This window comes from Atractosteus spatula, chromosome 6 (assembly GCF_055471065.1).
Source record: "Atractosteus spatula isolate fAtrSpa1 chromosome 6, fAtrSpa1.hap1, whole genome shotgun sequence".
Taxonomy (NCBI): Eukaryota; Metazoa; Chordata; class Actinopteri; order Semionotiformes; family Lepisosteidae; genus Atractosteus; species Atractosteus spatula.
In genome coordinates, this window is record NC_142711.1 from 19,618,346 (window position 1) to 19,759,592 (window position 141,247).

General features: G+C 49.5%; 7 protein-coding genes and 1 long non-coding RNA gene across 28 annotated transcripts in view; 3 read left to right on the forward strand and 5 right to left on the reverse strand.

The window, feature by feature from the left end:
- rtn4rl2a (reticulon 4 receptor-like 2 a) overlaps positions 1-374 on the reverse strand; it is a 10,275-nt gene extending 9,901 nt beyond the window's left edge. The window contains exon 1 of the mRNA XM_088918665.1: positions 188-374. Within this exon, the coding sequence (XP_088774791.1) occupies positions 188-251 (64 nt within the window). The 5' untranslated portion in view covers positions 252-374. The remainder of the gene's footprint in view (positions 1-187) is intronic.
- A 14,951-nt stretch (positions 375-15,325) lies between these two features.
- LOC148832619 (endonuclease domain-containing 1 protein-like) lies at positions 15,326-18,251 on the forward strand. The gene is made up of 2 exons (XM_088918131.1): positions 15,326-15,601; positions 16,953-18,251. Exons 1-2 carry the CDS (start codon positions 15,326-15,328, stop codon positions 17,850-17,852), a joined length of 1,176 nt encoding a protein of 391 aa, XP_088774257.1. The 3' UTR covers positions 17,853-18,251.
- Positions 18,252-22,240: 3,989 nt separating this feature from the next.
- On the reverse strand, positions 22,241-33,808 carry aldh3b1 (aldehyde dehydrogenase 3 family, member B1). Of its 3 annotated transcripts, none has more exons than XM_088919776.1 (10): positions 33,538-33,808; positions 28,627-28,795; positions 28,041-28,151; positions 27,080-27,200; positions 26,661-26,746; positions 26,326-26,407; positions 25,253-25,645; positions 24,443-24,609; positions 23,145-23,244; positions 22,241-22,632 (listed from the first exon to the last, which is right to left on the reverse strand). In XM_088919776.1, the coding sequence occupies exons 2-10, from the start codon at positions 28,786-28,788 to the stop codon at positions 22,433-22,435; spliced, it is 1,422 nt and encodes a 473-aa protein (XP_088775902.1). In that variant the 5' UTR covers positions 28,789-28,795; positions 33,538-33,808; the 3' UTR covers positions 22,241-22,432. The 3 variants fall into 3 exon arrangements, with proteins under 3 accessions (XP_088775902.1, XP_088775901.1, XP_088775903.1); XM_088919777.1 differs by having other exon boundaries at positions 22,601-22,676; XM_088919775.1 differs by lacking the exon at positions 23,145-23,244.
- Positions 33,561-38,128, forward strand: LOC148832621 (uncharacterized). The gene is made up of 2 exons (XR_016091282.1): positions 33,561-33,899; positions 36,976-38,128. It is a non-coding gene; the product is annotated as an uncharacterized LOC148832621 (long non-coding RNA).
- On the reverse strand, positions 38,129-76,801 carry slc43a3a (solute carrier family 43 member 3a). Of its 4 annotated transcripts, none has more exons than XM_088919780.1 (14): positions 76,180-76,801; positions 54,354-54,813; positions 53,538-53,722; positions 52,543-52,675; positions 47,586-47,632; positions 46,800-46,876; positions 46,000-46,092; positions 45,230-45,369; positions 43,476-43,600; positions 42,340-42,486; positions 42,072-42,185; positions 41,510-41,696; positions 39,777-39,900; positions 38,129-39,242 (listed from the first exon to the last, which is right to left on the reverse strand). In XM_088919780.1, exons 3-14 carry the CDS (start codon positions 53,716-53,718, stop codon positions 39,132-39,134), a joined length of 1,479 nt encoding a protein of 492 aa, XP_088775906.1. In that variant the 5' UTR covers positions 53,719-53,722; positions 54,354-54,813; positions 76,180-76,801; the 3' UTR covers positions 38,129-39,131. The 4 variants fall into 4 exon arrangements, with proteins under 4 accessions (XP_088775906.1, XP_088775904.1, XP_088775905.1 ...); XM_088919778.1 differs by having other exon boundaries at positions 76,086-76,197; XM_088919779.1 differs by lacking the exon at positions 76,180-76,801 and adding an exon at positions 63,664-63,798.
- A 3,510-nt stretch (positions 76,802-80,311) lies between these two features.
- Positions 80,312-85,777, reverse strand: LOC148832623 (macrophage mannose receptor 1-like). Its single transcript, XM_088918132.1, has 8 exons — positions 85,708-85,777; positions 85,274-85,612; positions 83,927-84,265; positions 83,844-83,863; positions 82,784-83,051; positions 81,684-82,034; positions 80,749-81,099; positions 80,312-80,316 (listed from the first exon to the last, which is right to left on the reverse strand). Exons 1-8 carry the CDS (start codon positions 85,775-85,777, stop codon positions 80,312-80,314), a joined length of 1,743 nt encoding a protein of 580 aa, XP_088774258.1.
- Positions 85,778-102,466: 16,689 nt separating this feature from the next.
- Positions 102,467-132,064, forward strand: LOC148832624 (calcium-binding protein 2-like). Its single transcript, XM_088918987.1, has 7 exons — positions 102,467-102,611; positions 105,535-105,801; positions 126,698-126,728; positions 127,452-127,586; positions 130,306-130,415; positions 131,082-131,229; positions 131,313-132,064. Exons 1-7 carry the CDS (start codon positions 102,513-102,515, stop codon positions 131,336-131,338), a joined length of 816 nt encoding a protein of 271 aa, XP_088775113.1. The 5' UTR covers positions 102,467-102,512; the 3' UTR covers positions 131,339-132,064.
- Positions 132,065-134,836: 2,772 nt separating this feature from the next.
- The window catches only part of ctnnd1 (catenin delta 1), a 36,615-nt gene continuing 30,204 nt past the window's right edge, over positions 134,837-141,247 (reverse strand). For 11 of the 16 annotated variants that reach the window (XM_088918503.1, XM_088918498.1, XM_088918499.1 and 8 more), the window contains 5 exons: positions 141,063-141,247; positions 140,765-140,818; positions 140,586-140,668; positions 139,988-140,084; positions 134,837-138,652 (listed from right to left, as the gene is read on the reverse strand). The exon at positions 141,063-141,247 is cut by the window's right edge and continues 9 nt beyond it. In XM_088918503.1, coding sequence (XP_088774629.1) covers positions 140,022-140,084; positions 140,586-140,668; positions 140,765-140,818; positions 141,063-141,247 — 385 coding nt within the window. In that variant the 3' untranslated portion in view covers positions 134,837-138,652; positions 139,988-140,021. The remainder of the gene's footprint in view (positions 138,653-139,987; positions 140,085-140,585; positions 140,669-140,764; positions 140,819-141,062) is intronic. The other 5 variants (XM_088918507.1, XM_088918509.1, XM_088918508.1 and 2 more) reach the window with 1 other exon arrangement.

Here is a 141,247-nt window from a genome sequence, read left to right on the forward strand (position 1 = left end):
ACCGTTAACACTAGCTAACACAGGGCAGCGAGCGCCCCAAGTAACAACTAAACCTCACAGCACTTGAAAAGTGCTTTTTCAAGCACAACCTTGCGTTCTGTCACGAATGATGACAACAACAGTGGAAGCAGTCTTAGACGGATGCAGGTCCGACAGAAAAGAGCCCCGCAGAAGACCGGTCACTCACTTTTGAAGTTGCGGGCGGTGGAGCTCCTGCTCCTGGAGCTCCGTGTCCTCGAGCGGGTTTCCATGTCCAACCAAAGCCGGGAGCGAGTTAGCCTGAGGCGGGCGAGGCGCTGCGTGCTATCTCCGCTGTGAGCAGCTCTGGTGTCGGAGGCGAGTGGCGCTCGCTGGGTCTGGCGGTGAGTTGCCGGTTGACTGCTGGATCCGCGGCTCGCGGCGCCTGTTATAGCCGGCGCGTGCCTACGATGGGGGCTGTGGCTGTTCCTACACGCCGCAGCCGGGTCAGCTCGGCGCGAGGGCGGGGGGAGGAGGAGGAGGGCGCCGTGCCCGGTGATGACGGAGCCGGGAGAAGGGGAGGGGGGACCCCGAGGAGGGGAGGGGAGGAGACGATCCGGAATTTATAAATAGAGGGCAGAGCATCGGTATTTCTTCCCCGCTCTTCCGTCAGAGCGCCCAAGACACGGTCTCAGGATTCTCTGTGAGTAAAACGCGCCGAGAGAAGCTCGGTCCCCGCTCCTCCCTCATCACCGATTCTGCAGATCAGCACCGGGCGGAGAAACGAGAATGCCCGCCGCGCAGCTCGGCCACGATGTCACCTGCATCCCCCGCGGCCTCACCCCGAGCCCCACACGGGCCACCCTGACCCTGTCTCCTGGCCCGGCTCCCGAGCCGAGACCATCCCAGACACGCTCTGAGGGGCCGGGGGACAGGGGGTGACAATCGGCTAGCGCTAATGAATCCAGGGCACAGGTTTTGGGACAATGCGGACCCCGAGAGGGAGAAGCTGGGAGAAGTTGGCCTGCTCTACCACAGCTAATGCAAAGGCAAAGAGACACTAAATGCTCTATCAGCCTGCAGCTCACTGGAGCTCAGCAGGAGGGAGCCTGGTCAGTACCTGGAGGGGAGACTCCTGGGAAAGCTAAGGCTGCTGCTGGAAGAGGTGTTAGTGGGGCCAGCAGGGGGCGCTCACCCTGCGGTCTGTGTGGGTCCTAATACCCCACTATAGTGACGGGGACACTACACTGTACAAAGGCGCTGTCCTTCGGATTAGAAGTAAAACCGAGGTCCTGACTCTCTGTGGTCAGTAAAAATCCCAGGGTGTTTCTCGAGAAGAGTAGGGGTGTTACCCTGGTATCCTGGCCAAACTTCACCCATCATGGCCTCCTAATGATCCCCCTCTCTGAACTGGCCTCATCACTCTGCTCTCCTCCCCACTGAGAGCTGGTGTGTGTGAGCAGACTGAAGCAGCATCCAGGTGGGGCTGCACACTGGGGGTGGAGGGGATCCCCATTACCTGTAAAGCGCTCTGAGTGGAGTGAGCAGAACAGCGCTATATAAGTGTCAGGAATAATCCTCAGCGACACTCGGAGTGCAGCTGGCCCCCCCCTGGGGCGAGAGTGGGGGTGCCCCTGCGGTGGTCGGGTCAGAGCCAGGTGCACTACCAGTGCCTTCAGCTCCGCCAGTTACAGTTGTGAACTGGAGCGTGTTTTCCTTCCCATGAGCCTGGTGTTCGTGAGGCTCCAGCCTTTGCTGTACTTGACCAGCACGTTCTACTGGACTGGACCGGCCTGGCGCTGATGTGAGATCGATCAGTCACTCATCCAGCTGTGTGACTCCTGTGTGTGGAGATTGTAATGAGGCTCTCACTGGTGCTGACCCCTGACAGAACCACTCCAGGTTCTACTGGACTGGACCGGACCAGACCAGACCGGACTGGACTGATCCGGACCGCGGGCTTCACAGATGGAAGCGATCGCATCAGTGAAAAACCTTCTCTCTCAGTGAAACACTTTTCCAATGGCTGGAGCTCGACAAGCTTGACCAGCTGTCAGCTGTCTGGTTCTAAATGAAGCGAAGCTGGAGAAGGCAGCAAGAAGACGGGGGCCGATCTGCTGGCCAGCCCAGCATGAGTCAGCGGCCGAGGAGCGTGTCCCTGCGGACCGGGGTCTCCCCCACTCTGGCTCGCAGCACGAGGGGGGACCTCGCCCCCCAGTCCGGCCCCCGCAGACCGGGCCCTGGTCAGCTGATGACCGGCGGTGGGTCAGCCGGTGCCGGAGAGAGACCGAGGGGCTCCCGGGACCCCAAAAAAGAGCCGTGCAGGGCAAGGGCACAGGTGGGAAAAGAGGTCACGTTCACTGGGGAGACAGGAGCTGAGTCCACTGGGGAGACAGGAGCAGAGTTTGCTGGGGAGACAGGAGCAGAGTCCACTGGGGAGACAGGAGCAGAGTTTGCTGGGGAGACAGGAGCAGAGTTCACTGGGAAGACAGGAGCCCAGTCCGCTGGGGAGACAGGAGCAGAGTCCACTAGGGAGACAGGAGCCCAGTCCACTGGGGAGACAGGAGCCCAGTCCGCTGGGGAGATAGGAGCAGAGTTTGCTGGAGTCCAGTCCGCTGGAGAGACAGGAGCAGAGTCCACTGGGGAGACAAGAGCAGAGTTTGCTGGGGAGATAGGAGTCCAGTCCACTGGGGAGACAGGAGCAGAGTTTGCTGGGGAGACAGGAGCCGCACGCCGGGTGGCAGGGCACAGGCCTGCTGGGAGCCGTCCCACTCTGCCCCGTGGGGAGCCGTAGCAGGAGCGACACGACAGCGCCCCCTGCTGGGAGACCGAGCCGGGGTGAGGTGTCGGCCTCACGGGGTGTCCCCAGCCTGCTGCCAGGAGCCCCTCCAGCACAGACTCGCTCCTGATCTCCACACCTCCAGGACGCCCATCCGGCAGGGAGAAGATATCAGTGAAAACAGACACTGTAGTTTGTCTGCAACAAGTATTATAAGGTGATGTGTAAAAATATAATTTTACCCCTTCAAATGAAATAAAAAAGACCCAGTTAAATGATCTCTTTTTCTCTGTTCTACTCTGATGAACAGATCGGAGGGAGAAGATAGCAGGGGAATAGAGCAGTACAGGATAGTACAGGACTGTACTGTGTCTGTGCAGTGTTAATGTCCTGTAGTGTCCAGTCAGGGTGTCTGGACTGTATTAACCCCTCTCTCTCAGTGCAGTGTTAATGTCCTGTAGTGTCCACTCAGGGTGTCTGGACTGTATTAACCCCTCTCTCTCAGTGCAGTGTTAATGTCCTGTAGTGTCCAGTCAGTGTGTCTGGACTGTATTAACCCCTCTCTCTCAGTGCAGTGTTAATGTCCTGTAGTGTCCAGTCAGTGTGTCTGGACTGTATTAATCCCTCTCTCTCAGTGCAGTGTTAATGTCCTGTAGTGTCCAGTCAGTGTGTCTGGACTGTATTAACCCCTCTCTCTCAGTGCAGTGTTAATGTCCTGTAGTGTCCAGTCAGTGTACTGTAGTGTCTGGACTATGTTTCCTCTGTGCACTAGCAGTGAACTGTGTTGTTACAGTGTGTGTTGTACAGTAGTTGCTCAGTGCTTGCTGCTGCATGCGTCAGTCTGTGGGCTGCAGTTAAGGGGTAGAAATCATTTCTTCACACAGAGGAGGAAGATGGCTATATTAAGACACAGGAATCATCGCTGCTCCATCCTTTCTCTTCCCTCCTCTTTCTCTGTCTCCTTGAGCTTCGCTCTCCTCTCCCGATCTTCCTGTGTCCTTAGCAGGACACTCTTCAGCCGGACACTCGAACACACAGGTTCGCTCATGTGGGCTCTGATCCCAATCAGCTTCACCTGTGAGCTGAACCCCACTCAAACACCTTTGTTTTCCTTTCCTTTCAGCTGGCAAAACCTGCTAGAATAGGAAGATGGGAACACCCCCTACTCAGTGGGAGTCTTCAGATTGTGAACAAATTTAGGCAAATTCTAAATTGGCATCGTTCAGTGTCCGGGCCACAGTTCAAGCCTGTACATTTGACTTCGGCTCAAGGGAGCATTTAGATGATACTCCTCATGGAATGACAAAAAAACTATTCTGCTCTGGGATTCACCCAGTGAAGGAAGACCCTATACTGTACATGAGACTGTCCTACACTGACTGGACGAATTCAGTATCCACAGAGGCATTGACAGTATCAACTCAGGGGACTTCTTCAGAGTCAGAAAACAAGACCCCCCACCAATAAAAAAGGCTTTGGATAGACAGCATCATGGCTTGATCTTTGATCTGCTCGGCCAAACCCAGACTGTTCAAAGTAACTGTGCTGTGGTCTTCTTTTATCTTATCTTTTATCATGAGCTCTAAAGCAATATTGTAAACAGGGCTACAGTATAATTCAGACACCTGTGTGTTCACTGGTGTAGCTCAGGACGTTAGTGGTTTGGTAGAACCACAAAGGTTTCTCTGAATGAGCCTTGAGAGAGCAAGATTCATGAGGACAGGAGCAGGATACATGAGGACAGGAGCAGGACTCATGAGGACAGGAGCTGGATTCATGAGGACGGGAGCTGGATTCATGAGGACGGGAGCAGGATTCATGAGGACAGGAGCTGGATTCATGAAGACAGGAGCAGGATACATGAGGACAGGAGCAGGATACATGAGGACAGGAGCTGGATTCATGAGGACAGGAGCTGGATACATGAGGACAGGAGAAGGATACATGAACACAGGAGCTGGATTCATGAGGACAGGAGTAGGATACATGAGGACAGGGGTTGGATATAAGTATGAGCAGGGTTCATGAGGACAGGAGCAGGATACATGAGGACAGGAGCTGGATTCATGACAGGAGCAGGATTAATAAGGACAGGAGCTGGATATAAGTATGAGCAGGATTCATGAGGACAGGAGCAGGATATACAGTATGAGCAGGATACATGAGGACAGGAGCTGGATTCATGAGGACAGGACCCCCCACCAATAAAAAAGGCTTTGGATAGACAGCATCATGGCTTGATCTTTGATCTGCTCGGCCAAACCCAGACTGTTCAAAGTAACTGTGCTGTGGTCTTCTTTTATCTTATCTTTTATCATGAGCTCTAAAGCAATATTGTAAACAGGGCTACAGTATAATTCAGACACCTGTGTGTTCACTGGTGTAGCTCAGGACGTTAGTGGTTTGGTAGAACCACAAAGGTTTCTCTGAATGAGCCTTGAGAGCGCAAGATTCATGAGGACAGGAGCAGGATACATGAGGACAGGAGCAGGACTCATGAGGACAGGAGCTGGATTCATGAGGACGGGAGCTGGATTCATGAGGACGGGAGCAGGATTCATGAGGACAGGAGCTGGATTCATGAAGACAGGAGCAGGATACATGAGGACAGGAGCAGGATACATGAGGACAGGAGCTGGATTCATGAGGACAGGAGCTGGATACATGAGGACAGGAGAAGGATACATGAACACAGGAGCTGGATTCATGAGGACAGGAGCTGGATTCATGAGGACAGGAGAAGGATACATGAGGACAGGAGCTGGATTCATGAAGACAGGAGCAGGATTAATGAGGACAGGAGCAGGATATAAGTATGAGCAGGATTCATGAGGACAGGAGCAGGATTCATGAGGACAGGAGTAGGATACATGAGGACAGGAGCTGGATACATGAGGACAGGAGCTGGATTCATGAGGACAGGAACAGGATACATGAGGACAGGAGCTGGATTCATGAGGACAGGAGCTGGATTCATGAGGACAGGAACAGGATACATGAGGACAGGAGCTGGATTCATGAGGACAGGAGCAGGATACATGAGGACAGGAACAGGATTCATGAGGACAGGAGCTGGATTCATGAGGACAGGAGCAGGATTAATGAGGACAGGAGCAGGATATAAGTATGAGCAGGATTCATGAGGACAGGAGCAGGATTCATGAGGACAGGAGCAGGATACATGAGGACAGGAGCTGGATTCATGAGGACAGGAACAGGATACATGAGGACAGGAGCTGGATTCATGAGGACAGGAGCTGGATTCATGAGGACAGGAACAGGATACATGAGGACAGGAGCTGGATTCATGAGGACAGGAGCTGGATTCATGAGGACAGGAACAGGATACATGAGGACAGGAGCTGGATTCATGAGGACAGGAGCAGGATACATGAGGACAGGAGCTGGATTTATGAGGACAGGAGTAGGATACATGAGGACAGGGGTTGGATATAAGTATGAGCAGGGTTCATGAGGACAGGAGCAGGATACATGAGGACAGGAGCTGGATTCATGACAGGAGCAGGATTAATAAGGACAGGAGCTGGATATAAGTATGAGCAGGATTCATGAGGACAGGAGCAGGATATACAGTATGAGCAGGATACATGAGGACAGGAGCTGGATTCATGAGGACAGGAGCAGGATTCATGAGGACAGGAGCAGGATATACAGTATGAGCAGGATACAGGAGTAGGATTCATGGGAAGAATGTGTGAGGGCAGTCCTGCATGAGTGTAGGAAAATATTTTGGTAAATAGCCAACCACTATATCATTTAAAAAATAATTGCCAAGTTTTGTTGATAGACTCCTCCGACGTTTAACTGCTGGTTGTGTTCAGCTGTCTGATCTTGGCTCTGAGGTACGGCGCTCATGATCACAGACAGGGGGGGATGAGGAACAGCCCACAGACTCTTTCGACCTTCCCAGCCTCAAGCCCCTTGTCTTCCAACACATCGCAGGCAGCACCACCCCGTACCCCGTGTCTGTGTCTGGTTTCATCTCGGACCTGGGGTGCTGTCTGTGTGGAGTTTGTATGTTCTCCCCGTGAGCGCGGGGGCTTCCTCCAGGTGCATGTTCATGTCTGTGTGCCCTGCGACGGACGGGCGGCCCGTCCTGCTTTGTGCCTGCCGCTCTCTGGGACTCTGTATTGGATAAAGCGTTTAGAAAACGGTTGGGTGGATAAAATGGAGAGGACAACCGGTAGCTGAATCGCATGATCAGGATAAGTGCATCAGCACCTAATGGAGGAGAGGAGCGGCCCTAACCAACAGTATCGCATCCCTGTGAGTCCCTGGGGGGCCACAGGGGGGCACTGTGTTACTGTGAGCTGAGAGGCCCACCACTGGTCAACCACTGAGATGGCCAACATCCCAGCTGGCAAAGTGTACCGCGACACTTGAGGGAGGAGTCACACTAGTGACATGACTCAGGCTTGAACCTATGATCAAAGAGCTCAGCCTTTTGAGTCTGTTGGGAGACCCCACTATGATGTATGTGTCATATTGCGAATTAAGCTTGGGAATCTTCAAGGTCAGCTCTGTCCCCAGTGATGCACAGCACTCTGCAGGCAATGGAGAATTCCCCTATGTCAAAGAGCCAGGCCTCCTGCCTCAGGAGAATTCTACACCAAGAGGATGAGATTCCATTCCATGACAGACTCAGTGCCGAATGAGCCCAGTCGCAGTCTCCTCACTCTAAGCTCCTCTATTACCTCCTCAGTAAACTTGGTGACGGAAAGGCATCAGAGTCTGTAATACGAGCAAAACTGTATCCTTCCTGGGGTTCGATCATACAAGACAGGTCTCTTCCAACAGGCCCAACGTCTCTCCCAACAGGCTCAGCATCTCTCCCAACAGGCTCAGAGTCTCTTCCGACAGGCTCAGAGTCTCTTCCAACAGGCCCAACGTCTCTCCCAACAGGCTCAGCGTCTCTCCCAACAGGCTCAGAGCCTTTTCCAATAAGCTCAGAGTCTCTCCCAACAGGCTCAACGTCCCTCCCAACAGGCTCAGAGTCTCTCCCGACAGGCTTAGAGTCTCTCCCAACAAGCTCAGAGTCTCTTCCAACAGGCCCAACGTCTCTCCCAACAGGCTCAGCATCTCTCCCAACATGCTCAGAGTCCCTCCCAACAGGCTCAGAGTCAATCCCAACAGCCTCAGAGTCTCTTCCAACAGCCTCAACGTCCCTCCCAACAGGGTCAACGTCCCTCCCAACAGGCTCGACGTCTCTCCCGACAGGCTCAGAGTCTCTCCCGACAGGCTCAATGTCTCTTCCAACAGGCCCAACGTCTCTCCTGACAGGCTCAGAGTCTCTCCTGACAAGCTCAGAGTCTCTCCCAACAGGCTCAGAGTCTCTCCCGACAGGCTCGACGTCTCTCCCGACAGGCTCAGAGTCTCTCCCGACAGGCTCAACGTCTCTCCCGACAGGCTCAGAGTCTCTTCCAACAGGCCCAACGTCTCTCCCGACAGGCTCAGAGTCTCTCCCGACAAGCTCAGAGTCTCTTCCAACAGGCCCAACGTCTCTCCCGACAGGCTCAGAGTCTCTCCCGACAAGCTCAGAGTCTCTTCCAACAGGCCCAACGTCTCTCCCAACAGGCTCAGCATCTCTCCCAACATGCTCAGAGTCCCTCCCAACAGGCTCAGAGTCAATCCCAACAGCCTCAGAGTCTCTTCCAACAGCCTCAACGTCCCTCCCAACAGGCTCAACGTCCCTCCCGACAGGCTCAACGTCTCTCCCGACAGGCTCAACGTCTCTCCCGACAGGCTCAGCATCACTCTCTTTGCTGTTAAACCCTCAGTCTGGTTTTGAGGTCAGTGAGGGAGACCACATGCCAGAGGGCACTCTTCCAGTCTTTGATCCTGCCCTGGTGCCCGGCGTGTGAGTGTGTACACTGCCACACGTTGGCCAGACCATGGGGGGGAACCGGAGGGCTTCTTTTGACGGGCAGGGGAGGAAGATCAATGCCCAGTCATGCCCAGGTGGCCCGGCTGTGGTACCGCACGTGCCCTGGCACCCTCTCGCCCACCCGGCCTGGCAGCGTGGCTGTGCACGGAGGCAAAGGTCACTGAAAGGCGCTATAAATGGCTCTGATGTCAGAGGCATTGTTTCCAGCCGACGCAGGCTGTGACAGCGTCACGCACACGTTCGTGCAGCGAAGAGGCGAATTTAGCAACAACTGGAAGAGGCAGGGAAACAATGTTTCCATTTAGGATTGCCTGATGTTCCCCGGCTTTATTTAGTGCAGATGACTTGATCAGAAAGCGCTCTGATTGACGAGCCGGTATTGTCAGGGCTGCTTATTGAAACGCTCGCTCTTTGTCTTCGGAGGCGTGTTTTCCAGGGCGTCACTCACTGCTGAGGCTTTGTTCTGGGTTTTTTTTATTTTCTGTCACTTTGAACATTTCTTCATTTCTTCACGTTTCTTCATTTTCTGTTCAGACTTTGCTAATCTCCCTCCGCTCTCCCCCTCTCGCCCCCAACCTCCTACCCTCTCTCTCTCTCCATCCTGCCCTGGAGCTTTGTCTCTCTCTCAGTCCCTCCATCCCACCCCTTCGCATTAACCCCTCTCTCTCAGTGCAGTGTTAATGTCCTGTAGTGTCCAGTCAGTGTGTCTGGACTGTATTAACCCCTCTCTCATGCACTCAGTGCAGTGTTAATGTCCTGTAGTGTCCAGTCAGTGTGTCTGGACTGTATTAACCCCTCTCTCTCAGTGCAGTGTTAATGTACTGGAGTGTCCAGTCAGTGTGTCTGGACTGTATTAACCCCTCTCTCTCAGTGCAGTGTTAATGTACTGGAGTGTCCAGTCAGGGTGTCTGGACTGTATTAACCCCTCTCTCTCAGTGCAGTGTTAATGTACTGGAGTGTCCAGTCAGTGTGTCTGGACTGTATTAACCCCTCTCTCTCAGTGCAGTGTTAATGTCCTGTAGTGTCCAGTCAGGGTGTCTGGACTGTATTAACCCCTCTCTCTCAGTGCAGTGTTAATGTCCTGTAGTGTCCAGTCAGTATGTCTGGACTGTATTAAACCCTCTCTCTCAGTGCAGTGTTAATGTATTACAGTCAGTCAGTGTTAATGCTGTATATTATTATCCTGTCTCTCTCCTATCTCCACTGCGTATTGATGGATTGGTAGCTCAGGGCTGATTTCAGAGACACATACATCTGTGCTGAGAAACTGAATATTTATTCATAATGTTTATCTAACAGGCAATCAGATTGATTCACTGAAGTTAAAAATACACCTGTCCCTCTCTCACTGTCTCTCAAACCGGAGGTTGTATGCACACAAGTTGTATATATAGGTGAGAGGAATTGCATAATTCGGAAGGAGTTACACACACACTGTGAATTCTGAACTGAACGCTCAGACACGTAAACACACGTGCACACTCGTGTTAAAACACAGAGCTGGGCCAGGAAGACAGTCTTCTGGAAGTGATGAGCACAGACACCTTATCTGCACCAGGGGTCAGAATATTAATCTGGGTGACAGAGGGCTGGACCAGGACACTCCAGGTGTAAAAACTGTGTGTCTGTACTGTACTGCTATGTGCATTTAAAATGGAGAGAGAGGAAACAGGGTTGTGGGAGTGGGGTACTTCTTTCAAGATGAGACCCTCCAGTCAGGACAGGAGGCACTTCTCTACACAAAGGGTGGTAGGAGTGTGGAACAAGCTGCCCAGCCATGCTGTTGAGCGGCTGCCCTGGGCTCTTTCAAGACAAAGCTGGACGAGAGTCTCAGATCAATTTGCTACTATTGATAAAACGACTAGATGGGCTGCCGGGTTGAGATCGTTCATATGCTCATCTAGGGCTCACCGGTCACTGAGACACAGGAGGAACAGCTCAGTCTGTAACAGCACAGTCCTACAGTGCAATGTCTCCCACAGTTATCCGATACTTTAAGCAATTTAAAGTTTCTGCAATTTAAGCAATTAGCACCTTACAACATAATACAACGTAAATCTCTCACAAATATTGATTTACGCCACACTGTCCCATAATCCCACTGCTATTATTGCATACAGGACCAGTGCAGCCTGGTCAGGCAGTCGCTGTGAATGATCAAAGAATTATTTCTTCTTCCTTTATTTTGATTTTCTCTCTGTATTCTCTTGGTGAGAATTAGAACCAGATTCCGAGAGCGTCATCGCTGATCTCAAACGGTTCTCACGATTTAAAAATAAACAAGTGAATGAAGAGAGGGAGAGACAGGGGGAAATAAATAAATTACTCAACACAAGTCATACACAGGCTGTCTATTTTTACAGTTTTTCCTCTGATCTCATTCTCAAGACAACACGCACACACCACACACACTCGAGCGTTGGTGTGTGAGAGAGGGAGGGAGGACTTCATCATCCAAACAGTAACTCTACAGGGAGGCAGGGAGAAACTGAGATTTATACAGTATATTCACACAGACACACTGACTGGACACTACAGGACATTAACACTGCACTGAGAGAGAGGGGTTAATACAGTCCAGACACACTGACTGGACACTCCAGGACATTAACACTGCACTGAGAGAGAGGGGTTAATACAGTCCAGACACACTGACTGGACACTCCAGTACATTAACACTGCACTGAGAGAGAGGGGTTAATACAGTCCAGACACACTGACTGGACACTCCAGTATATTAACACTGCACTGAGAGAGAGGGGTTAATACAGTCCAGACACACTGACTGGACACTACAGTACATTAACACTGCACTGAGAGAGAGAGGATAATACAGTCCAGACTCACTGACTGGACACTACAGGACATTAGCACTGCACTGAGAGAGAGGGGTTAATACAGTCCAGACACACTGACTGGACACTACAGGACATTAACACTGCACTGAGAGAGAGGGGTTAATACAGTCCAGACACACTGACTGGACACTACAGGACATTAACACTGCACTGAGAGAGAGGGGTTAATACAGTCCAGACACATTGTTGTTCCTGCTGGTGGTCTGGTTTAGCTTTGTGTCCTTGGTCTACTGTGGGCCTGTAAGGTTAAGGAAGACAGTTAAAATAGGTGGATTCCTGATGAGCAGATCACACTTAAAGTCCTCTGTCTCCCCCTTGTGGCGAGGTCTTCTTTCTGCATCTTGGCCTGTCGATGATCTTCATGTGCTCTAGATCTTTCTGCACATTAATCCGCAATATTAGTGACCCAAAGCACCACCGCTTATCGTTAATATTTTTCTAGTTTTCAGTGTTTGTGGCGTGAGGATTTCTAGAATGAATGTCATCCAATGTCTCTTCTGCAAATGGCATGTGTGTATTAACCTTTCCCTGAGTGTCATCACCTGACAGCCAGTACAGTCCCTCAGTTCCACCCCTCTGCACCGCAGTTCTACACTACCAGCAGAATCTCCAGTGCCTCCCGTCAGGACAGGAGGCACCTCTTTACACAGAGAGGTGCGGGAGTGTGGAACCGACCAGCCGGCCATGTTGTTGAAGCCGTTACCCTGGCTTCTGTCAAGAAATGGCTGGATGAGATCCTCCAGTCAGGACAGGAGGCCCTTCTTTACACAGAGAGGTGTGGGAGTGTGGAACAAGCTGCCCAGCCATGTTGTTGAAGCTGTTACCTTGAGTTCTCTCAGGAAATGGCCGGATGAGATCCCTGGCTCAATTAACTGCTACCAAAGGCACACGTTTCTTCTTGTTTGTGACCTCATGTAACAGTGCTCTTCCTCGAAGATCCTACTGGCCGTCTCTGGCGCTTGCCTTATGCTGGTTTAATAAGACAGGCTCTCTGATTACTGGAGTGTTCTTTAGGGACCGAGCTAAACACACAGCAGAGCAGAGCACAGCGCAGTGTGGGAAATGACGTACTCAGCCCTTGGGCAGTACAGTAACTACAAGTAATCTTACTGTACCGTATTATTTAAACGCAACTTTCTTCAGCTCATCGATGTTTTTTAAGGTGCTTGTTAAATCGCCTTGACCTTAACATCGCCATGATCCGAGCTGATATCATAACTCCAGGTCTAGTAATTATACAGCAGGTAGAGCAGCAATATTAAGAAGAGACCCGAATAGCATTGCGAGATGAACGCATCTCGGATTGATGACACCATTGCCCACAGCGCTGCCTGTGCGGGCATCCGCCCCCCCGTGCTGACCGACCGAAGTCCTCTGTCGCGACCCGGAAGCTGGAAAACCGAACCCTCGCGCCGGCGTCCGGTCGGTTGGTCAGTGGTCTCGTGCTCCGACACCCTGCTCGCGGGAGACGCCCCGCCGGCGCTCCCTTTAAAGCCCAAACGCTGCTTTCAACTGCACGAACAGGCGCGCTGACGAATGCGGTGGGTTTTGTTCATTGTTCGTGCAGTTTGCAGGGGGGGAGTTTCAGGGAGCTGGCCTGTGCGTGTTCCCTCTCCCCCTCCTCGGCCGGAGGAGCGGAGGCGAAGGTGAGCATCGCTAAAGGGTAGCAGCGAGAGAGTTAAAAACGGCCTACGCCCGCTGTTCCCGGACATAGTCCAGCTTTGTTTGCGCACTACAGTGGAAAGTCCTCTGTGTCGTATCGGCAGGCAGCGCACAACATCAACAAGCCCTCCCCTGCACCCGGGCATGCGGCGGCGACATTTACTTTCCAAATAACACTTGCGACGCCGTTTTCATGTCGTTTCCGTTTTAGTCGCGGTCATGGTGTTGGAATCCCTCCACCCTCGTCCAGCGAATATTCTGTACCGGGTCTTTTCGGGAAAAAAAGTGGCAATTCTCCAGGTGTCGCAAAGACATGGAGCTTAAAGGTTTGTCTTTTCCACTATTCCTAGAAACACCACCTTAAATGCAAATGAGAACCAGGCCCTCCGAGAGCTCAGGTGAGGCCCCCGCCTTGTTTGGGAAGAGGGGTAAAAAATATCTCAATGTAAAGAACGGCATGATGGGAAGATGAAGGCGGGCATTTTGAAACTCCTAAAGAATGGTAGAGTCGGCACTGAACGGGGGACGTTTTTTCACAGCCGTGGACTTTAGTCGAGAATCACAGTTCATGGTAAAAGTTCCAAATTCACCTCAAGTCGAGAAACACACCCAGAGGGTTAAAGTGGAGGGCCATGCACCCTGGGCTTAGGTGAGCCCCAGGCTAAATGGCCTTGCTGGCCCCTCCCTTCTCAGGACTTGATGAGAACACAAGTGAGAGGCTTTGTGACAGTACCTGAAGCACATACCTGATCTTATTTTGCCAGGCTTGGGGTAGGTAGGGTGGTGTTCAGGGTGTAGGGTATCAAACCCAAGCTGGACGTCCCACTCTCTGACACATGCCCTGCAGTTTATGGGACAGTTAAAAGTTTTCAAAGATCTCACCCAATTGGCCATATTCCCTTCCAAGATGTCAACAACCAAAAACTGGAAGACGTCGTTGCACCTCAGAACAAGAGGCAGACCCCTGTGGGCATTTTAACATTAGCCCAAACAAGGAAGGTGTGGAAACGCACATCCTCTAAGTTTCTGTGCAAAGTTCACAAAGATTTAGCCTGGAGTGTTGTCCACCAGTGCTTACCAGTGCGAACCTTCTTGTACTGCAGGGGCCTCACCCCCAGCCCTCGCTGCGTTAGGGTGGGCTGCGGTGAGGAGGAGACTGTGACCCCATCTCCTGTGGTCCTGCCAGTTTGCTAAGGCTTTCTGGGCCCAGTTTGAAGACTGGTTGCAAGCCCTCTCACCCCACTTTTTCCTGACTGCTGCTTTCGTTATATACGGCATCCCTCCTGTCAGACACGTCAGGAGGAAGTCTGACAGGATCTGGGCCATGGTGAACAGTGGGAAAGACGCCCTGTGGAGACTGAGGAACATGGGGGTGTTCAAAAGGATTGAGGTACCAGTCAAGGCAGCAGGTAGCCTGGCCCTGTCCATCACCTGAGAGAACAAACACCTCAGAGATCTGTGGAGAGGAGGGAGGGAGGAAGCAGAAAACCTGTGGGAAATAGAGGGCATAGGACAGTATCTCATGAGTCTGTGAAAAACATTATCAAGTAAAAGTAAATGATGGGATTTTCACCTGAACAAGATAAATTGTTGCAATGTAGCTGTTATCGCGTCAAAACATAATGAGATGTGTTCATATATACTGTTTTATGTATGTATATTAATGTAAAGCTTTCTGTTTTGTGATTCTCTGTATTTATTTGTGAAAAAGAAAATAAAGTTCTTAAAAATCGTTAAAGAAAAAAATCGACAGGTCACAAACCAGAGAAAGCAATTAGGCCCATCCAAACCACTTGGTAGTTGGGAGCTAATTGATCCAGAGTCTCATCCAGCTGTTTCTTGAAAGAAGACAGGGTATCAGCATCAACAGTATAACTTGGTCCACACTCCTGCCACCCTTTGTGTAAAGAAGGTTTAAACGCTCTTCCTCATAGTTTCCATTTCTGTCTCCTGGAAGATATTTCACTGTTGATGCTGAGGGAGGGGTCACTCAGAATGTTGTGTGCGGGTAGGGTCAGTCGGGTCAGGGTCGTGTGCCTTCGCGGAGACAAACCCCCGCAAAACGGTTAATCATTATTGCTGTATGATTAATTGTTAATCGGAGGTCAGATGGGCGGGTGTCCGGCGAGCGCGGTCACTCAGCAGAGAGCAGATCTGCTCAGGATGAAGGCGCTGGCGGTCCTACCCCTCCTGCTCGGGCTCGGCTGGCCCGGCTTTGCCAAAGTAGACGATTTCGACAACTGCCCCGAGTTCTTCCTGGGGTCGGTGCAGATCTGGAAGAACAGATACCGGCACATCTGCCAGACTTACAGCGGGAACGTGAAGATGTTCGCCACCCTGTACAGCACGGACCACCGCATTCCTTTGTTCTCCGCTTACAAGTATCAGGATGACCTCGGCGTTCCTCGCCCCTCTCTCGTATGGAAGATCGAACCCCAGGCAAGTCAGTCTAACCTCCTCCCTCTTCCTCTTTCGGGACGCTCGGCCCCGCTGGTCGCTCACGTTGCGATCGGGTACAGACGCTGGCACGCCAGAGCACGGTCCCAGCAGCTGAAGTCAGACCAGAGCAGGTTCGCCGAATTCACAGAGCACACTGACCGCCTGGCCCAGCCTTTGCTACACAGATCCGTACCGTATGTCCCTAGTTTGAAAGCACCGATTCAATGCCTGTTAACGGTTCCTTGATACAAGCAGGAAGAGATTAAATTGAGGCCAGACAATTTGCAGAGCTAGGGAAATTAATCCATAAGAGCACAAGACAAGTCACAAACGAGAGGAGGCCATTCGGGCTGTTTAGCCTGTTTTATTGTTAGTAACTCATTGAACCGAGGATCTTATCCAGCTGTGTCTTAAAAGAAAGTTAGGGTATCGGCTTCAGCAATATGACTGGGCAGCTTGCTTCACACTTCCACCATCCTTTATGTAAGGAGTAGCCTCTTGTTCTCAAATACGAGAAATAAGTACTATAGTTTCCAGTTTTGCCCTCAGACTAAAAGTTCATGTTTCACTATTGATTTGAGTTGACTTTGTCACTGTATTTGAGGATTTTGAATTTGCGTATCAGGGCCCCTCTTAGTCCTCTTTGTTCAGCAGAAAAGAGACTTGACTGTGGGACACTCCCTTCAGACTAAAGAGGCTCAGTTCCTTCAGCCTGTCAGTGTGGAACACTCCCTTCAGACTAAAGAGACTCAGTTTCTTCGGCCTGTCAGTGTGGGACACTCCCTTCAGACTAAAGAGACTCAGTTCCTTTGGCCTGTCAGTGTTGGACACTCCCTTCAGACTAAAGAGACTCAGTTCCTTCCGTCTGTCAGTGTGGGACACTCCCTTCAGACTAAAGAGGCTCAGTTCCTTCAGCCTGTCAGTGTGGGACACTCCCTTCAGATTAAAGAGACTCAGTTCCTTTGGCCTGTCAGTGTAAGACACTCCCTTCAGACTAAAGAGACTTAGTTCCTTCAGTCTGTCAGTGTGGGACACTCCCTTCAGACTAAAGAGATTTCGTTCCTTCAGTCTGTCAGTGTGGGACACTCCCTTCAGATTAAAGAGACTTAGTTCCTTCAGTCTGTCAGTGTGGGACACTCCCTTCAGACTAAAGAGACTCAGTTCCTTCAGCCTGTTAGTGTGGGACACTCCCTTCAGACTAAAGAGACTCAGTTCCTTCGGCCTGTCAGTATGGGACACTCCCTTCAGACTAAAGAGGCACATGGGACGTTCTGGTCTGGTTTCTCCTCTATGGAGAGATTCCAGAGATGTCTGTTATCTCGATAACGTGCTCTGCTCCTGTGCCCGACAGCTTGTCAAAAACACCTATGGAGGTGACATGATGACTGTCACAGAGCTGAGGCAGCATGACCAGAATCTCGACAAGAAGGACGTGGAGAAGTCCCAGGCCGTGAACGAGGACTACGACGGCTCATTCTACGTGAAGGGCCACCTGGCCCCTGTGTGCCACCGGGCCAGCAAGCAGGACAAGGAGTGCACCTTCACGCTGACCAACGCCGTGCCCCAGCACCCGGGGTTCAACTCGTACTCCTGGAGGGACAGGGAGGTTAAGGTGAAGGAGTACATCAAAAAGCACTGCTTGCCTGTCAACCAGCAAGTTGACGCCTACCTGATGGCCGGAGCCGTGCCGGGGAGCAGCTCGATCAAACGCTTCGCCACCAATGGCATGGTCCTCTCAGACAGCACCTGCCCGAGACGGATCCCCAAGGAGGGCTATGAGGAAGGGTGGCTGATCTACGACAGTGTCACCAAAACCCAGCTGATCGTGGACAGGCAGGAGAAGCCTTTGTCTGGAGGTAAGCTGGTGGCCGTGGCGAGGAACGAGGATGGCAGGGTCATCCACAAGGACGGCCGCCTGTGGTTCTGGTCCAAGATCTGGGACCTCGGGCAGGGACAAGATTTCACGAAAATGTCCTCTGGGGTCAACATTCCCAAGTACCTGTGGGGCGCCTTCTGCTGCAGAATAACGGTGGCCGGCAAGACAGATTGGTTTTCCAAGGCCCACGTGGGCGACAACGACGAAGATGGAGACGTGACGGAGCTGAGCGTGGCCGAGCTCGAGAAGAAGCTCGCGAAAGATTATAACTTGCAGCCATTCACCATTTTTGATGGGAAATGCAAAGACCTGCAGAGCTCGATCTATCAATACCAGTCCGCAGCTTCAGCAGCCAAGAAGCAAAAGGTGGGATAGGGGGGGCCGGAGAAGGGTGCTGACACGCCGACACCCCAAAACCCCAAAATCCTGACAAGAACCCCTGCAAAAAACAGTCTGGAGTGTAACCGGAGCCCACAATTGGCGAGAGTTATACTGCACCAAATACATTTGTATCAATACAAGAGGCCTATACTCTACTGTACCTAAATATTATATTATACTACAGTATATATATAAAACACATGATAACCGGGCTACACTGTACAATACACGACACACTATAGGAGGTGTTAACAAGGCTACGCTGTACACTACACAGACGTACTATATAACACATGATGGTTGTCAGCTTGCTGGTCGATGTGTTCCGTTCTGTTTTCACAGCGAGCGAGTTGTCAGAGAAGCACTGGGAAATAAATCAATAAAGAGAAAGTCATGAAAATGTGTTTGGTTTGAGAAACACGTCCTTTTGTTTTTGTTTCCTTGTCTGAATCTGTACTTGGAATCCCAGGTGGTGAAATGAGTGACTGTGGCTCAGCCCGCTGCATCGCAATGCTGAAGGGGGGGAGCATGACCTCTGACCTTGAGAGTTTGGGCTGCTGCTGGAATTGGTTTCTGAAACTCACTTCCTGGAGGGCCTGGCTAACAGATAACCTCATTTTATTTCTAAATTAGACATTAAAAAAATCTCATTAAAGTACAGTTACCTAAAAATCACTCCAGAGCCTATTACTCCAGAGTCACACCTGGGCAAAACCTTATCTGACTCACACTTGTATCCAAAGCAATTCCTGTTTGCAGCTGTTCGTAAAGCTGGGTATGTACCCTGAGCAGAGTACATTGTTCAAGGGTGTGATTGCAGTGTTTCACATGGGATTTGAACCCACAACCTTCTAGCAATCCATCAGACACCCTGTGTCCATTTGTCTGATAAATATCTAACGTGTGATTGACACTGTACACACATGAGCTTGCAGCTGGTAAAGTCCAGATTAATCTGCTGAGCAATGGGAGTCTGAAGTCATTCCTTAAAGAATCTGATACTGGATACAAAGCTGTTTGTGAATTAACTTCGCTCATGAGAATGTATCTACCCACCCATTTTCTAAACCACTCTGACCAGTACAGATGTGGGGGCTCTGGAGCCTAAGCTGGCAAGCAATGGGTGAAGGGCAAGATACACCCAGGATGGGACGCCAGTCTATGGCAGGGCACACACAGGCACAGACGCACAATCTCACACCAGGGCCAGTTCACTTGGAAGCCAATTAGCCCACCAGTATGTCTTTGGACAGTGGGAGGAAACTTGAGCACCCGAAGGAAATCCGAGTGAACAGGGGAAGAACATACAAACCACACAGACAGCACCCCAGGAAATAGGCCCAGGGCCCCCAGCACCGTGAGGCAGCGATGCTCACCGCTGTGCCGCCCCTGAGGAGAATCTAGCAGTTTTAATTCCCAGCAGGTTGGGTGGAGAAGCAGAAACTGTCGCCCTGGTGGCTCCAGGTGTATCGTGCCTGATTCAAGGGAGAGCTGAAGATGTGTTTAGTCATTTTGTGATACCTACCTTTGCCCATAGGCCTAATCTGATTTCATCATCTCAGACCCCTCTCACCCAGCTCATAATATCTTAAGCTTCTCCCTCCTGGAAAACGTTTCAAATCCTTACTCTCAAGGACTGCCCGCTTCAGCTTCAGCCTCTTTCCTACTGCCCTGCGAGCTCTGAATTCACATTGAACTCTGAATTCCATTGAATAATTATGCTGCTCCATGAAGAGTTGTTTACATATGTATGTGACAATGTTTGTCTGTCTTCTGTCCTGTTTAAATTTGTACTGTATATGTTGTATGTATGTCTCATCTGTGTTCCTGCTCTACCAAAAGCAGATTCCACCAACTATTCTTGTGTGGCAATAAAGAATAAAGTAAAGGTGATGCCTAGTATCAGGCCAATGCGGGGTCTCAGTGAAACGGAGTCTCACACAGTGAGCACATGGCCCCTGCGTTCCCTGGACAGGAAGTCAGTCCACTACAGGGCCGAACACAACGCAGGAGCCAATTTAGAGATGCCAATGGGCAATTAACATCAGTTAAGACCGGTTGTCTTTTAAGGAAACAGAAGTACTTGAAATAAACCCACTTAGTGAAAGACCATGTAAACACTCCACACAGACAGGTGCCCGACCCAGAATCGAACCTGGGACCCATGATCTGTGAGCCAGGAGTGCCAGCTGTCCCACATCACATGTAAGTGTAGCAGCCATAGCAGTGAAGTAAAAACAAAGAGCCCTGCTTTCATAGCTGATCTCACAGCCTGTTACAGAGTCAGTCACGGGAGGACAAGAGCTTGCTGGCTTTCATTCGGAAAGTTCATGCGCTGACAGGTGACAGGTGCTGCTGTTGCTTCTTTCCCACAGGGGACGAACGTGGCGCCACTTAAACTGACGTGTTGCTCTTATGAGGAGGGTCAGCAGCTCAGCGTCACAGGACAGTGGGCGGGGTACGTTGACACATGTCGATACAACCCCTGCACCCACCAATCACCATGCGACTCTTACAGTGCACTCCCCCCCCCCACATCACTCCCCAGTTCTCATCTTAACAACATACGATGTTTGCCAATTAATCCGAGAATCTCATCCAGCTGTTTCTTGAAAGTATTCAGAGTATTGACTACGAGAACATGGCTGCAGTTTGTTAATCACTCCCACCACCCCTTGTATAAAGAAGAGCTTCCTGTCCTGCATGGAGGATTTCATCCAGCCGTTTCTTGAAAGACGTTAGAATATTGACGCAAGAACACAGCTAGGCAGCTTGTTATCCACTTCCACCACCTTTTGTTTAAAGACGTGACTCCCACCTCCATGGTTGTTTCACATTGTGATATGTAGCTCATGCATCACCGGTGCTTCTAAAGATATCCTGTGGGAATTGATCATCCTCAACCTGCAATACTCTGTAATTAAATTGATTGCGTTGCCTGAGCGCTGCTTCTATATGGCTCCAACTCGGCTTCATGATGAGAACATCAGGGCCCCGACGAAGAGCTTAATGGGCTTGGAAAGCGATAAACGAAATCAGAGAGAGCAGTTTCTTCCCTCACGACCCCGCTTCACCTAAGCAAACGCCAAACCTGCTGACTAATAACGAGCCGAGGCCGCAGGAAGGTATGAATCTGCGTTCTCCGAGCAGCACTTAACCCCGCACACGCCGCGTCAGGGCCCTTCAGAGACACCGCCCTGCAGTTCACTGCCGGACCACCAGGGAAATAAGACCTACTTTCGCTCACTCTGCATACCGTCTGTGCCAGTTCATTTCTTATTCTGTATTTCTTCTTCAAAGTTGTAACTGTTAAGATCTCCTCACAAAAGAATGAACATAATTCACACTCTGCATCCTGCACAGAGCAGTGCAACTGCTGGTACCTGCATGCACATACCTGTATAGTGGACCAACACTTGTAGATTCACACCTGTGTACACACACTGTACCTGTATATTCATAACTGTATACACATGCCTGAATATTCACACCTATATAAAACACCTGATTCACCTAATACCACACCTCTATTCACACATACCTGGAGTACAAACTCTTATTGGAGACTCTGTATATATACACACACACCTGGAGTACAGACTCTTATTGGAGACTGTGTATACACACACACACACCTGGAGTACAGACTCTTATTGGAGACACTGTATATACACACACACCTGGAGTACAGACTCTTATTGGAGACTGTGTATACACACACACACACCTGGAGTACAGACTCTTATTGGAGACACTGTATATACACACAAACCTGGAGTACAGACTCTTATTGGAGACTGTATACATATACACACACACACCTGGAGTACAGACTCTTATTGGAGACTCTGTATATACACACACACAGCTGGAGTACAGACTCTTATTGGAGACACTGTATACACACACACACCTGGAGTACAGACTCTTATTGGAGACTCTGTATATACACACACACACCCGGAGTACAGACTCTTATTGGAGACTCTGTATACACACACACCTGGAGTACAGACTCTTATTGGAGACTCTGTATATATACACACACACCTGGAGTACAGACACTTATTGGAGACTCTGTATATATACACACACCTGGAGTACAGACTCTTATTGGAGACTCTGTATATATATATACACACACACCTGGAGTACAGACTCTTATTGGAGACTCTGTATATATACACACACACCTGGAGTACAGACTCTTATTGGAGACTCTGTATATATACACACACCTGGAGTACAGACTCTTATTGGAGACTCTGTATATATATACACACACACCTGGAGTACAGACTCTTATTGGAGACTCTGTATATATACACACACCTGGAGTACAGACTCTTATTGGAGACTATTTACACACACAGACACATCTCTTGTTGGCAATGTTGTGTATTCACAGCTGGCATTAAGGAATGATTTCAGCTAAGTGTAAAAACAACAAGACAGCAATGATAAAAATGCACCTGCAGGACAGCGGGTTCAGGCAGTAATGATCACAGTGCTGGCGCAGGCGGCAGGAGGCCTGGGCCCCAGAGACGGGCCGCGCCGGCGTTTCTGCAGGAGCCTCACATGAGGGCGCACCCCCACGAGCTCTTCTTCTTGACCGTGGTGGCCCAGCGCAGCCAGCCCAGCCGCTCCGCGGTGTAGGGGGGGTACCGCAGAGTGTTGATCCTCTCCAGCCCCCAGCCCCGCAGCATGCAGCCCCGGTTGTGGGAGAAGGTCTCGAACCCCCAGCGGCCATGATACCGGCCCATCCCACTGGAGCCTAACACACAGGGAGAGGACTGCTATAGTACTGCACACTGCACACTGCACAGAGAGAGAGGGGTTAATACAGTACAGACACACTGACTGGACACTACAGGACATTAACACTGCACTGAGAGAGAGGGGTTAATACAGTCCAGACACACTGACTGGACACTCCAGTACATTAACACTGCACTGAGAGAGAGGGGTTAATACAGTCCAGACACACTGACTGGACACTACAGGACATTAACACTGCACTGAGAGAGAGGGGTTAATACAGTCCAGACACACTGACTGGACACTACAGGACATTAACACTGCACTGAGAGAGAGGGGTTAATACAGCACAGATATTTCAAGCCTATTTCTTGAATTTACATGAACAGATCTTTTAACTTTTCATGCATGTTTTCAGTACAGTTGATTTAGAAGTGGACAGCAGCCGAAACCTGCAATGGATCTGCACACTGGGGAGCGTGTCTAACCTCCCCTGAGAAAGAGAGGCGAATGCAGAAGCAGGCTTACCGATTCCACCGAAGGGCAGGCTAGGTAGGGACATATGGACCATACCATCGTTGGAGCAGAACCCCCCACTAGTGGTATGCTCCAGCACTGTATTAACCACCTTAGAGAAGAGGGGACAGAAGATTCAAAGCAATTATATAAACAGCTAGAACTGTAACAATAGCAGTAACAGAAATATTTAATGTACGAGCAAGAAAGACATTTTTGACTTGTCTACTTCACCATTTGTGCCAATTGAGAAAAATAGGCAGCCTAGAGTCCTGATCGTACAGCTGGGTGTTTGAGCTGAGCTACCTAGGACTAAGATTACTGATGCAGAAGCTGTATACTACCCAGGATTTGAACCCTGAACCCTCTGGTCCACAGACCAGGCCTGACCAGTGAGCACTGCACTGTGACCATTGACTACTTCACCATGGTGCTGCCCACAGGAAGCACTCTGAGCTATACCAGTTTACTGTGCAGGAGCCTAGGCCTGACACAGAAGATCACAGGGCAGAGTTACACCCCGGACAGGATGCCAGTCCATCACGGGGCACACATAGACACAGTCAGACACACACACACTCACACTACTGCCAGTTTTCCCAGATGCCAGTTAACCTATTGTCATGTTTTTCGACTTTGGGAGAAAACCAGAGCACCCAGTTGAAATGCATGCAAATACAAGGAAAAATATACAACATACAAACTCCGCACAGACAGTATATGTCCTGTAGTGTCCAGTCAGTGTGTCTGGACTGTATTAACCCCTCTCTCTCTGTGCAGTGTTAATGTCCTGGAGTGTCCAGTCAGTGTGTCTGGACTGTATTAACCCCTCTCTCTCAGGGCAGTGTTAATGTCCTGGAGTGTCCGGTCAGTGTGTCTGGACTGTATTAACCCCTCTCTCTCAGGGCAGTGTTAATGTCCTGGAGTGTCCAGTCAGTGTGTCTGGACTGTATTAACCCCTCTCTCTCAGGGCAATGTTAATGTCCTGTAGTGTCCAGTCAGTGTGTCTGGACTGTATTAACCCCTCTCTCTCAGTGCAGTGTTAATGTACTGTAGTGTCCAGTCAGTGTGTCTGGACTGTATTAACCCCTCTCTCTCAGTGCAGTGTTAATGTCCTGTAGTGTCCAGTCAGTGTGTCTGGACTGTATTAACCCCTCTCTCTCAGTGCAGTGTTAATGTCCTGTAGTGTCCGGTCAGTGTGTCTGGACTGTATTAACCCCTCTCTCTCAGTGCAGTGTTAATACAGTGTAACACTGTAATACAGTATTGTAATAGAGTACAGTGTTAATGTGTTCACTACTGTCTCTAACCTTATTGTCATCAGAGAAGACATAGAGAGCCAGGGGTGCCTCTCTGCGATTGATGAAGGAAATGCCTTCTTCCAGAGTGTCGACAGTGAGGATAGGCAAGATGGGGCCAAATATCTCCTCTTCCATCAGGGGATCCGTCTCCTTCACATCAACAACCACTGTGGGGGCTGGAGAGGGATGGGAGTGACTTTAACACATCATGCAAGGCTGGTAAGGCAATCCACACAGAAAATCCACTCTCCCTCTCCTGTACCCACAGGAGAGAAATAGGTTAGAGAGACATCCCGTCTCTCACCTCTCTCCCTCTCCTCCCATCTCTCACCTCTCTCCCTCTCCTCCCGTGTCTTACCTATGTACCTCACCTCTGTACCTCTCCTCCCCCCTCTTACCTCTGTACCTCTCCTCCTGCCTCTGACCTCTCTACCTCTCCTCCCGCCTCTGACCTCTCTACCTCTCCTCCCGCCTCTGACCTCTCTACCTCTCCTCCTGTCTCTTACCTCTCTCCCTCTCCTCCCGTCTCTTACCTCTCTCCCTCTCCTCCCGTCTCTTACCTCTGTACCTCTACTCCCGTCTCCTACCTCTCTCCCTCTCCTCCCGTCTCCTACCTCTCTCCCTCTCCTCCCGTCTCTTACCTCTGTACCTCTACTCCTGTCTCCCTCTCCTCCCATCTCTGACCTCTCTCCCTCTCCTCCCATCTCTTACCTCTCTCCCTCTCCTCCCGTCTCTGACCTCTCTTCCTCTCCTCCCGTCTCTGACCTCTCTCCCTCTCCTCCCGTCTCTGACCTCTCTCCCTCTCCTCCCATCTCTTACCTATGTACCTCTCCTCCTGCTGGCTGCCCCCTCCGATCTCCACCTTGCCCTGGCTCTGCCTCAGCAGCCGGGTCAGTCTGGTCCAGTGTCTGTCCGTCACGATCCGCCCGTAATCCTGGGAGTCCTGCGGCTGTGGGCTGTAGAACAGCTCCAGGGCTTTCCGGAGGGCCGGCAGGAGGGCGTCCTTCATCTGCGGGGTGCAGAGGACGTAATCGGGAGCCACGCAGCTCTGCCCAGCGTTGAAGAACTTGGCCCAGGCCAGGCGCTTGGCGGCCGCGGGGACGTCCACCTGGCCGAAGATCAGACAGGGGCTCTTCCCGCCCAGCTCCAGCGTGACAGGGGTGAGGTGCTCTGAGGCCGCCTGCAGGATCAGCCTGGCCACCGCCTGGGACCCTGAGAGACGTAGGAATAATAATCCTGACACCTGTACAGCGCTGTTCTGCTCACTCCACTCAGAGCGCTTTACAGGTAATGGGGATCCCCTCCACCACCCCTTTACAGGTAATGGGGATCCCCTCCACCACCAGTGTGCAGGACCACCTGGATGATGGTCCAGTCTGCTCACACACACCAGCTCTCAGTGGGGAGGAGAGCAGAGTGATGAAGCCAGTTCAGAGATGGGGATTATTAGGAGGCCATGATGAGTAAAGACCAGGGGAAAATTTGGTCAGGACACCGGGGTAACATCCCTACTCTTTTCTACAAACACCCTGGGATTTTTACTGACCACAGGGAGTCAGGACCACAGTTTTATGTATCATCTGAAAGATGGCACCTTTTTGCAGTATAGTGTCCTTATCACTATACTGTGGTATTAGGACCCACATAGACTGTAGGGTGAGCGCCCCCTACTGGCCCCACTAACACCTCTTCCAGCAGCAGCCTTAGCTTTCCCAGGAGTCTCCCCTCCAGGTACTGACCAGGCTCTCTCCTGCTGAGCTCCAGGGGGCTGCCAGCTGGGAGCTGCAGGGTGACAGAGCTGCTGGCATGGAAGAGGGGCAGTGATCTTCCAAAATGCCCAGTTATTCATGACAGCAGACAACAGCCTGCTGCCAGGCTCAGGGGAGGTTCACCTGTATAGAAGATGTGGTTGAATCTGTTCTCCAGCAAGGTCTTAGTCTCCTCTGCTCCTCCACACACCACGGCATAGCAGTCCTGTCAGGAAAACACACTCAGCTCAACTGCGCCATCTGGTGGAGCTGCCGAAATGTGAGAGAGGTGACAAACAGGGACCAAACACAAACTCAGACAGACAGAGACACACACTGATACGCAGACACAGCCAGGACCCCGGCCACACAGAGACAAGACAGCCAGGACCCCGGCCACACAGACAGACAGAACTCAAACCACACAAACAGGACTGAGAAAGACAGACAGACCCAGACTACACAACTACACAAGGTACCTGATCCAGATATTTAGGGATGAGATCAGCCAGAAGTTTCTCGGTAGCTTGACTGACTTCTGAGGGCTTGAGGACAGCACAGTTCCCTGAGAGAATAAAATGAACTCATCTTGGTGATGATGACAATTATATAGTGTCCAAGTGCGCCCCCTTGACTCCATCTGGGGAACTACAGTGCACAATATTATTCTTCTAATAATGATCAAGTGATTAATGATGATGATGGTGATATCAGTAATGTTGATGATGACAATGAAGATGGTGATGAAGATCACAACAACGACAATGAAACTGCTAATAAGGGTGAAGTTGAAGATAGTGATATTAGTTATGAAGAGATGGTGGCGATAATGATGAAGGCCCCAGTCTCATGCACGCGTGCAGCACAGACACTAGGGGGAGCTCCTGAGGCACCATACCTGCAGCAATGGCAGACACCAGGGGCAACAGAATGAGCTGGAGGGGGTAATTCCAGGCCCCGATGATCAGAACCACCCCGAGGGGCTCCTTGCGAATGAAACAATCGTCGAACTTGGTGGCCTGAAACGAGAAAAGAAAGGGGGGGTGGTGCAGGAGTTAAAGCAGTATGAAGACAGACAGGAACCCACAGCGTCTGGTTCCAGCTGGAAACACCAGGGGGCGCCACAGCAGATACAGGTCACACAGCTCTGATGGTCTAAAACTAGACACCACAGGAGCCCTCTCTGCAGGGCCTGATTCTGCAGCTGGTGAAGACAGCTTACACGGGGCCTGCAGGGCTTGGTTTCTGCACAGAATCATACCTGAAAAGCTGGGAAAAACACATTGGTCCAATTAAGTCAATAACAAGCTTAGCCTCCAAAACCCTTACTTCATATCCTTGATATAAAAGATTTTTAAAAACCTGTTGGACTCACGGACCTGGGGACTTGTTTGTCTACTCCAGATATACTCACTCCTGCTGGACTCTGGTCCTCAGGGACTGAAGCTGTGTGCCTGTATTTCTACTCCAGAAATACTCACTCCTGCTGGACTCTGGAGCTCAGGGACTGGAGTTGTGCACCTCTGTGTCTACTCCAGAGATACTCACTCCTGCTGGACTCTGCTCCTCAGGGACTGGAGCTGTGCACCTGTGTGTCTACTACAGAGATACTCACTCCTGCTGGACTCTGGAGCTCAGGGACTGGAGTTGTGCACCTCTGTGTCTACTCCAGAGATACTCACTCCTGCTGGACTCTGCTCCTCAGGGACTGGAGCTGTGCACCTGTGTGTCTACTACAGAGATACTCACTCCTGCTGGACTCTGGTCCTCAGGGACTGGAGCTGTACACCTGTGCGTCTACTCCAGAGATACTCACTCCTGCTGGACTGTACACAACAAAGAGAATCGTCTCAGCTCACCAGGTTCTTATCCACGTACTCTGGCTGCATCCAGGCTCTAAAGTTATTGATTGTGTAGTTCGCTTCATTCAGAACCATGTCTAACTCTGACAGCACGGCCTCAAACATGGGCTGGAGACAGAAAGATTGACGAGAATTAATATACTACAGACACACTGACTGGACACTACAGGACATTAACACTGCACTGAGAGAGAGGGGTTAATACAGTACAGACACACTGACTGGACACTACAGGACATTAACACTGCACTGAGAGAGAGGGGTTAATACAGTCCAGACAATACATACAGTACCTTTTTCTAAATGATTACATCACCTTACACTAATAGGCAAGTAAACAATCTCTCAGAAGGATTATGGGAACAGTTCAATGTCTAAGTTCTGACATTTAAAAAAACTTTCAGAACTTCCCATTTCGGTATAGAAAAATGGCTGAACCCCTTTTCATCATCACAGCTTTTCATAATCATCGAAGTGCCCTGCAGTGACTGATCCTATGTGTGCTGTAAATGACATAAAACTGCACGATCTTTGTCAATTCACTTCCGAGACTGACGTTCCGGCCGGCCACAGTGTCCACTACCTTGCTGAGGTCCTGGTGCAGGGCCTCCAGGATGGCCTTCTCATTATCAGTAATGAGCTGGACCAAGGCCATCAGCTGAGACAGCCGGAACTCTTCCGGGCGAGTCTTCCCCGACAGGAACGAGGAACGCAATCGTTCTAACACTTCCCGATGACTGTCCATGATCACCCTGGCCAGAGAGAGAGGGGTTAATACAGTCCAGACACACTGACTGGACACTCCAGTACATTAACACTGCACTGAGAGAGAGGGGTTAATACAGTCCAGACACACTGACTGGACACTACAGGACATTAACACTGCACTGAGAGAGAGGGGTTAATACAGTCCAGACACACTGACTGGGCACTACAGGACATTAACACTGCACTGAGAGAGAGGGGTTAATACAGTCCAGACACACTGACTGGACACTACAGTACATTAACACTGCACTGAGAGAGAGGGGTTAATACAGTACATGTTCATCATCATAGAACCAAGAAACATCAAATGGCAAACAATTTACACTGCAGTTCTCAAAAACGCACCTCACTGCCTCCCATCCCTCATTACAGCACAATCCCACCCAGCCCTGCCAGATAATTTGTTCTGGTCCTGTACTCTGGCATGTACAATTAAGGGTAATATAATGATAATAATAAACTTTATTTTATATAGCGCCTTTAAAGGTGGCTTCTCAAAGCGCTTTACAGGATGACAATAACAATAAATAAGAAGAATACACAATTAAGACACAATTACAATATACAATACAACAATACAACAATTCCAATAGAGGAGACCGTGGAAGGTGGTACTAAGAAGAGCAGAGGGGTGAAGAGTGGAACCAGTTCAGTAAAGGCTCTTCTGAAGAAGAGGGTTTTGAGTCTGGATTTGAAGGAGTTTAGAGAAGGTGACTCTCTGATATCCTTGGGCAAAGAGTTCCAGAGCTTGGGGGCATAACAGGAGAAGGCCCTGTCACCCATACAATGTAGACGGGCTTGGGGGACAGTAAGGAGGGCAGAATTTGAAGAGCGGAGGTTGCGAGGTGGGGAGTAGGGCGATAATAGTTCAGACAGGTACTGAGGTGCCAAGCCATGCAGAGCCTTATAGGTGAGCATGAGGATTTTAAAGTCTACACGGAATTTGACCGGAAGCCAGTGCAAGGACTCCAGGATAGGAGTAATGTGAACACTTGCACTAGACCTGGTCAGGATTCTGGCTGCTGAATTTTGGACATACTGCAGTTTGTTCAATGTAGATTTAGATACCCCAGCGAGTAGAGCATTACAGTAGTCAATTCGAGAGAATACAAATGTGTTGATCAGCTTTTCAGCCACAGTTAATGATAGCATATGATAGGGCGTAGTGTGGTGATATTTCCGAGGTGAAAAAACATGTTTTGACAATATGCTGCACATGTGGGTCGAATGTTAAGCCAGAATCAAATAGAACCCCAAGGTTTTTCAATTTTGATTGAAGTTCAAGTACAGAGCCATCTACAGACAGGGTTACAGGACTGGCTTTACGAAGTTGATGGGGGGTGCCAATAAGCATGACTTCAGTCTTGTCGCAGTTAAGATGAAGGAAGTTTTGAGTCATCCAAATTTTTATGTCAGAAATGCAATTAGATAGAATAGAGACAGCCACATCAGTGTCGGGTTTGGTATGGATGTGTATTTGAGTATCGTCAGCATAAAAATGAAAGCTGAGGCCATGTGATCTTAAAAGCTGACCAAGTGGGAACATGTAAATGCTGAAGAGCAAGGGGCCCAGCATTGAGCCCTGAGGAACACCAGACTTAACAAGACCAATTTCAGACCTGTACCCATTGAGAGAGACAAAGTGACAGCGATCAGTGAGGTAAGATTTAAACCATTTGAGGGCAGTGTCAGAGACTCCAAACACAGTCTCGAGACGAGAAAGTAAGATGTCATGGTCAACAGTGTCAAAGGCAACACTGAGATCAAGAAGGATGAGTATGGAAAGAGAACCAGAATCAGAAGCTATTAGAAGATCGTTGGTGACTTTGACTAGGGCGGTTTCTGTGCTGTGAAGTTGACGGAAGCCAGATTGGAGGGGTTCGAAAAGGTTGTTTGTCGCGAGGTGGTCATGTCACTGAAGTGTGACAGCACGTTCTAGAATTTTAGAGAGAAAGGGTAAGTTGGAGATGGGGCGAAAGTTGTTAAGATTGTCAAGAGCCATGTTAGGCTTTTTTGGCACGGGGGTAATGGCAGCAGTTTTGAGGACCGTTGGTACAACGCCAGTGCTCATGGATTCATGTATAATATTGAGGACAATGGGACAGAGAGAAGAGAAACAGGACTGGAATAAAGTGGTAGGAATGGGATCTAAAATAGATGTGGTGGGTTTCATGCGTGTAACTAGTTTGTTGAGGGATGCTGAGTCAAGAAGAGAGAAGCTGGAGAGAAGGGAACCAGAGAAGTTGGATGAGGAGGGAGGAGGTATGGAAATGATATCCGTAGTGGAGAGAATGTGATGCCGGATGTTGTCAATCTTAGAACTAAAGAAATCTAAGAATGTGTTGCACAGCTGTGATGAGGCAGGTAATGTGGTGGGGCAGTTTGGCTTGAGCAGTCTGTTGATGGTGGAGAAAAGATGTCTGGGGTTGTTTTGGTGATTTTCAATGATGTGAGAGAAGCAGGTGGATCTAGCAGACTCTATAGTAACCTGATATTCAGAGAAGTAATCTCTCCAAGCCTGATAATGTACATGTAGGCCGGAAAGACGCCACCTACGCTCAAGTTTGCGAGAGGCTGCCTTCATGGATCGCAGATGGTCGTTGTACCAGGGGGCAGGGCGAGAGAAGGAGATGGTTCGAGTTTTTAAGGGAGCAAAGGTGTCGAGGGTAGATAAAAGAGCACTGTCAAGTAACTGTATTTTGTCCTCTAGAGGGTCAGAGGAAGAGAAACAGGATAAGGAGGACAGAGCAGAATTTGCAAACCTTGGGTGATCAATTGATCGCCAGTTGTGGAATTTTACAGAGCGTGGGGAGGAGGTGTTAGAAACAGGTAATTCCAGATTGAAAAGAATAGCTAAGTGCTCAGAGAGGCCTAGATCAAGGGGAGAGCAGTGGGAGACACAGGAGGCATTTGCAATAATTAAATCTAGGGTGTGTCCTTTGTTACGTGTAGGGGTACAGACAAACTGAGTAAGATCAAAGCATCCCAATAGAGAAAGGAAGTCTTTAGCCAGACTGGAAGAGGTTGAATCGATGTGTATATTAAAGTCTCCTAGAATAACGATCCTTTTAAACTTAAGGCATAAGAATGAGAGAAAATCAGCAAACTCACCTAAGAAGACTCCACTGGGTTTGGGTGGTCTCTAAACTGTGGCAATAATAGTAGATTGGGGGATAGAAACATTTAAAACAAGACACTCAAAAGAAGAGGGAGGAGGTATAGTAATAAGACTGAAGAAAAGGTTGTAAATAACAGTGATGCCCCCGCCTCTGCCTGAAAGACGCGGAAGGTCAAACAAACCATATCCAGGAGGAACTAGTTGGTTGAACAGGAGTCCATCGTTTTGTTTGTGCCAGGTTTCGGTTAAGCACAGAAGGTCCAGTTTTTTTTCATTGATAGTCACATAAGAGAAGAGCCTTGCTGTTAATGGAGCGGCTGTTGAGTAGCGCTGATCTGGCCAGTCTCGGGGATTCAGAGGGAAGCGGAGTGCGCTCCAGGTGTGGTAGTGAGAGGAGATTTCTGAGGTCGGCGCCGGTACGTGATGGACTTACAGACGTGTGCCGAAAGGCAGGGATAGAGACTCCGCTGGCAGACGAACGAAAAAAAAAAACGGCGTCCTGTGCTGCAATGGATATAGCGACTCGGTCGTAAAATCCCAGTAAAACGGCAGTAATCGAATGTGTCTTTCACCAGGTAGTAGCTTTGTTTTAGTTGAAGAAGTTGCAGTGCAGTGCACCTCAGAGACATGATCGATGAATCGAGACGGGAAGGAAATCCAGAGAAGGCGGTAGCAAGTGGTGAAGGTCTTCAGTTGAGCAAGTTCACGATGCAAGTGGAAGTCACAGTTGTGAATTTGTAGCGTGGAACGGTTAACGTGAAGCGGATGAAAATAGATAAATTAGAAATCAGTGTCATCGAGAAGAAAAAGGAAAAAAAACCATAAATAAGTAGATAAAAATGAAAAACTGGTGAGAGGAGCGGCAGCCAAACGCGCCAGCGTTCCCTCTCGACCGGAATCAAGGGTAGAAGGCACTTCTTTACACAAAGGGTAGTGGGAGTATGGAACAAATTGTGCAGCCATGTTTTTTAAAGCTAACACCTCAGCTTCTTTTAAGAAAAGTCTGGATGAGATTCTCCAGTCAGGATAGGAGACGCACACACAGAGTGCCGGAGCGCAGGGAGGAAGGTCACCAGACAACCAGGACAGCTTAGGACCACAGAGCTTTGAGTGGAGTATCCAGAAAAGCGCCGTCTATGTGTAAGTTATTATTATTATTATTATTATTATTATTATTGTGTATCCTAACTGCACTGCGCTCCTCTGTCTCTCTTTCAACCGATCGTCACGGCTCTGGTGCTTCCGGCGCAAACTAAGGCAACAGCCAACAGCCAACCCAGAGCCGCCTGAGCTGAGCTGCTGCACTGGGAACAAAAGCACTGTCTGTGCGGGCGGTCCGGCTGCTGTTGCAACACAGTGAAATCCAGTACTTCTCCCTAAGTATTGCCACATTCACGGAGCGCATCTGCCGCATGACTTCAAGTCTGGGCACATCTCAAACACTCAGCAAGCTGTGGACGTTGTAAAAGTACGCAGGCAGAGGTGGGACTTCACTTTATTTACCGTCCGGCTTGAACTTAAAAACTGTAAAATAGGAACCAAATTGTTTAAATACATAGATACACTTACAAACAACACGTAATCACGGTACTGTTTTGGCAAACTAACCTGTTAGCGCTCCTCCGCTTCAGTAACGCTCGGGCAGAACTTCGGCAGGTGCACTGCTCGGCGTTGCTATGGAGACCTCGGACCCGAACCAGACCTGGCTGTCTGGCGGCGATGCCGCCGGCGTGCGGTAAGCGGGACTCCTCGCCGAGCTGCCCGCGGAAACACCGAGAAACCCGCACCCCGCTCTCCCGGACTCCAGCCCCACCGAGCAGCCGTGAGCCAGCGCTGACGCCCCAGCCAGTAGCCCAGCCCTGGCTCAGCAGGAAGAGCGAGACACGGCGCCGGGGTTTCCGGGTGTCTCTCTAGCGCTGCGAGTGGACAGAGAGGGGACGCCAGGGCCTGGGCTCTTACTGTTTCTGCAGGTAAGCGGCCCTTCTGGTCTTTTTGCCACAGGATCTTTACCGACAAGGCCGGCCCTGGGTATAGGGCGCCTCCCCCTCAATGTGCAACACAACAGATTTATTTCAATCTGTTCCAATGTGAGCGAAAACATTTTTTCTTTCTGTTGCTGCTGGGGATCACCCTAACGGAAGCCCGGTCAAAACAGAAAAGAAGACCAAATCATAACCGAGCACTTCGTGTTTCTGAAGCGCGGGAGAAGCGAATCTCAAAACAGAGGTGCGCCAAATCAAGCCATTGCAATAATGCACAGTATGCATAATGATTTGTATTTGATTTGGTTTTGAGTCTGCAGAATCGTTTGCATTTCATTTGGTTTCGAGTCAGATCCATGTAACTAGCGAAATGTAGAACGGTAACACATTTTCAAACTAGACATATAAATTGTTTCTACCAGAAGTTTCATGGGGGAAATTCCCCCCTGCAATTGTACAAATGCCATGTGGCTCGCCTGGCTAAAAATCGAACGAAAGCGTGAAAGCAGCCGTACAAAACAAAGACTGTTGAGCGAGTGTACGGAATCGCCATTAAACCGCTTTGTTTTCCTCGCGGTTTCTCCTGTACACGGGGTCATTGTGAGATCTCATTTAGCATTTATTTCTGTAGTTCCTTTCTACAGAGGTTTCAGTGCTGTACTTTTAAAGCTATACCTTTGAAGTAACACAGAGCCTGTTTATCATTACTTTATTTTGTTGTTTTGTATCATTACTTTTTATTGTTATTAATGCTTCTTTTTAAAATGTGTTCCTTATGTTCTTGTTTATAAGTTATTACATGTTCTTTAAAGCTGGTTAATAAAAGTGTTCTAGTTATATCATTCATTTATTTAATGGTTCTAAGTAGTAAAATACTGTTGTGTTGGGAGCTGATAATAGTGTTTGTGAAAACCATGATCTGAAGGGGCCCCCAAAAACTAGGGCTGGCTCTGTATACAGATACGGTAACAAAACACAGAGCCATTTACTTACAGCAACAGCACAGACAGCACTCGGGCTCTACTTGTTGGTAGAGCCCGAGTCAGCTCTAACAAAGAGCTTCAGCTGTCCAAGTCTGAATTCCTGACATTTTTTCAGACATGCCTGTGTTATTATGAAGAGTGTAAGTTCCAAAGAGCTGGAGCAAGCAGCCAGTACTGTCCCCAGGCAAGGAGACTATAGGGGTGTGTAGTAGATGGTGTCTTTCACATGTTGACCCCAGGGTCCTGACTGCTAGTCATTACAGACCCAGGACACTTTGAAAGAGCAGGGAGTTAACAAATCTCTGCAGTGGAGCCGCTGGTGCAGGAGGGGGCTGTGTGTCTGTAGGTGGGGCCGCTGGTGCAGGAGGGGGCTGTGTGTCTCCCAGGTGGGGTGCAGGAGGGGGCTGTGTGTCTCCCAGGTGGGGCCGCTGGTGCAGGAGAGTTATTGGTGTTATCAAGTAGAGCCATTGCTCCTTTAACATAAGGTAATGCAGGAGGCAGGGATCTCTGAGGGTTGACTTCTGCAATTTCCCTCACGGGATCAATAAAGTATCTATCTATCTAAGCAGGGAGTTCAGTCCTGTGCCTGGGAAAGAGTGAGATAGTACTGGGAGACCCAGGCTGTGAGATAGCAGGGTGCAGGTGTTTCTGGGTGGACACGGATTAGCCAGAGAAGGTCAGAGGTCAGGCCAGAGCCGCTTGACGCAAGTCTGACCTCCTAATTCAGGTGTGTGCAGAGATTCAGCTAGAGAGGTGAAGTGCAGAACTAGCAGAAATCTTGAGCTCTGCAGCAGCTCCAGCGTGCTGGAGATCTGTCAGTCTGGAGAATGTGTTCGGGGCAGTAATGCGTCTGACAGCAGCCTAGGGGGGCTGAAAGCCGGTTAAACTGCCTTTGCAAGAGTTTTGCTTCGTACATAAGAAGATCTTCTATATTCCTGCGTCCAAAGAATCATTTCCCCCACTTCAATTAGTTTTAGTTAATTTGTTGAAAACTATTTTCTTCTCTCGTGGTCCTGGGGGTCAGAAGTACTTTATGGCTGCAGTTGTTTAAGACTGTAGCAAACCAGCATCTCGGCTCGGTCTGTTTGCAGCTTGTTCAGTAGGTTGTCTGTGCGTGGTATTTTTATCTAAAATAATCCAGTCACAAGTGGGAATTTCAATACATCAAGTACTGTGTGAAGGCATTACTTACTATAACATTACTGCAATTATAGCAGTTCAGAAACATGAGGGCAGAGAAGACAGCCCCCCCCCCCAAGAGAGAAACTGGTGTCCTTCAGCCATGTTGGCTCTGACTCAGAAGTCTGATGTAGAGCCTGAATGGCTGCCCTGGTACACTCATATATAACAACTGAACATACTGTAGGACAACTGCCACTGTGGTATATGAGGGAAGGAGCTGTTTCATTCTCAATGCAGAAGAGTCAAACAAAGGAGAATTGTGCCAGATCAGACAAACGATAAATATAGAGATATACAGTATACTACGTTTATTTCTGATAGATGATTATTTTTTGTAAGTATAAAAGATCGCAACAGGCCAGTAATGGAAAATAAAGTTAAAACTACATAAGCTGGCGAGAAGAGCATTTCCAAGACGAGGGTGTCTGCAGGCATAAGGGTGAAGAAGCAGATTGATATTGTAGCGGCCAGGCGTATTATCACACTTGGAATGACGCATGATTAATGATGTCTAATCATCTTTCTGTTGCCATGACCAGGCCACTCAGGGCTATGTGTAAAAGCAGAGGGATGCGGCTCAGTAGAGGACTGTTTGAGAAGAAAGAACACCCTAAGAGCGGTGGCACTGTGGCTGAGGATTTGTGCTGGTGGCCAGAAGGTTGCCGGTTCAAATCCTGTGGCCGGCAGAGGAATCCTACTCCGTTGGACCCCTGAGCAAGGCCCTTAACCCCAGCTGCTCCAGGGGCGCTGTACAATAGCTGACCCTGCGCTCTGACCCCCAGCTTCTCTCTGTGTGTCTATGTCTGATGGAGAGCAAGCTGGGGTATGCGAAAAGACAAATTCCTAATACAAGAAATTGTATATGGCTAATGAAGTGATCTTATCTTATCTTATCTTAGAGTATGTGACGCAGTTGGACTCCATTGAGCCTGCGACCCCCTTCTGCCCGAGACAGGGGTCAGAGGTCACTGTCCATCATGCAGTGGATGATCTTCCAGTGGGGATCCCGCAGGTTGGGTAACAGGACAATACCTCATAACATCCCAGCCAGTCAACCAGTATGTAGTGATGGTGTATTTTCAAAGCGAGCACCCAACACATTTCATCAGTTACCTCACTCATCTTCTCTCTCCGACTGAGCTGGCCCTCTGACTTTACGAACCACATGACTGCGAGCAGCCCGAGTCGGTACTTCAACGTTTCTCCAAGTCTCCACACTGAGAGAGTGAGTCGGTAAAGTGCAGAATCCTGCCCAAGATAATCTTTCTGCAACAGATGAAATCTTGTGTTCATGAACCCACTGTGATTTTCTCCTGATCGTAGAAATAACACTCCTTATTAAGACTCCTTTTGTCGACATCCTGAATATCCAGGTATAGTCAGTAAAAGCTATAGCCTGGATGAGCCTCCATTCCCCCTGTCTCACTTGCAGCCAGATCCACGCAGCAGACAACTGTGCACAGACTGTTTCAAAGACTGAAGTTCAGCGGTGCTAACTTCTGGCAGGGCTGTGCAGAAACGTTAGGCACTGCTCTCCTCCCTTCTTTCTGCACTGGGAGACTCCCGGGACACAGAGAAAGCAGCTGCCAAGCACCGTCTTCTCAGCGGGAAGTCTGAACTCATCTAGGATGTTTTGCCAATGGAACTTTGAGTAGGAAATTTCTTTATTTTCATTATAATCCTCAAGAGTTGAACTGTTATTCCCAACAGGTTTCATTGTTTAATTCACGCTTGCAAGAACAGAAGCATGATTTAACTATATGAGACTGATAAAACTAATATGTTACAGTTAACATATTAAACTCTGAAACTACTAACTCTGAATGATCAGCCTTTCATATCACAGAAGATCATTTCACAAGTTTCCTCTTAAACATAAGAAGTTTGTTGTTTGTTATGTTTTGGTTTAATATCAATAAATTGTATGTAGTATATTTAGACTCTGTGTTCAAGACTGTAAACTTTTATTTCCTAACAGTCATCAAAGCACTCTCGCAATTTATTGTTCCAATTTCTAATTGTTACAGTAAAATAAAACGTTTTGCATCGTTACAATATTTCACATTGTACTTTATTTCCATGATTTAAAAAACAAAACTAGTAAAGCAATAGTTCATAGTACAGTATATAGTAAAAACATAATATTCAATTCTCTTATGGCTCCCTAATGGTTTTAGTTAAAATAAAACAATAAAAGATATATATGTGAATGGTACACAAATGCCTATCACTGCATGTGAGCAAAGAGTTAGGGGTGTCTGGTTATGTGGCATCACCTCTTGACTGCTGCTAGGCTGTGACGCACCATCACACTGGGTGAAAGAGCTCAGGAAATCATAAGAACTGTTAGAAACAAGAGAAGGCCATTCAGTTCACCCAGTCTGTTTTGTTAATTAAGGCACGGATCTCATCTATCTTTACAAAGCCAGGGTATCGGCTTCAACAATGGCTGGGCAGCTTGTTCCACACTCCCACCACCCTTTGTGTAAAGAAGTACCTCTTGTCCTGAGATCTCATCCAGCTGTTTGTTGAAAGATACCAGGGTATTGGCTTTAACAACAAGGCTGGGCAGCCTGTTCCACACTCCCACCACCTTTTGTGTAGAGAAGTGCTTGCTCAGTCAGTCAGTCGTGCGGTTGAGGCCGATACCCTGGCTTCGTTTGTCAGGCTGGGAGGGTTAACAGGCTGGGACCTTGGTCTCTTGTTTTTTTATTTTGACTGTTTCTATTCTAATAATAACCTGAAATAGCTGCTCACTGGTAGGGTTGACATTTCTCTACTGTGGTTTTTCTTCACCAAAAAATTATATCTCACACCAACACACACAACTTAAGGGGGAAAAGAGTTTCGAAAGAGCGAGTAATCTATGTGTGATCTTGGGTTCCAGGAGTTCTCTTCTTCGTTTCAAAGGTGTCTGAGTGAAAGGGGTGATGGTGCTCTTGTCCTGGTACTTTCAGCAGGATCGTATGTGTGTATGTGTGAGCAGTGCAACTTTCCCTTGTTAGTTTAATACTGCATTGGGTGGTTTTAGGTTGTACTGGTGTCATGCAGTTTGTCACTCTGCCTGGTGTTGCTTCCTCTTCCTGGCCTCTCTGCGGCAGTGCAGGTACACGTTGATGGGATGAATGAAAGCCAGCATGCTCAGGCCGATCAGAGCCACATTGACCTGGAACCACAGAGTGAGAAGGAAATGGAAGAGCTACTGTAAAATATTATACATTACGGTATAACACGCAGTAGTACTGCACAATACAGTGAAGAGCACAGTGAGTACTTGTTTGTACTGTTTAGTTCAGTAGTATATGGTACAGAACAGTGTGCACTGAAGCACAGTGTAGTAGACTACAGAGCAGTGTAGTCTAGTACCCTCCAGCGCAGAGAAAACAGCGCTGTATGCTAAGTAATAATAATTCCTGACACTTATATAGCACATTTTCTGGACACTCTACTCAAAGCACTTTATAGCTAATGGGGATCCCCTCCTGGATGGTGCTGCAGTCTGCTCCCCACACACCACCTCCAAGTGTGGAGTTTAGCAGAGTGATGAAGCCAGTTCAGAGATGGGGATTATTAGGAGGCCATTGTAGTGTAGTACAGACTAGTGTAGTCTAGTACCATCCGTCCCACAGGAAACAGCCCTCTGTGTGCACAGTGTAGTAGAGTACAGAGCAGTGTAGTCAGTGTGGTCTACTCCACTCACATAAAGGGGGTCCCCCTGAAGGTACCCCTTCACCAGGGCAAAGCAAGGGTACTGCAACAGAGAGACGATCGCCGACAGTGACATCACCAGACCGTAGAGCTTCCCGAAATGTCCCGGGGGGAAACTGGAAAGAGAGAGGTGAGAGGTTACTCAGTTACCACATGTGGGATGCTGGACATATCCAGACAGCCAGACCCTTCCAGACCTCCTGACAGCGAGCCAGCCCAGGTATCTCTGAAACTCGACCAGGGAATACCTCTCGACTTCGAGCAAACTCAGTGATAGATCTTCTTCAGATGCCACATTTGAAATGCAGTAACGTACCTCTGGGTGTGCAAGTAGGTCTGACTGCACCCCTACACAGGGCCTGATTAGCCTGTCCTCTGACTCTGTGCACTTCCACGTACGAGGACCTGTGAAATATCTCTCCCCCCCCAAAGAAAGCCTTTGTGAATTGTATGTACATATTTTAGCTGCCCCATTTAATGGCTCTGACTGCTTATTTTACAAAAATGTAAAAGAACACTAACTCACTCCCACTGTGGGTGTGTCTGATAGTGTCAGTCCCAATGTGGGCATGTTAGATATAGTGCCATTCCCACTATGGGCGTGTCTGATACAGTGTCACTCATCCTTGTGGGCGTGTCTGATACAGTGTCACTCACTCTTGTGGGCGTGTCTGATACAGTGTCACTCACCCTTGTGGGCGTGTCCGATAGTGTCACTCATCCTTGTGGGCGTGTCTGATACAGTGTCACTCCCACTGTGGGCGTGTCTGATACAGTGTCACTCACCCCTTGTGGGCGTGTCTGATACAGTGTCACTCATCCTTGTGGGCGTGTCTGATACAGTGTCACTCCCACTGTGGGCGTGTCTGATACAGTGTCACTCACCCCTTGTGGGCGTGTCTGATACAGTGTCACTCACCCCTTGTGGGCGTGTCTGATACAGTGTCACTCCCACTGTGGGCGTGTCTGATACAGTGTCACTCCCACTGTGGGCGTGTCTGATAAAGAGTCAGTCACCCTTGTGGGCGTGTCTGATACAGTGTCACTCACCCCTTGTGGGCGTGTCTGATACAGTGTCACTCCCACTGTGGGCGTGTCTGATACAGTGTCACTCCCACTGTGGGCGTGTCTGATACACTGTCACTCACCCCTTGTGGGCGTGTATAATAAAATGCCATTCCCACTGTGGGAACCTTTCTTAACCTTTCCGGTTCCTTCACTACAGGAATGTCACACGGTGTCCCGCAGCAGCTCGGAAGGCTGATTGTACTGCAGTGTTACTGGTTGGGGAGGGAGCTCTTTCTCTCCCTCTTTCACTGAGGTATTATTCTTCCCCCTGGTCTTTTCCCCCTGTGCTACACAGATGTGCTCCACTTGATCCCCAGTACTTCAGTTCCCTCTGTACTGGTGGGGCACCCCGGAAGTTGTGCCCGTCTCAGCTCAGCTCGGGGGTTGCGAAAGCAGCTGTGTTTGCAACATTTTCACTAAATAGCTGCCCCCCGTAACTTGCCGGCTCTGCAAAGGAAGGTTCTAGACACTCGATCCGATTTCAACTCAGCCCACACTGCACTCCTCGCCCTCGGCCCGGCGGGCTTGAAGGAGAGTTGGTCACAAAACGGGCACCGCCCGCGCTCTGCCCCCGTTTTGAATGATAACGGTCCGATGTTTCCACACCGCACCGGACCGCCGAGACCGACGGAGCGGCGGCGCGGCCCGTTCACTCACGCGACGGCGATGAAGGCGGCGTTCCCGCCGTACAGGAAGGAGCGGTTGACGACCTGCAGGATGAAGGTGAGGTACTGCAGGGGCAGCAGGGGGATGGAGGCGCACAGGGAGAACAGCAGGCACTGCAGCGCCGTCAGGGCGAGCGACAGGACGGCCGAGTGCAGGTCAGCCTCCCGCTCCGGCCGGCCTGCGGTGGTAAAGATCGAAAAAACAGCCTCAGGGGAACTGCGATAAAAACTTGCGAGGCATCACTGTGAACAGTGGAGTGACTCTAATTTGTCTCTTCACTCGTAGTTTGCATGTTACTGTGCTTAGTGCAAACTCATAAGTTAAAAACTGATTTTTATAGACAGTTTTTGTTTTACCAAGATGCTAACTAAACACCGCTTTCGAGTGCGAAACCTGTCCTGAACTAATTTTCCTGATTTCTGACAGTCCTTTTCTGGGGAAGTTTTTAAAAAGCAGTCCGGTCTTGGATCACCTTGCTACAAGACGGCCCTTCAAGAAACGTGTTACCAGACGGCCCGACCCGGGGCAGGGCTGTCTGCCGGCTGTCCCTCACCCTGAGTGCCGGACTTTGGCGCCCTCTTGTGGCGGTCCATGATCATGCCGTTCCAGGGAGCGCACAGCACCCCGCAGAGCTGGGTGAAGGCGAAGGCGTTGGTGTAGCGACTCACTGACAGAGAGAGGGATTAATATCGTTAGTAACAGTGAGGGAACACTCTGACTGACTAGTGGACCGTTTTTAACCTCTAAACCAGATGATGTCTTGCCTAAAACCTAAAATATTTGTGAAAGATTTAATACAAACACAGTGTGTGTGTAGTTACCCAGTGTAGGATCATTCTGGGCCAGACGGGTCAGCATGGGGTTGAGGGTGCCGATGAAGAGATAGTGTCGCAGCTGCATCACGGAGATCCAGGTCAGGTGCCACAGGAAGAAGAAAGAGAAAACACAGCTCCTGAAACTGGGCTCGTCTAGAGATAGGGCAGAGAGAGAAGGGTTAATACAGTCCAGACACACTGACTGGACACTACAGGACATTAACACTGCACTGAGAGAGAGGGGTTAATACAGTCCAGACACACTGACTGGACACTACAGGACATTAACACTGCACTGAGAGAGAGGGGTTAATACAGACCAGACACACTGACTGGACACTACAGGACATTAACACTGCACTGAGAGAGAGGGGTTAATACAGTACAGACACACTGACTGGACACTACAGGACATTAACACTGCACTGAGATAGAGGGGTTAATACAGTCCAGACACACTGACTGGACACTACAGTACATTAACACTGCACTGAGAGAGAGGGGTTAATACAGTCCAGACACACTGACTGGACACTACAGGACATTAACACTGCACTGAGAGAGAGGGGTTAATAAAGTCCAGACACACTGACTGGACACTACAGGACATTAACACTGCACTGAGAGAGAGGGGTTAATACAGTCCAGACACACTGACTGGACACTCCAGTACATTAACACTGCACTGAGAGAGAGGGGTTAATACAGTCCAGACACACTGACTTGACATTAGAGGACATTAACACTGCACTGAGGAAGAGTTTAAGTGTTCATAGATTGTAATTTTACTGTATTATCTAAGCCGTTTAGAAATGCCCTGAGCTAGTCCAGGCATCAGCATACTGATGGCACTTTGCTCTCTTAACAAGCGGATGGAGCTGATTGTCTTGATTTTGACCAGGCTTGATCCTCAACAGGTTAAATCACCTCATCCACCCTCTCACTCATGAAGTCATTTAGTGGTAGTACACCCCTCCGAATCACTCTGGCGCGTCGCGTTGAGTCAGGGTGACGCAATAGGGGTGACGCAAATAAATAGTCAGTATCCCATCTCTATATGCCTTGTTTTCTGAGTGCCATCTATGCAGAAACAGACTGGTTTCTTCTGATGCTTGGTACATCATAATCATTTTGATAATTACCTTTCTTTGGCTCGGAGTCCTGCTCCTGTAATTTTGCCTCCGGCTGGCAGGTGGTGCTTTCTTCCTGTACGTTCCCTTTTTCTGTCTTCTCCACTCTGTAGCTGCTGGACCTCCCACAGGATGCTCTGCCGGTGGTGATCATGTGAGTATTAGTACCACACGTATGGACGCTACAGGTGCGCTGCTTCTGCTATGACCTTAGGCACAGACGTGAGTAATGGTATAAAACTCAGTTGTTGTTGCTGTATGTGTGTCGAGCCTTACACATCTGTAATGTGTTAGGATTTAATTATGCTAAATCATTCATCCATTTTCAAATGGCGTCATCCAATTCAGGGCTGCAGGGGAGCCAGGGCCTATCCTGTCATGCAGTGGGAGCAGGGGACTGATGGGACGCCAGTCCAGCGCAGGTTACACACAGACACAGACACGCACACACACTCACACCCAGGGCCAGTCTTCCCAGAAGCTAGCATGTCTTTGGTCTGTGGGAGGAAACCGAGCTCCTGGAAGAAACCCACTTGAACACAGGGAGAGCATACAAACTCCACACAGACATCACCCCGGGAATCGAACCTAGGGCCCCAGCTCTACTAGTAAGCAGTAATGCTTACCATTGCACCACCAGTTCAGTTCAGTTTATTGTGATGTGCACAAGTGCAATGAAATGCGTATTTGCACATATGCTTCAACACAAAGAATGCAAAGGAATTAAGGAAACACCAAAAACATAAACACAGAACAGCAGCAGCAACAACAATTTAAATAACATACATCTTTGAAAAAAGACACATCAGTGTGAGCCAGTAGAGTTGAATTCAACCATTAGACATTGATGTAGTTAAAACAGGTTTTATGTGATCATTTTATCTTAGTCCACCCCTGATATCAACCAGTTTGTTAACCAGTGATACTAGACAGTTTTGGATTGGAATAACTGTCCCACAGAATGTAACAGAATGTAACAGAATAAAGCCGGTGATAACCTTATTGAACTGCCTGAAGCGCACAGCATCAGACTGGGTTTGGAATTCATAGGTGCGGTCTGCATTTAACAGCTGCTCAATGTCCAACAGTACTGTCTCTGGAATATGCTTGAAAATGGCTTTTGATGCTGTAGGACTTCCGAGTTGGGGGTGATTATCTATGTACCCCAGTACAGTCTGGGCAGTCACAGTCCAACAGATTGTATAGGTGTCAGGGTAACTCAGTGAGTGAATGGATAGAGTGAGTTACTAGACCAACGGAGTGAAGGACTGATTCAGTTCAAGTCATTAAGAGTCCAGGTTGAATGTGAACCAGGAGAGAGGTCGTCCTGGATCAGGAGTGAGTATCCGTGCTCTTGTGTTGATTAGACTACTTCTGATGTCGTTTTCTCAGGGCTGGAGAAGGTGTTAGGACTCTCAATGGAGATGTAAATTGTGATCATCTTGTGTAATATTTATTGTATTTGAACTAATAACATATTTGAACTGAAACATCTTAAAAATAACTTGGATTATTCCTTAAAAAGTACGGTAGTTCCTGTACTTTGGCACTGGAGTGGTTCAAGTCACCATGCTACTGGGGAGTTCTTGCCACAAGGTGCCGCCAAACACTTGTTTTTAAAAGTCAAAACTGAGATTCACATAATTCACAAGGCTGTGAATTCTTTCTAAATATTCACCTGTTGCATTTTCACTGCCTCATAGCAGTGGGTGCTGACTTACCCCCTCCCCCCACCCCCAGTGCACTGTGGGAGTTGTAGTTCTTACCCATAAGTGTAGTCCTCTGGAAGGGGGTAGGGGATGTGCTTCCGGGGCATGAGCAGGAAGGTACGGAGGAAGTGAAGGACACTGCAGCAGGACAGGAAGAGGAAGGAAGATCTGAGGGACACTCCCTTCTCATATAGCACCTGGCGAGAGAGTGAGAGAGGCGCACCATTGCTGTTCACACCGCTGTCCACGTATCTTACTCTCCACCCCCGTCTTGAACAGCACCCGGAGAAACACTCGAGACACATTTGCTGTTACTGAGCGACACCCCACAGCAACACCACACTGTGCGCAGCCCACAGTCTGCACTCGAGCAGAAGAACGTTACTCCTGCCTGTGTCTGACAGGCTGGGCCAGAAAGCAGTCGGCCACAATTTCAGCCATTTCAGTTCCAGCTCTTGTGCTACCAAGAAGCCTGTGCATGAAACACTGGAGATCCGCAGTATTTTATGTGTGTGTGCATCCACAGACACAGACTCAGGCCCTCCAGCGTTAATGAAGCAGCATGGCTACTGTCCTTCAGTGCAAGAGAACAGGAGAGTTGCAGTGCGAGGTCTCTGAGAATTCAGGAAACTCACCAGTCTGCTGTGAATGAAGTCCAGCGGTGCATGCAACGGTCTGCAGAGAACTAGAAAACCTTACTTCCACATAGCAAGTGAGGAAACTAATGCTGAAACTAACTGGGGCCGTCCAATGTCTAACAGTGTTTTGGGATCCTTTGGCATGAAAAACACTACAGGAACGCAGTGAACCGATGAGTGAATGATTACCTTGACGATGAGGAAGACTGCGGACGAAGAGTCGAAAGCGCCGTTGTAGAGGGTGATGATAGTGGAGCGCCGTGACCCGAACAGATTCCCCACCTGAGAGAGAGAAGAAGACCGGGGTGGGGGGTTAATGCAGAAGACTCACAGGCACACAGCAGGACACTACCTACTGGGCGATAAAGAAGGAAAATGGCTTCATTCCTGGTCATTAATCACACAGCACTGACTGACTGAGTGCATTCGACCTCAATATCACGTGAGTTTGTGTGCTGGGATGTGACCTCCCGTTTGAAGCCCCTCTGTGAAGATGCTCCAATGAGGCGATGATGTCTCTGTCTCCTCCCAACCCCCCCCCACCCAAGTTCTGCTTTGAGCTGACAGCTCTGGTCAGCAGGCGTTGGGCTAAAAACAACGTAACGCTCACCGCTGAAAAACCAAAGAAAACATGACCGCTAGCGGGAGGAGAAAACCTCCCCAGTGCTGCTGGGAGGACTGAGGAATCAGTTTGACTCCAACAGGTTTCTAGGAGTCTTGAGGGGATTCCAGTGTTCGTGGGATGGTCAAGGGAAGGACAGCAAAATATTCTCTCCCAGACAGCTGGAGGATTTGGGTAAGCAGCAGAATATGATGACCCGGCTCGAAATTGTAATCCATCGCAAAATGACGTCTGTCAGGTCATGTCCGGTCTTCCACACAGCGCGGTATAGTGCTCCTGACGAGTTTCGTCTCGCCCGTCACCCATCTCGGCTTTCCCAACGCGGCAGGCGGTGGGAACGGATTCCGATGAGAGCACAGGTACCCACCTGCATGTTGGTGAGCAGCAGTAATATCCCTCCGACTGCGAGAAGAGAAAGGGCTGGGAACAGGATCACCGAGGAGACTGCGGGAGAGACCAGAGAGAAAGAGCACAGAGAAACATGAGTCTCAGTGCCTCTCAGTTTCAAGTCCGCTGTCAGAGGAACAAAACAGAAACTGAAACATAAAGCACTTTGAGACGATTGCTCTTAAAGGTCTTAGCGGTATATCAGAGTATGTATGATCTATATAAACTATATATTTAAACGTATATCACATTTGTATTCGATTATATTGGTAGCTCAGGTGGCAGGGGCGTCCAGCTCTGGACTGGAAGGCCCTGGGTTCAATCCCAGGTAGGGGCAAGTGATGTAGCTTGTTCTAATTCCTTCCAGATGTCTCCTGGGTCCACTCAGCCTGCTTTCCAAATGAGTACCGGGGGGGTTAACCCTTCCAGGGGTGATAGGCCAGCTGGAGCATGATACTGACCACATCACCTCCACCTCCAGCGTCGGATGGTCAAGAAAAATGGTGGCCCTTGCCCCCCATTCCCCAAGGGCCTTTATGACCTACCTATGTATAACCAGATTTATCGATATTTGGTTATCAATTAGCCTAGTTACCAGTTACCTACCTTCGATTATGGGAGTGTGGACTGTAACTGTTTGGAGTTAATACCAGTGTAACTGTCTTATCACTGTCTACAGGCAGTGGAAGTGTGAGACTCCAGATTGCAACTATAGAGGCAGCAGAAGAATTAGCTGAGAAAATTTACACAACTGGAAAATATTTACCTGCAGATGAAAAGGCAACCATGAGTGTGGCTGAGGTGTGAAATGATCTGAAAATAAAATGGCATGATATCTCGTTAGTCTGAGTCCCAGTTACTCACTGGGCACTTCATCCTGTAGAGACAGAATTTGTTACCTGTAAAGGCACATAGATAGATACTTTATTGATCCAGTGAGGGAAATTGGAGTGCAACAGCAGCTTAACACAGACAACATAGCAACAGGGTAACGAATGATACAATAATAATAATACAATACAATCAGTACAGTGAGAAGTGCACTAAGAAGAGTTACTCACAGTCCAGAACACACAAAGAACAAAACAGAACAGAACAGTACACCAAAAAAAGTCGTATTGCACAGTATAAATATAAATATAAATGTATTGCACAGATCCCTGGCATATATTGCGCTAAAACGGTAGTAAACGGGAAAAAGAAAAAGAAGAGATGTATCAGTTTACTGTTCAGTCCAGAAACAGGTCACTGTCAATGTTGCCTCTGCCTAGACGCAAGGTGGATGCGTTGTACAGTCTTATGGCAGACGGCAAGAATGACCTCCTGTAGCGCTCCCTGTCACACCATGGATGGATCAGTCTATTGCTGAACGTGTACTGTGTCTTTACAGCTGTACTGTGTCTTTACAGCTAGCAAATCGTGCACACGTACAGCACAAGTGTGCACGCTCAGTCCCATCCTTCACACTCACACACACAGCTCCATCCACACGTGGAGTCTTTTCAGCTCAGGGAGTGTCCTGCTGAGTCTGAGAGATGGATGGTGGAATTATGAAAAGGGGTCAGTAGTTCACCCTCTGCTGAATGAGATGTTCTCGGAGAGCGGCACACTTTTCTCTCTGCTGGACGCCTGACAACTGATCATTTCTTCTGTGTCTCTCACACCTCCCCCTGTCTGGCTTCAGCTCGTCCACTCAAGATATGCAGGTGGCACATCAGCCTTGGGCTTAGTGCTAGTGCCTCATGGCTCTGGAGTCCCAGGTTCAACTGTGCCCTATTAACAGTCAGGCGTCCTGCCCAGGGTAGAGTCCTGCCTTCCACTCTGTGATTACAGCACAGGCTTCAGGTTACATCAAGCCCACAGCAGTCAGTGGTTTTCCGATAATGAAGGAGAAGAAGATTATGATACTAGCCCATCAAGTCCATGCATCTTCAGAAAGCAATGTGGCGTAAAATATCGGTTATACCCCCTCTCCCCGAAACCTCTGTATTAGGGTTTGTCAGTACTGAATTATACTCATTTCGGGTTAATTTATGTAGTGATTTTCACGCAAAGGAAGGCCAGAATTCTTTTACACATTGAAATGGTCCATTTGTTTCATATCCCATTGAAATGCAGCCCCAGATGGGAGACAAACAGCCACGATCTTGGTTTAACATCCAGTCTGAAAAGCGACACCTCCTTTTCACAGCACATTGTCCCAGGTCACCGTACTGAAGCATTAGATTGGAGATTATGAACCAAATAGAAGGCCCCCTACTGGCCCACTCGAGCCCCTCCTACAGCAGCAGCCTGCTTTTCCTCCTAGGTCTTCCATCCCAGCTTACCTTCTTCGATCTTGTTAAATAAAATATTTGAAGATAAGAATTGCAGTACTTTGGAAGTGCATGGAATCGGCACCTTCCTTTCCTGCCACTAGAGGTCACCAGTACTATTTGACCATACTTCAGCCTGCCGGATCAGCAGAAGGACAGGCAGAAATTTGCATTCCATTGCTCCTTGCATGTAGGTCAGGAAGACTTGCAGAACCGTTAATTCACTGCACTGAATGAAAGACTTCCGTGTGATCAACTTTGGGGTTATTGTGAAGCTGCCTCTTGGCACAGTGTCAGGAGATTCAGCCAAAGGAAGCTGTGTCCAATTTGAAAGAGTCTCTGGGGCCTCATGCTAAGAGCTGCTGGCGGAGGAGATGGCCTGCAGCTGGAAGGATCAGGAGAGAGAAGGAAGGAGGGACTCTTCTCCATTCCTCTCCTTTTCTCTCTCCCTCTACAGGCTCTTCCTTCTCTCCCTCCTCTCGTCCTCCCTCGGTACATTTTTTGTTTATTGCCTGGCATGCATTCGCAAAGAATTCCAGTGATGCCAACTTGCAAACCATTTTCAAACAACAATATTTTATGAGAGGCTCCCTCTGTGCTGTTCAGGCTGTGATGAGAGATCACGTGCTGGGCTGGAGCACAATTGAGTTTCCCCTCTCTCTCTCTCTCCTCCCTGAGGACTGACAGCTAGCTAAAGCAAACATTGATGCCCGGTGGTGTTTAGCTGCACAGAGTCATTATTCATGCAGTAAGTGATAAACAAGCGTGGCCAATTAGATTAGCCTCCAGACAGGGTCTGGAACGTCTCAGAGAAACGCAGGCTCATTGACGCACTGCGCCATTAGATAACACGGCCTCTGTTAGCTCTCCCACAGCCAGGTGCATTCTCCTGGAATACAAAGACGAATAATGAGCAGACAGAGTCTGGGCAGTGAGGTGGCTATGGATCTTCGCCTGTGGCTGGAAGATTGCCAGTTCATATCCTGTGGCCGGCAGAGGAATCCTACTCTGTTGGACCCCTGAGCAAGGCCCTTAACCCCAACTGCTCCAGGGGTGCTGTATAAATGGCTGACCCTGCGCTCTGACCCCCAGCTTCTCTCCCTGTCTGTGTGTCTCATGGAGAGCAAGTTGGGGTCTGTGAAAAGGCAAATTTCTAATACAAGAAACTGTATACGGCCAAAAGAGTGATCTCTCTGGTGTTCTCGTCCTGAGGTTTTGGGGAATGTGGAAAATGAGGCTTTGTTTATGATGAGCGTGGTCCTGAGAGAGGGAGTTGATCAGGTACGTGTCACAACCTGACACAAAACAGGAGTATCTGGTTTAGTCCGGCCAGGTGCACCTCATATGGCCTGACTCAGTAATCAATAACATAAATAATTTACTTAAAATGTAAACAGACTGTTTTTACTGAAATAGGCATTTATGTGCTTTTGCACACCTCTGCTCGCACCTGTGAACCTACTGTATGACTGCACATGGAGCAGAATAAGGAAGTGTGAGCTAACCTCTCTGCCACCGTACCGTCCTGAAATTCAAACATATCTCTTATGTTTTTAACGCATTACATTACATTACACATTACAACTTCCATATACAAGCGACAAGTGAGCAAACTGAGTTTTGGCACAAACAGTACGTCGTTGTTTCAGCAGTGTCAGCAGATTGGGCTTCTGACGCAAACTGAGCTGAGCGAAAATCAATCCGTGAGCCTGTGCTGGGTTCTCCATCGACAGTGCTGTGACCTTGCACTCTCTGCCTGCAGAACTTTCTGTGCGCTTAGTGCTGGTTATTGAAAAATGTACTGAAAGAAGACAGTGAATCAAAGCAGCAATCGTTGTGGCCCTCGAGCAGGAAACCCTAATGAAAATGTTTCTTCAATGAGAACAGAAGGCAGGTTGCCTCCGATCCAACTCATTTCCTAAAAGATCAGGCCAGTCTGCTGCCCTAGAGATGCAGGTTTCAAATCCCACCCCCTGGTAACCCACAGGGGTCCTTCGAGTCTTGTTCTGACTTCTGCCAGGTGGCCAAGCGCCTGCCTGCCTTTGCGATTCGACTGTGTGCATCAGCATGCACCTCACAGAGCTGAAGCTCCCTGGAACGGACAGAGGCAAGCTGAAGCAAAAGGGAAAAGATTTGTGGGATCTGCAGGAGGCGGTGCTGGGAAAGACAGAGGGTGTGAATGAGACTCAGTGCTAGACAGACAGAGAGGGCTCTGTTCACAGCCCTGCGGCCTGACTCCAGCTGTTCACTCGCATCACGGACAGCAGACGTGTGAAAGCTCAGAATCTGGGAGGAAGGGCTGGACTGGGAGTGTGGGAGTTCGGAACAAGCTGCCCACACATGTTGTTGAAGTTCATACTGTGACCTCTTTCAAGAAACAGCTGGACGAGATCCTCCAGTCAGGACAGGAGGCACTTATTTACACTAAGGGTGGTGAGAGTGTGGAACAAGCTGCCCAGCCAGGCTGTTGAAGTTTATGCTGTGACCTCTTTCAAGACACAGCTGGATGAGATCTTCCAGTCAGGACAGGAGGCACTTCTTTACACAAACAGTAGTGGGAGTGTGGAACAAGCTGCACAGCCAGGTTGTTGAACCCAATATCCTTTCTTGAAACAGCTGGATGAGATGCTTAGGTCAATAGACTGCTAAATGACCAGATGGGCTGCATGGGAGGAATGGCCGCCTCTCGTTTGTGACCTGTCTTGTGTTTTAGTGTGACAGGCACTCCAGTCAGACCCACCATCTATTGTAAAAACTCACTGAATTCAGTGTTTTCTGAGAGCTTTCCAGGGGTTTAGTTTCTTTAGTCAGATCCCTGAGACACCAAGATATAGGTGAATGCTGAGCAGCAAGAAAATGTTTTTCTTTTCAAAGGTTTCCACCGTCTTCGGCACAATGATTCCCCCCACCTTTCCGAAAATGTTGCCTTCGCCTCCCTTCCGTTCACTTGTAGATTAACTTCACAGCTGTTCCCCTGGGAAATGTGCTTGTCCTTTGTCCGATCCACATGTTTGGAATAACGTGGTCTTTCCTTAGATGTGTCTCATTTCTCTGTGCTTACACTGACCGCCCTGTCCAGGGTGCCTAACCTTATCCTACTTTCATGCCCAGATGCCTTCCTGTTGCCAAGGACTGGAGGACAGTCTGGCCAAAGGAGTGTCAGTCCTTGAGGAATGAGCCACTTCTTCACACCACACTGCAGATCAAAGCCGTACGGTTGTGCAAAGATTCTGCCATTACTCTCTATATATCCCAATACACCGGGAGCAGGAGTTATTAGTGTTTGAGTAGCATTACTTTCCAATGCTCTCAATACCTTATTTTTAGTTTCTTTCCGTGTGATTTCCCGGAGTCTCACAGGCACAGCAGTGACAGGAGCGTGGCCTGTCTCATCTGTTTGGTACTCACATCGCCAGCAGTCTGGCCACCGCTGTCCCAAAGCGATCGAAGATGAAGCCATTGGGCAGGGTCATGAAGTTGTTCATGAAGGAGGCGATGGTGAAGACCAGAGAGAGCTGCTCATCCTGGGCACTGCAGTCAACTGAGAGACAGAACAAGAGTTAATACAGTGTACTGAAATATAATTTCACTTAATACAGTATTGACTCACCCGCTGATTGAACACTACAGTACATTAACACTGCACTGAGAGAGAGGGGTTAATACAGTCCAGACACACTGACTGGACACTCCAGTACATTAACACTGCACTGAGAGAGCGGGGTTAATACAGTCCAGACACACTGACTGGACACTACAGGACATTAACACTGCACTGAGAGAGAGGGGTTAATACAGTCCAGACACACTGACTGAACACTACAGTACATTAACACTGCTCAGAGAGAGAGGGGTTAATACAGTCTAGACACACTGACTGGACACTACAGTACATTAACACTGCACTGAGAGAGAGGGGTTAATACAGTCCAGACACACTGACTAGACACTACAGGACATTAACACTGCACTGAGAGAGAGGGGTTAATACAGTCCAGACACACTGACTGGACACTACAGTACATTAACACTGCACTGAGAGAGAGGGGTTAATACAGTCCAGACACACTGACTGGACACTACAGGACATTAACACTGCACTGAGAGAGAGGGGTTAATACAGTCCAGACACACTGACTGGACACTACAGTACATTAACACTGCCCTGAGAGAGAGGGGTTAATACAGTCCAGACACACTGACTGGACACTCCAGGACATTAACACTGCCCTGAGAGAGAGGGGTTAATACAGTCCAGACACACTGACTGGACACTCCAGGGCATTAACACTGCAGTATTACTCAGCACTATTTTGTAAACGAGACAAGCTGCATGTTACAGGACAGGAGGTCAGGGTTACAGTGAGTGGCAGGCGGTGTGGACAGGGAGGCCGGTCGCTCACCTGTGTGCTGCGTGCCGTTGCTGTCGGTGTGGTTGGAGCAGAGGGAGGAGAAGTAGCCATCGCTCTTGAGAACGAAGACCAGGGAGGCCCAGCCGAAGACCAGCCCCGCGAAGCACATGCACTCCACCAGGCCGGTGAGGAAGGTCAGGGCCCGCTGCAGCGGCTGCCCCCAGGCCCCCATCCCGCTGCGAGAGAGCTGCAGGTGAGCGGTCTGCACGTCTGTGGCCTCTTCCCTGGGCCCGCCTGTTTCTGGGCTCCTGCTTCCCTCAGCCCCTCCTTATCTCTCCCTCCACAGCTGCCCCACCCCACTCTCTCGGCTATCTCTGCATCCCTGCACCCCCACGTTCTCGCTGCTGTGTCTCAGCCCAGCCCTCCCTCCCTCGCTCGGCCTGCCCAGCTGTCTGCCTCAGGCATGACTGATCAGTTACTGGGTGTTGCCATAGAAAACACAAGCAACACAACATCTATAGACACGTATAATACAAACATCATAATACATTAACATACAATATACAGAGAATTATTGAGAGACAGGCTCACTGTCTGCTCCTCAGGCTGTAACATGAGGTCACACACTGTATTATTATTATTATTATTATTATTATTATTATTATGAGACAGGCTCACTGTCTGTTCCTCAGACTGGGACAGTAGATCAAATACTGGGCTCCCAGTTCAACTCAGTTTCCAACTCCCTCTCCCAGTAGGAGACTTGGGACTTGTTGTGAATCTGGCAGGTGTGGGAACTCTGGGGTTAGATTCTCAGAGTCTCAGGTGCTCTCTTTCTAGAAAACAATGCTAAAAATGTAAACTAACCCTCTTATCTCCTGGAGTGCTGTTGTGTTGTCTTCTCCGGGGGGTAAGCTTTGTCTTCCTTGCTGTATTGTCGTCCTGGACTGTGTGGCACTACGGTTTTCCCTCAGGGGATGAGCAGGCTTGTATGCTGGACGCTCCCAGAGAGCTGGGGGTACGTTTTGGGCTTCAGAGTTCTTTCTTCCTGGTTGGTTCTAGAAGGTCCCGAGCTGTTGAAGGAGAGAGTTCTAGAAGGTTCCGAGCTGTTGAAGGGGTGACTTCTAGAAGGTCCCGAGCTGTTGAAGGGGTGAGTTCCAGAAGGTCTGCTCAGTTCTAGAACGGTGTCACCCGGCGGGGGCTCCAGGCGCAGGAGAGACAGTGTTCTCTTTCCTCTACTTCCTTGGCTCCCAGCGGGTCCCGGCGGCTGAGGCTGGGTTTTGTTCCAGCGGGGAAGGAGGCCCCTCCTGCCACTCCCTTTCCCGTCCTGAAGAAACAACAACCGTTTCACTCCCTCCACCCTGCGATCCAACTCTCCTGTCCGCGTGCCTGCACCCTGGCGAGGTGTTTCCAGGCGATCGGCCAGGAGTGGTACGCAGCGTTCTGTACTACCCTGGTCCTCTGTACTCCTCCACATTCATGCTAAACAAATCAATGGACATTTGACATGGCATTACAGCAACGCAAGAGCTCTGAGGCTGCGTTACAGAAGCTTGAGCATCCCCGGAGCGCCTCCTGACTCTGGGCACAAGTCCTTTCCAGTGTGCCGGACGACTAGCAGGGGATCGGCGAACCTCCACCTGCCTATCAGAGAGCTTGTTCGCTCTGTGCACGCACCTCATGTCTGCCTTGGCCATGTAGATATGTTTTTTACGTGGCCCTTTACTTCAGCTCTCTATTTTGTCTTCTGTCATGGGAGGTTGATGTTAGCCTGTTAGTCAGATCGTCCTTGCAAATGGGAATTTCTGCTCAATTGAAGTGTCTGATTTAATAAAGGATATATACATATACGGTATCATAGGGTGGCACGATGGCGCAGTGATCAGCATTGCTGTCTTGCAGCACTGGGACCCTGGGTTCAGTTCCAGACCTGGGGTGCTGTCTGTGTGGAGTTCGTATGTTCTCCCTGTGTTTTGTGTGGGTTTCCTCTGGGTGTTCCAATTTCCGCCCTCAGTCTAAAGACATAATGGTAGGTTAATTGGTTTCTGGGAAAATTGTCCCAAAATTGGAAATTGGTGTGAGAGAGTGTGTGTGTTTGTGTCTGTTTGCCCTGTGATGGACTGGTGTCCTGTCCAGGGTGCATCCTGCAAAGCACCTGTTGGTTACCGAGACAGGCACCAGCTCCCCTGTAAACTTGTATTGCGTAAAGCAGTTGGAAAATGGATGGCTGGATTGCCAGCGGCCATATCACTCTGCTACTCACAACTGGCAGCCCACTGAAGCTCAGCAGGAGGGAGCCTGATCAGTACCTGGAGGGGAGACTCCTGGGAAAGCTAAGGCTGCTGCTGGAAGAGGTGTTAGTGGGGCCAGCAGGGGGCGCTCACCCTGTGGTCCATGTGGGTCCTAATGTGGAGTGGGTAGGGGTGTGACCCCAGTGTCCTAGCCAAATTTCCCATTGGCTCTTACCAATCATGGCCTCCTAATAATCCCCATCTTTGAACCGGCTTCATTACTCTGCTCTCCTCCCCACAGAGAGCTGGTGTGTGGGGAGCGTTCTGGTGCACTGTGGCTGACATCGCATCATCCAGGTGGGGCTGCACACTGGTGGTGGTGGAGAGGAGTCCCCATTACCTGTAAAGCGTTTTGAGTGGAGTGTCCAGAAAAGCACTATATAAGTGTAAGCAATTATTATTATTATACGTATATACTGTAGGTGTGACAGGTTGCCCCATGTAAGGGCTGTTCTGACAGTGACTGCCATCACAGTTTGTCTTGTCACTAGCTTAAAGAGCTCCGTGAGCTCCATGAAGTTGGCCCTCCTACCGACAGCAAAAACGGTGAAACCCACCTCATTCGTTAGTGCTGCGTTTGTGCCGGTTTGTGCCATTGAAAGTAGCGTTCGTGCTGCTTTCGTTCCCGAGATATAGCGCCCTGTTTGCACGGTGCCTTTGACCTCCAGTGACCCCGTCTGCCGAGTTCAAGCGTCTGTTACCGGTGCGAGAATAACAGTTCTGAACTTTGTTCCTCTGTTTGCCCGGGTGGGGGGCGGCGGTGGATTTTGCATTTAATATCTTTATCTTCTGTGCGTTTGTGTGAACAGGAAAATTAAATTTCTCTCCAATATCATACCCGAATCAGAAGAGTTGCGGGTGTAGCCTTAAAAAGCGAACATTAACAAACAATTGTATGTTCTTACAAAGAGGCTTTAATGAACACGTCTTAATACCTCTTAGCAGTGTCCTTTTTAAAAAAAATCTGAAGAAGTACTCAGTTTCGCATTGTCTCCTTCTTAAATAAACATAGGCATCAAGGGACGTGCGAAGATCCGACCTGTCTGTCGAGTCACATATTTAAAAAGACTTGAATTTGCAACTTTCTGAACCACTGTTGCTCTTTTTTATGCAAAGCACATTCGCCAACATGAAAAGGAACCAGGACTTCAGAACTTTTTGTTTTAAAGGGGCACTATGTACAAAGTTTAAACAGTTTATAACTCATCCGAGAAACAAGAGTCTACCATCTCACACATGCAGACCGCGGCAATATTGGAAAATATTGTAACGCTTACGGCCGACAGGCACTGTGAAAGAGCCGGCGTACCAGAGCAGGTGACGTCACCGCCCTTCCCTGTGATAGCAGGACTACAGCTAGTGGGGTGAAGGCAGATCTCTCTTTGGCTCACCGGGCTGGGTCCCTGCAGAGAGACGGGGGAGTCCCGGGTTCGAGCCCCGAACGGTGCGGGGCTGACCTAATGCGGCAAGGGCGCCCGCCTGAGCCCCCGTTGCGTTACGGTATTTTTATTTTCACAGAACAGAAGTGAACATATATCTAGGTTCTTTGATAAACTGGCATTATCCGTGTGTTTGTATTTACAGGGGTCTTACGCGCAAACATGAAGCGATGAGCTCACACTCCTTTTATCTTTGTGTTTCCGGCCAGTCGTTGGTGTAGAATACAGCGTGAGGGCACACCTGCCCTCTGAAGACACAGGTATGGGCCCCTGTGTTAGATCCTCAGGTGAAGTCGAGTCTTCTGCAGTCTGCAATGTAATGACCCAGACATGTTTGCACGTCCTGCTCCATGAAATTGGCCAACCGCCCGTCGAACAGCACAAACGACGAAACTCGCCGCAATCGTTAGTGCTGCGTTTGTGCCGGTTTGTGTCGCTGTAAGTAGCGTTTGTGCTGCTTTACCGAGATATAGCGACTTGTGTGGTCGGCTAATCACGTGACTGTCTACAAGGAAGTTTACATGTACCAACAAACTCGGTACTTGAACTCCTGATTGTGATGAAAACAAAGGGGGCAATTTGTTTTCCGAGTCTGTCTGGTCGGGTGGGGTGGATGTTTCAATATATTTAAATATAGCGCGTCCTTTTCCTGGCTTTGACGTCACTCTGTGACGTACAAAACAGGAAAGTCACGACCACCAGATCTTTCAGTTGTGATCTTTTGATCAGTTGACCCCAGACTTTGGAGCCTTTACACGAATAAGCAGTCTTGCATTTAGGAAGGAGTTACTATGTTAGTTTATTGGGTTAGGTGTTTTCTTTTAATTTTTAACCATGTTCTCGAAAATGTATTGCTTGTGTAATCCTTTCATTGGTGAAGAGACACCAGTTTCCAAATTACCGCTGGTACAACACGAGAGCCCATATTCACATTTTTAGGTATTAGTTTCCAGATCGATATAATTTAACAATAAAAAACAAAATTGAAAGCACGAGCATTATAATAGATCATACACTTTACATTTCTATTCATTTCAAGTACAAAGCAGAAGGTGTTTCCCTTAAATATACGATTAAAATTGTTCAAATACCATGTATTCATTACAGAAAGCAGCGGAGACCGTTATATTGCAAATAAAAATGTATTTATTTCGAACAGTACGGGATCATTGTGAATCAATAAAGACGTTTAAAAAACCAAGCCGATGTAGTTATTTGCAAATAAGTAAAGCATTTTAAAACTAGATTCTCACTGACAGTAAACATGCCGATCCACCTGGCGCTGCTAGCTCTCAGCTCTCAGACCCGCGATTGGCTAAAACCCCGAGCATTTCGGGCCGCGATTGGGTGAAGAGTGAGAATCGACACTCTGATTGGGTAAAGCGCCACAGCGGAAGTTCTGTGGGTACCGTGTGTGCTGTATGAGCACGCTGGATACACAGTAACACATCCATTGGTTTCCAATTACTGATCAATCTAAGAGAAGTCGCACTGAGGTCAAAACTGAATAGCAGACAAAGAATGTCATGGCATCCACAGCGCGTTCACGAGTCACGATAGGAGTGCGCGCATCACGATCACATCGCGATACCCATTGCGACTGGCGCATCACTGTCCATATATTGCAATATCACATACCCCGACAAAACGCCTCCACCCCCATGTCGTGACACGGAGTCCACATATCGTGATATGACAGAAGCCCCTGCACCCATGTCGCGACATGAAGCCCATATATCGCGATATGAAATTGCCCGACAAAAATGCCCCGCCCCCATGTCGCGACATGAAGCCCGTATATCGTGATATGAAATTGCCCGACAAAAATGCCCCGCCCCCATGTCGCGACATGAAGCCCGAAATTGCCGGACAAAAATGCCCCGCCCCCATGTCGCGACATGAAGCCCGTATATTGCGATATGAAATTGCCCGACAAAAATGCCCCGCCCCCATGTCGCGACATGAAGCCCCTATATCGCGATATGAAATACCCCGACAAAATGCCCCCCCCCCCCATGTTGCGACACGTCCGATCTGGGTATACCATGTCCTGATATGAGACCTTTTTTGCAACAGTGGTGCCAGGGTGGCATGGAAGCAAGGCGCCAGTCGCGATATATACTGCTGTGATATACATGTGTTATACATTAGGTCCCTATCATGACATGCTGCGAGGTCTTGTCGCGATGGTATCCCACAGTTACGCGTTTGGCAACAGGGTGTCACGGTAGGTAAAGAAAAGGAAAACGTGCCTTAGAAAAAACCATAGATCTTACAATCACGGTGATTTTACATACATTACAACCTCATAGATGGTTAACTTGTTGGCATGCGTCATGTCTTAGTATTATTCACATCTAAGTAGGCTCATATGTTTATGGATATTGATTGTCTTTACAATGTTAAGTGTAGGAGCTAAACTGTAACATAGCGCTTGAACTCGGCAGACGGGGTCACTGGAGGTCAAAGTCACCGTGCATGGTCACGTGATCACCGGCAAAACAAGGTGCTATATCTCGAGAACGAAAGCAGCACAAACAGTACTTTCAACGCCCCAAAACCGGCACAAACGCAGCACTAACAAATAAGACCGCTTTGGTTTTCCTACGACATTGTAGGGGGGCTGAGTGACACACCCTGACCTCTGAAGACACAGATATGACTGCCTTTGTTATATCGTCAAATTTCTCCCAGGTGAAGTCGTGTCTTTTGCAGAATGCAATGTAATGATCCAGGATATGTTTGCTTGTCCAGCTCCATGAAGTCCCCACCCTACCCAAGAAACAGCACCAACGATGAAACCCACTGCGAATGTTAGTGCTACATAAATGAGATTTTTTTTGTGTATTGTTGGGGAATGAGTCTTCACAATTACCACCTTGTTTTATCAGAGTGGATGTAGCACAGTGCATCACATTGGTAAGCACGTGGGATTGTCTTAAAAAAAAGGGACGAAGACTCAAGAGAATTATACATTTGGAGCATTTCCCAGCTGATTCAGTCTGTGTCACCGGATGAAGCAAAACAACTCATCAGGGCACTTATTATTGTAGCTTTAAGTGAGGCAGAAGGGAGTGAAGAATTGGGAAGGCCTGTCATTTTGGAGAAAAGAAAACTCTTTCTGAAGAAAAAAATAGCAGACGGATACGTTGCTTTTTCTTCCGATGAATTTCTGGTAGAAATAGGTGTAGCGGGGGACCAAGAGCCAAGCTGTACCCTTGATGCATGCCCGACAGCACTGAAAGACTGGGTAACAGAAACCTGTGACGAATGAGACCGGTCCGGTTGCCCTACGACGTTGTAGGGGGGCTGAGTGACGTCACAACCCTCCAAAAAACAAGGCGCTGTATCTCAGAAACGAAAGCAGCACAAATGCTATTTTCAACGGCACAAACCGCCACAAACGTTGCACTAATGAATGAGGTGGGTTTCATCGTTTGTGCTGTCTGTAGGGGGGGGCACTTCATGGTGCTAGCATAGCGTCACTTACACTGTACAGTATGTGCACTATTGTTTGATTAATGGTTTGGTGTGCATTACTGAGTTTGGTATATATATTATTATTATTATTATTATTATTATTATTAATAATAATAATAATAATGAATTGCTTACACTTACAGGTATATAGTGCTTTTCTGGACACTCCACTCAAAGCGCTTTACAGGTAATGGGGACTCCTCTCCACCACCACCAGTGTGCAGCCCCACCTGGATGATGCAACGGCAGCCATAGTGCACCAGTACTATGAGTATATATGAGTGCTGGAGAGAGGGTGTGTTAAAAGTGGGTGTTTCAGGCATGTAGATGACAGAGACTAAGAGGTTGCACTGGGAGAGCAAGGTTAGCTGTTGAGGGAAGGACAGGTGAATACGAGGGGTTTTAGTCTGTATAGCGGAACATGCGCTAAAGCCACTTCCTGGACTTGTACATTCCAGCAGAGCGTGGAGAGGTTTATTTACAAACATCCTCGAGGTCACTCAACCACCCTAGCAGCGACTGTCCACACAAGTCAGTATTATAAGAGGGTGTCACAACAAGTGACATTGTTTTATGTGGAAGAGCAAGAACAGAAGGCACTTCTTCACACAAAGGGTGGTGGGAGTGTGGAACAAGCTGCCCAGTCATGTTGTTGAAGCCGATACCCTGGCTTCTTTCAAGTCACAGCTGGATGAGACCCCCCAGTGAGGACAGGAGGCACTTCTTTACACAAAGGGTGGTGGTAGTGTGGAACAAGCTGCCCAGCCATTGTGTTGAAGCTGATACCCAAATGGGACCCACAGATATGTTGACTACTGACTACCGAAAGGCCTCCTGGTCTCCTTGATGACTCCTCCCACCCTCTTCATTCGCATTTCCAGCTGCTACCTTCAGGAAGGTGCTTAACAATGCCTGTGGCCAAGAACAAGGTCTACAAGAAATCCTTTATTCCCTGCGTAATCGGTATATTAAACACAGCTAAGTGACTGTTTCCTGTATGGAGCTAGCGGATTGTGTGTAATGGTAGTGTAATATGGGCAGAGTGTGATGTGTGTTTGTGCATTGCTGCATGTCTGTGACTATTGTATTTTAAAGTGTTTTTCTTTTCTGTTGTGGTATTTGTTTTTTGTGGTTTTGTATTGTGATGCCAAAGACCAATTTCCTCCCTTTTTGATGGACAGTAAAGTTGCATCTTATCTTTGTAATCTTTCTGACTGCAGAGGCTTCAATATGCATGGCAAATGTTATGCCTGCTGGGAAGGAAATTAAACTGGACAGGAACATGAAAATCAAGGCTTAACTAATGAACGACAGTCCTGACAGAAAACCCATTAGAATTATTAGAATTTATTGACGTATTGAAACAGGTGTCAAGTGCCTCAACTTGAATTCTCCATGTGAAAGGGGATGATCCAGCAGAGATCACGACTCTCCCATGTCCCTGCCAACAGCACCAGTTTCACAAACGCCCCTAGGAGTCCATCAGGCTGCAGTATGTCGATAGGAAGCGCCTTTGTTTGCCAACACTGGGAGTTGTAAGTGTTGGGTAACATTTTATTCTTACACAGAAGTTGTTAATTTGTAATGTGCAATTTCCATTACATACCTTTCCTGTGTTGCCAAAACCAGATAATTTACTGTACCTAAGAAAGATCACAAGCAGGCTAGATGAGCTGAAGGGCCTCCTTTTGTTTGTAATTTTTGTCCTCTGTTTCTTGAAAGAAGCCCGGGAATGAGCTTCAATACTATGGGTGTGCAGCTTGTTCCACACTCCCACCACTCTTTGTGTAAGAAGTGCCTATTGTCCTAACTGGAGGATCTCATCCAGCTGTTTCTTTAAATAAGCCAAGTTATCAGCTTCAGTACCATGGCTGTGCAGCTTGTTCCATGCTCCTACTACTCTTTGTGTAAAGAAGTGTCTACAGCCATGACTGGAGGGTCTGATCCAGCTGTTTGTTTAAGAAGCCAGGGAATCAGCTTCAACAACATGGCTGGACAGCTTGTTCCACACTCCTACCACTCTTTATGTAAAGAAATGCCTCCTATCCTGACTGGAGGATTTCATCCAGCTGTCTCTTGACAGAAGCCAGGGTATCAGTTTCAGAAGTGACTCCTGTCCTGCGGATCTCAACCGGATTGATATGTTGCTGTCGAAATGACCCTGATTGCCCTCGTCCATTATTGTTTCTTATTCCTTCGCAGAAGAAACAGACCTGGAAACATCAAATGTTTGCAGTTTCTTTAAAGCAAGGCTGTTGCTTTCAGATACAGGAAGAAATGAGCTCACCAGGCTGTGTGGTTCAAGTTCTGAAAGACCCGAGGTTCCTGGTTCGAACCCTGATCCTGCCTCGGCCCTCCTTGCCAACTGCGAGCTGTGAGCAGATGGGTCTAACAGGGAGAGGCTGCGTGGCCACTCCTTTCTTTTGTATTTCTCATATTCCTTTACTCGATTTAGCCAGGTCAGTGAATGGAGAACAGATCCTCAACAGTTACCTGGAGACCCACTTATAATACAGCAATTTCGAGGAAGCACCTTGCTCAAGGCTCCAACAGCTGTGCCTCACCTGGGCTTTGAACCCGCAACCATACAGGTCTGGAGCTCCTAGCCACTGCTGCATAGTACATGCTCTTATTACATCATATGTTATCTTCAAAAACATCAATGTTGTCGCATTTGGAACAGATCCCAGATGTTTTGCATCATAAAGTTAAATTCATTTCCATAACCTATTTTTCTAATATATGATCACAACCAAAATCCCAGGATGTACTAAGAGACACCCATAGTTTAGAACTGAAACACCTCACTGGAAGCATACAATACAGATTTTAATTCAAGTGTGGGCACTTCAAAACAAAGTAAAGCTGAAATTGGCAGTTCTGACACGACAATAAATATTCACTGCTGCTGTGCCAAATTCAACTGCTGCTACTGCTAGTAGTCATGAAGAAATTCCCAGTACAGACCTGTGCGCCTGCTCAGTAGAGTGGTCCTGAGTGCTCTCAGTCTGAATTCAGCAGCCGAAACAGACTCCGCTCACTCTGTCTGTGGTGTGAAATATTCGTGGACTGCTCCTCCCACTCCACTGCCCACCCTCCCCTCTTGTGGCAAAAAAAGGGAAAGAGGATATTGTCTTATGTTTGAAGGAGGAAGGAAATTACCAGTAGTATGTGCTGGATTTTCAGCTCAACTGTGCAACTGGTGCGCGTACAGGAATCCAGTGTGTGTACGCTTATAATACATTAATTTCGAGGAAGCACCTTGCTCAAGGCTCCAACAGCTGTGCCTCACCTGGGCTTTGAACCCGCAACCATACAGGTCTGGAGCTCCTAGCCACTGCTGCATAGTACATGCTCTTATTACATAATATGTTATCTTCAAAAATATCAATATCATATTTGGAACACACCACAAATGTTTTGCATCATAAAGTTAAATTCATTTCCATAACGAGAATTAAACGAAAGGGGAAGGAAATTACCAGTAGTATGTGCTGGATTTTCAACTCATCTGTGCAACTGGTGCGCGTACAGGAATCCAGTGTGGGTACAGACATCTGTATGTAGCTGCTGTGTGTTCAGGACTCCAGTGTGTGTACAGACATCTGTATGTAGCTGCTGTGTGTGCAGGACTCCTGTGTGTGTACAGACATCTGTATGTAACTGCTGTGCGTGTTTGCAGGACTCCAGTGTGTGTACAGACATCTGTATGTAACTGCTGTGTGTGTGCAGGACTCCACTGTGTGTACAGACATCTGTATGTAACTGGTGCATGGATCTCTGAGGATCAGGTCTCCAGATCCTTGACACTAGCTCTGTGGGAATCAGCTATCTAGATCTGAGACACTTGATCTCTGAAGAGCAGCGATCTGGATGTGTGACACTGTATCTTTGAGGATCAGGTCTTCAGCACTATTCACCTTAATGGACTCCTATCAATTCCGTCTATTGGACTTGTTTCTCCAACAATATGTGTGACACAGGATCAGGTGTCCCACTCCTCACAGCACCCAGCATGAAGGCCTGAAGAGGACCCCTACCTTGGCCCACCTCAGTGGTAGGGTCAGGGGTCCCACCCCTCACACTGCTGTGAATGTGTCTGGCCTTTGGAACTATGAAACAGAGCCCAGAGATTCAGCCCAAAGCTATTAACACTCCTTAGTAAAACACTTCGTTAACAGGTACAGGTCGTTAGGCAGCAGCTGAAAGAGCAGGCTGTGCTCTCTGTGCCAGGGGACAGCTCAACAGCACAGCCTGTGTAAAGAGCATCTTTGACACACTAGTGCTGCCACAGGCTGTGTGGTTAAATGCTCTTGATCTGCCGCACAGGTTTGTGGAAGGAAACGCAGTGGGGAGTCTTCAGCCTGTCTCATCATGCACCTCACCTGTCAGCGTCCTGTTTTTTTACCATGCAAGGACGGTGTGTAGACCACCTTCATCTCGTGTTCACCAGTTATTCATCGCGAGAATTTACGGAGCGTCCACGTAGCAAAACATTTACAATAATCTTGAGAATTAAGAACCAACAGTGAAACACAAACCAAGGGAAAAGAGGGGAAACTATGCCTACGTGCGTTGAAAAAGAGGCACGTTACACTTCTGTTCTTTACACAGTGGGTGGTGGGAGTGTGGAGCAAGCTGCCCAGCTGTGTTGTTGAAGCCTTTACCCTGGTGTCTTCCAAGAAACAGATGGATGAGATCTTCCGATCAATTAGTTACTACCAAATGGGCTTGATAACCTAGACTGTAATTTTACAATTTTAAATAGCTATGACATCATGTACAGAAATGGGACCTTTTCTGCTCATTCTGCAAAGTAAGCATGTGGACAAAATCAGCCACTGTCATAGTGAGTGGAACAGTGCTCGATCACAAGACTGCAGGCAGTGCTACTGCCTTTTCCTTCCTGTGTGCCAGTGCAAATATTTGTGTCCAAGGTTATGAAGGCATACAGAAAGTCACTTCTCTATTCTGACAGTGAGAGAAGATTGTATGTAGGGTGGTTAATACAGTTCAGACACACTGACTGGACACTACAGGACATTAACACTGCACTGAGAGAGAGGGGTTAATACAGTCCAGACACACTGACTGAACACTACAGGACATTAACACTGCATCGAGAGAGAGGGGTTAATACAGTCCAGACACACTGACTGGACACTACAGGACATTAACACTGCACTGAGAGAGAGGGGTTAATACAGTCCAGACACACTGACTGGACACTACAGGACATTAACACTGCAGTGAGAGAGAGGGGTTAATACAGTCCAGACACACTGACTGGACACTACAGGACATTAACACTGCAGTGAGAGAGAGGGGTTAATACAGTCCAGACACACTGACTGGACACTACAGGACATTAACACTGCACTGAGAGAGAGGGGTTAATACAGTCCAGACACACTGACTGGACACTACAGGACATTAACACTGCACTGAGAGAAAGGGGTTAATACAGTACAGACACACTGACTGGACACTATAGCACATTAACACTGCACTGAGAGAGAGGGGTTAATACAGTCCAGACACACTGACTGGACACTCCAGTACATTAACACTGCACTGAGAGAGAGGGGTTAATACAGTCCAGACACACTGACTGGACACTACAGGACATTAACACTGCACTGAGAGAGAGGCTATAATACAGTAAAGACACACAAGACTGGACACCACAGTACAAGTTTACAGTACAAGGGCACATCTTTCCTAACGCTATTTCCGTGCAGTTGTCACGGTAAGACTCCTGTTGCACAATATTCTGAGCCTGTGCTGGGTTTGCTAGCTGCTGAGCCTTGAGCAACTGGTCCTCAGGAAGCAGAAGAGCCATCGTGTACACAGTCTCTGAAGCACTAGTGCATAACGCAAGCCTCCGCCAGGAAGGCGATGAGTTCCCTTGTCAGGACTGCCACCAACATCGGCCGGAAGATGAACCGGACTCCCCAGCGCAAACACAGCCCCCAGCAGCCCCTGGGAACAATGTGGGAGCAGCCTCATGTACTGTAGCACCACCCTGCTCTGGGAGGCAAAGTGAGCTGCAACACTCGGACGCTGATGGAGCGCGTCAGCTCGGAGGCAGAGATCTCTGGTGTGGGGGAGCTGTGATTGCTTGAATGTGCAGAATGCGGTGATGAGGAAAGTTTGTGGTGAAATGTGAGCAAAACAGATCCCCTATTGCAGGGCAACCAGATGTGTGACCTCTCCATTACACAATTTTGTTTCGACAGTATTCTTGAGGTCATTTACATCTTTTTATGATCGATTAAGGAGATGCCTGTATTAAAGGACCACAGAGGACTGGAAGTACACCCTCTGGTCAAGAGTTAGACACCCTGGGGGAGTGGAGAGCCTGTCTGAGTGTGCCCACAGCGGTGATCACCAATGGACATTCACTGTGTGGACTCCACACGCATCTGAAGTGAACGAGAGCCGATTTCCCCATTCCATCCAGGCGTCACTAGCACGGGAGAGATGAGGATTCCACAACACAGGAAACACAGATAACACAGCAAGCTCTCTTATAGAAAATGCTTTGAATGTGGTGCTCCGCATAGTGCTGGGGTTACCTGAATAAAATCTGGTTTGAGCACGAGCTGGGAAGAAGAAATTCTTCCGTGGCTCAGCGCACTCGTTGGTGTTTCTTCTGTGCTTCCTGTTCTCTGTCTCTTCTCTAAATCTCTGTTCAAGTTCTTACATTGTCACCCATTCCTGTGGGGGGCTGGCTTAATGACCTCACTAGAAGGCCCAGTCACTATTCAATGTTTGTTCTTTAATAGGGTGGTTAAGATAAGATCACTTTATTGGCCATATACAATTTCTTGCATTAGGAATTTGTCTTTTCGCATACCCCAACTTGCTCTCCACGAGACACACAAACAGGGAAAGAGAAGACTTGGGGTCAGAGTGCAGGGTCAGCCATTTATACAGCACCCCTGGAGCACTTGGGGTTAAGGGCCTTGCTCAGGAGCCCACCGGAGTAGGATTCTTCTGCCAGCTACGCGATTTGAACCGGCAACCTTCCAGCAACAGGCACAGATCCTTAGCCACAGAGCCACTGCTCCGCCGAATGAACCCAAGTAAGTTATTAGGAACGAAATCGGATCCTCTGCAGAGCAGTGGCTCTGTGGCTAAGGATCTGTGCCTTTAGATGGAAGGTTGCCAGTTCAAGTCCCGCAGCCGGTAGAGGAATCCTACTTCGTTGGGCCCCCGAGCAAGGCCCTTAACCCCAACTACTCCAGGGGCGCTGTACAATAGCTGACCCTGCTCTCTGACCCCAAGCTTCTCTCCCTGTCTGTGTGTCTGTGTCTCATGGAGAGCAAGCTGGGGTATGCAAAAAGACGAATTCCTAATGCAAGAAATTGTATAGGGCTAATAAAGTGATGTTAGATGTTAGATGCATCTTATGCTTCTGTCCCACATGGCCCAAGAACGGCTAGATATCTGAAGCATCACAATTCACCGTGTCCCGGCCCTTCTGAATAAGGCAATCAATCTGAGCAGTGCGAGCCTGGCTGAAACTCAGCTACCCTCCCCCAGTCACACCAGGAACAATGACAGGAAATAATATGGTGATAGCTCTGGAAGTGGCTGGTGAGGTGCCTCAGGATCTACAGACAATGGTCAACATCTAGCTACTGTCAACATTTGCAGTTCTCTGGGTTTCAAAGCGAGCAGAAACAATGCATGGAAGACGGGGTGTTTGCTGAGCTGTAGGGCGTCCGAGACACATTGATCCAAGAGAATCGCCTGGTTTACCTTAAGTTCTGGGCAAATCATCAAGAGTCATCTTGGTAGGCAGAGAGGGAGACAGGAGAGCACACAAGTGACAAGGAGAGGGGGGGAAACTACAGCACAAGAGGAGAGAAAGCAGAAGAACTGTGCAAGGCTAGGACACCCTGTTCAAACCAACCTTAAAGACCCAGATTCGAGTGAAGAATCTGAACCTGGTTCAGAGCACTTGCCCTTTGGGTGTTTGAGGAACCTCTGATTTTCTCCATCCAGAGTCCTCAGGGTGAAAAACAATGGAGGGAAGATGAGGCGTTTACTGAGCTGTAGGGAGTCCGAGACACAATGGTCTCTCCTGGTCGGCGGATGCGTTTTTACAAGAGGGAAACTCTTACGTCACACAACTGAAAAGGAAGACTGCATCTTACTGACGGCCTGGAACACCAGAGGCCAGAGCTCGGTGCTCCCTGGGCGCAGGAGGGGAAAGCCCAGGTGGTGGAGCTCGGGAACAGCCAGAGCTGTCCAGGGAAGGGCAGAGGTGGTGGATGGGATACGGCGCATGAAACCGGGACTAGGCAGAAGGAGAAGGCAATCGTCAGGAGACTGTGCTGCTGGGAGCAAAAACTGGTTGTGGAATAGGAGCCACTGGCCAGGTGCTCAACAGGAGGCAGATATAATCAAGCAGATCAGAGTAACTTTCAGAGACACTGGCCAGTACCGAGAGCACACTGCTGTATTCCTGAAAGCAGCTCAATGACAGAGCACCGAACCAGTGGCGTAATAGGGTTTAGATAAGGAGGATGATTAGTGAAGCACCTTTTCATTGCATAAGGGAGGCAGAGCTAATTGCTCCTGGTGGGAATGCACCCAGTTTCCAAGGAACAAGGGCTGTCAGCTCCTCTTCACCCCGGCCATATCAGTAATAGGTGTCCTATTCACTTTGGGGCATCCAAATTTACAGGAGGAGAGATTCAGCTGCAGGTTGAAAATTTAAGCCCTGGGGTTAAGGCACCCCCTACTGGTACCCCAATATCACTTATAGCAGCAACCAGGTTGTCCTGTGAGGTCTCCCACCCCAGTACTAACCAGAACCAGCCATGCTTGGCTTCTGGTGGCGTGACCAGGTCCGATTACAAGGTGGCAACGAAAAATAGAACCACAGAGTCTCATCGTTGACCAAAATAACGTACAGCCCTTCAGTACATAGTACTGAAGCCAGAGCTATTTTCAACACTGTACTTAAACGCATGAAGACCTTGGAGGTTTCCTGTGGGCCTGAACCCTGTTCTCCAGCTCTGGTCCACTTCATGGATTCATGGCATGTCTCTGGGTTCCTGATAATTTACTGTGGAAGCCTTAACTGTGTTGTTAAGGTCCTGACTCTCTGTGGTCATTAAAAATCCCAGGGCATTTCTTGTAAAGAGTAGGGGTGTATCCCCGGTGTCCTGGCCAAATTTCCCATTGGCCCTTACCAATCATGGCCTCCTAGTAATCCCCATCTCTGAACTGGCTTCATTACTCTGCTCTCCTCCCCACTGAGAGCTGGTGTGTGGTGAGTGTTCTGGCGCACTATGGCTGCCATCGCATCATCCAGGTGGGGCTGCACACTGGTGGTGGTGGAGGGGAGACCCCATTACCTGTAAAGCGCTTTGAGTGGAGTGTCCAGAAAAGCGCTATATAAGTGGAAGCAATTATTATTATTAATTACAGGTAGACTGTCTGGCTGTGTCACATGACTAAATAGAAGACGATAATTGGTCAGGTGACAATTTAAAAACCAGCAAGTGGCGAGACAGAAGGCAGATTCACTGGAGTAGAGGGCATGCTTTGGACAAAATCCTTATCTGATGATGCTGGCAAGCATCTTACGTGACCAGTTTTGTGTTTAGACGGTGTAACGGTGCGAGAGTGGGGGGAGCCACGGTGAACACCGGTAAGTCACCGCCCCCTCTGAGGCACCGGTGTGAGGCCAGCGAAAACACACACAGCAGCGTCCAGACTGGACCATGCCTATCTAACAGGATCCAGCCTGGGGAAGAAAACGTTTGGAACAGCGGCAGCCGGCCTGGGCTGTCCCTATTTACCGGGGTCCCGTCTGGAACAACAGGAAACTCAAGCTGCTGCGCTGAATCCTCAGGAAAAAGAAACAAGACGCAGCCTTAACGCTCTGTCCACAATGCCCGCCGGGACAGTCGCGGGAAGGCTCTCCCCTTGCGGGGCTGTCCGGACTGAAGTCCTGCTTGCTCACACCTCCGGGGAAGAGCTCAGTGTGTCTTAAAGAGCTTCCACAGCTGCGGCTCATCCAAAATCAGCCAGGGCAGAGGGGGTACTGTGCCAGTGGGCTACTGTGCCGGTGGGCTACTGTGTCAGAGAGGGTACTGTGCCAGTGGGGTACTGTGTCAGTGGGCTACTGTGCCGGTGGGCTACTGTGTCAGAGAGGGTACTGTGCCAGTGGGGTACTGTGTCAGTGGGCTACTGTGTCAGTGAGGTACTGTGCCAGTGGGCTACTGTGCCGGTGGGCTACTGTGTCAGAGAGGGTACTGTGCCAGTGGGGTACTGTGTCAGTGGGGTACTGTGTCAGAAGGGGTACTGTACCAGTGGGGTACTGTGTCAGTGGGGTACTGTGTCAGTGGGGTACTGTGTCAGAGAGGGTACTGTGTCAGTGGGGTACTGTGTCAGTGGGGTACTGTGCCCGTGGGGTACTGTGTCAGTGGGCTACTGTGCCAGTGGGGTACTGTGTCAGAGAGGGTACTGTGCCAGTGGGGTACTGTGTCAGTGGGGTACTGTGTCAGAGAGGGTACTGTGCCAGTGGGGTACTGTGTCAGTGGGGTACTGTGTCAGAGAGGGTACTGTGCCAGTGGGGTACTGTGTCAGTGGGGTACTGTGTCAGAGAGGGTACTGTGTCAGTGGGGTACTGTGCCCGTGGGGTACTGTGTCAGTGGGGTACTGTGTCAGAGAGGGTACTGTGTCAGTGGGGTACTGTGTCAGTGAGGTACTGTGCCAGTGGGGTACTGTGTCAGAGAGGGTACTGTGCCAGTGGGCTACTGTGTCAGTGGGGTACTGTGTCAGTGGGGTACTGTGCCAGTGGGGTACTGTGTCAGTGAGGTACTGTGCCAGTGGGGTACTGTGTCAGTGGGGTACTGTGCCAGAGGGCTACTGTGTCAGTGAGGTACTGTGCCAGTGGGCTACTGTGTCAGTGAGGTACTGTGCCGGTGAGGTACTGTGCCAGTGGGCTACTGTGCCAGTGGGCTACTGTGCCAGTGAGGTACTGTGCCAGTGGGGTACTGTGCCAGTGGGGTACTGTGTCAGTGAGGTACTGTGTCAGTGGGCTACTGTGTCAGTGGGCTACTGTGCCAGTGAGGTATTGTGCCAGTGGGGTACTGTGCCAGTGAGGTATTGTGCCAGTGAGGTACTGTGTCAGTGGGCTACTGTGCCAGTGAGGTGTTGTGCCAGTGAGGTATTGTGCCAGTGAGGTACTGTGTCAGTGGGGTACTGTGCCAGTGGGGTACTGTGCCAGAGGGCTACTGTGCCAGTGGGGTACTGTGCCAGTGGGGTACTGTGCCAGAGGGCTACTGTGTCAGTGAGGTACTGTGCCAGTGGGCTACTGTGCCAGTGGGGTACTGTGTCAGTGAGGTACTGTGTCAGTGGGCTACTGTGTCAGTGGGCTACTGTGCCAGTGAGGTATTGTGCCAGTGGGGTACTGTGCCAGTGGGCTACTGTGCCAGTGAGGTACTGTGCCGGTGAGGTACTGTGCCAGTGGGTTATGGCTGAATTTCAGCCACTGCCCTGAGGCAGCCTGCCCTCAGCTGCAACAGAGCAGGGCTGCGTCTCTGGGCTGCGGTCTCTGGGCTGGCACGAGCCCACCCCCCCGTGTGTTGCAATGCAGAAGTGGCGTGACGACGATGGTGTGGTATTAATATCTTTGCCACGTGCCAGCACACAGCAGGAAGGAGGGTGAGGGTCTTATGATAAGCCGAAAGATGCTGACATGCAAAGTCTCAGAGCTTTCATGCCCACTCTCACTGCTCACGCTAGCTCATAAGAGAATAAACTCAGTTCAGTTTATTTGTCATGTGCACAAGTGCAATGACATACTCATTTGTATGTATGCTTTGTTACAAAGACATTAAGGAATCACCGAAAACATAAACACAGCACACAGCAGCAGCAACAAGAAGCTAAATTACAGTACATACAACTTAAAAAAGAGCACAAGACAGGTCACAAACGGAGGTAGTTAGTAGTTAGACCAGGGATCTGATCTACCCCTTTACATGAAGGAAGTCAGGGTATCAGCTTCAACAACAAGACTGGGCAGCAAGTTCCACACTCCCACCACCCTTTGTGTACAGATGTGCCTCCTGTTCTTAGGATTAAATATTAACCGATCTCATCTAGCTGCTTTTTGGATGAAGCCAGGGATTTGGCTTCAACAACATGGCTCGGCAGCTTGTTCCACACTCCCACCACTCTCGGTGCAAAGAAGTGCCTCCTGTCCTGTCTTGTTTTTCAAAGCACTTTCCTGTTGTTTCCACCTGTGTCCTCTCATTCATGTGTCACTGCAGATTCTGAAGTAAACTCGGCAGCCATGTTGACTTTATTATGTATTTCTTTTATCATAATTTTTAACATTTCCTCTCTTAGAATACTGTAACATGTTACTTACTAAGACTATAAGCAAATATGGGATTACAATGCACGCATGAATGCTCCATTCAATTCCTATTCAAAATGCGTATAGGATGAGTGAATATTGGAGTATGTGATGCACTTAATGTGACAGGGTGTGAAGCAATCATAGAGGTGTTTCCACAGTGGTAAAGGGGATTCCTGGGAAAATGAGAATGAGGAGGACAGGATTCGGGAAGCAGAAGAAATGTCACTGCTTTGTGGAAGAGTCACTTTGTTTTACGAGACAACTGGCCAAGCATCAGCTAAAGCACTAATACCTCAAGGTAATCAGCGCACGCACAGACCTGGAGTGCACAGAGCCGCTTAGAGTAATCCAGATTTTAGGATACAGAACCAATCACTAAACACATGAGGGATGAGGGAGGGAGAGGAAGTCTTAAAATAGTACAGATCAGACACTGACTGACTGGACACTACAGGACATTAACACTGCACTGAGAGAGAGGAGTTAATACAGTCCAGACACACTGACTGGACACTACAGGACATGAACACTGCACTGAGAGAGAGGGGTTAATACAGTCCAGACACACTGACTGGACACTCCAGGACATTAACACTGCACTGAGAGAGAGGGGTTAATACAGTCCAGACACCCTGACTGGACACTCCAGGACATTAACACTGCACTGAGAGAGAGGGGTTAATACAGTCCAGACACACTGACTGGACACTACAGGACATTAACACTGCACTGAGAGAGAGGGGTTAATACAGTCCAGACACACTGACTGGACACTACAGGACATTAACACTGCACTGAGAGAGAGGGGTTAATACAGTCCAGACACCCTGACTGGACACTCCAGGACATTAACACTGCACTGAGAGAGAGGGGTTAATACAGTCCAGACACACTGACTGGACACTACAGCACATTCATAAAGCAAGTACAGAGAGTGCAATGGAGCATATCAGTATTTCAGTAAAAAGAATAAAAGAAATACATTATCTCGTGATAAAGCACTAATGTTGCTCATACACTAAGTCCGATTTCGTGTTTCCATTAACCACATTTCTGACTTTGATGTGGCGGGATGTGTACAGTATCTCGTTCTGGCTGTCTGCACTCAAGTATTACAAGCATGCTTATGATCTGGGAGTATCTACAGTATCTTCGATACTTAACTGTTACGCGCCTGGTTTTACTGTGTAAATCCGTTAATTAATGGGAGTGTCTAAGGCATGTTGGGAGGGGACTGAAAGCGACCAAGCCACCCCGCATCTCTGCTGTTTTTGTGACCCTCCATGACGTCATTTCCCGAAATGCTCTAAAGAGATCACCGCGAGCCTCTTCCTCGCGCCCGTCTCCTTTCGCGCCCCTCCAACGCCTCTGTTTCTGTCCCCGGGTCACTCCTGTCCCACGGCCGGGGGGGCTGGCCTTCAGCCAGGCGGGGAGCGCAGTCGACACCTAACCTTTTCTAGGAAACAGAAATCGTGCAGAACGATTCGTGGTCTGACCGGGTGTGGTAATTCCTCCGAGATTTCCTGACGGTCCCACTGCTTCCTGGCCGTCTGCCTGTGATCCAGATTGTAATATAATCTATATTTCACAACCTACCACCCCGTTGTGCCTCGGATCTGCACGACAGGTTAACACACTGTCTCGCCACTATACTGTACATTCGTCGTCAATGGTGAACGTCGAGCAAACGCCAAGAATACAGGTCTCCCATATCTCTCAACACGGTACAAAAATGAATAGCAGAAATTAGACGGAAACTGATTTTAATTTGGAGCGAGTTAACGATGACACGGTACAGTATTGTCAATTGACATGTTTGTGGTCAAACGGGGACCCACAGTCAAAACCCGGCTGTGCTTCTCTCTCTTCAAGTTCAAGTTCAAGTTTATTGTCATTATACTCATATACAGGTGTATGGTAAAACGAAATGCTATTTAGCTAGCTCTCAGACGGTAAGCAGTACAAAAAACAACAATACAATTGTATAAGAAAAGCAAGACTGCGACAACAGGCTGTGTGCAAAACAACAACAGGTAACAGGTAATGTGCAAAACAACATCAGATGTGCAAAATCATACATCAACAGAATGACATAAAGGACTAAATTATGAGGAGTGAGCTTCTTGACATGTGAGGTAGAGGTAGATTTCAATGTGTTTGAGTTTTGGTAAAGAGAGAAGGCACTGTGAGGGTTCAGATCGTGGGTGAGAGAGGCTGGGAGTTTAATAGTTTGTTAGTGCGGGGGTAAAAACTGTCTCTGAGTCTGGTAGTCCGAGCCCGAATGCTCCGGTACCGTTTTCCAGATGGTAGAGGGTCATACAGTCTGTAGCTGGGGTGTGTGGGGTCTTTGATGATGCTTAGAGCTTTCCTCAAGCACCGTCTGTCATACATGTCCTGGATTCACAGGTTGTGAGAGGAAGATCTGTTTTTAGCGAGGCCGGACAGCCCGAGTTATGACCGGCTACAGAAGGACTGGATATTTTTGGTGAACGCAGAGCTAACTGTAACCGCGGTCGCGGAGTTAACTCCTCCGCCAACACGCAAACGCGCACTCACCCGTGGCCGGTACAGTAGCGTCCTCTCCCGTTACTGTCCTGGTACCGGACACGGAGACTCGACACTGTGCGAGCTGACAGCCGTTAACTTCAAGGCTGAGCCTCGGAGGCAATCATTAACAGCTCCAGCAGGGTCTGGGTCTACCGTTCTGAGACGCCGGTCAACACAGCGTCTGAATTGTGGTAACATTTCAACTCGGAGGTACTAAAGGGGCGAACCAGCTATCGGTTCGGTTCCGAGACGCGTTTGTTGCGTTTGAGAATCCCCTTCGTGACATTACAAGTCACGGGCACAGACTTTTAAAACCGCAGGCGTACAGTCCTGCAGGTACCCGTACCTGACTGCGGGACGGACAGCCCCAGTCCCTGTCCTGTCTCGGGTGAAACGGGGCGTTCACACGGGGGAAGGGGGCAGTGGAAGTTGGCGCCGGTGTCAATACCTCTGTGCGTGTCCCCGCCGCTGTCCCGGCCGCGTCCTCCCCTCCCGCTCGCCTTTCACCGACAGCCCCCAACAGGACACACCCGGTTGTTTACCTTACAGTCTCTCCCGCTGGGTCGTCCCTCCTCCGCTAGCTCTCTCCCACTCCGATGCGCCAGAGGCTTTAACTATTTTTTTTCTGACCGCTCCATCCGATTTAGGGTAGCAGGGTCTTTAAACATGGCGGGTTTTAAAGCTCAGGGCTGCCCTTCTCTGAAGCTGAAGACCGTAAACTGCACATCGGCTCTCGCATTCTGTTCGTATCCATCTTCCAGTCCTGACAGAGACGCCGCAGCGCCGGTGTATTCACTGTGAACGGCCATCGCCCCCGACTAAACAGAGTTCAGCGGGCAGAGACGTAGGATTTCTCCGCATCACTTGTGGAAAAACTCACATTATTAAAACCATGGTAATAATGTAGCGGGCGCCCGGTTTAAACCGTAAATCCGGCGAATTTCTTCAAAGCGCTTTCGCAGTGCAGAGGGACTTGTCTATGAGACCGCATTTGTGCATTATAAGACTGCACCATCCAACACTACGCTCTTTATTTGGGAAAGGGCTCTTTTCTCGCTTCAGGCTTTCCGACGCTGAATAATTATCGGCGTCGGAAACTGCAGGAGGCGTTTGTTTGTTACTCTCTGATTTATGACACACGCAGCTTGCTGACCCGGACCAGTCTGACAGAGAAAACTCCAGTTTAGTGGTTTTATCCTATGATTAACCATTGTAAGACCCTGGAGTTTGTCTTGTAGGAGCCCTTCCGCGGAGATCCAGAAAGAGGCGCTCACGTCCATAAGAACACAAGAGGGTTCTCAAACGAGAGGAGCTATTCAGTCCCTCCTGCTCGGGTATCGGATTGCTTGTTCCACACCCCCACCACCCTTTGTGTAAAGAAGTGCCTCCTGTCCTGCCTGGAGGACCTCATCCCGCTGCGTCTTGAAAGAAGCCAGGGTACCGGCTTCAACAACCTGGCTGGCCAGCTTGTTCCACACTCCCACCACCCTTTGTGTATAGAAGTGCCTCTGGTTCTCTGTTATAAAAGATCTTCCACGTATTTGCACTGGTGTCCTCTAGTCCCCGCGTGGTGTTTGGCGGTGTAAGTGTGTGTGAGTGCTCACAGTATTATTTAACACGAAATGCGTGCTCACCCGTCACTCCCTTGGGGCAGGATGTGTCACTGTGCTGGTGACACACGTGGCGTGGGGGCAGGACATTTAACCGCGGGAAGCTGATAGCGGGAGACCCACATGGGGGCTAGCTGGACATCTTCCTGGAGCAATCCCAGCGCTGGACCTTGCGCAGGAGTGCCACAGCAGCGCCTCACCTGAGATTCGGACCCGCGACCCTCCAGCTAGCGGGAAACAGCCCCGACCGCTACGCCGAATTCGTGCCATTCCACCCTTTCCCGGCTGGCAGGGACAGCACCGCCCTCCGCCCTCCGCAGCTGCGTGTTTTCGAGCACGCCCTCTCTCCCTCTCGCCCTGCAGGCCTGCTGTGTTTGTCTCGGAGAGCGTGATGCGTTCCAGATGTTGGAAGGATGGAGAGGGGGGAGAGGGGGCCGGGGGAAGATGTCTAGTTTGGGCAAACCCGCGCGAGTCGTGCGTGATCCTGCGCCGCACGACGTGTGAGGTTGAAAATAACGTGAACAGAAAACTCCTCCTGGAGGTCGCCTGTGCGGGAAATACCCCGAGCGTGCGTGATCCTGCGCTCTCCTTTCAAGGCCCGTGACTGAGGCTGCCGGGGTGCCTGCACCCCTGGGGGCTCGGGTCCAGCCCGTCAGCCGAGCGATGACCAGCGCACACGGGGCGGGGGATGTCAACACTGAAGCAGCTGCCAGCCTGCGCTGCCCTCTGCTGGTCAAAGGGGAGAATACAGGAAGGTTTACAACTGGTTTGGCCCACTTAGCTCGTCTTACTCCCAACTGCCTGATCGGACGACCCGAGTGCAGCTCAGTCTCACTGATTCCAGGTAATGGGGATCCACCACCCCCAGTGTGCAGGCCCACCTGGATGATGCTCCAGTCTGCTCACACACACCAGCTCTCAGTGGGGAGGAGAGCAGAGTGATGAAGCCAGTTCAGAGATGGGGATTATTAGGAGGCCATGATGGGTAAAGGCCAGGGGGAAATTTGGCCAGGACACCAGGGTCACACCCCTACTCTTTTCAAGAAACACCCTGGATTTTAAATGACCACAGAGAGGCAAGAGCTCACTTTTACATCTCATTCAGCCTTTTTACAGTATAGTGTCCCAGTCACTATACTGGTGCATTAGGAGCCACACAGACCGCAGGGTGAGCGCCCCCTGCTGGCCCCACTAACACCTCTTCCAGCAGCAGCCTTAGCTTTCCCAGGAGTCTCCCCTCCAGGTACTGGCCAGGCTCCCTCCTGCTGGGCTCCAGGGGGCTGCCAGCTGGGAGCTGCAGGGTGATATGGCTGCTGGAGGGAAGGTCCCACTCTGAGCCCGAGACAGAGGAGCCCCAAGACACATGAACCTCCTGTCCCACAGGCCTGGTGCCAGGGGGGCCAGGGCAGGGCCTGCGAGGGGCCAGCCTCTGTCCCCCTGACCGGAGTCGTCACTGAGCAGGGGTACCAGCTGACCAAGACCTCGTAACCGTGGAGAGCAAACCTGTCCCCCAAAGCTAGCCACACCCAGACCCTGTCTCTAGCGCCTTGTGGGCAGAGCAAGCACATTCTGATGTTGTTTTGAGACAAAACTTGCTGCTTGGAGATCCTGGAGCAGCAGGAGACAGCCCACCAGGAGGCCATACAAACTCCATACAGAAGGATCCAGTTCAGGAACTGAACCTCAGACCCCAGAGCTGTACAGCTCGTCATTTGCATGTTGCTGAGGACCAGTGATCTTGGCCTCTCGGTCCCAGTTTTGCATGTGCAAATGCATACTGATGCTGTGTAGCCGTGTAGCAGCACAACTCTGCATCTCAGGTGTCCCACTGTAGTCTCTCTAGCAAAAACACATGGAAATCAGGCTGAGGTGCATCTGTCTATATAACCTTCCCTCTTGTCTGCTGTGGGCGAGCCTGGTGCCTGAGTCCCTCCAGCAAGGACATCGTGTCCAGGTCCTGCAAGAAGAGTACCTGAAGATCGCCATTCTGTCTGGGAATGATATATCAGTCTTATGTGTCCACGTCAACATAAGAGCTGTTTTCATTGGATTTCTGAGGGGTAAAGGAACTAGCCTGGGTGCAGGCTAAGTTCTGAGATCAGGGGCTTGAACCTGAGTCATGCCATTAATGGGCTGTGATTAGGATTTCCCAAGAACTGGCATGGAATTTCACTGGGTACTGCTGAGAGTAGGGCGAGTCCAACCACCCAGGAATGTGTCGACTTTCAGTGACACAGTGCCCCCTTGTGGCCTCCCGGACACTTGCAGGCATGTGGTGCTGTAAGTGAGGGATGAGCATCCATTCCAATCAGCACTGACCATGCAATATGGGGCGGGTCGGCCTGTGATGTGTTAAAAGCTGATTAGCTGGAAGGTGGGCAGGTGGGAGGAGTCTGCCTGCACTTCCTCCCCCGTGTGCGGTCTCAGGAGCTTGTAGGCATGAAAAACATAGAACCGGAGGTTCCATGTTCGATGTTTACCAAAAATATTAGACTTGTCAAAAAGAAAAATAAAACCCTTCTATTAAGCAGATAATAATTTCTCACATTTTGCCTAAAACTTCACACATGCTGCTAAAATTAGTTTTTCCCCCACCTTTACATCGCAGTCAAGCCAAGACACTGAAAACACCACAGTCACAGAATTCTAGTCAAGAAATAATAATTTCTCCTACCAACATATATTAATATGAAAATAGCTAATAGAAATTATTCTACTTCTGCAGTGTAGACAGTCGTCTCCAAGAGGTCCCGATTCCCAGGCTGTGCTTCTTTCTAATGTCCAGTATGTCCAGAGGTGTCCTCAAGCTCCAGAGCCAGGGCCAGAGTCAGTGTTGTTCATCGGGAGATCTGGAGCAGGGTTGCTCATTCCGAGAGCTAGATTCAGGGCCGCTCATCCCAAGATCAGGAGTCAGGGCAGCTAATCCTGAGATCAGGAGTCAGTTTGTAGAGGCATGCCCAGAAACAGGCAGCTGCCTTAAATCTCGCCTGAAAGGAGTTTGTCCAGTGAGAGAAAGGAGCACAGCCTCGCTGGCAGCTCTGGGAGGGAGTTTTCTAGGGCCATGCTAATCTGTGGAGGAGACACAGAGCCGCAGACTTAAGGAAGAAACTGCACTGCTCCAGCTGACTGTGACGCACAGCAGGAAGAGGAGAGAGGAGACACAACAGGGCTATGACACACCAGGAAGAGGATAGAGGAGACACACCGGGGCTGTGACACACAACAGGAAGAGGAGAGAGGAGACACACCGGGGCTGTGACACACAACAGGAAGAGGAGAGAGGAGACACATCGGGGCCGTGACACACAGCAGGAAGAGGAGAGGGGAGACACACCGGGGCCGTGACACACAGCAGGAAGAGGAGAGAGGAGACACACCGGGGCTGTGACACACAGCAGGAAGAGGAGAGAGGAGACACACCGGGGCCGTGACACACAGCAGGAAGAGGACAGAGGACCCTGACCCGGAGGCAGCAAAATGCTGCTTCTGCAGCAGCCGTACCTCTGTAGCAGATGAAGCTGAGCCTCAGGTCACAGGGCAGGTCCGTCCACAGCTGCGTCTTGGCAGACATGGCTCCGCAGTGACTGGACAGGGGGCACTGGGGCTGCCCTCCCTGCCCCCACGCTTCGTACCCCAGGGGCTCCCTGTTCACCCAGAACCAGGCGCCGGAGACGAGGCTCTGGCGCAGGCCCAGCCACACGTACTCAGACTGGGCGCCGGCTGCCCTCAGGGCCGCGACCTTCTGCTCCTTGGCCGAGACGATGCTGGTGAGGTCCGAGTAGTGAGACCGGCAGAAGTCCAGAGCTTCCTCCCAGCTCCTGTTCTCCCGCACGAGGATCAGGTCGCGCACGTCTGCAGGGAAGGGGCATGCTTAGTGATTCTGCACGGCTGTCAAAACAGCTTCAGAGATCGGGGTTTCAGACCGGCCCGAGAGGAGCCGTGTAAAGAGACAGCGACTGTCGGAGATGGTCAGTTTGTGTTCCTGGTGGAACACAGCTGGAAGACTAGAAAACCACAGGGCAGCAAAGACACTGCTGCTGTGGAATCAGGCCAGAGAAGAGCGGGCAGAAGGGAAAGTCCTCCACTGACCGCCTGGAGGAACCAAGTCTAATCTGGAAGACTTGAAGAGAAGACTGTAAAGGTTCAAATTTATTGACAAAGTCAACCCAGGCGTCTTCAGAATCAATAGTGAGCCATGAAGCAGAGATTAAAACAGGAAACTATAGTATATGAAATTGCACTTTATATTGGTAACAGGAGGCACAAAGAGTGGCAGGAGCATGGAGCAAGATGCCCAGCCATGTTGTGGAAGCCGATAAACAGGGTTATTTCAAGACATAGCTTCTGGTTTGAGACCCGTCTTGTGTCCAGTAAACCCTGTTACACAGACATCCTCTGCAGCCGTGTGCGCGACTGCCCTTGATCAGCGGCCTTACCATCTTGGCAGAAGAAGGGCCTCTGCTCGCTGCATGTCTTGTCGTTCCACGTGCCATTGTCCGCACCGGCCAGGTTCAGCACCGTGCACTTCTGCTCGCCGCCGTTGTTGTCCGGATTGTACCTCTTCCAGTTCCGATAGGTCGCGTTGGCGCCGTCGGCCCACTTCCAGGGCTCGTTGAACAGCCCGATCCAGAACGTGCGGCCCTGGGCCCTCGCGCTCACCGCGGCGTTCTCGCTCCGGTCCTGCACACTGACCAGGTCCATGTGGTTCTGCCTGCAGTACTCCCGGGCCGCAGACCAGGACATTGGCTGCAGGACCAGCGTGTACCTCTGGGAGACGTCACTGGTGTCTGCGGGGGAGAAGATCTCGGGATATGAGCTTGGAGCAAGCAGAGACGTGCCTGGGCTGAAGGAACTGAGTCTCTTCAGTCTGAAGGGAGTGACCCACCCTGACAGGCTGAAGGAACTGAGTCTCTTTAGTCTGAAGGGAATGTCCCACACTGCCAGACTGAAGGAACTGAGTCTCTTCAGTCTGAAGGGAGTGACCCACACTGACAGGCTGAAGGAACTGAGTCTCTTTAGTCTGAAGGGAATGTCCCACACTGACAGACTGAAGGAACTGAGTCTCTTTACTCTGAAGGGAGTGTCCCACACTGACATGCTGAAGGAACTGAGTCTCTGTAGTTTTCAGCAGAGAAGTCTATGAGGGGACTTGATCCAAGTAATCAAACTCCTCAACCCAGTAGATCTGTTAAGAACTGACAGTGAAAGACGAAGTGGAAACTAAAGAGTATTTGAAACTTGGAACAGGCGTAACTGCTTTACACAAAGGGTGGTGGGAGTGTGGAACAAGCAGTCCAGCCATGTGGTTGAAGCCGATACCCTGTCTTCTTTCAAGACACAGCTGGATGAGAACCTGCAGTCAGGACTGGAGACACTTCTATACACAAAGGGTGGTGGGAGTGTGGAACAAGCTGTCTACTATTAACAACCAAAGGGACAGATGGGCAGAATGTCCTTGTCTTGTCAGTGGCCTGTGTCACACTGGGCGAGAGCAAAAGAATCAGGGACTGTACAAACTGAAAGATCTGCCCTGTACCTGTGTAACACATGAAAGGCAGCTCCATGTCGCACACAAAGTCCAACCAGTATCCCTCTGGATCGGCCACGGCACAGAAGAGCTGGGTCTTCCAGTTGGAGTAGCCGAGATCCGCTCCGCTGACCCACTGCCAGTTCTCCTGGTCATGCAGCAGCCCGATCCAGGCAACATATGATGGCTGCTGGAGCTGCTCGTTCTCCTCCTGACTGCGCACCACTGCCAGGTCGGCATTCTGGGATCTGCAGAAACTCCTGGCTTCATCCCATGTCTTCCAATCGGAATTATATTGACATCCTAGAGAAGTATCAGCTAGGTAAAGACAGGGAAATTCCTCTTAGATGGGACAGTGTAGTTCTTTGGTGGTTCTTTTGACTTTCTGTATGAAAATTCAACCTAAACCTCACAAATCTCCCCCCCCCCCGGAACCTACAGGCCTCATCTAACACCCACCTTCATTAAAAACTGATTACACTCTAAATGTGCTATAGTTGTGTTAACCTCCAGGTCACCAGTTGTCACAAAGAGCAGCTTTTCTATGAAATGAGTTCATCTTTCCAAGAGTCAACAATCTTAATTGAATGTATAGATTACCTGATTTAAATTTAAAGCAAAGGTGAAGCACTGTCAATTGTTTTTCACATAAAAGATCTTGCAGGTGAGCTCCACAAGGGAAGGAGACTCTTTTATGAACCTCAGGTGAACACGGGACAATGCACACTGCATTCTGGGTAAAGATTCTCCCACCGTGGCACAGAACTAAAGGACCAATTATGTAAGGGTGTCAGACCCTCTACCAGGGATCTATTCAGGGATCAGCTTAAATACTAGACCTGGATGTCTACTCTGGATTAGTCTAGAGAATGTCCTGGGGATCTACTAAAAGATCAGTACATGTTTGACCCGGGGATCCACTCTGGGATCAGCCCAGAGATCGACATGGTGATCCACTCAGGGATCAACCCAGAGATTGACCTGGGGATCCACTCAGGGATCGGTCTAGAGACTGGCCTGGGGATCTATTCCGGGATCAGTCCAGTGATTGGCCTGGGGATCTGCTCACTCCCTGGACCAGCTCACTCCCTGCACACAGATGTGGAAGGGGGAGCAGAGAGCAAGAGACACAGGGGCTGCAGCGCCACTCACCTGAGCAGCAGTAGAAAGTCAGCGCAAGACTGCAGTTGATATCAAACCAGAATCTGTTCCAGTCCATTACCACACAGCTCTCAGCATACACCCAGTCGTCCGGTTGTCTGTAGTACCAGTTCCGATAGGTCGCGTTGGCGCCGTCGGCCCACTTCCAGGGCTCGTTGAACAGCCCGATCCAGAACATGCGGCCCTGGGCCCTCGCGCTCACCGCGGCGTTCTCGCTCTGGTCCTGCACACTGACCAGGTCCATGTGGTTCTGCCTGCAGTACTCCCGGGCCGCGGACCAGGACATCGGCTGCAGGACCAGCGTGTACCTCTGGGAGACGTCACTGGTGTCTGCGGGGGAGAAGATCTCGGGATATGAGCTTGGAGCAAGCAGAGACGTGCCTGGGCTGAAGGAACTGAGTCTCTTCAGTCTGAAGGGAGTGACCCACCTTGACAGGCTGAAGGAACTGAATCTCTTTAGTCTGAAGGGAAAGTCCCACACTGACAGACTGAAGGAACTGAGTCTCTTTAGTCTGAAGGGAGTGTTCTACACTGACAGGCTGAAGGAACTGAGTCTCTTTAGTCTGAAGGGAGTGTCCCACACTGACAGGCTGAAGGAACTGAGTCTCTTCAGTCTGAGGGGAGTGTCCAACCCTGACAGGCTGCGGGGGAGAAGATCTCGGAAGTGAGCTCGGACAGAGAGAGCCCGTCTGCTCTTGCTCTTCACTCACCCTCTGGACAGTGTGTGGACAGGTGGAGGAGGGCAGACAGAGTAGAAGGACACAAGAGGTACAAGAGTAGCACTGAAGTCGAGAGCTGTTAACATTGGACAATTCACTACGAAGGCTGCATTTACAGTATTGTGTATAACGTCAGTCAACATGTTGGAAAGAAGATATAGCTGCTCTGGAATCAGCCCATTAGAACAAGCAGAGATTCCAGGCCTGAGAGGAGAGTCCTCTTCTGACAGGCTGGAGGAACTGGATCCCTGTAGTCTTGAACAGACAAGAGACAGTGGGCACCGGACACAAGTGTTCAAAATCCTTAAAGGCATTGACAAGGTCAAGCCACGAGAATCAACAGTGAAACACAAACCAGAGTAAACAGGCAGGCACGGCTTTACACAAAGGGTGGTGGGAGTGTGGAACCATCTTGTTAAAGCCGATACAGTGGCTTCGTACAAGATGGGTGAGATCCTCAGCAATAGCAACAGCGATTATCTGCTAACGGCCACAAAGGCTGAACAGGCTAATCGTCCTTTTCTCATTTGTGACCCCACCCCAGCGGACTAGTTGGGGTTGACACACGGAGGCCCTGTGACTGAACTGCTTGGACAGGAGGAGGTCCCTCCTCACGTACTGGTGTAGCACATGAAGGGGAACGTGTCGTCACAGACCCCGTCCACCCAGAGCCCGTCCGGGCCGGCCATCGCGCAGAACAGTCTCCTCCTCCAGTTGCAGAAGGTCACTTCCTGGCCGGCCGCCCACCGCCACTCCTGCGTGTCCCTGTACAGGCCGATCCAGGGCTCCAGAGAGCCAGGCTCCGCCACGCTCAGCAGCTGCTCCAGCTCCGCCTGGCTGCTCACGGTGGACAGGTCCTTGAAGTTGGTCCTGCAGAACGTCAGTGCCTCCGGCCATGATGTCTGAATCCCCACGTAGAAGTGCTGCCTGGTGAGGCAGAAGGCTGCTCCGCAGAGCCCTGAGGCAAAGGATCAGAGTGTGAGACTGGTCACAGAGCCCATTCTGCCCCTCCAGCCCAATTGGTTGCCAGCAGTCAGGATCCAAGGAGCTCACCCAGCTTGTTCCACACTCCCACCACCCTTTGCGTACAGTAGTGCCTCTTGTCCTGACTGGAGGATCTCATCCAGCTGGTTCTTGAAAGAAGCCAGGGTATCAGCTGGAACTACACGGCGGGTAGTTTTTGAAACTAAAATGCCCTCAGTCAGCTTCTAATACTGTACCTTGTTTCCTCTCACCTCTTCATCACTTTTATCACTGACTCAAATTTAAACTCTTAATCGAGGGCTCAAGTCTATGGTGGCCCAGAAGAGCAAAACACAAAAACAACCAGGAGAACTCACCCAAAAATGAGTACACCAACAAAAAACCGACACAAAGTAAACAAAAAAGACTGCACAATAAACCTACACAACACAGACAAAAGTAAGTCCACAAGTAAAAATGTGTTTAAAATGGAAGTAGGTTCTCATAACCGACATAGTATCCATTGTGAGGTGAGAGTGGAGGCCACAGACCAGAGAGAGGCAAAGTATAATTTATCTATACTGAACATAAATATTTATTTGAATATAATTTTCACAAGTAGTAAGAAACGGATTTAATTTAAAATACTATAGACTTCATGTTCACATTTCTTAATTAAAATGCTAAAGATTTCAGAGTGATAACTCACGCAAGAAGTCGTGATATACGCATTTCTCATAGAAACATAGCTCCGGAAAGGAGCACTTGACAGCATATTGCTTTGACCTTTGACCTTTGTGGACAAAAACAAATGGTTTTCATCAAGCTGCCCTCCACAGAGAGCACAGAACACGCTACTGTCCTGGTGTTTGTTTAAGGTTTTAGAAAGTTCACCACAACGTTTTATCAAGAGCTCAACACGTGCCCTCCCCTCACCTTAAAACAGATGTCGTGTTCGTTATATCTTTTTAACAGATATTTACTTGTGCACGTTCTGTATATCTGTTGTGTGGTGTAGGATTTTTTTCATGCAGTCTTTTTGGCTTGCACTTGTTTTGTAATTTTGTTGTTTGTGTGCTCATTTTTATTTTTGTGTTTTGCTCGTCTGGGCCACTGAACAAATCACACACCAAGCTTGGTCATTCTTATTGCCCATGTCAGCTGATTGAGCTTGGATGTAACGGTTTGATTTGCGACAGGAGGATTGGAGATTTGGGGCGCAGCGAGAGACACACAGCAGGCGGTCAGCGTCTCAGGGCTGGAGATCCTTCTCACCGGTCAGCAGAAGAACAGGCAGGCTGGACTTTCCCATCACCGCAGACTGTTGAGAGAGAGAGAGGGGATTGGTTAGGAGTGTCCTTGACAACCTGTTTCAATATCCTCCCCAGGCATCAGTGAAATTGTAATAACTAGCTTTTACACAGCTGCAATCGCAGGTTCTGTCTGTAGATCGCAGTACCCTACAGTCCACACGGAACATGAGAAAGATTACAAAGGAAAGGAGTCTATTTGGCCTATATCACTTGTTTGATAGCAAATCAAACAATCAATCCAGTGCATAGGCTTCAACAACATGGCAGGTCAGCTTGTTCCATGCTCCCATCACCCTTTGTGTAAACAACTACCTCCTATTCTCTGTTTTCCATGTAGTTTCCACAGGTGTCCACTGGCTGGTGTCTCACTGTTTATTCTGGACTGATTAGCTTGACTGTGTCAGTGTTTCTGAGGATTCTGAATACTTTTATTAGGTCACCTCATAGTCCCCTCTGTTCAAGACTGAAGAGACTCAGTTCCTTCAATCTGTCAGTGTAGGACACTCCATTCAGACTAAAGAGACTCCAGCCTGTCAGTGTGGGACATTCCCTTCAGACTGAAGAGACTCAGTTCCTTCAGCCTGTCAGCGTGGGACACTCCCTTCAGACTAAAGAGACTCATCTCCTTCAGACTAAAGAGACTCAGTTCCTTCAGCCTGTCAGTGTGGGACATTCCCTTCAGACTGAAGAGACTCCGTTCCTTCAGCCTGTCAGCGTGGGACACTCCCTTCAGACTAAAGAGACTCAGTTCCTTCAGCCTGTCAGTGTGGGACTCTCCCTTCAGACTAAAGAGACTCAGTTCCTTCAGCCTGTCAGTGTGGGACTCTCCCTTCAGACTAAAGAGACTCAGTTCCTTCAGCCTGTCACTCCCTTCAGACTAAAGAGACTCAGTTCCTTCAGCCTGTCAGTGTGGGAAACTCCCTTCAGACTGAAGAGACTCAGTTCCTTCAGCCTGTCATAGGACATTTCTGTAATCCCCAGAATGGATGTATTTGCAGGACTCCAGCACTATTTGTTCTAATCCTAGTTCGCTCTGGGACCCAGATTGGAGAGGCACAATGCAGCTGAAGCAGATCAGGAACCAGCCGGTCCACAACAGGATTTGAAGTAATGACTCCCCCGGAGGCGGAGCTCGGACTGCAGGCTGTAGATTCCGTGCTGCTCAAGACCCGATGGCATAAGAAGAAAAAAAAACCCAAATCTCTCGGTCACAGAGCAGAAGGGCTTTCCTCAAGTTCGGCCCATCCGCTGGCTGTTTGCCTTTGTTTAGATTCGCGATGCAAAGTTTTGCCGCGTATGAAACGCAGCAGCAGAGCGTGTTATTGTGGAGACTGCACACGTGCGGCACTGCTGCTGCCAGACCACTCTCACGTCTCCTCCCCTGGTTCTGGCACCGCTCTAGTACAACAGAACAAGACTGAAATATATCTTCCCCAGACCAGGAGGGCCTTCCTGCTGTATAGGCAGATGCACCTCAGCCTGATTTCCATGTCTTTTTACTAGAGAGATTACAGTGGGACCCCTGAGATGCAGAGTTGTGCTGCTACACGGCTACACAACATCAGTATGCATTTGCACATGCAAAACTGGGACTGAGAGGCCAAGATCACTGGTCCTCAGCAACATGCAAATGACGAGCTGTACAGCTCTGTGGTCCCAGGTTCAGATCCCAACCGGGATCCTTCTGTGTGGAGCACGCATGTTCTACCCAGTTCGGATTTCTACCTCTGGTATGAACACTGTTTTTTTTAGGCATCAGCATCATCGGTGTGTTAGATTTATCCAGCTTGCTTTTTTCAGTGGCTGATTAGCACTCGATTCACATCACACACGCACACGCACATGCACTGCAGTCAGGCGACATAGTAACGACCCCACACGCGTGGAGGAAGACGATTAGGAAGAAGATCTCTCTGAACTTGTCCCGTTTGCGCGATTCATCCTGATCAGACAGAATCAGTTCGGCCGCAGCGGTTGTCGGTCCGACACCTCTCGACGGGTCGTGTCCGGTTCAGTATCCCCTGGAAATCTGTGTTCTCTCCGCTCCGAAAGGCGAGCGCGCCGTTAAAATCTTCCCCCTTCCACTCCTGGGGACCCGTGTTTATTTGTTCATGCGCATATAAAATGATTTATATGTGACACATAAGGACTAAAGACGCACAGAGCCCTAGTGTGCGCTCTTTCAGGCTCCCCTGCCTTGTGTGAAGGTACAGTAAGCATGCATTAATTCGTTCGTTCATTCATTCATTCATGTGGTGGCGGTAAAAGTTTACATCACTGTGGTCTCTAAAACTCGCATTAAATACACCGGGAGACTACGGACGCCGGGAGGGGCCGTCGGTAAGAAAGAAACAAAGTTGTATCGAGGGAACGATTTACAATTTGTGCCCACGACATAATGAATTCGTTCCTACAATTTACAGTTCGTGCGCACGAAATACCCAAATCGTTCCCTCAATTTAACTTTTTTCTCTCCTACTGATGGCCCCTCCCGGGGTCCGTGGGAGACCGATATAAACACGCACAAACAACGGGCTCCTGTCGTCATAAGCGAGGACAGACACACAGCCCGCGCCTCGATCTCATTAGGTGTCCTGGAAAGGTCAGCAGAACGGGCGCTTTTTGGAAAAGGGGTTTAAATTTCTATTTACAGGCCTCTGGAATTGACACGACACCGTGATTTCACTGTTCGTTCTGTCCGTTTCAAAGCGCAAGTCCTCGTCCGGATAGTTGTTTTATTTGACCCCGGCAAGATGCAGTAGCTCTCACCGCTGACGTCCTGTATCATTGATGGCGAAGACGTGCGCTGTAGCCCCACAGCGGGAGCTGTTGAAAGTAAATTTAACTCGTACGGGGAAGAAGAAAAACGACTTGAGGAAATTGCGGATTTCTCCATAAAATATGAAATAGAAATAAATAAAATGAACATGGAATGAAACGGATGAACGTGGAAATGAACAGCGGATGAAAAAACAGACCCAAGATTCGTATGACTCAACTAAAATCTCCACTAAGATTACTTTTACATTCGAAAACGCTGTTGAATTTCTGTATTTTATTTGCGGGGAATAAAATGTTAACAAGCGTTAACACAAAACGCCTTAACACAATAAGACGTTGTGCCTGCAGTGATACTGTATCTTAGCTTTCAGTGAAGCGATGTGCCTGCAGTGATATCGTACAGTAGCTCTCAGTGAAGCGATGTGTCTGTAGTGATACTGTATCTCAGCTCTCAGTGAAGCGATGTGTCTGTAGTGATACTGTATCTCAGCTCTCAGTGAAGCAATGTGCCTGCAGTGATATCGTACAGTAGCTCTCAGTGAAGCGATGTGTCTGTAGTGATACTGTATCTCAGCTCTCAGTGAAGCGATGTGCCTGCAGTGATATCGTACAGTAGCTCTCAGTGAAGCGATGTGTCTGTAGTGATACTGTGATACTGTAGTGATACCAAAATTCCTATCACCACAAAGCCCTGCTGAGCCAAGAGCTGAGCCCAAAACAGAGCCCCCTGAGCCAGCTGGTCCTGAGGCTCACCGACCTGAGCCACACCGACACTAACCAGCCTCAGCACAAAACTGCTAGAGCACCACAACCCAGACTCAACCACATCACAGCACAGATCAAACGGCAATATCTCACACACTGGGACACACACACACAAACACAACATAAACTGGAATGCTACAGAACCCTAAACAGACAATACACACTAGCTGAATATTTGACCAAAATAAAAAAAAACAGAAACAGACCCTGACAAAGTACAGGCTCAGTGACCACAGCCTGGCCATAGAAACTGGGCGACACAGGCAGACCTGGCTGTCCAGAGAGGACAGGCTGTGCTCCCACTGCCAGCGGGGAGAAATAGAGACAGAAGTGCACTTCCCACTGCACTGTGACAGATACTCTGGGATTAGAGAAACATTCTTCCCGAAATTCAGAAATCTAGTCCCAGAGTTCCCACACCTGCCAGAGTCACAACGGGTCCCAATCCTACTGGGAGAGGGAGGAGGGAACTCAGTTGATCTGGCAGCCCAGTATGTGATCTCCTGTCACAGCCTGGGGAACAGTGAGTCTGTCTCCCAATAATGCTCCAGCCGCCTACAGTATATGTCAATATTTTATAATATGTCTCTGTTGTAAATGTCTGTAATATGTCTGTAGATTTTATTTTATGTTTTGTTCCATGTTAATTTTATTATTTTTATTTGCTTTGGCAACACTGATTGTACCCATCGGTCATGCTAATAAAACACCTTGAATTGAATTGAACTGTATCTTAGCTCTCAGAGAAGCGATGTGCCTGTAGTGATACTGTATCTCAGCTCTCAGTGAAGCGATGTGCCTGCAGTGATATCGTACAGTAGCTCTCAGTGAAGCGATGTGTCTGTAGTGATACTGTATCTTAGCTCTCAGTGAAGCGATGTGTATGTAGTAATATCTTAGTTCCCACCGGTCCAGCAGGCAATTTTCTGCACTTCCATATTTTAATAGCCCCAAGACAAATACATTGCCCACCTTTTCGACAGTGGATGTGGTTCCTCTGCTCGGAGCTCGTCGGCAGTGCTGCTGTGTCCTGGTGCTCTGTGCTGGACTGACATGAGCCTGGCTGAAGGAAGAGAAACATGCAAATTTCACACCGGACACACCGGGGTCCGACAGTGTGCCGCGGGGCGCCAGTCCAGCCGTGAAAGCGGCTCGCAGGTGGCTCAGCCAGAGGGTCACAAGACGCTCTGTTCCCCCCACGCTCGAGCGGAGAGCGGCGGCCATGCACATCGGCTCGGGCCCGCACGCAAATACCCCCCCGGCGGCGGCACGAGCCAGCGGGTGGATGGAAATCGCGCCTCACACGCCGGAGGAGCTCAGTCCGGCGTGTCGGTGAGTTTAAACACGAGGGAGACGGAGACATCAGAGACACCCCCACTTCGACCTCAGCCAGAACTGGCCAGAGGGAGACCGGCGCGTTTATAATCTCCCCGGCTTACTCCTGCCTTTCCTTTATTTTTCATCTCACACAGTCGGAAAAAGGGACTTTTGCTTCATGCCGATATAAAATTCTTTCTCTGTAAATCTTTACAATTAATTTATTACATTAAAATACGTGTGTCTATTGCAAAACTGAACAATAGAGCGCTTCAATTGGGCATAGTGAACTTTGAGACTTTTTATATTTATTTTAAAATATAATAAAATATATAAAAGGACTCCTTCCGGTTTTGTGGTGTCGTTTTTAATTTGACCATATTTCTGTCGACCGTTTCCCAAAAAGAAAAGTCTGAAAGGTGCTTGTTGTGAGCGACACCAGAGGGCGCTGCAGAGCAGAATATGAGATGCGCTCATAGCGAGAAGACGGGCTCAAACTGCGAAAACACGGTACTGAAATATACAGTACAGAGATGGGATTTTTCAAAATCACTTCCCCGAAACTGTTCAACCGTTCAAGTTAAATAGGTTTCAAAAGCTCGGGTGACAGTTCCTGAATGCAAACACTTGTATATTTTGATGAAGTCAATATTACCACTTCACCCTACACACTTCTTAACAACTGGCTAGCACTTCTTGAGTTGGTTTCGCGGCTTCTGTTGATTAAAAACTAAATCCAGTCAGTGTGTCTGGACTGTATTAACCCCTCTCTCTCAGTGCAGTGTTAATGTCCTGTAGTGTCCAGTCAGTGTGTCTGGACTGTATTAACCCCTCTCTCTCAGTGCAGTGTTAATGTCCTGTAGTGTCCAGTCAGTGTGTCTGGACTGTATTAACCCCTCTCTCTCAGTGCAGTGTTAATGTACTGGAGTGTCCAGTCAGTGTGTCTGGACTGTATTAACCCCTCTCTCTCAGTGCAGTGTTAATGCACTGTAGTGTCCAGTCAGTGTGTCTGGACTGTATTAACCCCTCTCTCTCAGTGCAGTGTTAATGTCCTGTAGTGTCCAGTCAGTGTGTCTGGACTGTATTAACCCCTCTCTCTCAGTGCAGTGTTAATGTCCTGTAGTGTCCAGTCAGTGTGTCTGGACTGTATTAACCCCTTTCTCTCAGTGCAGTGTTATTGTCCAGTAGTGTCCAGTCAGTGGGTCTGGACTGTATTAATCACTTCCCCTCCTCCCTCTGCCTCAGTGAGCAGCAGACTGAGAGGTGTAATTGAGGCCAGTCCAGTACAGGATTAGCGGTTGGTGGTGTTTTTCATAATATTAAATAGAGAAGATCCGGAGTCCTAATCCCACATAGACAATACAAGCCCACTTCCCAGTGCTGCATTAACACACAGGCTGGATTAAGACCCTGCACGCCAGGGGGGGTGTGTGTGTGTTTCTAGAGGGGCGTGGGCGTGTCCCTCCGGCTCAGTGTGTTCCCCCTGTGCCGAGAGTGTGTGTCTGGGAAGTCGGTGTGGTTTTGCCCATCGCTGCCAGGGTATTCAAGAGAAGACGAGAGGTGGGCCTGATGGCTGCTCTGGCGATGGTCCAGGCAGGGAGGGGATGAGCGCCCCCATGTGGTGACAGTTCGTCCTGTCAGTGCTACACAGTCTTGAGCCCAAGTGCTGTGTGATTGGGAAAGATGAAGAAGATGAGGGTTTTTGTCAAACTCTCTTTTTCTTTGCACTTCAAATAGAAATCAGATAACCGTGTGCAGAAAGGAAGCAGGCTGGTGTCTCAGCATTCAATACCTCTCAAAATTGTCGAATTTATGTCATGTGCTAAATCTCACCACTGTCAACTCTGACTAACATATTTTACTCCCTGAGCTATTCATCATAATAGTAAGTTTCAGGAAAAAAAAATCATGGGAGTATAATATAATAAACCACTTTCTCTGTTTCTGAGCCTCTAGTGAGTCTGTTAATGTTAAAGCTCAGTGCAGTGTTAATGTCCTGTAGTGTCCAGTCAGTGTGTCTGGACTGTATTAACCCCTCTCTCTCAGTGCAGTGTTAATGTACTGTAGTGTCCCGTCAGTGTGTCTGTACTGTATTAACCCCTCTCTCTCAGTGCAGTGTTAATGTCCTGTAGTGTCCAGTCAGTGTGTCTGGACTGTATTAACCCCTCTCTCTCAGTGCAGTGTTAATGTACTGTAGTGTCCAGTCAGTGTGTCTGGACTGTATTAACCCCTCTCTCTCAGTGCAGTGTTAATGTACTGGAGTGTCCAGTCAGTGTGTCTGTACTGTATTAACCCCCCTCTCTCTCAGTGCAGTGTTAATGTACTGTGGTGTTCAGTCAGTGTGTCTGTGCTGTATTAACCCCTCTCTCTCAGTGCAGTGTTAATGTACTGTAGTGTCCAGTCAGTGTGTCTGGACTGTATTAACCCCTCTCTCTCAGTGCAGTGTTAATGTCCTGGGGTGTCCAGTCAGTCCCTCTGTTTTCTCTTGTAAACAATGTTGTTAATAAATGATGGTGCTTTACGAAAGGGCTTGTTGTGAACTGTGGTCCTGTTTCTTGCTCTCCTGTGTGGTGTGTGCTTACTGATGTGATGGAATATCAGTGCGCAGAGGTAAGTAACAGAGAGTAACGGGACTCCTGGGTCTTGCGTTACACTCTGCCTCTCTGTTTAATTGATCCCTGCTGGCTGCTGAAGAAGGAGTCGGAGTCCACCGTCTGACAGACAGCCCTGCAGGGAATTCGGGAGGCCAGAGGGACATCTATCTCCCTGGAAAGTTCTTTTCGGAGACAGGGCGGTGCGTTGCAGCTAGTGACCCGCGAGGCAGGTGCAGATTAGCGAAAGGACATGCAGGTGCTCCTGACTTCTTCAAAGCCAACTTGATCGTTTATCCTTGCTGACAGCACGTGGCTTTGCGTGCAGGGTTAAGAGGCAGCCATCTTGCTGTCTGCGCCTCCTCGCTCTCGTGCTGTTTCGCCTCCTGCACGCGCGGGGTCTGGATTCTTTCCCTCACGTCTTGACAACGTTGCCCCTTTAGTCACGGCTGGGGACGCGCCCCAGTGCTGTGAAAGGTGTCACCTAGTCATAATAAAGTTGTACGCACAGACACGCAGTGGAAGAGTGTGTTCTGACACACAGCACGTGAGTTTCGGCTTGTGGGAGGTTTTGCGTGAGGTTATGTTGGGCAGCCAGCTACTGCAGCTTGGCCAGGAGGACCCCGCCTCCTGGCGTTCCTACCGCAATTACCAAATCCCGGGATTTCTGGAGCCTGGGGAAGCAGTGGGGTAAGCCCTGGTGGTCCGGAGTAGAGCAGGGCGCTGTGGAGCAAGCAGGAAGTCACAGCGCAGTTCAGAGAAGGGTTGAAATGAGATTTAATCTGTGAACAGAAAGGCCATTTCCCCACCCAAGAAGATACATGTGTATCTCCCATGGGGCTGTGAATCCAAGCAGGAGGTTTAATGGGTTGAGTTCAGCACTGATCACACACGGTGATTAACACGAATGGGGAAATATTTCCACATACACACAGCACAATGGTCGTTTCTGATCAGGTTATCCCTGCCTTTCAGTTATTCCCGACATGTCACATACAACCAGTGTGTGTAAATTTAGAAATCACTCAGATCAGGTCAGGTCAGGAGTGAAGCCATTTCAGGAAAAGAGTGAGTCCAGGTCAGGAGTGAGCCCAGATCAGATCAGGAGTAAACCCAGGTCAGGAGTGAACCCAGGTTAAGTCAGGAGTGAGCCCAGGTCAGGAGTAAACCCAGGTCAGGTCAGAGAGTGCAGGTCAGGTCAGGAGTGAGCCCAGGTCAGGTCAGAGAGTCCAGGTCAGGTCAGGAGTGAGCCCAGGTCAGGTCAGGATTGAGCCCAGGTCAGGTCAGAGAGTCCAGGTCAGGTCAGGAGTGAGCCCAGGTCAGGTCAGGATTGAGCCCAGGTCAGGTCAGAGAGTTCAGGTCAGGTCAGGAGTGAGCCCAGGTCAGGTCAGGATTGAGCCCAGGTCAGGTCAGAGAGTGCAGGTCAGGTCAGGAGTGAGCCCAGGGCAGGTCAGGATTGAGCCCAGGTCAGGTCAGAGAGTCCAGGTCAGGTCAGGAGTGAGCCCAGGTCAGGTCAGAGAGTTCAGGTCAGGTCAGGAGTGAGCCCCGGTCAGGTCAGGATTGAGCCCAGGTCAGGTCAGAGAGTTCAGGTCAGGTCAGGAGTGAGCCCAGGTCAGGTCAGAGAGTCCAGGTCAGGTCAGGAGTGAGCCCAGGTCAGGTCAGAGAGTTCAGGTCAGGTCAGGAGTGAGCCCCGGTCAGGTCAGGAGTGAGTCCAGGTCAGGTCAGGAGTGAGCCAAGGTCAGGTCAGAGAGTGCAGGGCAGGTCAGGAGTGAGCCCAGGTCAGGTCAGAGAGTTCAGGTCAGGTCAGGTCCTACAGGCTGTATCTGTGAGAGACCCCTGAGTGTTTGATAGCTGTGACCTCCTCCCTGCCGTATCTAGTAGTGAAGAAGCCATCGGCAGCCACCTATTTTATTTCATTTCTTCGCTAGGGCTCTGATCAACAGAAGGTGTAAGGGAGATTAAGGGGTGTGACTGTCCCTTGGCTGCCGTGTCTGTGACGCACAGCCTGTGCATGGACTGATTTATTCATTACTCACAGCTCAGCTTTTCCCTGCTCTTCCAGTGGTGTCCTCTCTTGTTCCGCTGGAGTGCGTCTGCTCACAGGAGGTCCCTGTCATGCTGATGGCACCTCTCACGTTCTCCTCCTGCTCAATCGGCCAAAGAGCACAGGGAATGAAAGACCCACCTGCACTCTGAAGCACCCTTTATAACGCAAAGAGCACCCTTCCTCCATTATTCCTGTGTCTGTGATCTGGGCAGAGCGGTGGCAGAGCTCAGAGGAGGAGGGGCGGCATGTATATTAAAATCAGGGCTCAGGGAGAGACCTGTGATCTCAGAGGAGGGCTGTCTGTCCCTGGCTCTCCCCATGAGTTCAGGGGTGCTTCCATATTGTGTGTACTGCAAGCATGATGGCCAAAGAGATTCCACAGTTCAAACACAGTATAGTGTTTTTATGTACTGTATTAACCCCTCTCTCTCAGTGCAGTGTTAATGTCCTGTAGTGTCCAGTCAGTGTGTCTGGACTGTATTAACCCCTCTCTCTCAGTGCAGTGTTAATGTCCTGTAGTGTCCAGTCACTGTGTCTGGACTGTATTAACCCCTCTCTCTCAGTGCAGTGTTAATGTACTGGAGTGTCCAGTCAGGGTGTCTGGACTGTATTAACCCCTCTCTCTCAGTGCAGTGTTAATGTCCTGGAGTGTCCAGTCAGTGTGTCTGGACTGTATTAACCCCTCTCTCTCAGTGCAGTGTTAATGTACTGTAGTGTCCAGTCAGTGTGTCTGGACTGTATTAACCCCTCTCTCTCAGTGCAGTGTTAATGTCAAAATCTGTACTTACTAATCACTCACAGTTCTGTATAAAGGTACTGTTTTGTGTGTATTGTATATTAACCCCACAACGTTTCCCCTACCGCAGTGGCTAAACAATTTTCTTGTATCCTTTACAGAGGTGCCAAAGTAGCTGAAATGAAATAAAAAAGAACACAATAAATACTTAACAAATTACTACCAATTGTGTTCATTCTTATTGTGGTTTGTCTTGCTATTTGCTTTAGTATGGCCTCTGTCACTTAATCTGGCCTCCATCAATAATCAATGGTAAGAGTCAAGTCGATCACATTTCTCCCCTGGAGAGGCAGGGGGAGGAAGAGAGTGAGAGCGAGGAAGAGTGTACCGTTTCTAATGTGAATGATACTCACCCTTTCCAAAAGCTTTGCCAGCACACAAGACAGTGGGAATGAGGTTCTCTTGCACCCAGCATGCATTGAGTCACTGCGTCACAGTATGTTTACAGTTTATATAACTACAGTCCAGCCAGAGGATCCCTTATCTCATAAACACACAGCAGGACAGGAGACACAGTGTGAGATCGAGGAGGAGTGTACCGTTTCTAATGTGAATGACACTCACCCTTTCCAAAAGCTGTGCCAGCACATGGGACAGAGGGAATGAGGTATAAAACACACAACAGGACAGGGGACACAGTGAAAGAGAGGAGATCACAGACGATCCCTCAGTAATAAACACACAATAAGGCAGGAGACAGAGGAGATCACTACTCGGTAATAAACTGCGGGTTTGACAGCAAACTTAGACTGAGACTTTACACTGCCCTGTGGGTGTGACAGCAGACTGAGACTGTACACTGCCCTGCAGCTGTGACAGCAGACTGAGACTGAGACTGTACACTGTCACTGCAGGTGTGACAGCAGACTGAGACTGAGACTGTACACTGCCACTGCAGGTGTGACAGCAGACTGAGACTGTACACTGCCACTGCGGGTGTGACAGCAGACTGAGACTGAGACTGTACACTGCCACTGCGGGTGTGACAGCAGACTGAGACTGTACACTGTCACTGCAGGTGTGACAGCAGACTGAGACTGAGACTGTACACTGCCCTGTGGGTGTGACAGCAGACTGAGACTGAGACTGTACACTGTCACTGCAGGTGTGACAGGAGACTGAGACTTTACACTGCAGATGGGACAGGTAGGCAGAAAATAGAAGAGGGACTTTCATTTGTAAATATATTCGGTTAGGGGATACCTCTGAAAGTTCCTTTCCTTCTTCCCCAGGCTTGGACACCAGTCTGTGTGGAGTTTGCACGCTCCCCATAAGGCTGGCTTTGGAGTTTTCCCCATAAAGACACACAGGTTAGGTTTGATGAACCCCTTATTTTGAGGCACTCCTAGTGCAAGCAGCATCAGGGATCATTATCAGTATAACCAAGAGGGTTCATCCCCTACATGGACAGCACTGGTGATGTGATTAAACCATTGCCAAGTCAGCGTGATGGGCCAGGTAACCTATTGTCTGCTGTGGCTATTCTCACAAGGAGCCTGGGGAGCCTCAGTGTTAATTACTGAGGAACTAGTTTACTAATTAGTGAACCCTGATGGCTCTGTGCTCCAGTGTGGGAGATGAAGGGCTAGTTACCAGAATGCTCTTGGTAGTTAGTAGCTCATTGAAACCAGGATCTCACCCTGCTCTTTCTTGAAAGAAGCCAGGATATCAGCTTCAACTACATGTTTGGACAGTCTGTCCCACACTCCCACCACCCTTTGCGTAGAAAAGTGCCTCTTGTTCTGCCTGGCAGAGCTCATCCAGCTGAGTTTTGAAAGAAGCCATGGCTTCAGCAGCATGGCTGGGCAGCTTGTTGGCTGTCTTGGCCTTGCTGATGCGTTTGATAATTCTTGTACCAGGTCGTCTCACTGTCTTGTCTGTTCAAGACTAAAGAGAATCACTTTCTTCTGCCTGGCAGTGCAGGACTTTCCCTTCAGTACAGGAAAGTATCTGGTTGCTTTTCTCTGGATTGAATCCATCCATCCTTTTTCTATCTGCTTTATCCAATTCAGAGTCACTGTGGAGCCGGAGCCTATCCCAGCAAGCAACAGGCCCTGGGCAGGATACACCCCGGACAGGACGCCAGTCCATCACAGGGCGCACACACAGACACAAAGGCCAACTCTCCCAGAAGCCAGTTAACCCACCAACATGTCTTTGGACTGTGGGGGGAAACTGGAGCACCCAGGGGAAACCCACACAGACACTGGTAGAACATGCAAACTCCACACAGACAGCACCAGCTCAAGGACTGAACCCAGCGTCCAGCAGTGTGAGGCAGCAATGCTGACTCCAGAGCAGCAATATCTCCTCTATAATGTGGTGACCCATTTCGTGACATCTGGGTATATTTTCGTTCATACTCATTGTTCCTCTACAGCTCTGTCACGAAAGCAGCTGTTATGGTTAATTTCGCATTGCAGTCTGAAGTGGAAAAGGCTGGGGTGGCAGAGAGTGGGGGTAGCCCGTGGAGAACGTGGGGGGTGGTGAGATCATCACTGCGGGCTCTGAATGAAGAGGACAAACACTGTTCGGGCACTTCTGCGATAGCGCCATAGCTGTGCTCCTGGAAGACACCGCCTTATAGAAACCGTGTTATAGAAATCACTGGAATTCGGGAGTGAGGGGGTACAGAGTTCGGATTCCCATTAAAGAAGATATTTTATTTATAGTAACTGGTCATATTGCAAGTTTGCATGCATTACTTCTAAATAATATGTTTCTGCGATCCTTTTTCAACAGAAAACAGTGAAAAATAAATAAAATAAGACAGAGCCTGCATTTGTATTTACATCGATTAGCGATGAGAAGTTCTGCAGTCTTGGAGGGCGAGACGACATTTTTCGCAATAAACTTTTTGAGCGGTACAAACCACTAAGCCCGGCAGCGCGAATAGTATCAGATGTCCCCTCGTTTCTCTCGTATTGCTTTGTAACTTCAGGCTTTTGGTCCTTACCCTTTCACGAGCAGAATGTTTCACTGTACCAGCAACGCGTCTGTCGACGTTCCCAGAGCATGAACACACAGCAGCTGTCCTGCGTCTGCAAGCGGGACCGAGGCTGCCGGACAGACCACGCCAGCATGCTGAGCGCGTGTTGTGGCACTGGGGCTGTCACGCAGCCGGCTTTTCTCCACGCGTGTGACTGGTTCCTGTATACTTGAGTCTCGTTATGGCCAGTATGCACCCCTGTTATAGGAAAAGCGTTCCCTTCTAAATTAAACACGTTGCAGCCAAATCGTGTTATGGAAGCGCGTTATGCCTTTTACCAACAATAGAACTATCAGTGACTGTTTCTGTGACACAAGAGTTTCTGTGTGTGTTCTGTTTCTCGTGTGAAAGCACTGTGTCTGTGTATATACTGTGTGGATATAGTTCATGTAGTGAGTCAGTGTGTGAATGCACTGTCTGTGTATATTCTGTGTGTATATAGTTCATGTAGTGAGTCAGTGTGTGAATGCACTGTCTGTGTATATTCCGTGTGTATATAGTTCATGTAGTGAGTCAGTGTGTGAACGCACTGTCTGTGTATATTCCGTGTATATAGTTCATGTAGTGAGTCAGTGTGTGAATGCACTGTGTCTGTTTATATCTGTGTGTATATAGTTCATGTAGTGCGTCAGTGTGTGAATGCACTGTGTCTGTGTATACACTGTGTGTATATAGTTCATGTAGTGAGTCAGTGTGTGAATGCACTGTCTGTGTATACACTGTGTATATAGTTCATGTAGTGAGTCAGTGTGTGAATGCACTGTGTATACACTGTGTGTATATAGTTCATGTAGTGAGTCAGTGTGTGAATGCACTGTGTGTATTTAGTTCATGTAGTGAGTCAGTGTGTGAATGCACTGTCTGTGTATATCTGTGTGTATATAGTTCATGTAGTGAGTCAGTGTGTGAATGCACTGTCTGTGTATATCTGTGTGTATATAGTTCATGTAGTGAGTCAGTGTGTGAAAGCACTGTGTCTGTGTATATTCCATGTGTATATAGTTAATGTAGTGAGTCAGTGTGTGAATGCACTGTCTGTGTATATCTGTGTGTATATAGTTCATGTAGTGAGTATCTCTGTGTGCTATATGAACTCACCATGCAGTGACTGTGTGTTTCTGTGTGTGTGCTCTATGAACTCCCCCATGCAGTGAGTGTGTGTATAGCTGTGTGTGTCTGTGTGTGTGCTCTATCAACTCCCCCATGCAGTGAGTGTGTGTGTCTACGTGCAGACACGTACTGTATACTGCACCTAGTAAGTCACAGGGGAAAGGGCAATGAAATATGAAACAATAAGAGGATTGGGAACAAAGGGACAGAGACGGGGAGAGAACAAGGGATTAATGGAGGAATATCAGCGTTCCCTGGGAAGAGAGGGAGGGATTCACAGCAGCATTCCTGTGGCCCGAGAGAGAGAGGAGGGAGATGTGGGGCGCTGACTGAGAGAGAGAAAGGGGGATTGGGTGTCAACTCCAAGAGCGCAGAGGGCAGAGGGCGGGAGGGAGGGTGATTTTGAGGAAACCCAATCCCCTGTCTCCATGCGGCGCGATTAAAAAGCAGCACCTGGGAGAGACGGGAGGGTAGAGAGAGAGAGGCAGAGGAGAGACTGCAGAGCCAGCCAGCGGGCTGTCAAACTTCACCAGACTGGGGAAGGAGGAGAGGAAGGGAGAGACGCCAGGCTGGGGGCGAGCTGGTGAAGGGTGTGGGGCAACAGGGCTGAACAGTGCAGCACCGGGGCCAGCAGGGAAAGAGAGACACACAGAGGACAGGAGAGAGGAGAGGAGACACACCGAGGACAGGAGAGGAGGGGTACTGTAGAGAGGAGAGGAGACACACAGAGGACAGGAGAGGAGCAGTACTGTAGAGAGGAGAGGAGACACACAGAAGACAGGAGAGGAGGGGTGCTGTAGAGAGGAGAGGAGGCTGTACAGAGGACAGGAGAGGAGGGTACTGTAGAGAGGAGAGGAGACACACAGAAGACAGGAGAGGAGGGGTGCTGTAGAGAGGAGAGGAGGCTGTACAGAGGACAGTAGAGAGGAGAAGAGGGTGTACAGTACAGGGGACAGGAGGTTGTACTGTAGAGAGGAGAGGATATATACTGTAGTGAGGCGAAGAGGAGGAGACGATCGCACAGGAGTGTCCGGCCAGCGAGAGGAAGGAACCCGGAGAGAGCAGCGTCACTGAGAGGGAGGGAGGGAGCGGGAGAGGGGGAGGAGGCAGGGAGCTGTCCGCCTTCCGCGAGCCTGCTCATCCCGGAGAGAGAGGGGGAGAGGAGGGAGAGGGAGGAGAGAAAGCGATGTTCATGCTCATTCGGGACGGGGCGTCCAGCAGTGGTGCAGCACCTCCTGTAGCGACGATGAACGTGCCCGAAGACCCCAAGAAATCCGCCAAACGGGTAGGAGCAGCGAAACCAGCGTGGTTTGAACACAAGGAGAGTAGCGAGTGTGCAGCGAGCGTACAGCGAGTGTGCAACATGTGTGCAGCAAGTGTGTAGCGTGTGTGCAGTGTGGGCACAGAGTGTGCAGCGTGTGTGCAGCGAGTGTGCAGTGTGGGCAGAGAGTGTGCAGCAAGTGTGTGCAGCAAGCATGCAGCATGTGTGCGTTGAAGGGGTTTTTTCGGGAGTGCACAGCACACGGCTCACCCGGCTGCACAGAACATGCCCGGGGCCCGTCTCTGACAGCGTCAGCATCAACTTTGACCTGGTTTTTGGCGTGTGAAAGTTTTACACGTTTCCTCATGGTCTAATATTCTGTAATAGTTTGTCCGTCAGCGTGTTTGTGTCAATCAGAGCCAGTCAATACGAGTGTCAGCCAGTGTGTTAGTGCATCAGCGTCAGTCAGTGTGTCAGCGTGTCAGTCAGTGTGTCAGAGTCAGTCAATCAGTATGAGTCAATCTATACGTCAGTCAGTGTGTTATTCAGTGGGTCAGTCAGGCAGTCAGTGTGTCAGTGTCAGGCAGTACTGAATGAGTGACGTACAGTACTGACAGACACTGACACACTGAGTGACACTGACACACTTCCTGTCCGATACACTGCCTGACATTGACACACTGACTGAGTGACGTACAGTACTGACAGACACTGATTCACTGAGTGACACTGACACACTGCCTGTCTGATACACTGCCTGGCATTGACACACTGACTGAGTGACGTACAGTACTGTCTGACACTGACACACTGCCTGTCTGATACACTGCCTGACACTGACATGCTGACCGACACTGACACACTGCCTGTTTGATAAACTGCCTGACACTGACACACTGCCTGTCTGATACACTGCCGGACACTGACACACTGACTAAGTGACGTACAGTACTGCATATCACTCAGTCAGTATGGCTGTCAGTCAGTTTGTCATTGGCAGTCAATCAGGGTGCCAGTGGCAGTGAGAAAGTTTGTCAGGCAGCATGTTAGTCTGTGTCAGACAGTGTCTAAGTTACTGTGTCACTTTATCAGTCAGGCAGATGTCAGCGTATCGTGAGTCAGTCAATGTGTCAGTATGTAAGTCAGTGTGTCAGTGTCTCAGTCAGTGCGTATGTTAGTGTGTCAGTGTATCAGTCAGTCAGTGTGTTAGAGTATCAGTTGTTCAGCTTACCTGTCAGTGTGCCAGTCAGTGCATATGTTAGTGTGTCAATTATCAGTCAGTGTGTCAGTCTGTAAGTTAATGTGTCAGTGTATCAGTAAGTTTATTTATCAGTGTGTCAATGTATCAGTCAGTCAGCGTCAGTCAATTAGTGTATCAGTCAGTAAGTGTCAGTCAATCAGTTTATAAGCCAGTGTATTGGTCAGTAAGTCAGAGAGTCGGTGAATCAGTCAATCACTGTATCTGTCAGTAAGACAGTGTGTCAGTGAATCAGTCAATCACTGTATCAGTCAGTAAGTCAGTGTGTGAGTGTATCAGTCAGTAGGTCAGTGTGTCAGTGTACCAGACAGTAAGTATATCAGTCACTTGTCAGTGTATCAGTCAATCCGTGCATTGGTCAGTCAGTGGGTCAGTGTATCAGACAGACATTGCATCATTCAGACAAAGCATCAGAGTATCAGGTAGACAGTGCTCAGTATGTGTCATGCAGTGAGTCAATCAGTGTGTAAGTTAGTGTCAGTGTATCAGTCAGTAAGACAGTGTGCCAGTCCATGAGTCTGTGTATCAGACAGTGTGTCAGTGCGTCATTCAGTCAGTCTATCACAGAGGGTAAAATGTTGTCTTAAAACTGACACCAACAATCAGTGAATTGGCTGCTCAGTAATGGAACTAAACTACAGCCCAGCCTGCTTGTGTAAAAACACACGTGGCTGTCAGATGTGGACTCCAAAATATGCATATTATCATATACAAATATTATAATATAGACACAGGCAGGAACTGGTGCATATTCAGTTGCATGTTGAATAATTCTATTGACAGTAAATCAACTGAATACTCATAGAGTATCATTGCTTACACATTCTCTCTCAGTGCAGTGTTAATGTCCTGTAGTGTCCAGTCAGTGTGTCTGGACTGTATTAACCCCTCTCTCTCAGTGCAGTGTTAATGTCCTGGAGTGTCCAGTCAGTGTGTCTGGACTGTATTAACCCCTCTCTCTCAGTGCAGTGTTAATGTCCTGTAGTGTCCAGTCAGTGTGTCTGGACTGTATTAACCCCTCTCTCTCAGTGCAGTGTTAATGTCCTGGAGTGTCCAGTCAGTGTGTCTGGACTGTATTAACCCCTCTCTCTCAGTGCAGTGTTAATGTACTGGAGTGTCCAGTCAGTGTGTCTGGACTGTATTAACCCCTCTCTCTCAGTGCAGTGTTAATGTCCTGTAGTGTCCAGTCAGTGTGTCTGGGCTGTATTAACCCCTCTCTCTCAGTGCAGTGTTAATGTCCTGTAGTGTCCAGTCAGTGTGTCTGGACTGTATTAACCCCTCTCTCTCTCAGTGCAGTGTTAATGTACTGTAGTGTCCAGTCAGTGTGTCTGGACTGTATTAACCCCTCTCTCTCAGTGCAGTGTTAATGTACTGTAGTGTCCAGTCAGTGTGTCTGGACTGTATTAACCCCTCTCTCTCAGTGCAGTGTTAATATACTGTAGTGTCCAGTCAGTGTGTCTAGACTGTATTAACCCCTCTCTCTCAGTGCAGTGTTAATGTCCTGTAGTGTCCAGTCAGTGTGTCTGGACTGTATTAACCCCTTTCTCTCAGTGCAGTGTTAATGTCCTGTAGTGTCCAGTCAGTGTGTCTGGACTGTATTAACCCCTCTCTCTCAGTGCAGTGTTAATGTCCTGTAGTGTCCAGTCAGTGTGTGTTTAGTGTTTTAATTCCTGTGTCTCTCTCTCTCAGGTCCAGGCTTCAATCAGGAGGAAGGTGGAGAAGCAGAGGCGACAGGGCAGTGAAGGGGGTTCTGGGGGGGCTGGAGAGGTGGGGGGGAGCGCCCGGCTTCCCCAGGCCAAGTCTCATAGTCTGTCCCTGCCGGACAATGAGAAGGACAGCGAGCGTGAGGACAGCGAGGGTGAGGAGGAGGAGGAGGGCTGTGCCCGGGAGTGCAAGGAGGAGGTCGAGAGAGTGAGGGCCGAGCTGCGGCCCATCGTGGACTCTGTGTTCGGGCAGGTGAGAGTGTCACTCGTCTGCAGGGGGGGGGGGTCTGCACAGGAACAGGAAGAGCCCAGTGTCCCATGGATGAGTTATTTTCTGACCCCTGAGCAATTTCCTGGCTGCATCCCAGCAGTTACCTCTCTGCGTGGAACTGGCCTCTTTCTGATTCCTGTCCTGTGTCGTGCTGAGGTCTGTGCGGCTGTGCCGATCTGCTGCGGACTGTACTGTGCTCTGCTGCCCTGCCCTTGCCAGTCCGTGGCTTTGTGTGGGTCGCGGTGTGTCAGTTCTGTGAGCATCACGCCAAGTGTACCTGGGCTCAGGGCACTTAGCGAGACACAGAAGTGGCGTGATGCCTCTAAGATCTAGACAGTGCAAGCACTGTGTCGCGGAGGAGGAGCCGGTGGCTCTGTGGGTGCTCAGAGACCGCGCGGAGCAAGAGGAGAGCTGCCCCAGTCACATCTGCCAGTGTAACAAAGCTCGTTGTGTCCCACCACGCTGTGAGGCAGTCCTCTGGGAAACCGAACGGCTCCAAACCTCCATCAGCGGGAGGCCTGGCCTTTTGGCTTAGAGGAGTTCAGCGCTGTTTCAGGATATCGGGCGTGGCCTGGAGCCAGGCGTTTCCTAGGAGACACAGTTTTGTTCGGGCAGTGTGAGAGAGCAATGACATCTAACATTAAGCCTAGCATCCGTGATGGTTCGAGAGGTCCTTTAAGTGCAGCTGAATTAACCCCCCAGGTGAATTAAGGTTTTAAAAAAATAACTGAGGTATGTGCTTAATGAGTGTTTGTGTCACACTACATTATTGTAAAGCATATTATAGTATCCCGTGTTTGCTACAGTCTCTGTGTGGCTATGCTGTGATGCGTGCCTTGAGTGGGTGTGCGAGAGGAATGCAGAGAATCGACAACAGGAAACACAGAGGCTGGGTACAACACCTGGCACAACACTAGTGGTATTGATTTCATATCATGTTCACTGGGAAGGCCATAACTGGAAACTACCTAAGAGCCAGTTAGGAACACCAGACAGGTCACAAATGACAGGAAGCAATTCAGCTCATCTTGCTGATTTGGTAATTAGTTGCTAATTGATTCAAGGATTTCATCCAGCTGTTTCTTGAATGAAGCAACCCTTTTAAAACCTCAGTGTTAAATGTAGCTTCCACCTGTGTCCTCTGGCTGGTTCACTGTTCATTCTGCAGAAATTCTTTGGGTTGCCTGTGTCGGTGCCTTTGAGGATTGTGAACACTTGTTTCCATAGTCTGCACTGCTCCCGACAGAAGAGATTCAGTTCCTCCAACCTGAGAGAGACAGAAATTCCTTTAAGTCCCCGAGTGCATCTGGCTGCATCGGTTTTGCAGCAGTATTACCTGTCAAGTGCTCAGTGATGACATGACCCTGATTCTTCAGGCTGAGTGTGAGGGGTGCAGAGAGGGCAGTGTGAGGGTGCAGTGTGGACAGTGTGGGCAGTGTGAGGCTGCAGTGTGGGCAGTGTGAGGGTGCAGTGTGGGCAGTATGAGTGTGCAGAGAGGGCAGTGTGAGGCTGCAGTGTGAGCAGTGTGAGGCTGCAGTGTGGACAGTGTGAGGGTGCAGTGTGGGCAGTATGAGTGTGCAGAGAGGGCAGTGTGAGGCTGCAGTGTGAGCAGTGTGAGGATGCAGTGTGAGCAGTGTGAGGATGCAGTGTGGACAGTGTGAGGCTGCAGTGTGAGCAGTGTGAGGCTGCAGTGTGGGCAGTGTGAGGGTGCAGTGTGGGCAGTGTGAGTGTGCAGAGAAGGCAGTGTGAGGCTGCAGTGTGGACAGTGTGAGTGTGCAGAGAGGGCAGTGTGAGGGTGCAGTGTGAGGGAGCAGTGTGAGGGTGCAGTGTGGACAGTGTGGGCAATGTGAGGCTGCAGTGTGGACAGTGTGAGGCTGCAGAGAGGGCAGTGTGAGGGTGCGGTGTGGGCAGTGTGAGGGTGCAGTGTGGGCAGTATGAGTGTGCAGAGAGGGCAGTGTGAGGCTGCAGTGTGAGCAGTGTGAGGGTGCAGTGTGGACAGTGAGAGAGTGCAGTGTGGGCAGTGTGAGGATGCAGTGTGAGGGGTGCAGAGAGGGCAGTGTGAGGGTGCAGGGAGGGCAGTGTGGGCAGTGTGAGGCTGCAGTGTGGACAGTGTGGGCAGTGTGAGGGTGCAGTGTGGACAGTGTGGGCACTGTGGGCAGTGTGAGGGTGCAGTGTGGGCAGTGTGAGGGTGCAGTGTGGACAGTGTGGGCAGTGTGAGGGTGCAGAGAGGGCAGTGTGAGGGTGCAGTGTGGACAGTGTGAGGGAGCAGTGTGGGCAGTGTGAGTGTGCATAGAGGGCAGTGTGAGGGTGCAGTGTGGACAGTGTGACTGTGCAGAGAGGGCAGTGTGAGGGTGCAGTGTGAGGGAGCAGTGTGAGGGTGCAGTGTGGGCAGTGTGAGGGTGCAGAGAGGGCAGTGTGAGGGTGCAGTGTGGACAGTATGAGGGTGCAGTGTGGACAGCGTGGACAGTGTGAGGGTGCAGTGTGGACAGTGTGAGTGTGCAGAGAGGGCAGTGTGAGGGTGCAGTGTGAGGGAGCAGTGTGAGGGTGCAGTGTGGACAGTGTGAGGGAGCAGTGTGGGCAGTGTGAGTGTGCATAGAGGGCAGTGTGAGGCTGCAGTGTGGACAGTGTGAGTGTGCAGAGAGGGCAGTGTGAGGGTGCAGTGTGAGGGAGCAGTGTGAGGGTGCAGTGTGGACAGTGTGGGCAATGTGAGGCTGCAGTGTGGACAGTGTGAGGGTGCAGTGTGGGCAGTATGAGTGTGCAGAGAGGGCAGTGTGAGGCTGCAGTGTGGACAGTGTGAGGATGCAGTGTGGACAGTGAGAGGGTGCAGTGTGGACAGTGTGAGTGTGCAGAGAGGGCAGTGTGAGGGTGCGGTGTGGGCAGTGTGAGGGTGCAGTGTGGGCAGTATGAGTGTGCAGAGAGGGCAGTGTGAGGCTGCAGTGTGAGCAGTGTGAGGGTGCAGTGTGGACAGTTAGAGGGTGCAGTGTGGGCAGTGTGAGGATGCAGTGTGAGGGGTGCAGAGAGGGCAGTGTGAGGGTGCAGGGAGGGCAGTGTGGGCAGTGTGAGGCTGCAGTGTGGACAGTGTGGGCAGTGTGAGGGTGCAGTGTGGACAGTGTGGGCACTGTGGGCAGTGTGAGGGTGCAGTGTGGGCAGTGTGAGGGTGCAGTGTGGACAGTGTGGGCAGTGTGAGGGTGCAGAGAGGGCAGTGTGAGGGTGCAGTGTGGACAGTGTGAGGGAGCAGTGTGGGCAGTGTGAGTGTGCAGAGAGGGCAGTGTGAGGGTGCAGTGTGGACAGTGTGAGGGAGCAGTGTGGGCAGTGTGAGTGTGCATAGAGGGCAGTGTGAGGGTGCAGTGTGGACAGTGTGACTGTGCAGAGAGGGCAGTGTGAGGGTGCAGTGTGAGGGAGCAGTGTGAGGGTGCAGTGTGGGCAGTGTGAGTGTGCAGAGAGGGCAGTGTGAGGCTGCAGTGTGGACAGTGTGAGGATGCAGTGTGGACAGTGAGAGGGTGCAGTGTGGACAGTGTGAGTGTGCAGAGAGGGCAGTGTGAGGGTGCGGTGTGGGCAGTGTGAGGGTGCAGTGTGGGCAGTATGAGTGTGCAGAGAGGGCAGTGTGAGGCTGCAGTGTGAGCAGTGTGAGGGTGCAGTGTGGACAGTTAGAGGGTGCAGTGTGGGCAGTGTGAGGATGCAGTGTGAGGGGTGCAGAGAGGGCAGTGTGAGGGTGCAGGGAGGGCAGTGTGGGCAGTGTGAGGCTGCAGTGTGGACAGTGTGGGCAGTGTGAGGGTGCAGTGTGGACAGTGTGGGCACTGTGGGCAGTGTGAGGGTGCAGTGTGGGCAGTGTGAGGGTGCAGTGTGGACAGTGTGGGCAGTGTGAGGGTGCAGAGAGGGCAGTGTGAGGGTGCAGTGTGGACAGTGTGAGGGAGCAGTGTGGGCAGTGTGAGTGTGCAGAGAGGGCAGTGTGAGGGTGCAGTGTGGACAGTGTGAGGGAGCAGTGTGGGCAGTGTGAGTGTGCATAGAGGGCAGTGTGAGGGTGCAGTGTGGACAGTGTGACTGTGCAGAGAGGGCAGTGTGAGGGTGCAGTGTGAGGGAGCAGTGTGAGGGTGCAGTGTGGGCAGTGTGAGGGTGCAGAGAGGGCAGTGTGAGGGTGCAGTGTGGACAGTATGAGGGTGCAGTGTGGACAGTGTGGACAGTGTGAGGGTGCAGTGTGGACAGTGTGAGTGTGCAGAGAGGGCAGTGTGAGGGTGCAGTGTGAGGGAGCAGTGTGAGGGTGCAGTGTGGACAGTGTGAGGGAGCAGTGTGGGCAGTGTGAGGGAGCAGTGTGGGCAGTGTGAGTGTGCAGAGAGGGCAGTGTGAGGGTGCAGTGTGGACAGTGTGAGTGTGCAGTGCAGAGAAGGCAGTGTGAGGGTGCAGTGTGGGCAGTGTGAGGGTGCAGTGTGGACAGTGTGAGGGAGCAGTGTGGGCAGTGTGAGTGTGCAGAGAGGGCAGTGTGAGGGTGCAGTGTGGACAGTGTGAGGGAGCAGTGTGGGCAGTGTGAGTGTGCAGAGAGGGCAGTGTGAGGCTGCAGTGTGGACAGTATGAGTGTGCAGAGAGGGCAGTGTGAGGGTGCAGTGTGAGGGAGCAGTGTGAGGGTGTAGTGTGGACAGTATGAGGGTGCAGTGTGGACAGTGTGGGCAATGTGAGGCTGCAGTGTGGACAGTGTGAGGGTGCAGTGTGGGCAGTGTGAGGGTGCAGTGTGGGCAGTGTGGACAGTGAGAGGGTGCAGTGTGGGCAGTGTGAGGGTGCAATGTGGACAGTGTGGGCAATGTGAGGGTGCAGTGTGGACAGTGTGGGCAGTGTGAGTGTGCAGAGAGGGCAGTGTGAGGGTGCAGTGTGGACAGTGTGAGGGTGCAGAGAGGGCAGTGTGAGGGTGCAGTGTGGACAGTGTGAGTGTGCAGAGAGGGCAGTGTGAGGGTGCAGTGTGAGGGAGCAGTGTGAGGGTGCAGTGTGGACAGTGTGAGGGAGCAGTGTGGGCAGTGTGAGTGTGCAGAGAGGGCAGTGTGAGGGTGCAGTGTGGACAGTGTGAGTGTGCAGTGCAGAGAAGGCAGTGTGAGGGTGCAGTGTGGGCAGTGTGAGGGTGCAGTGTGGACAGTGTGAGGGAGCAGTGTGGGCAGTGTGAGTGTGCAGAGAGGGCAGTGTGAGGGTGCAGTGTGGACAGTGTGAGGGAGCAGTGTGGGCAGTGTGAGTGTGCAGAGAGGGCAGTGTGAGGGTGCAGTGTGGACAGTATGAGTGTGCAGAGAGGGCAGTGTGAGGGTGCAGTGTGAGGGAGCAGTGTGAGGGTGCAGTGTGGACAGTATGAGGGTGCAGTGTGGACAGTGTGGGCAATGTGAGGCTGCAGTGTGGACAGTGTGAGGGTGCAGTGTGGACAGTGTGAGGGTGCAGTGTGGACAGTGTGAGGGTGCAATGTGGACAGTGTGGGCAATGTGAGGGTGCAGTGTGGACAGTGTGGGCAGTGTGAGTGTGCAGAGAGGGCAGTGTGAGGGTGCAGTGTGGACAGTGTGAGGGTGCAGAGAGGGCAGTGTGAGGGTGCAGTGTGGACAGTGGGCAGTGTGAGGGTGCAGTGTGGGCAGTGTGAGGGTGCAGTGTGGGCAGTGTGAGGGTGCAGTGTGGACAGTGGGCAGTGTGAGGGTGCAGTGTGGGCAGTGTGAGGGTGCAGTGTGGACAGTGTGAGGGTGCAGTGTGGAAAGTGTGGGCAGTGTGAGGGTGCAGTGTGGACAGTGGGCAGTGTGAGGGTGCAGTGTGGGCAGTGTGAGGGTGCAGTGTGGACAGTGGGCAGTGTGAGGGTGCAGTGTGGGCAGTGTGAGGGTGCAGTGTGGACAGTGGGCAGTGTGAGGGTGCAGAGAAGGCAGTGTGAGGCTGCAGTGTGGACAGTGTGAGGGTGCAGTGTGGGCAGTGGGCAGTGTGAGGGTGCAGAGAAGGCAGTGTGAGGCTGCAGTGTGGACAGTGTGAGGGTGCAGTGTGGGCTTATAACACTTATAACTTCAGACTAGGAACTCCAAATATTTCCATTCAATTATCACTGTACACATGACGTTTTATAATGACTCACAAAAAACACTTTTTGAAATTGAATTTTTCTTTCAATTTATTTTTTTGATGCTCTGTAATCAGTTTAAAGTCTTTGTGCAGTCACCATAACAAATCTCTTTTGTAATTTGCTCTCATTTTAGAGTGACTCTGAAAGTCAAGGGCAAAAATGAAAACATTAAGTACGACAGCTTATTCCCTTATAAAAGCCTGTGCACGGTGATTGAAGAGACACTGTAGCTACACCAGACTCCTTTACAGAAGCCTGTGCATAGTGATTGAAGAGACACTGTAGCTACACCAGATGTGTCTTGTACTGCTACTACCTGTGTACAGGTCTAATTCAGTGTTTTATACTGGTATTACCTGTGTACAGGTATAGTCCAGTCTTTCATACTGGTATTACCTGTGTACAGATATAATCTAGTGTCCTACTGTGGCTTTATGTGTGTTGAAGTATAATCTAGTGTCTTGTACTGCTACTACCTGTGTACAGGTATAATCCAGTGTTTTATACTGGTATTACCTGTTTACAAGTATAGTCCAATGTTTTATACTGGTATTTACTGTGTACAGATATAATCTAGTGTCCTACTTTGGCTTTATGTGTGTTGAAGTATAATCTAGTGTTTTGTAGTGCTACTACCTGTGTACAAGTATAATCCAGTGTTTTATACTGGTAGTACCTGTGTACAAGTATAATCTAATGTTTTATATTGGTATAACCTTTGTAGAGGTATAATCCAGTGTTTTATACGGGTATTACCTGTATACAGGTATAATCCAGTGTTTTGTACTGGTATTACCTGTATACAGGTATAATCCAGTGTTTTGTATTGGTATTACCTGTGTACAGGTATAATCTAGTGTATTGTACTGCTATTACCTGTGTGCAGGTATAATCCAGGGTCCTACTGTGGCCTTACGGTGTACAGTTGTAACCTAGAGTCTTACACCAACGTTGTCTAACACTGGCATTGTTGGTACACACTGACTCTATACATCATTACAATGGACACAGTCCACTGCCATCCTATTCTTCTCTACAGTAATGAAACTTTTACTGCGGTGCATGACTCCTCTCGTATATAGTTACCGCACAGCGTTAGCGATATTGTGAGAAGACGGCTCTCTTCTGCCATTGCTGATCTCTTAATTGCTCCAGATGTGATGCATTTTTAACGAGCCTGAATTATTCACGACGCTGAGGATGTCATTAAAGAACAAGGCCTGCAAATGGTAGGAGGTCTTTGGGCCCTTCACTCTGCTCACTGAATTGCTAGCAGCACCTGGATCCTAACTGCACAGCTGGTGTTCCAGACACCCGCAACTCTCTGTGTAAAGAGGTCCCCAGGAGCTCTTCTGCGTTGATGACTGAAAGACTGTGTTTCCTCTTTGAGTGGCGTCCAGCCGGCTGTCATCACAGCAGCGGGAGTAGTTTGTCAGATTCTCCCTCTGAACACAAAGCTAAGTGTTGTCACCTTCACATTTCAAATGCTGCGTGTCTCTGAGAGCTGGTGCACCAAATGCCTTTTGTTTAACCTCTGAACCCTTGACAAAGACAATCCAGTGGGCTTCTTCAGACTAAACAGTAAAACATGAAGCAGACTATGGGTGTACAAACTAGACAGAAATGCTTTTAAAACCTAAAGGTCCTGCTCTCAGCTGTAAGTGCAATTTTCAATAGTTTCCAGCCACCCCTGAATTGCAATACTGAGGCGATGGGTTGGCAGTAGATTATACTTCAAAAGTGTGTTTAGAAAAGATACAGGTGTGATGCAGGCGGGTCTCCAGGGTCTTTGGAGATTCCTAGGGTTGTATCTGCCTCTGCTGACCATTCTGGGGAACAGCAAAAATGACCACCAGCAGCGAAGTCGGAGAGCTTAACAGACTGTAGAGAACTGTCTCCCTCTACTGGCCATAACCGTTCACTTCAGCCAGTGTGCAGCAGGAGAGAAACGTCTAAGAGAGAAACTCAGCTGGTTTCCAATTCAGAGGAGACCAAAGGAAGAGGGCAGGAAAGTCATTAGGTTTCCGATGAATGAATTTGGAAACATCAAAGATATGCATAAAACAAGAGAGTCCAGTGAAGAAATGGAATTAAACATCAGAAAGGCACATGCAGAAAACTTACTTCTGAAAAAATATTAAAACACGAATAAAACACTTAATGCATTTCACTGCAATACAGAGGTGACAATACTGTGCAATGATAACCAACAGTGTACTGAAAGAAAAAAAATTAATACAGTCCAGACACACTGACTGGACACTACAGGACATTAACACTGCACTGAGAGAGAGGGGTTAATACAGTCCAGACACACTGACTGGACACTACAGGACATTAACACTGCACTGAGAGAGAGGGGTTAATACAGTCCAGACACACTGACTGGACACTACAGGACATTAACACTGCACTGAGAGAGAGGGGTTAATACAGTACGACACACTGACTGGACACTACAGGACATTAACACTGCACTGAGAGAGAGGGGTTAATACAGTCCAGACACACTGACTGGACACTCCAGTACATTAACACTGCACTGAGAGAGAGGGGTTAATACAGTACAGACACACTGACTGGACACTACAGTCCAGGGCAGGACATTAACACTGCACTGAGAGAGAGGGGTTAATACAGTCCAGACACACTGACTGGACACTACAGGACATTAACACTGCACTGAGAGAGAGGGGTTAATACAGTACAGACACACTGACTGGACACTACAGTACATTAACACTGCACTGAGAGAGAGGGGTTAATACAGTCCAGTCACACTGACTGGACACTACAGGACATTAACACTGCACTGAGAGAGAGGGGTTAATACAGTCCAGACACACTGACTGGACACTACAGGACATTAACACTGCACTGAGAGAGAGGGGTTAATACAGTACAGACACACTGACTGGACACTACAGTCCAGGGCAGGACATTAACACTGCACTGAGAGAGAGGGGTTAATACAGTCCAGACACACTGACTGGACACTACAGGACATTAACACTGCACTGAGAGAGAGGGGTTAATACAGTACAGACACACTAAACTGCACTGAGAGAGAGAAGCTTTTGGGAATGCTAAGCAGGAGACACAGAAGATGAGATGATTAAAACACACTGATTGAACATGATTCTGCGTGATTAATTCAGGGACACTGAGATTGAAGGAAAATACCGACCAAGGTGAGAGAGCAGAATGAGACAGGATAATGGGAATGTGGAGAATGAGAGAGAAAAAAAGGATTTTGTTGTCATTTCCCTGTTTCTGTATACTAATACATTTCACTGGCCTCTACAGCAGTGTTCTATTAAAGCTGCATGTAACAGTAATCCCTGAAGATTCTCTGATCAGCACAGTGTGGACACTCAGTGCTCCACACACACCAAACCAGGCTCCACACTGACTGAACCACACACACTGAACCAGGCTCCACTCTAACTGGACCACACACACTGAACCAGGCTCCACTCTGACTGAACCACACACACTGAACCAAGCTCCACTCTGACTGAACCACACACACTGAACCAGGCTCCACTCTGACTGAACCACACACACTGAACCAGGCTCCACTCTGACTGAACCACACACAATGAACCAGGCTCTACTCTGACTAGACCACACACACTGAACCAGGCTCCACTCTGACTGAACCACACACACTGAACCAGGCTCCACTCTGACTAGACCACACACACCAAACCAGGCTCCACACTGACTGAACCACACACAATGAACCAGGCTCCACTCTAACTGGACCACACACACTGAACCAAGCTCCACTCTGACTAGACCACACACACTGAACCAGGCTCCACTCTAACTGAACCACACACACTGAACTAAGCTCCACTCTGACTGAACCACACACACTGAACCAGGCTCTACTCTGACTAGACCACACACACTGAACCAGGCTCTACTCTGACTAGACCACACACACTGAACCAGGCTCCACTCTGACTGAACCACACACACTGAACCAGGCTCCACTCTGACTGAACCACACACACTGAACAAAGCTCCACACTGACTGAACCATACACACTGAACCAGGCTCCACTCTGACTGAACCACACACACTGAACCAGGCTCCACTCTAACTGAACCAAACACACTGAACCAGGCTCAACTCTGACTGCTTCACACACACTGAACCAGGCTTCACTCTGACTGAACCACACACACTGAACAAAGCTCCACTCTGACTGAACCACACACACTGAACCAAGCTCCACACTTCCTGAACCACACACACTAAAACAGACTCCACACTGACTGAACACACACACTGAACCAGGCTCCACTCTAACTGAACCACACACATTGAACCAGGCTCCACTCTGACTGAACCACACACACTGAACCAGGCTCCACTCTGACTGAACCACACACACTGAACCAGGCTCCACTCTGACTAGACCACACACACCAAACCAGGCTCCACACTGACTGAACCACACACAATGAACCAGGCTCCACTCTAACTGGACCACACACACTGAACCAAGCTCCACTCTGACTAGACCACACACACTGAACCAGGCTCCACTCTAACTGAACCACACACACTGAACTAAGCTCCACTCTGACTGAACCACACACACTGAACCAGGCTCTACTCTGACTAGACCACACACACTGAACCAGGCTCCACTCTGACTGAACCACACACACTGAACCATGCTCCACTCTGACTGAACCACACACACTGAACAAAGCTCCACACTGACTGAACCACACACACTGAACCAGGCTCCACTCTAACTGAACCAAACACACTGAACCAGGCTCAACTCTGACTGCTTCACACACACTGAACCAGGCTTCACTCTGACTGAACCACACACACTGAACAAAGCTCCACTCTGACTGAACCACACACACTGAACCAAGCTCCACACTTCCTGAACCACACACACTAAAACAGACTCCACACTGACTGAACACACACACTGAACCAGGCTCCACTCTAACTGAACCACACACACTGAACCAGGCTCCACTCTGACTGAACCACACACACTGAACCAGGCTCCACTCTGACTGAACCACACACAATGAACCACACACTGCTCCACACTGACTGAACACACACACTGCTCCACACTGACTGAACCACAGACACTGAACAACCACCCTATTGGTGCTATTTGGCTGTGTCTCTGTTCAACGGTATTGGTGCTGTTTGACTGACTGGTTAGTTTAGGTTTAATTTTGTTATTTGTTTGTCATAACAGTAGTACAGTATAATTGTTTTCTACGTTACAAGTTCTCTCAGCACCCCACATTTCTGCCCTCTTCTTATCTCTATTTCTCTCTCTTCTTTTCTGGCTCCCTGTTTCCCTGACTTATAATCTTCTTTCGGGTCGTGTTTCTCTGAAGATCTTGCAGAAACAGATGTGCAGATGAATTAGTTGCCAGTGTGTGAACGAGCCAGGTTTCCTGAATGTCCTTCTGTGTTTCTTCATGTTAAAGATATTCTGAAGTTCTTCCTCTGCCTCTTCTCTCCCTCTCTCACATCACATCTCCAAAATGACTTGCTTATATCAGGAAGTACTTTTAAAATTGAGAATGGGGGGGACACTAATTTACACAAAGTGTAGTGGGGGTGTGGAACAAGCTGCCCAGCCATATCGTTGAAGCTGATAGCCTGGCTCCGAAACAGCTGGATGAGATATCAAAAACAAATTAATTACTTGAACGGCCTCCTTTCATCTGTAACCTGTCTTGTGTTCTTATATTCTTATCCTTCACTCCCTTCCAGCTTCTTTTTCACCCTTCACTCTCTGCCTCTCTCCCTCCATCCCATTCCCACTTTCCCCCCTCTCTCTCCTCCCCGCCCTGCTCACCTCACTCTTTCTCTCCATCTCCCTGTCTCCATTTAATCCGAAAGGCAAGGGATTAAAAAGGCCTCTGGTTATTCTCCACACTAATTCTCTCTCTCTCCCTCTCAGACTAGTCATTTGCTCAGTTTGATGGAGAGAGAATGAGAGTGAGCGAGAGGGATGAGATTAAAGTCAGGAGAAAAACTGGGGATAGAGAGAGAGAGAGAGAGAAAGAGAGAGAGAGAGATGCTGACAACACACTGCATCTGCAAAACAGCACCACTATCTTCCTGAAGGAATGCCACCCCATGTAGAATAATCGCTGCCGTGATTATTACATTTACTAAGATTATTTTCCTGTCCTTGAGTAGGATGGCTTCAGGATAGACTGACTCACGGCTCTCATTCTTTCGTCTTCGGGATTTTCCGTTTTTCTGTTCAGAGATAGCTTCCGTTTCGCGACTGATCCTGAACTTCAGACCGGGAACTGGAGTTTTCCAGTTGCCTCGCTGGTGCCGTTCTTGGTGTCATTTCTGCTGCCACCCTCACTAGTACCAGAACCGCGGTTAGCTGGGAAGATGCGCTCCGTGCGTGACGTCTGGGAGCCGCTGTAATCCCAGCCGGAGCGAGTGCGCAGGGGAGGTATGGGGAACTGCACAAAGCCCTCCATGAGGAGCAGGATCAAGAAGGTAAGGCCTGGCTCTGGGTGCTGGCTGTGGGTGCCGTTGAACAACTGGGCCCTGCCTTCCCCCTCAGAATGGGGGCGAGAGGGTGTGTGTGACTGCTCATTGACTGTCTGTGCTGTAGACCCCTCGACCAGCAAGAGCCTCTCTCCTGCCAACCCTCCCTCTGTCTCTCTCTCTCTCTCCACCCCTCGCTCCCTCTGACTCCCACCCTCCATCCCTCTGCCCATCTCTCTTCCTCAGTTCCTTCCTCTGTCTCCCATCCTCTGTCCCTTCTTCTGTATCAGTATTGTAATCAGTATCTGTATCAGTGTCAGGGAACAGTATTCATATTGTAATCAGTCCCAGTGTCAATGGAGGTGACAGCATCAGTATTGTAATTAGTATTGAGTGTCAGTGGTGACAGTATCAATATTGGTGTCAGTATCTCTATCAGTGTCAGGAGAGGTGACAGTATAAGTATTGTAATCAGTATCAGTGTTTGTGGAGGTGACAGTATTGTAATAAATATCAGTGTCAGTGGAGGTGACAGTATCAGTATTGAGTGTCAGTGGAGGTGACAGTATCAGTATTGGTGTCAGTATCTCTATCAGTGTCAGGAGAGGTGACAGTAGTAGTATTGTAATCAGTATCAGTGCTTGTGGAGGTGACAGTATTGTAATAAGTATCGGTGTCAGTGGAGGTGACAGTATCAGTACTGAATAAGTAAGTGTTGGTGGAGGTGACAGTATTGTAATAAGTATCGGTGTCAGTGGAGGTGACAGTATCAGTACTGAATAAGTAAGTGTTGGTGGAGGTGACAGTATCAGTATAGTAATCAGTATGAGTGTCAGTGGAGGTGACAGTATCAGTATTGGTGTCAGTATCTCTATTAGTGTCAGTATTGTTGTCAGCATTTATTAGTACTTTTGTTTACTCATTTACTCAATATTTTAGGCAGCAACACAATCAATAATTCAGTAAATTCATTAGTCAGTCAGTCAGTGTGTGAGTAATTGAAAAACAGTTTCCGACGAGTATGATCAATAGCCAGTAATGACCTTCCTTTGAGGGAGTGTGACAGTAACACAGTGTTTCTCCAGTGCCACTGAATTTCTGTTGCTGTCACAATATTTTCTGCTCTCTGTGCCACTGAACAGTGCGTCCAGATTGTGACTCACTGAGGTCTATCAGAGAGAGCAGACCCCCTATTCCACTGATCCCTGAGACGAGATGGTCAGATAATCTCCCCCAGCCTTCGAAGAGAAGCCTCTTAAATTCATCGGTTGTGTTGTTATTTTATTTGTCAGTCAGAAAATTTTAGTATTTCTTGTAAGGCTTGTAATCACCAAATCTGCTTGGCTCACCGATGCCACTCTTGCACATGTGGTTAGATGGCCACGTGACATGCCTGCCTTTTACTGCAGAGGACTGTAAGGAGTTTGTAAAAGAGGAGAGAATGCAACATGGCTCATTCAGCACTGAGCCTGCTGTGGAAGGTGATGTCATCCCCTTGGCAGGAGGCCTGGCCCTTTGACATAGGGGATATCTGTGCTGCAGCATAATCTGAGCAGCATAGCCACACCTGTCATGCCAGCTTCTCTCTGACAAGCCACAAGCATCAGAGCCATGTGCAATTTCTGTACCAATATAGGAAAGCTTGCATCTATTGCAGATGACATACTATAGATAAAGATATAGATATCATGATGGGCTCTTGCACAGACAGCACTACAAAATCACATTGGGTTCATTTCATATGACCAAGGTCATCTAAACTGACTCAAACTCATGCGACAAGCTCCCCGGCCATGTTGTTGAAACCGATACCCTGGCTTCTTTCAAGACATGGCTGGATGAGACTCTCAGATCAATTAACTGCTAATGACCAAACAGACCAGATGGATGGAATTATCTCCTTGCGTTTCTAACCTTTTCTACGTGCTCATGTTCTGAATACGTACTGTACGCTGAATGCAGGCAGTCAGACGCAGTAAGCAGTACAGTATGTCTTACAGTATGTAGTCAGGGTCTTATTGGTTTCTAGTTAAATTGACAGTGTCTGATTGACTAATTTCTAGGTTATATTTATTTGGTTGACCAGTCTTGCGAGGAAGGCTGTGCTTGGTTTGCTAGTTTGGACGCCTGATGTAGCTGATTGGCTGGTCTTGTGAGGGGGGCTGCGCTTGGTTTGCTAGTTTGGACGCCTGATGTAGCTGATTGGCTGGTCTTGTGAGGGGGGCTGCGCTTGGTTTGCTAGTTTGGACGCCTGATGTAGCTGATTGGCTGGTCTTGTGAGGAGGGTGTGCTTGGTTTGCTAGTTTGGACGCCTGATTGGCTGGTCTTGTGAGGGGGGCTGTGCTTGGTTTGCTAGTTTGGATGCCTGATGTAGCTGATTGGCTGGTCTTGTGAGGGGGGCTGTGCTTGGTTTGCTAGTTTGGACGCCTGATGTAGCTGATTGGCTGGTCTTGTGAGGGGGGCTGTGCTTGGTTTGCTAGTTTGGACGCCTGATGTAGCTGATTGGCTGGTCTTGTGAGGGGGGCTGCGCTTGGTTTGCTAGTTTGGACGCCTGATGTAGCTGATTGGCTGGTCTTGTGAGGAGGGTGTGCTTGGTTTGCTAGTTTGGACGCCTGATTGGCTGGTCTTGTGAGGGGGGCTGCGCTTGGTTTGCTAGTTTGGACGCCTGATGTAGCTGATTGGCTGGTCTTGTGAGGGGGGCTGCGCTTGGTTTGCTAGTTTGGACGCCTGATGTAGCTGATTGGCTGGTCTTGTGAGGGGGGCTGCGCTTGGTTTGCTAGTTTGGACGCCTGATGTAGCTGATTGGCTGGTCTTGTGAGGGGGGCTGTGCTTGGTTTGCTAGTTTGGACGCCTGATGTAGATGATTGGCTGGTCTTGTGAGGGGGGCTGTGCTTCGTTTGCTAGTTTGGACGCCTGATGTAGCTGATTGGCTGGTCTTGTGAGGGAGGCTGTGTTAGATTGACTGCTCTGGGATGGAAAGGACCTGAGAAGAGTGTGTCTGCAGGTGTGTGTGTAGTTTTGAGTGCTGTGCGAAAGTCAGGCAGATCGGGGCAGGATTGGTTGGTTAAGGGTTATGGGATCAGAGCGGCGTTTGTGCTGCAAGAAGAGGCCTGCATGTGACACTATTGGCCGTATGAAGGTGGAGTGTGTGTGTTGGCTGTCGGGGAGTGGGGGTGGGGGTGGGGGTGGGGGGGGGTACATGTCTCCGGTCCTGTGCTGCCGGGTAATTGGCTGGTTCCCTGCTGGCAAAGGGGGCGGTCACTCTGGAGGCGGGCGGAGCCCTGGCCGCTGCCGTGCTGGGCGGAGTGGCGGTAGGCCGGGAGAGGGCCGAGCCGGCCGAGGGGGCAGCTCCGGAGGACTCTGGCAGCGAGCGGGAGTTCACGGAGCCGCTGTGCGCGCTGGTCCAGAACTGCACCATGCTGCACAACATCGTGGGGCCCGCCTGCATCTTCCTGAGACAGGGCTTTGCGCAGTCCCAGCTCGTACGTACAAACAAAGCACAGCACGGTGGAACGTGTACCATCGGACCATCGTGGCACGTGCAGTCATCGCGTCATGGCACGTCAAGTTATTGCATCATCGCCTCATAGACTGTGAAGTTATTGCATCATCACATCATATCATGGGAAGTAATTGCATCATCACATGTGATGTTATTGCATCATCACATGATATCATGGGAAGTAATTGCATCATCACATCATTACATGTGATGTTATTGCATCATCACATCATAGCACTGCAGTCATCGCATCATCACCTTGTAGCAGGCAGGCTGACATGATAAGTTAGCCAAGGCCTTGCAAAACTCACCTCCTGCTTTTCATTCTGAAATCTCATGTTGTCAACAAAGTAGCTCCAATGTGACAGATCCTCGGAGTAACTGTCTCTTTAAAAAGTAATGCTGTTGTTTGAAGTGTGTCCTCTGCTTCAGGGACCTGTAAAGGCCTTACTGCAGGAAACTGTAAGACATGCATAAGTACTCATTTATAGGCACTCTCCATTCCCCAGGTCGGGGTCTGTAAGGTGCTGCTCTATGTTGAAATGGATGATTTGAGTTGCACCTGGGGCAGGACCTGAACTCTAGAAGCTGGGGCACAGGTGGCCATCAGCTCTTAGCGTGCTCTCGATGGAAGTTGAAGATGGAGAAACTTGTCTCACATGACGTGCAAGTGTGACTGAATACGATTCTATTTCTGCTCGCTCAGAGTCTCATGTCCTCCCCTACACAGTCTGCACCGGTTGACCTACTCGGCATGTCTTTTGAAGGAGGGGAGCAAACTGGAGCACCTGAGAGACCACAAAGAGAACATGCAAACTCCACGCAGACAGCCCCCCAGTCTGGAGCTGAACCCTGGACCCGAGAGCTGTGAGATGGCCCCAACAGCCCCCCCCCCCCCCCATACTGGAATAACAGATCTTCCAGCATCTGGGGGCACATTCAGGAGAGGGAGCACAGATGCTTTTTCAATGTCCCAAAGCGTCTGCTGACAACACGAACCTTGAGTTCCATTTTCTAAGTTTGGCTTTGCTTCTCGTCCGCAAAATCTGCCTCACGTAAGCGTGAGAGAAACAGAGGAGACTGCGGCTTGGCTAATGACCGGGTCCAGTGTCACACTCTTCTTCCAAATCCGCCAGACGCGACTTCAGAGCGTGAAGGAGCACAGAAGAACAAGGACTCCTGGGTAATACAAGATAGACTAGCACCGATGTGTCCACACCTGCTTTTCACCCATCCACCGATACAGAAAGAATATCTTTCGCTCCTTTCCTAACATCTGTGTCCTTGTGATCAAGGGAATGGAATATGTCAACGCTCCAGGAACAATACCATGGACGTGCTTTACTCTAAAAGCCCCGGCTGCCATAGCCTATCTCCTGCATCCTGACTAACCCTGAGACGTGCGGTCAGGCGACCCAAGCTCTGGCTGGGCCACGCTGGCCGAACCATGTGTTCTCACATACAAGGGCACAGGACACCCCCAGAAACCAGAGGGGGGGCCATTTGACCAATCCAAACCATTTTTGAAGTCGGTAGCCAACTGATCTTGGGCTCTCATCCAGCTGTTTCTTGAAGTCCGGGTATCGGCTTCGACAACGTGCCTGGGCGGCTTGTTCCACACTCCCACCACCCTTTGTGTAAAGAAGCACCCCCCCCCCGTTCTCAGTTCTAAATACTCTTCCCTGTAGTTTCCACTGGCGTCCTCGTGTGGTTCGAGCTTCACTCTTTCGGCAGGTGAACAAGCCCACAGGGTTGCCGTGACAAGCAGCAGGCACTGTGATGTGTCACCTGTCTTCGTCCAGTTTAAACTGATTGGCGGATGTTAATTGCCATTATGGATAGGCTGAGTGTGGAGGGTGGGAATGTATTAAGTGAAATAATTATCTGTGGTGAAGTAGTTCAGGTGGGGAGCTGCGTCTGCAAGCGTAGGCTGCAAAGGAACAAGTAATAGGTTTATTCCATGCTGAAAAGAGAAGGAAAAAAACACAATGTTTCAGCTGTGGAGCCTGTTTCAGGTGTGAGCTGAAGAAGGCTCCACAGCCGAAATTTTGTGTTTTCTGTCTTCTCTTTTCAGCATGGAATAAACCTATTACTTGTTCCTAATTATCTGTGTGTTGCCAATATTGCAGGGTTTTCAATTAAAACAATGGCCAAAAACTTGCATTCCTTTCCTTCATCAAAACAGCAGAGACACATGACATAAACTAGTCCTTCTAACTTTCTCCTTTTAACTTCTGACTCCCTTCTGACGGTTAATTCCACAATTTTCTGCATGCAATATTCTGACAGTCTTCCGTGTTCACAACAGGTCTAATCCATCACTGATTCTTCTAATTGGCTTCAGCAGGTGAGAAAACAAACACCCAACTGTCTTCAGCAGTTAACAGTAGTAATTTTAGAAGAAACACTGCAGACACATCTGCACGTCACAAAGGGGCACACCTACCGGGTGTCTGAGGTATAACGTGACGGAGCAGTCATGGCTATGCAATCTGCTGTCGGCTTTTTTCCCTGGCGCCACTCTGTGCTCAACTCGTGCTGTCTTACAGCTTGTCCCCCCAGGACCAGCCTGCCAACAATGGGAGACACAACCTCCTCTTCCTCGGCTCCAAAACTGAGGGGGCAGAGTCTCAGGGCTTCTAAGCCTCAGTTTAAAACCCGGCCCGTGGAGGCACACTTTTTGTTGTAATGGGCGTTACTGAGTTTCCGAGATTAAGAATAAGTGCGTTTTCGGGACCCCAGCCTGTCCTGTTCCAGCTCCTGGGCCACTTGTTCTGTCCCACCTGAAGAAGTGTCTCTCTGCACCGGCGAGCCCCCCTCACAGACCAGAGTGAAGTCTCTCCTGCTGTTCCCGTGTTGTAAAAAGCCACCCCTGCTGCCGCTGGTGCCAGGCAGACAGATGGACCCCCAGACGTACAAACAGCGTCTTTTCTCTGCCCTCGTTTTGGCACAGATGGCACAGGGTTCCCTTCTTTGGGCTTTCCGGCCGGGATTTAAAAGCGCTTAGTGTGCAGAGTGCTGTCCGGGCCAGGGGAAATCTGTCGTGTTATTTTTCATAATCTCCTCATCTGGAAAGGCAGGGCCTGTTGTGACACTAATCGTGACTCTGTTCCTCCTGCCGTGAGATTAGCGTCCCCACCAGGGCCAGCCTGCTGATGTGCGTGAGAGGATGCGAGCCGGCCTGATGTCCCCACAGTCACCAGGACCTCCTCTGAAACAAACATGGGGAAAGAACAGGTGAAACAGAGAACAAGAGGCACTTCTTTACACAAAGGGTGGCAGGAGTGTGGAACAAGCTGCTCAGCCAGGGTGTTCGAAGCTGATACCCTGACATCTTTCAATAAAAAGTTGGATGAGATCTTCCAGTCAGGACTGTGTAAGCACGTTTTTACTCAAAGGGTGGTGGGAGTGTGGAACAAGCTACCCAGCCATGTTGTTAAAGCCAATACCCTGGCTTCTTTCAACGAACTACTGGATGAGATCTTCCAGTCAGGACAGGAGACACTTCTCTACACAAAGGGTGGTTGGAGTTTGGGACAAGCTGCCCAGCCAGGTTGTTGAAGCCGATGACCTTTCTTGAAACAGCTGGATGAGATCTTCTAGTCAGGACTGTATAAGCATGTTTTTACTCAAAGGGTGGCGGGAGTGTGGAACAAGCTGCCCGGCCATGTTGTCGGAGCCTCAGCTCCATTAACTACTAAGGACCAAACGGCTTGGGTGAGCTAGATGGCCTGGTCTCATTTGTGGCCCATCCTGCACTCTCATGGGTGTCCAGTCTGAGCAGGGCTTCTGTCACGCCTGAGTCTCCACATTCTTCTGCGGAGTCTGGTCCAGTGTGCAGACACTGTTCTGAGAGGTGTCGTGTGTGTCACCATGTGCCCCTCTACACAACACGTGTACACAGAATGTCTACAGTCTGTTCTCCGTGTGTGTGTGTGTGTGTGTGTGTGTGTGTGTGTGTGTGTGTGTGTGTGTGCGTGTGTGTGGCAGTCTGTCCTAATCAAGCCTGAATCTTCCTGAATCCTGCTGTTGCCTGACAGGCCTGAGGAATAATCCCGGATGACCCATGACCTTTCGCTGTGTCACAGTCCGTGACGAGGATGAGGATGAAAACACAAACGTGTGTGTTGCTATGCTCAGCAGGTTGCCTGCGCTCTGCTGGCTCTCTCCCCCCCTAGTGTGTCTGTGGGAAAGCTGTGTTCTCTCACTGTGTTTCTACTGTTTGTGTTCACTGCATGGAGAAACAGGACCCCGGAGCCGGGAAGCGTGCTGGGACACCGAATGGGAGCAAGAGGAACGCAGGTTCAACAGACCGTCCCGGGCTGAAACAGCGCCCCCTGCTGTTGCCCACGGCGCTCCTGCTCCCTGCTCCTATGCTGAACTCTTGCAGGAGAGACAGCAGAGCAATATGAGCCCATCGATGCATTACCCTTCCAGTTACTGTATTTACATGTCATGGCCTGACAGCTGTGTGCAAGTCCAAAGACACACGTCTGGACCTGCAGGGGGAGTGTGTGTTGGACCCAGTGCTGTCTCTGCATGTTTACAAAACACGACAGTGTGAGCGCGTGTGTCTGAGTGGGGGTACAGAGCACAGTACAGCGCAGCAGATCTTGGGGAGACCATGTGCGTGCGTCAGTGCTTGTCAGTAGTGAGGTACGGGGAAGGGCAGTAAGACCTGGAGCAGTGTGCTCACAGCTCGCTCTTTGACATGAGTCAGTCTGCTGGATTCTCTCATTCTCTCCTTGTGTCTCCTGTGTGTCTCTGCAACTCACTGGAACAAAAACTACCACAGGATAGGGACCTGCGACCTGAGGAAATAGAAGGTATGGCAATCATTTTAACAGCGAACATTTAGAGAATTTAACTGCCCCTCTCTCTCAGTGCAGTGTTAATGTCCTGTAGTGTCCAGTCAGTGTGTCTGGACTGTATTAACCCCTCTCTCTCAGTGCAGTGTTAATGTACTGGAGTGTCCAGTCAGTGTGTCTGTACTGTATTAACCCCTCTCTCTCAGTGCAGTGTTAATGTCCTGTAGTGCCCAGTCAGTGTGTCTGGACTGTATTAACCCCTCTCTCTCAGTGCAGTGTTAATGTCCTGTAGTGTCCAGTCAGTGTGTCTGGACTGTATTAACCCCTCTCTCTCAGTGCAGTGTTAATGTACTGTAGTGTCCAGTCAGTGTGTCTGGACTGTATTAACCCCTCTCTCTCAGTGCAGTGTTAATGTCCTGTAGTGTCCAGTCAGTGTGTCTGTACTGTATTAACCCCTCTCTCTCAGTGCAGTGTTAATGTACTGGAGTGTCCAGTCAGTGTGTCTGGACTGTATTAACCCCTCTCTCTCAGTGCAGTGTTAATGTACTGGAGTGTCCAGTCAGTGTGTCTGGACTGTATTAACCCCTCTCTCTCAGTGCAGTGTTAATGTCCTGTAGTGTCCAGTCAGTGTGTCTGTACTGTATTAACCCCTCTCTCTCAGTGCAGTGTTAATGTACTGTAGTGTCCAGTCAGTGTGTCTGGACTGTATTAACCCCTCTCTCTCACCTGTCCTGTGCTCAGAGCTGAAGGAGGCGTTCAAGGAGTTTGACAAGAACAAGGACGGCTACATCAGCTGTAAGGACCTGGGGGAGTGCATGAGGACGATGGGATACATGCCCACAGAGATGGAGCTGATTGAGCTCAGCCAGCAGATCTGTGAGTCACGCACCCTGAAATACAGACTAGAGCAAACACACGATGTCAAAGGCGCCAGGCAAATTCATTTTCCCCAGAACAATAACACCGAGGTCCAGCAAAACATGAACTGAACAGTTTCATTCAGCTCACCAGCTCTGTGTGGAGGAGAGCAGAGTGATGAAGCCAGGACCAGGCCCAGGACACTGGGGTGACACCCCTACTCTCTTTGAGAGAGACTTTTTAATGAGATTTTTAATGACCACAGGGAGTCAGGACCACAGTTTTATGTCTCATCTGAAGGACAGCACCTTCTTACAGTATAGTGTCCCTGTCACTATAATGGGGCATTAGGACCCACACAGACTACAGGGTGAGCGCCCCCTGCTGGCCCCACTAACACCTCTTCCAGCAGCAGCCTTAGCTTTCCCAGGAGTCTCCCCTCCAGGTACTGACAAGGCTCCCTCCTGCTGAGCCCCAGGGAGCTGGGAGCTGGGAGCTGTAAAGTGATATTTGTCAGAAGTACAGTCCCAGATTGTAGAAGAGAGAAAGTGAATCAGGAGCTCCAGGCACAGCTGAAGAAAGACATTAGAATCACCCAGCAGGAAGAATAATACATAACCTTTTAATCACAACCACAATAATAATGGAAGAGGAAAGAGACATGGTTTCCTCTGTGTCCCTGTCCGGGTACAGAAGCAAACAGAGTGCTTGAGTACTCCAGAGGACAGGTGATCAGGTGTTCTAACACCCCAGTAAGGTGTCATGTGTTATACAGTGTGTATGAATTCTGTGGCCAGTGCTGCTCACCCGAGCCAGGAGCGACATTACTGTCTTCACAGAGCTCACATGAGAGCTCCAGGACTGGGCACTGACAGATACGCACAGGGCAGGGGGACTACATCTCTGCAGTCTAGAATAAAGCAGATTTGATCCCTGAATATGAAACCCTTAGGGCAATAGCTGCTGTTATTCCAGGGGACTCTTCCACACTCAGAAGTGAAACAGGGACACAGGGTCACAATCAGTGCACTGTCACCCACACCGATATTCGCTGACAGATGATATGACTTTGTGGTGCTATTGGGGGGAGCTGAATCCTATCAAATTTATTGTCTCCTCCACGTTTAGGACACTAGGCAGTGTCCATGAGGCAGGGTGGAGCAGTGGCTTTGTGGCTAAGGATCTGTGTCTGTGGCTTTAAGGTTGCTGGTTCAAATCCCATGGCTAGCAGAGGAATCCTACTCAGTTGGGCCCCTGAGCGAGGCCCTTAACCCCAGCTGCTCTAGGGGTGTTATATAAATGGCTGACCCTGCGCTCTGACCCCAAGTCTTCTCTCTCCCTGTCTGTGTGTCTCATGGAGAGCAAGCTGGGGTGTGTGAAAAGACAAATTCCTAATGCAAGAAATTGTATATGGCCAATAAAGTGATCTTATCTTATCTTGTATGGCCAAAGATCCAAACGGTCCCAACAGCGGTACTCATCCTTAACTCATGCTAACTAATTCTCCCAGAGCCATGGTCTCAGAAGATCAGTATTTAACAGTGACTGGCCCGTTCTGAGTGAGGTTTGACAGGACCCAGCACAGAACAGGCCTCCGGTCAAGACCGGGGACAAGGGGGAAGAGTCACACAGAGGATGAAAGACAGGAGCCTGTTTGTACAAACTGTGAAGCCAGAAGCCCCCCAGCTAATCCGAGCCCTGGAAGAGCACTGGACTCTCAGCCCTATAGGCAGAGTACTTGTCTTGATTATCTGTGGAAAAACAGACTTGCTCATGGATGGACCTATAGGCTAGAAGACATCTGTCCTAGTGGTGCACGGTTTTGAATAGGGAAATAGACTCCCATTTGGTTAATACCTTCTCTGTAGAGTGTGGTTCAGTCCTGATCATAATCTTTGTGTAAGAGGACACAGGTCCACTCCTCGCCTTGATGCTGCTGATGTCTAAATTCTAGGAGGGAGAATTCTGTCTTTTCCTTGTCTTCAGAAGGCAGGAGACTGTCACTCTCTGAATGATTATAGCCATGAAATGCTGTGTGACTTATAGGCAATAAAGATTTTTTTTTTATTTTAGATTACATTTATTAATAGTTTAAGTTTACCGGCTATTTCCTACTCTGTTTTCAGTGCGGAGATCGAGATATCGTGAGCTCTGTATTCCTTGCCTGTAGGAGTGAAATTCTCTTTAATCTTTATAACGCGCTTGAACAGCAAGCTGATGTCAGGACCTAATACTGACACCAGCTTGCTAATGCTGAACTCTTATCATTTGAAGATCCCACTGTTTGTAACAATAAATACTGTCTATGTACAATATCAACTACTGTGTAATTCTGTAAGGCGCTCTGAGGCTGACTGCTGAGGCATACTACAGCAAACAAGGACAGATGGACTGCTTGATATCGATAGAACCTGGATGAGCTGAAATAGAGTCTGAGCACATTCCCATGCAGTCTAACACTCTGGCATGCTGATACACTGCGACAAAGTCTAACAGAATGACATATAAACCACGGAGAAGTAATACTGCTGATATGTTGCAGTTCAGGCTTTCTGCGGTAACACTCCAGGCAGTCTTACACTATACCTTACCCTCAATAAGAGGTTCAGCACTACAGCTTGCTTCACCAGAATTGACTTCCCTCACACAAGAACAAACCCATGAAAACAATAGCTTGTCGTCAAAGATTGTTTTTATCTGATTCAATTTCCCTGTGCTGTGTCCTCCTCTCCCATAGGTGGCGGCAAAGTGGATTTTGAGGATTTTGTGGAGCTGATGGGTCCAAAGATGCTGGCAGAGACAGCAGACATGATCGGGGTGAAAGAGCTGAGAGATGCCTTCCGAGAGGTCAGTACAGGTGTGCTGTTATAACCCCTCTCTCTCTCAGTGCAGTGTTAATGTCCTGGAGTGTCCAGTCAGTGTGTCTGGACTGTATTAACCCCTCTCTCTCTCAGTGCAGTGTTAATGTACTGGAGTGTCCAGTCAGTGTGTCTGGACTGTAATAACCCCTCTCTCTCTCAGTGCAGTGTTAATGTCCTGTAGTGTCCAGTCAGTGTGTCTGGACTGTATTAACCCCTCTCCCTCAGTGCAGTGTTAATGTAGTGTAGTGTCCAGTCAGTGTGTCTGGACTGTATCAACCCCTCTCTCTCAGTGCAGTGTTAATGTACTGTAGTGTCCAGTCAGTGTGTCTGGACTGTATTATACCCTCTCTCTCAGTGCAGTGTTAATGTCCTGTAGTGTCCAGTCAGTGTGTCTGGACTGTATTAACCCCTGTGTCTCAGTGCAGTGTTAATGTCCTGTAGTGTCCAGTCAGTGTGTCTGGACTGTATTAACCCCTCTCTCTCAGTGCAGTGTTAATGTCCTGTAGTGTCCAGTCAGTGTGTCTGGACTGTATTAACCCCTCTCTCTCAGTGCACTGTTAATGTACTGTAGTGTCCAGTCAGTGTGTCTGGACTGTATTAACCCCTCTCTCTCAGTGCAGTGTTAGTGTACTAGCTGTCTCCTCTCTGTCAGTTTGACTCGAATGGTGATGGTCAGATCAGCACGGCGGAGCTGCGTGAAGCCATGAAGAAGCTCCTCGGGCAGCAGCTGAACCCCCGAGAGATCGACGAGATCCTGAGAGACGTGGACCTGAACGGAGACGGGCTGGTCGACTTCGAGGGTGAGATGGCGGGGATGTGGGAGGTGGGAAGTGTTCATAGTCCTGTCCTGGAGAGGCAGAGTCACCCTGCTCTCTCTCCCCAGAGTTCGTCCGGATGATGTCTCGCTGAGCAGAGCCCGCGGGAGGGATGGGAGCAGGAGGGGGACAGGAGACACACTCGGACAGGAGCGGATCACAAGGAAGAGGAGAAGATGGAGACAGGAGAAGGAGAAGGAGAGAGAGAGAAAGAGGGGCTCCCCCTGTTGATCTCACCAGCTGAATACATTTTTTTCTTCTTGTGTATTGGAATTTTTTTAATTTTGCAGTTTAATAATGGATAAATAATGTCAAGGCCAGACCAACTACCGAAATAAAATAGGGTGAGCAACTGTAACCCCGTTTTACGAGGAGGGGTACACCAATAGCAATACCAGGCACCCTAAAACTGACCACCCTTGTGATAGTACAAGGTAGCAGTCCCTCTCTTCCGACACGAAGGGTACGTGTGATGTACTGTATGTGGTGGTGTTGATGTTTGCTGTAACACATGCCCGTTGTCTACCAGTCCTTTGCCGTGAACAGAAACGTGGCGTTTTTTTAACTGCTCTACTCCCGGCAGATCTGTAACGTTGCTGTGGTCCTGTATCCCGGGAATCCACCTCTGGCGATTAGCTTCCCGCCCCGTTATCGACCCGCTGGCTAAGTAGGATGTGAATTGACTGTGACACTGTGAAACGTGGCCTCGTGCCGATTGCTCTGTTGTGCGTGGTTTCTCTGTTGAACACCCGTGTCTTTCAGTCCGGCCCTTGTGTCACTCTGTTCCTGACTCTGTACAACAATGTCAGCTCCAGCAATAAACTGCCTGTATGATAAGAGTGGGCTGTTGAGTCAGAACACAGCTGTGAACCGAGCGTAGAGTCGCACCCGAGTCTCTCGGTGAGGGCCGCTGGAGCCCTGGGTGCGATGTTGATCTGGAAAACAACCGAGCGAGCTCGGTAGCCACTCGATTGGTTCAAGTAGTTCGTTTGTGTCCCAGATAGAAAATGGAAAAAAACAGCACTACAGAGCCCCACCCGGCTCAGGAAGAGAACCGCACTGGACACCCACACCCGCCGTGCCACACGCTAAAGGGGCAAAGGAACTGAATCTCTTCAGTCCTCCGAGGCGACGGCACTGGAGTTCGACTCGAGCACCCCCTCTGCTGAAGCAGATCGAAGTCCAACTCGGTGCCTGCCGATGGCCTGCAGTCGCCGGAATGAAGGGCAGGAGTGTTCCCAACACTGGCTGGCGTTCACCTGAACCAGTGATCCTCCCAGTGTGCCCCTGGGCTGAGGGAGCGTCACAGGGCCCCTCTCCTCCCTGTGTGGTCACCCCGGCTCGGTTCACAGTAGAAGCTAACCTGAACCACTCCGCAACCAAGAAGGAGACTTAAAAAAGTCCTTTTTTTACACGGCAGCAGGCAAGGAAACCGCAGGAACCAAACAATAACTTTCTCAAATTATCAACGATAGTCAGAACCTTCCTCCTTGAATCCTGCAACGGGACTAACTCACCCGACCTCGTCGTCTGTAACCTCCACCATCACCTTAAAGGCACCCTGCTCCTCGACAGACATTTTACACAATGTCACATTACACAAAAAAACAAACATGATTCCCACACCACCATTAACAACTTATGTATTTTAGATTTTCCTTTAAAAAAATAGTTTTGTACATATATTGCAGGTTTTGGATGACTGTTTACAGTGTTTGTAAATGGCTGTGGAGGCTGACTCCTGCCCACAAGGGGGCACTGTGCAAGCAGGCACAACTGTTTCCCAGGCTCTCAGCTCGTACTGGACTCTGTCCTGAGTGTGGCTTTGAGTCAGAAACCAGGCGAGTGAAACCACAATCTACAGGGATGCTACGAATAAAGGAGGCAAGTACCCAGTATCCCACAGACACTGGGGGCAGTGGGATGGGCCCCATCACAGGGAGGACATGGAGACCGCATACAAACTCCACACAGACAGCACCCCAGGAACTGAACCCAGGGCCCCAGCGCTGTGAGGCAGCAACGCTAACCCGTGCTGCCCTGCCGCCTGTATTTCAAAACCGAAAACAGGAAATACATGTCAGAAAAGCGCTTAAGGCAGGGGCAGAATCTACAAAGCTTGGAAGCTGTTCCTAGAATGGGTGAGCAGTAGATTATAGAGCAATAAGTCAGATGTTTATTCAATGTAATGGAAACTATTACAACTGAACTAGAGGATCACCTACAGTATATGGCCGATATCCTAGGAAAAACTCATCATGGATTTAGAAAAGGTAGGTCTCACCTAAATAAACAATGGATACACACAAGGCATCATCAAAAGCTTTCTAAAAATACTAGGTTCCCCATAACAGAGAATTGGATTTTAAAAAGAAAACAGTCAAGATAAGGGGTAAATGCTGCACCTGCGAGAATATTATTAATGGAGAACCAGAGAGACCTGTACTAGGGTCACCGATTTATATAGTTGACCTTCTAGATTCTAGAACAGTCGGCGAGTCCAGTTTGCAGATCATACCAAACTAAGACTATTAGCAAACTTGGAAAATATGTAGATAAAATTCAAGACTGAGCAAACCATTCATGACATTTTATGCAGACAAGAGGAAAAGACATAGAAGCACATTTAAAACAGAGAACAGGAGGCACTTCTTTACACAAAGGGTGGTGGGTGTGTGAACCAAACTGCTCAGCAACATTGTTGAAGCCAATACCCTCACTTTCCTGAAACGGGCTGGGTAACCTGTACTTCAAACAATTACTACTAAACGGACTTGACTGGCCAAATGCCCTCCTCTCTTTTGCGAACCCGTTTGCAAGATTTCAGCTGATCCTATTTTTGTGTCCAACTCCGAGGGAGAGGATAGAGAACTTTTTGCCTTTAGATCAACCAGCACAACCACATTCTAGCCAAATCTCACCAGATCAACAGTTATCACGTCTGGGTCTGCTCAGCTGTGGGATGGGTGGGAGATCTCCGAGGAAAGCCTTGCGGTTGATTTTCTAATGGTTGCAATCAACCAGCATGGCCTCTGGTCCAGAATTGGCCAGTGCCCCAGTATGGTGACCAGTGACACTGTAGTGTAGTAGATGGTGGCATTCACATGTTGACCTCAGGGTCCTGACTGCTAGTCATTACAGACCCAGGACACTCTGAAAGAGCAGGCAGTTAACAGATCTCTGCACTGGAGCCACTGGTGCAGGAGGGGGCTGTGTCTCCCAGGTGGGGCCGCCAGTGCAGGAGGGGGCTGTGTGTCTCCCAGATGGAGCCGCACTCAATTAGGGGTGGATGTGTCCCCTCCTATATGTGAAGGGCTTTTGGATCCTTAACAGTCAAAGAAGCTATAGAAATGTAAAGGAAGGACTTGCAAATGAACCCATCTTATTTGAAACCCCTTGCTTTTTTCTGGAAGCCTGGTAATTGTTCAATGTTTAGGTAGACAGGCACCCTAAATTCCCTTACAAAATCTTTAAACTGCAACAAATTCCCTTAAGAGATGCAGGATTTAAACAAATTCCCTGCTAATCCCCTAAAATGTTTTTAAACCCATAAAAGCAGACTTAGGACATTTGGAAAACAGAGCCATGAACCTAGGCTTTAAAAACATCTTTATTTATAAAAAATTGTATTGCCTGTTACATATGCCACTGAAATTATCCAACTTACATGAGTGTAGGCAGACAGTTTAATTAGTATTGCAACAACCAAGAAACAGAAAACTGATTGCAGTCTTAATTAAAAATGCAATTAAGAGATGTGATTTGTCTTATTTAAAAGAAATTAGTGGTAAATGTTTTATTTAAAAAATGTAGTGTAGATTTTAACCAACACCTCCCCACTAAGAATTTTCCCACAGAAACAAAATACATCAGAAGATACAAAAATTAAAACATAATGGAATATTTAGTTAAAATGTGCTTTTTCTTCAACTATTTCCAAGACCTGGCTCGTCTCTATCTGGTGTGGACAAGGAGTTCCTGATATGAGCACACCAAGATGAATGGCCCGTTTCTCTCTGACAGTCACCCTGCAGCCCAGCATGGCCTGTCTCTCTCTCACACACACACAATCACCCACCCTGCAGTCCAGCGTGGCCTGTCTCTCTCTCTCTCACACACACAATCACCCACCCTGCAGTCCAGCGTGGCCTGTCTCTCTCACACACACAAACACCCACCCTGCAGTCCAGCGTGGCCTGTCTCTCACACACACAAACACCCACCCTGCAGTCCAGCGTGGCCTGTCTCTCTCACACACACACAAACACCCACCCTGCAGTCCAGCGTGGCCTGTCTCTCTCACACACAGACAATCACCCACTCTGCAGTCCAGCGTGGCCTGTCTCTCTCTCTCTCACACACACACTCACCCACCCTGCAGCCCAGCGTGGCCTGTCTCTCTCTCTCTCTCACACACACACACACACCCACCCTGCAGCCCAGCGTGGCCTGCCTCTCTCTCTCTCACACACACACCCACCCTGCAGCCCAGCGTGGCCTGTCTCTCTCTCTCTCACACACACACCCACCCTGCAGCCCAGCGTGGCCTGTCTCTCTCTCTCTCTCACACACACACACAATCACCCACTCTGCAGTCCAGCGTGGCCTGTCTCTCTCTCTCTCTCACACACACTCACCCACTCTGCAGCCCAGCGTGGCCTGTCTCTCTCTCTCTCACACACACACACCCACCCTGCAGCCCAGCGTGGCCTGTCACACACACACACACACACACACACACACAATCACACAATCACCCACTCTGCAGTCCAGCGTGGCCTGTCTCATCCTGCTCATCACAGTACCTTTCCTTTTTAAAACTCTGCAATGCTTTATTTCCAGATCTCTGACAGGGGCTTCACAGAAACCACGTCTGGTGTATCTCAGTTTAATTTCTACTGAATTACTCAATTTAACAGCAGTGCTGGCTTTAAACAGAATCATGTTAACAAGTAATATCGGATTAATCAGAGTTCAAAAGCACCACAGATGAGTTTTTCGTGACAATTATAGACAGGAAGCAAGATCACGATTGTAAGGCCTTTTAAGAAAACAAAAATTAACTTCTCAAACGAGCTCAAGAGTCTCTCACAATCACAGGTTTGCTCCACTGCATCGAGACAGGGGCTCCCAGTCCGTGTCCTGGGGAGCCCCGCGCCTGCTGGGCTTTGCTCTGGCTGAGCTCGTTACTTAAATTGGTTCTATAAACCCCCGCCCCCTCCCAGTTGAGATCTCTTTCAAGGAGCGTTAGTTACAGAGGTGACCTCCAAAGCGGACTTCCAAAAGAGCTGAAGACAAGAGTTAGAATGAAACCCCACTGCTATTTGTGGGCTCAGCCACAAAACAGGGCGCTCAGTTGGAACAAAGCCCCACAGGTGTGAGGGGGGCACCCCCAGAGAAACTGCGCCGCGCCACCCTCCAGTCCCGGAAATCACCAGCCCTCTCTCATTCCCGCGGGAAGAGTGAGGGGGTCGGGTCCGCCTTGCTCCCGTCGTCCTCGGGGTCCCGAGACCGGATCGCTCCGCACCGGGGCAGCCCCCGCAGCCTGGGGGCCTCGGCTGAACCCCCCCCCACACACACACACAAACTGGGCTTGGGGCTCTCACCGGGCCTCAAGCTTCACATTGTACTGGGAGGGCTTCTCAAGGCACTGGGCCAATGCCCCCGGCCCGCGGGGTTTCGTCCCGGTAAAAACACCGGCAGAGACCTTCATGCCGGGAACACAGAGGCACGGGGGGGGGGGGGGGGGGTTTCGGAGAGCTGAAAACGCCTGCTTTCCTCGGGACAGGCTCGGAGCATGGACACACCACCCTGGGACCGACCCCGCCAGCGCCTCCAGCCCCGACTGAGAAACGCGAGATCGGAGCTCCGACCCGGAATTAAACCGGACTCTGGCCTGCTTGCTGATCCAAACACCACTCCCAGCGTGACGGCCACTTCCCACAATTTATAAATCAGAAGATGGGCAATTAACCCCCAACAAACAGAGTCAGAATATGCCTTTATACGTGGAATCATTGAAATTGTACAGTACCCCCCTTCTCACCCCTCCCATCCCAAACCTACAGACTAACAATACTAAACCAGCTCCTGCCTCCTGTACATATATAAAAGTCAATAATTAGAAAATTAACCAATATATATATAAAATTAAACACACTAGAACTTGGGGCGGAAGTTATTTCAAATCTGTATTTATCTTTCAATGGAAAACAAAAACCATCAACAACAAGAGAAATTAAAAACATTTTTGCTTAAAAAAATAATCTGAATTAAAAGTCTGCCCTGCACTGGTATGAACAACAGCGGGCTCTAGTGTTCAGTGGGAACTGCAGCTTTCAGAGGGCAAACAGAGCACTGTTGAGTCCTTTCTGGAAAACAGCAGAAAAGGAGAAACCTCCAAGAGAAGAGAAAATTGATCGTGCAATAAAAAGAGAATTGAACTGCAGCCCCCCAAAACTCTGACTGACAGACACGATAATCAAAGAGATTTCAAGGGAAGGCTAAAGCAGTAGCAGACATGGCCTTGCCCTTCAGTGTGCTTTGCTACTAGAGACTGACGTTAGCGACTTTACAAGAGGTGCAGCTGTCACACGCCCATAGATGTGTTACTGAAGGCAATAGCAGACCTGGCTAATGTGCCAACTCAAGAGAGAAACATTGTGGTCCCCAAAACAGAACGAACAGATCAAAAGAACAGAAATAATCATGGAAGAAAGGGAAATTCTGTTCATACTGAGGTATGAAGGTACAGACAACTAGAATCAAAACTCATGAGAATGGACAATCCCTGCCATTGCTACTACCTATAACAATTATAAAGTAATGGACACTGCTGTGCGTTTGCCCTCATTCGATGACTGACAACAGGAGACTAGCAGGTCCTAGCTACAGAAATAAATGATTGTCTCAAGAGAATTACTCTAAATAGCCTAATAAAATTGAAGCCGAAGATTGAGAATTCGAAAGTGAGTGTTCTCTCTCCTGTACGAATCCGGGACATTTTTACATAGCAGTGCGTTGCTGATCTCCAGGCAGGGAGCAAACAAACTCATCTGGGACTGGATATTTGACGAAACTGGCTGCGGCAACGATGGTGCATTCTGGGTGTTCTCCCCGCCCCCCCCCCAAAAGAATGACTAATGTCAAGTCTAAAATTGAACCGATAGGACGAGCACTCACATGCTCAATTATTATTGAAACTAAGCAGCACAATCTCCGGCCCCCCTGCGATGATGCGAGTCTGCCACGGTCAACTCCGGGTCACTTCGTTCAGAAAGAGAAGGAGACAGCGAAAGAGAGGGAGGGGTGATTTCCAGTCGTCCGCATTGCTATTCTGTATCCCTCCGTTACCGGCAATGAGAGGGGATTAATGGGTCTCTCCTGGCCAGACAAATGATCAGTTTTTCTGTCGGGGGGAGAGGGGAAAAAAAAGCTTTGTTAGCAAACCAAGTCAGGATAATGACATGTTCAAACAAGAAATCTTTCTGGGGCTTATAACGGACTTCCAACAGACTGAAGCGACTGCCGTTGGAAAACTAAAGGGAGAGGGAAGTCGTACAGGAGCAGCGACAAATGTTATTTTAAAAGGGGGTACAATTAGGCACATTCTTAATGTCGAGAATAATAAAATGAGATGGGCAGTCCATGATCTGGACCTGTCTTGAGCAGGGAAGACTAGGAGGAGACCCGATACAAGTGTTCACAAGGGTGCTGATACAGGCAACACAGTGAACTTCTGCAGGAGGACACTGAAACATTAAAATGCATCTTAAAAAAAACAGATGGATGAGATTCTAGTACTAACAATTAGGAATCTAGCAGATCACCTAGGACACTACGGTGTATTAAGTGCAGAGGTTCACGTCTAAGCCAAGTGGAACTGGGTCTCTATAGAGAGGCAATACACCAAGCAACACCAGGGCTTGACGGGCATGCACTTGGCCAGGTGTACCTCATCACTGTTAACAGTGCCACCGGGTGGCTGGCCTGTGAACTTTTCATGTTGTCTGTGTGCCTGACACCTCAACTGAGCTGTGGGATAAGGGCGAACAAGTCAATAGGCCTCCCTGCTGGATCAAGCCTGTATAGGACTACAAAACAGTACCAGCTGACTTAAATGGGAATTTCCCAAATCTGGGGGCTTAAGAGGAAAAGTACCTGGCACTGGATAGCCAAACACCATGACTGCACGCACCCAAACACACAAGTTAAAGATGTGTTAGTAAATGAGTCAACAGTTACATGAAGTTAGATATGACCTAGTATTAGTATCACAGAGAGAGGGGTTAATACAGTCCAGACACACTGACTGGACACTACAGTACATTAACACTGCACTGAGAGAGAGGGGTTAATACAGTACAGACACACTGACTGGACACTACAGGACATTAACACTGCACAGAGAGAGAGGGGTTAATACAGTACAGGCACACTGACTGGACACTACAGTACATTAACACTGCACTGAGAGAGAGGGGTTAATACAGAAACACTGACTGGACACTATAGTACATTAACACTGCACAGAGAGAGAGAGGGGTTAATACAGACACACTAACTGGACACTACAGTACATTAACACTGCACAGAGAGAGAGGGGGGTTTATACAGACACACTAACTGGACACTACAGTACATTAACACTGCACAGAGAGAGAAAGGGGTTAATACAGTACAGACACTGACACGACAGAGGGTGACCATGAGTGAGCAATGTGCTGGCGTACTGATGACATACCATGCTGACACATGCAGTGCAAGGAAAGGTTAGTCTAACCATCATAGGAGTCAACCAGAGGGAGAGAGCCCTTACTGCCCCCACCATACACACCACCCTGAGAGTGAGACAGCGGAGAGAGAGGGAAGGGTCAGCAAACAGAGAAAGAAAGATCAGCAAGTTAGTCCAGGTCCTGAAAATAAAACTGCGTTTGCCACAGTCCCTGCAAGACGGTCAGTACCTGAGCTCTGTGCAAGCCCCACACTTGCAAGAATGTTATATAAAAGTATATGTACATATGGCTCTGACTGGCTGTGTGCATTCAGTATGCAAAGTATGTTAATTATGACTGTGTGCGCCTCTCAAAGTCAAAGCTTCATTGGCTTGAACAATAAATTACAGGATTGGGAAAGCAATAATTAGCAAGATATTCACTAATGGGAACATTAGAGGCTCCCTCAGATCCTCAGGCTGTGACAGAGATCACATAGTGGGCTGCAGCTCTATTGAGTTTCAGGTCAGGTCTGCCCGAGTCCAGTGTCTATGTCCAGGCTGTGGTCACTCTTTGGGCTGTCAGGACTGGCTCGCCTCACTGTGTCCAGTGTGATCATGCCTGTACCTGTATAGTGTCCCGATCAGACAGGTCAATGGAGCGCTCCAGAGTATGGGTCCGGTCTCTCTGGTCCAGTGTGGAATAGGCATCTGAGAGAGAGAGAGAGGGAATGGGGCACACATATCAACAGAGGGAGGAAGTGAGAGAAATAATGGAGAACAAGGGAATTAGTCTTTCTGACTCACCTGGTCCCATGTCATTCAAGGGGATCATGTCTCTGTCCCTGTCCCTCTTCTCTCCTGCGGATGACCCAACACAAGTGTCACACACACACCTATACCTGCTCAGCTATTTGCAAACTGACAAGCTTTAATTCAATGGGGCAGCAGAAACACCCAACAGAAGGAGATACCCGTCACCTTGTGGAGCCCCCACGACAAGAAACGGAGGAGTCCAGCAAACAGTCAGGCGACAATCTGCGCCAAAATCCCACAGCTTCCCCTCTCAATTACAGGACCGCGGCGTCACGGTGACCGACGTTACCTCCTCTGTCGATGAGGGGCAGGGTGCTGTCCTCGTATCCTGCGTTGTTGTTCCGGGTCGCCTGGGGGGTCAGGGTCACCATGAAGTCGGTCTTCTTCCAGCCGTCCTTCTCCAGGGGGCGCCGCAGCTCCTTATAGCCCCACACCGTCTGCAGGACCTGCCCCGCCCCTCTCACCTCTCGGTCG

Coding starts and splice junctions, on each gene's coding strand:
- slc43a3a (XM_088919780.1), bottom strand. CDS start 53,718: ATGGGGGCCTGGGGGCAGCCGCTGCAGCGGGCCCTGACCTTCCTCACC. Junction 52,676..53,537: donor CAACGGCACGCAGCACACAG/GTGAGCGACCGG, acceptor TCTGTCTCTCAG/TTGACTGCAGTGCCCAGGAT. Junction 43,601..45,229: donor CCAGAGGACTACACTTATGG/GTAAGAACTACA, acceptor CACCACCGGCAG/AGCATCCTGTGGGAGGTCCA.
- aldh3b1 (XM_088919775.1), bottom strand. CDS start 28,788: ATGGACAGTCATCGGGAAGTGTTAGAACGATTGCGTTCCTCGTTCCTG. Junction 28,152..28,626: donor TGCACCAGGACCTCAGCAAG/GTAGTGGACACT, acceptor TTCTGTCTCCAG/CCCATGTTTGAGGCCGTGCT. Junction 27,201..28,040: donor AGTACGTGGATAAGAACCTG/GTGAGCTGAGAC, acceptor TTCTCGTTTCAG/GCCACCAAGTTCGACGATTG.
- LOC148832624 (XM_088918987.1), top strand. CDS start 102,513: ATGTTCATGCTCATTCGGGACGGGGCGTCCAGCAGTGGTGCAGCACCT. Junction 102,612..105,534: donor CCAAGAAATCCGCCAAACGG/GTAGGAGCAGCG, acceptor TCTCTCTCTCAG/GTCCAGGCTTCAATCAGGAG. Junction 131,230..131,312: donor CGGGCTGGTCGACTTCGAGG/GTGAGATGGCGG, acceptor CTCTCTCCCCAG/AGTTCGTCCGGATGATGTCT.
- LOC148832619 (XM_088918131.1), top strand. CDS start 15,326: ATGAAGGCGCTGGCGGTCCTACCCCTCCTGCTCGGGCTCGGCTGGCCC. Junction 15,602..16,952: donor TATGGAAGATCGAACCCCAG/GCAAGTCAGTCT, acceptor TGTGCCCGACAG/CTTGTCAAAAACACCTATGG.
- LOC148832623 (XM_088918132.1), bottom strand. CDS start 85,777: ATGAGATCCTCCAGTCAGGACAAGAGGCACTACTGTACGCAAAGGGTG. Junction 83,052..83,843: donor GGAGTGAGCTGGTCCAGGGA/GTGAGCAGATCC, acceptor TCCGATTGGAAG/ACATGGGATGAAGCCAGGAG. Junction 82,035..82,783: donor GCCTTTCATGTGTTACACAG/GTACAGGGCAGA, acceptor TCTCCCCCGCAG/ACACCAGTGACGTCTCCCAG.